Source organism: Ovis canadensis, chromosome 21, assembly GCF_042477335.2.
Source record: "Ovis canadensis isolate MfBH-ARS-UI-01 breed Bighorn chromosome 21, ARS-UI_OviCan_v2, whole genome shotgun sequence".
Classification (NCBI taxonomy): Eukaryota; Metazoa; Chordata; class Mammalia; order Artiodactyla; family Bovidae; genus Ovis; species Ovis canadensis.
The window spans coordinates 38308659-38452837 of NC_091265.1; the positions used below are offsets into that span (position 1 = coordinate 38308659).

Here is a 144179-nt window from a genome sequence, read left to right on the forward strand (position 1 = left end):
ATCATACACTCAAGCTTCAGTAAAACCAAGTCCTAGAACTTAAGTTCAGTTTAGTTGCTCAGTCGTGTCCAACTCTTTGCGACCCCATGAATCGCAGCATGTCAGGCCTCCCTGTCCATCACCAACTCCCAGAGTCCACCCAAACCCATGTCCATTGAGCCGGTGTTGCCATTCAACCATCCCATCCTCTGTCATCCCCTTCTCCTCCTGTCCTCAATATTCCCCAGCATCAGGGTCTTTTCAAATGAGTCAGCTCTTCACATCAGGTGGCCAAAGTATTGGAGTTTCAGCTTCAACATCGGTCCTTCAAATGAACACCCAGGACTGATTTCCTTTAGAATGGACTGGTTGGATCTCCTTGCAGTCCAAGGGGCTCTCAAGAGTCTTCTCCAACACCACAGTTCAAAACCGTCAATTCTTCAGTGCTCAGCTTTCTTTATAGTCCAACTCTCACATCCATACATGACCACTGGAAAAACCATAGCCTTGACTAGATGGACCTTTGTTGAAAAAGTAATGTCTGTGGTTTTTAATATGCTGTCTAGGTTGGTCAAAACTTTCCTTCCAAGGAGTAAGTGTCTTTTAATTTCATGGCTGCAATCACCAAACTGTTTCCACTGTTTCCTCATCTATTTGCCATGAAGCGACGGGACTGGATGCCATGAAGTGATGGGACCGGATGCCGTGATCTTAGTTTTCTGAATGTTGAGCTTTAAGCCAACTTTTTCACTCTCCTCTTTCACTTTCATCAAGAGGTTCTTTAGTTCTTCTTCACTTTCTACCATAACAGTGGTGTCATCTGCATATCTGAGGTTATTGATATTTCTCCCAGCAGTCTTGATTCCAGCTTGTGCTTCCTCCAACCCAGCATTTCTCATGATGTATTCTGCATATAAGTTAAATAAGCAGGGTGACAATATACAGTCTTGACGTACTCCTTTTCCTATTTGGAACCAGTCTGTTGGTCCATGCTCAATTCTAACTATTGCTTCCTGACCTGCATACAGGTTTCTCAAGAGGCAGGTCAGGTGGTCTGGTATTTGCATCTCTTTCAAAATTTTCCACAGTTTATTGTGGTCCACACAGTCAAAGGCTTTTGGCATAGTCAATAAAGCAGAAATAGATGTTTTTCTGGAACTCTCTTGCTTTTTCCATGATCCACCGGATGTTGGCAATTTGATCTCTGGTTCCTCTGCCTTTTCTAAAACCAGGGTGAACATCAGAAAGTTCACAGTTCACGTATTGCTGAAGCCTGGCTTGGAGAATTTTGAGCATTACTTTACTAGTGTGTGAGATGAGTGCAGTTGTGCTAGAATTTAGCATTAAGCAAATGCAGTGGCTAACGTTTCTGGTATGTTTTGTAAATGGATTTTGAGATTTTATTCTCAAAGCTGAACTATGGATCTTTTCCCCACCCTTCTGATGGTTTCATGAGCTGCTGAATATACTGCAAATTACTTTTAAGCTTAAACTAGTGACAGCATACTTGTTATTTTCAACTCAAGTCCTTGACTAATATACCCTTTTCCTGCTTCAAATCCCATCATGACACCTACAGATATAGTAGCCATCTTATAATAGGAAATAATGATAATGAGGATAAAAAAGAAACAGGTAAGGATGGTAGAATGGAAAAAAAGAAAGATCTGTGTTCTTGCTGGTATAATTGAAACAATGAGAAAGTCTTGCAACTGCCTGTCTCTAAGATGTCCTTACCTGAAATAATAAATATTGGAGCCTAAGTCATTGTGCCCCAGTTAAATAACTATCTTAACTGATTCAGGTTCACATTAAGAATGCTATTATGTAAGTTCCTTTTTTGCTCACTTACTCAACAGTATGTGAATTCATATTTCTCTTCCAATAATATAGATTGACAGCATCTATGATGATGGTGAAGCCTAATTTTCCTTGGATATCCTAGTCCTCATTTCCCACCCGAACTTAATTTACCTGTATTTTGAGCTGTTTTAGAATTTTTATATTACTGTCTCATATAAGTTTTTTGGTAAAATTTTAATAAAATTTAACAGTAAAAGTATTAAGTTATCTTTGACTATATGGATAACCAAAAGATATAAAATAGCTTTAAGATTGTTTCAAAAAACTTGCAATTGAAAAGTTGGTGAATAATTTCTGCTCATTTCTGCTGCAGGACAGATTTCTGAAGACTAAGGAATAACTTTAGTCTGTTTTGCTCCTTCAATACTTGATTTCCTGACTGCAGAATTGGTTCTAGAAGGGGCAACTTAGAACGTCTTCTATCTCTTCCAAACAAGGAATGAGATGGCTTTCAGTTGTGAAAAATTTCACTGGATTACTCTGACCAAATGATTAAAAGGGGGTGGGAAGTGAAGAAAAGGAAAGGAAAGAAACAAAGGGAGAATGAGAGAAAGAAAAAAGGAACAAAATTACTGAAGGACATAGGAAAGGAAAGAGCAATGCAAACTGGAGTTCCAGTATGAAAAGCAAGTGGCTATGAGCACACATATCTGACTTGTTAATAAGCTAAACCCCCATTCATCATCTTATTTAAAAACTTTCAGTTCACTCTTATAATTTTCTCTTCCTTCAATGTTAGTGATTCTACAAAATGCAAGGTGACCTCCATCTTCCCAGAAAGAGCATTTTACCAAATCAGGAAACTGTCAGCAAGCACGTTGCTTCCAGCCTGCATCTCCCTTCATCCTGGAATCTTCCCGGCTGCAATGAGTGACGCAGACAATTCAGACACCTTGTTACTACATATTAAGCCCTTTCTCTCAGGGTTTGCAATCTATTGGAGACTCAGCAAAGGGACGTGCTGCTGATGTACTGGAGTTGTCTTGTTATCAGAATCTGAAGCCACCCTATAGCACAGCCCCTTGTTAATATCTTTAGTTCCCCTCAACCTGCTGTCTCTAAAATCATCCCTCTTGCCTTCATGCTGTTTGTGAGAATAAAAAGCAATCATTTCTGATCCAGTATGTCAACCTATATAATTGTCTATTTCTTCCTAGTTCAGTCTTGGAAGATTGTACTTTTCTAAGAATTTGTCTGTTTCTTCTAGGTTGTCCATTTTACTGGCATATAATTGTTTGTGGTAGTCTCTTATGATCCTTTGTGTGTCTGTGGTGTTGGTTGTAACTTTCCCTTTTTTAAATTAATTCTTATTGGAGTATATTTGTTTTATAATGTTGTGTTAGTGTCTATTGTACAGTAAAATGAATTAGCCATACATCCCCTCACTTTTAGACTTCCTTCCCTTCCAGGTCATCAAAGTGCATTAAGTAGAGATCCCTGTGCTACACAGTATATTCTCATTAGTTATCTATTTTATAGGACCTGACTTCTCTGGTAGCTCAGCTGGTAAGGAATCCGCCTGCAATGCAGGAGGCCCTAGTTCTTCCTGGATTGGGAAGATCCCCCGGAAAAGGGAAAAGTCACCCTCTCCAGGATTCTGGCCTGGAGAATTCCATGGATTGTATAGTCCACGGGGTTGCAAAGAGTCACTCATCACTGAGTGACTTTCACTTTTCTTTATGGGACCTAGAGGATTAACTTTTTCAATTTCTGATTTTATTAATCTGATTTTATAATCCATCTAGGCTTTAAAAATTAATCTATTTGTTATATGAACATTGGAATAAAATTCATATAATAACCAATGTCAGAAACTTAAAAATGGAAGACAGGCTAAGTCATTTCAGTTTTGTCAGACTCTTTGTGACCCTATGCACTGTAGCCAGCCAGGATCCTTTGTCCATGGGATTCTCCAGGCAGGAATGCTGGAGTGGGTTGCCATGCTCTCCTCCAGGGGATCTTCCTGGGGGATCTTCCAAACCCAGGAACAAAACCCATGTCTCTTATGTTTCCTGCATTGGCAGGGAGGTTCCTTACCACCAGTGCCACCTGGGAAGCCCAAAGGCGGAAGTATGCTTTCCTTATTTCCTTCATCCTACCCTTTAGAAGCTACTGTTGACAGTTTGGTGTGTACCCTTACAAAGATACTTGCAGGTCAATACCTATAATTTTTTACACATGTAAAGAGAATATTTAAAAAATTATTTATGAACTTATCCATATTTTTAAGTAGACAATATTCACCTTAGTCAGAACAAGATGTTGGTCTAATTGAAGCAGTTAAGAATTTTTCAAAAACAAAAGCAAAGTGAAGAGAAAGTATAGGGTATATGCAGCTTCTAAAATCCATGATAGAATATTGCAGTAGTTTAATAATATTGAAATACAGGCATTATGTATAGTAAAAGTATTTACTTAATTCATTTTGCTTCTCAAATGATTAAACAGTAATTTATCATGCTGCTGCTAAGTCGCATCAGTCGTGTCTGACTCCTAGCGACCCCGTGGACTGTAGCCTACGAGGCTCCTCCATCCATGGGATTTTCCAGGCAAGAGTACTAGAATGGGGTATCATTGCCTTCTCCTGTAATTTATCATGTGACCCAATAATTCCACTTGAGGTATTTACCCAAAAAAAATGAAAAATGGTTACACAAAAAAACTTGCACATGAATGTTTAAATCAGTATTATTCATAATAGCCAAAAGGTGGAAACCATCAAAATGTTTATCAACTGACAATGGACAAATGAAACTTGATATAGCCATACAATGGAATATAACTAATCTACAAAAAGAAAAAAACACTGGGATATGCTACAAAATGTATGAATTTTAAATCGTTATGCTAACTGAACCACTTATGAAAGACTACATATTATGTGATATAATTCATATTAAATGCTTAAAATAGGGAAATCCAGAGAGATGGAAAATAGAATAGTATTTGCTTAAGACTAGGGAGGGGATGATAGCTAAATGGTACAGGTTTACTTTTTGAAGTGATGAAAACATGCTAAAATTCATTGTACTATGGTAACATATATCTGTGAATATACTAAAAGCCACTGAATTATACACGCTAGTGACTAAATTGTATGCTGTATATTTATGTATCAATACAGCTTTTCTTTTGACTTCCACTTGACAAATTAAGAGCCAAGCTTACAGGTGTCACCCATAAGAGTTCTAGCGCATAGAGAAGACAACTTTCGTTTGCCATTAAAAAAAAAAAAAGCAGGAAGACTGGATTTAGAACTAGGAAGAAGCAAAATATGACAAGTAGGAAATGCCGCTGCTCATAGCTTTGGAGGATGGCAAGAAGAAAGATAGTCAGAAGGAGATAGGCATAGTAATAAGATGTAGATCGCATTTACATCTTCCTAGGCTTCAGTGGGAGAGGAATACACATCCTAATAACGTGAGTAGATGTAAGCAGATGCTGTCAGTACCCCACCAAAGCCGTCACTCACCTAGAATTTGCCTGTAGCTTCAGTGGACAATTTCCATAAAGATTGTTGTATTCTAACCCAAGCACTTATAATTCTTCACCTGGATTTATTTTTCTCCTGGTACAGGAATGTCCTTGTCCTAGTAGGGCAAGTAGAATTGCATAAGAATTACTCCTAGAAGCCACCCTCAATCAATTAGTGACGGGAATTGGTGGGTAAAGATCCCACCTTGTCCATCCCTCAGTGTAATAATCCTATGCTTTGCTTTACGCAGTCTCTGAAGACCCTCAGTGAGATTGAACTCTAATTTCCCATAAAGGTAACCCCCTGATAAACATTTGCTTTACTCTCTGTCTCACTTTCTCACCCTCTGGAATTTCATCCTAAATACAATTCTTTACCCAAATCTTTATTCCAGACTCTGCAATAAGCAGGGGGGCATTGAACTCGGGGAGCGATTGCCCCCATTTCCAGGGGGAGTCCCTAGGGGGAAACTAGGAAGTTATACAGAGGACTTCACATTAATTTGGATCAATCTACCAAGGAGTAGATAGGTCTGATCAGAAAGAACATCTAGTTCTCTTCCTCAAGGCTTCCTCAATTTTTGTTACCAGGGGGTCCTAAGTGGAGAACCTGTGGCACTGCCAGTTAGTGCCCTACCTAGCAGAGGCTGAGGGCAGCAGGCCACTGAGCCACAGGCAAGGTGGGGGCATGAAATAAATGAAATAAATCTGGAGAGAAATAAACTGGGAGAATGGAGTTGGCAAGTGGAGGATGTTGCTCCTCTCAAGGAGTGTTATCCAAGCCTCTACAGCAGATTTACTTGCCATATGATGTCAGCAGAAAAGACTACAGGTTCAATGGTCATAGAATGCTAGGAGGGCTCCGAGTGACCAGACCTACAAGGGTTATCTTGCCAAACAAAAGCAGAAAGCAGCTCACAGACTAAAATCAGCATGAAAGCAGATACCCTTCTCCCATGCCACATTTCCTTCCACGAATAAACTGTAACACCATCTTTTCAGTGGAAACAAGGTGGGAGACAGGCTCTCTGAGAAACTGAGCATGTTTATCCAGGAATTACTGAGACCCAACTAAAAGCACAGTTTATGTCTTTGAAGCCAACGAAGTTGGACACCTGGTAACGGTTAGAAATATTTCTCCCTGGCTACCAGCAGGTGGCGATTAAGATAAGAGTAATTCAAAAAAAAAAAAAAAAAAAGATAATATTTTGCGGCTTCTCTGATTCTAGTGTGAGTTAAATTGTGAATTCAACTATACACAAATGAGATGACTGTTGTGTAAAATCTCCATATCAATTTCAGTGAATGATTGTGCTGTATCCCATTAGGCTAACTTATTTAATCATCTCTTCCTTAATCAGTTCAGTTCAGTTCAGTTCACTCCAGGTGCTCAGTCGTGTCCGACTCTTTGCGATCCCAGGACTCCCTGTCTATCACCAGCTCCTGAAGTTCACCCAAACTCATGTCCATCGAGTCGGTGATGCCATCCAGCCATCTCATTCTCTGTTGTCCCCTTCTCCTCCTGCCCCCAATACCTCCCAGCATCAGGGTCTTTTCCAATGAGTCAACTCTTCACATGAGGTGGCCAAAGTATTGGAGTTTCAGCTTTAGCATCAGTCCTTCCAAAGAACACCCAGGACTGATCTCCTTTAGAATGGACTGGTTGGATCTCCCTGCAGTCCAAGGGACTCTCAAGAGTCTTCTCCAACACCACAGTTCAAAAGCATCAGTTCTTAGGCCCTCAGCTTTCTTTATAGTCCAACTCTCACGTCCATACACGACTACTGGAAAAACCATAGCTTTGACTAGATGGACCTTTGTTGGCAAAGTAATGTCTTTGCTTTTTAGCATGCTGTCTAGTTTGGTCATCACTTTCCTTCCAAGGAGCAAGCATCTTTCAATTTCATGGCTGCAGTCACCATCTGCAGTGACTTTGGAGTGACTTTTCATTATAAAATATCTCAGTTTCTAGTATTACATATTAGTATTACATATTAGTATTACATATTGCTTTCCAATCTTCTTTGTCTAATATATGCATAGATCTGTTTTGTTTAGTGTTTCCTTGGTGTATTTTTGGTCCATTCTGTTACTTTCAACCTGTGTTCTTATATGCAATGTTTCAAAAGGAAACTCTGGAATTTTATCAGGGGTACTTATTCTTGGAAGGACCTAAAGATAACTTTTTCCTAAGCCCTGAGTCTGTTGAATGCTTGTTTGAACTTTTGTTTTCAGCTATTATTTTTGCTTTTGAAATCTGCTATTTCCTTAAGATCAAATAATCACCATAAGCACAGGTTTAACTCCGGCACGTTGTTTTGCTTTCCTCTCCCAGACACTGGTTCTGCAAGGCCACAAGTCCCTATTTGCCTTGAAATTTCCTGATGTTTTCAATCAATTTTTTAAACACTTTACCTAGTTTCTCTAGTTGTTCTCAGGGTTCAGTAATCTGAACAAGAACCAGGATTATGGGAAGTGTAATTTCTTGCTGCTGATTAAAAACAGGATGAGTCTAATATGTTCGCATTAAGAATGCTTTCTGTACACTTTTCATCAATTTTTCCTCTTAAATTGATTTTTTCCTTCCTTTCCCTTTTCTTAAAAAAAGTTTATATTACTATCCTCTTCTTTTGATGCTATTTTTCTTTGTTCTTTTAAAATAGCCTAGTTAAAAACTACACATTGTCCCTAAAAACCCATGAGAGGTATTTACTGCACCCATAATATTTGAGCTACACATTATTTTCAGTACCATGTACCTGAAATTATTTTGTAAATTCCATTATATGATCTGTGAGTTATTTCAAAATTTGTTACATTATTTTCCTAGTTATTTTGTTTTATAGTTTGATTTTTATCATGAAAGAAGAAAATTATGATTGATTTTAGCCCACTGAAATTGCTGGGGGGTTTGGTTTGTTCTTGGTGGACTGATATTTGATGTGGTTTGCAAATGTTCAGAGTGTGCATGAAAAGAAATTTCTATTCCTCAGATATTAAGTACAATATTTCATGAAGGAAGTCTACTTTTTGATCATATTGTTCAAATGATCAATAGTTTTTCAGTTTATTTTTTAATATTTTTGTCTCCGTTGTAGTTTGTACTTTGCCAATTTGGTGAAGCTGCATTTACCAGAAGTCTTTTCTTTTATATGGTATGACATTAGATTACAAAAGAGGCAGATAGAAGGGAAGCCGCAGCTTTCTTTCTGAATGTCTTTGAAGCCAGTTATGGGGAAGGAAAAGGTTTTCCCGCTGGCTCAGGGGTAAAGAATCTGCCTGCAATGCAGGAGAAGCGGGTGCAATCCATGAATCAGGAAGATCCCCTGGAGGAGGGCAGGGTAACCCATTCCAATATTCTTACTTGGAGAATCCCATGGACAGAGGAGCCTGGTGAGCTTCCACCCTTGCTGCTAAGTCACTTCAGTCGTGTCCGACTCTGTGCGACGCCATAGACAGCAGCCCACCAGGCTCCTCCGTCCCTGGGATTCTCCAGGCAAGAACACTGGAGTGTGTTGCCATTTCCTTCTCCAATGCATGAAAGTGAAAAGTGAAAGGGAAGTCGCTCAGTCGTGTCCGACTCTTTGCGACCCCATGGACTGCAGCTCACCAGGCTCCTCCATCCATGGGATTTTCCAGGCAAGAGTACTGGAGTGGGTACCATTGCCTTCTCCAATATTTAAAGTCTAAACAACCTTAAAAACTACCCCTAAAATCATGCTTAGGTAAAACCTGCCTGGAATAGATTATATACAATGCATATAAACACACATATACCACTCTCTAGTTTGAAATTTTTTGAAAAACATATGGACAACACAATAATTTATAAAGAAGAGTTGTTTATATTAACACTGTAATAAAGCACAAACTCAGAAAAAAGTGATCAGGGTATTACTTCTCATGAATAAGGCAACTAATGTTGCCAACTACAGTATTTCAAAGTCCTTTACAAAAGGAGATAGCTTAATAAATTTTAGTTCAGAGTTTGTGTTACTTTTTCTTCTTTTTCTTTTCATCTGCTTCCATTTTAAGCTTAACTTCTTCAGCTGTAAGAGCTCCCAGTTTCTTATTCTTTGCTTTCTTAACCTTTTCCTTGAGGGCAGCCACATCAATCTTAGTTTCAGTAGCAGCTTCCTTAGGTTTCTTTAGGTTAACTGGTTTTTCTTTAGGGGGAATAAAAGCTTTGTTTCTTTCCTCTTGTCTCTTACTAAGAGCTTCTGCTTGTTTAGCCTTTATTGCTTCCATTTTCTGTCTCTTCTTTTGACTTGCCTTAAAAAAGTATCCACCACTAGCCAATTCTTTATCAATCTGACTTTCTGGCTGTGGTGGTAGGAATGGTGTATACTCTTTCTTAACAGTTTTCTTCTTTGGTTCCTTGCGTTTATTCACATTTTTGTGCTTGAACTGTGGCAAAAACCTTTCCCAACTTTGTGATCTTAACTCAGAGTCTTTCGCCAGCTCTTGTTTAATCACTAAGGTTTTAATATTGTAAAATATTTAATATTCCACCCTTGGGTCTCACAGAACTGGACACACGTGCAGCAACAGAGCACAGCACATGGGGAAGGGCGCACAGAAACGGACCCAGTGGGTTCTACTTGTCCAAGATCTTTTCTACTCCACATTCACACCTTTCTAGTCAGCAAGTGGCTCCAAGTCCCTGAGTGAAGCTTGACTGAGAGCTCAGGGCAGTAGTTACACAGCAGGCAAAGTTTTACACAGACTTTGCTGAGTGTCCCACGTTCGCGCATGCTCCAATGTGTCCGCAACATGGCAGTGTTTCAGTAGTGCTGAACAGTACTGTTCTTCTGCCCATCCAAAACTTCCCTCCCATAAAATTACTTCCTAGTTCCTTCCACAATACAAAAGTCCTATCTTTATAGCGAATCTTCTGTTATACAGTATTATTTTCTAAATTCCATCATATGATCTGTGAGTTATTTGAAAATTTGTTACATCATTTTCCTAGTTATTTTTTATTATTTTTTTCTAGCTTGATTTTTATTGTGAACAAAGAATTCACAAAGAATGATTTTAGCCCACTGAAATTGCTGGGGTCCTGCTTATACCCCGAGAATCAACTTGTATTGTTTAAACTTAGAATGTGATGTATTTAATTTCTCACCAATGTGCAGTTTTATTTTCTTGAATATATTGGTAAAAGCACATTGTTACAACCTCACCAGAGCCATGACAGGCTCAGAGAGGTACACTAGGCCAAAAATAATCCCTGAGTCATGCTTCCCGGGCTTCCGGAGATGGTAACTCTGGCCAATCAGAGAGATGGTAACTCTGGCCAATCAGAGAGATGATAACTCTGGCCAATCAGAGGGATAATGACTGGCCAATCAGTAAATACCAGGAAACCCCTGCAGCCAATCAACCCTTGCCAACTCCCTGTCTTTGTTCTAAACTTATAAATACTACTGTAAATCTGGGCTCAGGGCTCTTGTCAAGACTCCACTGTGCTGGATGAGACAGGAGCCCTGGCTCGAGCTGGCAATAAAACCCCTTTATGCTTTTGCATTGCTGTGGACATCTTATTCTCTCAGTTTTGGGGACTCGGGCTCTGGGCATAACATTTGGGGGTTCGTCCTGGATCCCTTTAACTGGGAAGAATAACATTCTCCCAGTAGAAGGGGTTTCCTCACTAGGAGAAGAGATATCTGAACACCGGTGTTAGTTTTGGATTGAGTTCAGCATAAGGCCGAGGCCCGGTATCGTGCTGGGGAGGCGGCTGGCTCTGGTTACTGGATTAGGTCCAGCGTAAGGCCAAGGCCCGGTATTGTACCGGGGAGGCAGCTGGCTCTGTGAACATCCTGCAGGTAAGACTGAGTGCATTGTTGGTGGCCACCTTGCGTTTGTTATCTGTTTGTCTATTTGTGGTGTCTGCATTGCTCTTTGTGTGCTCTGTTGGCTCCCAGTGTACTTTTCTGTGATCATGGGACAAACAACTTCTACTCCTTTATCTCTTATGATTAACTACTTCTCTGATTTCAAGTCTAGAGCACAGAATCTATCATTGCTGGTGAAGAAAAGCAAGTTAGTAACTTTTTGTTCTGCCAAGTGGCCTGCTTTTGATGTCGGCTGGCCACAAGAAGGCACCTTCAGCCTGCCTACTATTCAAGTGGTCAGAGAGAAGGTGCTTGCCCCCTACCCTTTGGGGCACCCAGACCAAACTCCATACATTTTGGTCTGGCAGGACCTGGTGGAAAACCCCCGGCCTGGCTAAAAACTTTTGTTTTTCAGCCCCTCACTTCCCTTCCCTCTTCCCCGTCCTCAGCTTCATAACTTCCACAGGTACTAGTCATGGAAACATCCAAAGAGAAAGAAGACAAAATGCGCAGCAACCGGGTGAAACCGGTATTCCAGGAAGCCTCACTATACCCCAATTTACTTGACCAGGAGACCGAACTCTCCCCGCCAGATCTCTCTATGCGGATCCACTTCTGCCCCTGCAGGTTCCTCAGGTCTCTTCTGGAGGGATACAAAGGGACACCGAGCCTTTGGCCCCAGCCCGGGAAGGAGGCCCCGCCCAAGGAACTCAGGGAAGAACCAGGGGCATCACCAATATGGCAAAAAAAACCAATCCGGGTGCCGCCTCCTCCACAGTCCAGGCATTTCCAGTTCGGGCGGGGCCTGCCCAAGCAGACCGAGAATGGACATAGCAGTACTGGCCCTTTTCCATCAGTGATCTTTACAACTGGAAAACTCAGACCCCTTCATTCTCTGAAAAACCTCAGGGCCTCATTGACCTTTTAGAATCTATCCTTTTCACCCATAACCCCACCTGGGATGACTGTCAACAGTTGTTACAAGGGCTCTTTACTACAGAGGAACGTGAACAAATCTTGTCAGAAGCATAAAAAAAAAAAAAAAAAAGTGCCAGGGGTAGATGGGAGACCCACTATGCAGCCTAACCTGATTGATGAGGGATTTCCCCTGCTGGGACTTCAAGTGCACTAAAGGTAGGGAGCGTCTCCAAGTGTACCACCAGACTCTCATGGCCGGCCTCCGAGCAGCCACCAGGAGGCCAACAAATTTGGCTAAAGTAAATCTGGTTAGACAAGAGCCAAATGAGAGCCCAGCAGCTTTCCTTGAGAGATTAATGGAAGCTTTTAGACAGTTCACCCCCATGGACCCACAAGCCGATGAGTCACATGCAGCTGTCATGCTAGCATTCATGAATCAGGCAGCCCCAGATAGCAGGAAAAAACTACAAAAAATAGAGAGGTTGGGAGAGCAATCCCTGCAAGACCTAGTGAGGGCAACAGAGAGGGTTTTTAATCATAGAGAGACTCCAGAGGACAGGGAGGAACGTGTTAGGCGAGAGGAAAGAAAATTCAGGGCCCGGCACTCCTCCCTGAGTCCTGGATAACTATACATGTGGAAGGGAAACCGGTTGGCTTCATGGTGGACACAAGAGCTCAATACTCGGTCCTTAATCGAAAAGACAGACCGATGTCTAAGAAGACCAGCTGGGTACAAGGGGCCACCGAGATTAAACGATATAGATGGACTGCTAAACGTCAAGTGAACTTGGGGGCCCAGCAGGTGACCCACTCTTTTCTTGTGATACCAAAATGCCCAGCACCCTTGTTGGAAAGAGATTTCCTATTTAAAGTCAATGCCCAAATTCACTTTGACCATGGAGAGATATCAGTTCTAGATGGGACCGGACATCCCATACAAGTTTTGTCTCTGACATTGAGGGACAAATAGAGACTGTATCAGCCAAAGCCGCTCATGGCCATTGACCCCAATGTACAACCTTGGGTCCAAAAATACCCTCTACCCTGGGCAAAAACTGCAGGGGTAAGACTAGCCAAGCAGAGGCCTCCTATCATTGTCAAACTTAAATCGGACGCCACCCCTATCCAAGTAAAACAATACCCTTTGAGCCTAGAAGCCCGGCGAGGAATCGCACCACATATATAACAGCTTCTGGAGGCAAAAATTCTTAAAAGGTGCCAATCTCCATGAAATACTACTTTGTTACCTGTTAAAAGGCCAGGGGGAACGGACTTTAGGCCTGTGCAAGATCTTCGTAAAGTCAACAAATGGGTAAATGATATACATCCAACCGTCCCTAACCCGTACACCGTTTTGAGTGGCCTCCCACCAGACTATGTCTGGTATACTGTCCTGGATTTAAAAGATGCCTTTTTCAGTTTACCCTTGGCCCCCTTGAGCCAAGAGATCTTCACATTCAAATAGATAGAAGAAGGCAGCCAGACCTCAGGACAGCTAACTTGGACTCGACTTCCGCAAGGCTTCAAAAATTCACTAACGCTATTCATTGAGGCTCTGGGTAAAGACCTCCATGAGTACCAGGTTGATCACCCCAACATTGTCCTATTGCAGTATGTTGATGATCTTATGCTAGCCGCAACCACTGAGAAAGCATGCCTAGAAACAACAGGCAACCTCCTTCAAACTTTGGGGACCTTGGGGTACAGGGCTAGTGCAAAGAAGGCCCAAATTGCTAAGCAAAAAGTCATATACCTAGGGTATAAAATAAAACAAGGATGGAGATAGCTGACGCAGGCCATAAAAAAGGCCATATTGCAGATCCCTGAGCTGGCATCTCCTCAACAAGTGAGAAAATTTCTTGGGACTATTGGGTATTGTCGGCTATGGATCTTGGGATTTGCTGAAAATGCCCGGCCACTATATGAAAAAAGTAGAAAAAAATAAAAACTGGACTTAGACTGAGCCAATGAAACGGGCTTTTCAATAACTCAGACAGGCTCTGCTAGAAGCCCCAGCCCTTGCTCTCCCTGACCCGTCCAAGCCCTTCCAATTGTTTGTAGATGAAAAACGGGGAATGGGAAAAGGAGTCTTGATGCAGCAATGGGGGCCTTGGAGGCAACCAGTGGCCTACCTATCCAAACGACTGGACTCAGTGGCTGCGGGGTAGCCACCTTGCCTCCAAATCATTGCTGCTACTGCCCTCCTGGTCCATGATGCTGACAAGCTGACTTATGGACAGCGACTCCTGGTCTACACTCTCCGTGCCATCGAAGGGATTCTGAAGCAGCCACCAAATACATGGATCTCTAACGCCTGTTTGACCCATTATCAGGCTTTGCTGCTGGACACCCCATGGATACACTTTCAGATGCCCTGCTTCCTGAACCCGGCCACTCTCTTACCCAACCCGGAGGAAGACAGCCCTCTCCACGATTGTGGTGAGATACTGGCTGAGACAACAGCAATACGAAAAGACCTAACAGATGTGCCTTTAAATAACAGTGAGCTGATATGGTTTACAGATGGAAGCAGTTTTATAAAAGATGGACAGAAAAAGGCTGGAGCTACAATAGTTGATGACTCTGGAAAGATAGTATGGGCTGAAGCCCTTCCCCCAGGTACCTCTGCCCAAAAAGCAGAACTAATAGCCTTAATACAGGCTCTGGAGAGGGCAAAAGGAAAAGAGTCACTATTATTTATACCGACAGTCAGTATGCATTTGGCACCGTACACATCCAGGGCCCAGTATATAAAGAGCGGGGATTTTTGATAGCCGAGGAAAAAGAAGTTAAAAACCTGCCTGAAATCCTCAGACTCTTAACAGCCATCCAACAGCCTCGAACAATGTCAATAGTACATGTCCCTGGACATCGAAAGGGAAGAGACCTTAAGGCTCAAGGCAACCGAGCCGCTGATATGGCAGCTCATGAGGCAGCTAACAGGGACTGCACAGCCCCTATACTAACTGTGGGGCTGTCACCCCCAGGTATGAGAACCTTGCCCCCAACCCCCAAGTATTCCTCTTCTGATCTCAATTGGATTAAAAAAAATGCCAGCCCTCAGGAGGGCGAAGACGGATGGTATCGGGACCAAGGTGGCAACTTGATACTTCCCACCAACTTGGGTCAACACCTCTGTACGCACCTACATCTGACCACCCATCTAGGAGAAAAAAAGACTCTAACTCTCTTACAGACAGCACGTTTGCGGTTTCCCTGACAACAGGCGACTGTACGAGACATAGTCCAGGCTTGCAAAGCGTGGCAGATGATGAAGCTGGGAAAAGGACAGCATACGGGATTGAGGTACCGGGGAGAGAGGCCAGGGCAACACTGGGAGATAGATTTTACAGAGGTAAGACCAGGCAAGTATGGGTACCGTTATCTGTTAGTTTTGGTGGATACTTTTTCTGGGTGGGTGAAAGCATTCCCTACTAAGAGAGAAACAGCAATGATAGTAGCTAAAAAGATCCTAAAAGAAATAGTACCTAGGTTTGGGCTGCCAGTGACTATTGGCTCTGATAACAGGCCTGCCTTTGTGAGTCAGATTATACAGGGACTGGCCCTAGCTCTGGGGACCAAATGAAAGCTACATTGTAAATACAATCCCCAGAGCTCAGGACAGGTTGAGAGGATAAATCGAACTCTAAAAAAACTTTGGCAAAATTGGCAGTAGAGACTGGCAGGGACTGGGTGACTCCTTCCCTTCACCCTCTTCCATGCGCGTAATACCCCCTACAAGCTGGACTTAACCCCTTTCAAAGTTATGTATGAGAGGCCCCCTCCCATATGCCCTATCTTTAAAAGTAAAAAGCCCCACTATGTGCCCAGGTGGCCAATATTACAAGACTAAATAAGACAAATTAGATTGTGTCTGAGACAAAAAATGGTGGGTTTGTTCACACGTCGGGCTAACTCCATGTTTACATGCATCAGTTTTTTAAGCAAAACAGAGAGTTCTGTATAATAGTGACTGTAATGCCCCAAATCCTGTACCACCCTGAAAAGATAATGTACGACTACTGGGCCCAAAAACAAACACCCGGCTCATTACGTTTATAAAAGAGCATATTAATACAGTTCAACTATTTGTGCTTAGACAGCAATATCAAACTGTACCCCAAAACAAAGAGAAAGATTCCTCTATATGATCTAAAGACAGGGGGGAATGTTACAACCTCACCAGAGCCATGACAGGCTCAGAGAGGTACACTAGGCCAAAAATAATCCCTGAGTCATGCTTCCGGGGCTTCTGGAGATGGTAACTCTGGCCAATAAGAGAGATGGTAACTCTGGCCAATCAGAGGGATAATGACTGGCCAATCAGTAAATACCAGGAAACCCCTGCAGCCAATCAACCCTTGCCAACTCCCTGTCTTTGTTCTAAACTTATAAATACTACTGTAAATCTGGGCTCAAGACTCCACTGCGCTGGATGAGACTGGAGCCCTGGCTCGAGCTGGCAATAAAACCCCTTTATGCTTTTGCATTGCTGTGGACGTCTTATTCTCTCAGTTTTGGGGACTCGGACTCTGGGCATAACACACATAATCTTATCTCTTTTAAATAAGATTTTCCATAGTTATTTTATTTAATTATTTTCTTAATTACACAGGCCTAGGCTTCTGAGGGTGTAAGATTTCAGCCACTTCTCACGCTGCTGGATTAGAACAATTTGACAAATTGGGAAGCCCTGAGTCTATATGCCTTTGCATATTTTTCCTATGATAGATGTTTGGGAGTTATTACATAAAATGCTCTTGGCTAGTGAATGTTACTTTTGTGAAATTCTTACCAGTTTTATATCCCACCCCCCAAAGTAACCCTGAAGATTTTTGAAAGCTCCTCTCCCATGTGACTTGGCAGCAGCATAGACTATATTCCTAGGGATATGGGATAGAAACAAGGGAAATGCATTATCTCACTCAAGTAGCCCAGACAATTCCAATGAAGCTTGTGGATTTCTTTGGGGGAAAGACGGACTTAGAAAAATTTTGTAATATATCTCAACACACTATTTTACTTCTTGTACTTTTCTGTTCATTTTAAACACCTTTCAAAGTAGGAAAGATTAAAAAGGCAAAACAAGAAAAAATTACCACCTTCTCCATTTTTTTCTGAACGATTCTGACTCTTTCTTCAAGGAATGTGCATTGCTAAATGTGACAAACGTGTAATTTTGTGAATTGAACATGTTCCATATAATGCATTTTAATGTTTCTAGACAACCAAAAATGATTTAAAATCCTCTTAGAACACTCAAATTCAGAAAAAAAAATTATTACCAATATTTTACTATAAGAATAAATTGAGTTCGTCAAAATGGAACTTAAAATTAAGTATTATTTTATTCATCATGCCTATTTGAATCTCTTGCTGCTGCTGCTGCTGCTAAGTCGCTTCAGCTCTATCCAACTCTATACGACCCCATAGACAGCAGCCCACCAGGCTCTTCTGTCCCTGGGATTCTCCAGGGAATAATACTGGAGTGGGTTGCCTTTTCCTGTGTGTGACCCTATGGACAGCAGCCCACCAGGCTCCTCTGTCCATGGGATTCTCTGGGCAAGAATACTGGGGTGGGTTGCCATTTCCTTCTCCTCAGTCTCTTGAGATGAATGAAATTTATGTTTATGGGCTTCCCAGGTAGCACTAGTGATAATGAACCCGCCTGTGAATGCAGGTGACATGAAACACGAGTTCAATCCCTGGGTTGGGAAGACCCTCTGGAGGAGGAAATAGCAACCCACTCCAGTATTCTTGCCTGGAGAATCCCATGGACAGAGCAGCCTAGCAGTCCACAGTCCAGGTTGTTTCGAAGAGTCAGACATGACTGAGTAGACGTGACTCAGACATGACTGTCAACTGAGCAGACAACATAAGAGCAAATTTTCCTGTGTACCTCATATCACCCTCTTTTCAAAAAAAAAAAAAAAAGAGATAGAGAGAGAGAGAGAAGAAAGGAAAGCACTTGTTTTCTTGGTTAACACCATGAATCATTCATAGGAAAGGCATACCTAGTCAGTTTTGGGGGAATGGAAGCAGGCATATCATACACACTGAAACCCACTATCCTTTTTAATATTCTGAATTTTCACATAATCCTGGAATAAGTGATGTGATTGAATCATCACACACAAATTAGGGAGGTTAAATATTGTCTAGAAAAAAAATACCATAACAGTTATAGTGATTCATGGGAGCAGGCTGCTCTAAGCCTGGCAAATGGTATATCTCACTGTGCTATTTTCCTTAATGATACTCTTTGATAATATAATAATTTTGGTGGTTTATTCACCCAGTTGTGTCAGACTCTTTTGAGACCCTATTGACTAGCTCACCAGGCTTCTCTATCCATGGGCTTTCTTAGGCAAGAATACTGGAGTGGGTTGTCATTTCCTTCTCCAAGGGGATCATCCCAACCGAGGGACTGAACCTGGGTCTCCTGTATTGCAGATTCTTTACTGACTGAGCTACCAGGGAAACATAATAACTATCACTAACTAAAAACAACTATTAGAGAGGTTCTTTCACAACAACAGATTCAACTTCTGAATCAGTAGTACAAATTCCTTACCCACAACTGGAGTAAATCCACAGAGATCCCAGGGCTACACAGGGCACCTGACACTACAAAGTCACTTTGGAATCAAAAGTTTTATTTTGACACATAAGAGCTTTTAATTTGAAATTTCTTTGACTTTTCACTCACCCTCATTAGATGGCTTAGGAAAGACACACAGCTGCACCACGCACCTCCCAACACCTCTCTCCCCACAGAGGTACACAAGGTTTCATAAGGAAAGAGCTCTTCATAAAGAAAGAACTCTAGCTCCTTCTTCCTCTTAGCCTCCTGTTTATCTTCTTTCCTTTTTCTTTTCCTTGATAATTTGCTTGATGGCTTAGTTAAAAGAAAACTGTTAAAGTCAAGGGATCATAATATAGCAAAAATAAGAGAGCATTCCATTTCTTAAGTCCTCACCCCCTTTTTGATGGATTCTTGTAAAAGTAATGTTTTGAAGTGGATTCTGCTTCTTTTGTGCAAAGGAAAACTGATGAAGGCAAGGATTTGAGATGACATTTGAAGAGTTGTTTTTTAAAAAAATTTTTTTTTAATTTTGTACTGTTATTTTGAATAAAATCTCAAATGGTTTCTGGAACATTTATTAAAAAAAAAATAAAACAGCTATGGGTTTGAGTGAATGATAAAAACATCTGCCACGCTGATAAATATCAACCTGCATTTGGTAGTTAGATGCTCAATTCAGCCCTCTCACAATAACTAATGGGTCCTCTGTGGCAAACTGAGAGGAAACCCGAGTTCCTCACCTCAGCTCAAGATGAGGACTGACTACCATTTTGCACCTTAAGTGGAACCCCTAGAGCTCCATGGCAACTCGAGAGGAAAGCTGAGTTTCCCTCCGCAACTGGAGAAGAACCCCGAGTTCCCCGCCTCCACTCTAGATGAGGCCCAATTCCCCTGCAGCGACATGAGCTGAATCCCGAGTTTCCTGTCACAACTCGAGAGGAATCCTGAGTTCCCCATCACAACTCAAGAGGAACCCCTAATTTCCTGCCACATCTTGAGAAGAACCCCGACTTCCCTGCTGCAACTCGAGAGGAATCCTGAGTTTTCCCTTGCAGCTCGAGGAGGACCAACTCCCTGCTGCAACACAAGAGGAACCTTGATGCCTCCCTCACAACTCAAGAGGAGAACGGACTCCCCTATTGCAACTCGAGACAGATAAAACAAATCTATCTGAACCGATTTGGCATCAGATTTTGTTTATTTTTTGGCTTTGGATTTTGTTTATTTTTTAGGAAAGTGACCAATACTTGTATTTCCTTTTAAAATGTGAGAAATTTCTCGGTAGAAAACTGAAAGGTGAGTACAAAACATTTTAAAAGGAAAATATCAACCTCATAGGAACTATTTACTTACCTTAAAAACTACTTACTCCCTTGCTAGTTTCTCTGTACATCCTAGAAACTCAACACTTGAGTTGGTTTCAGATTGCAGTGTTACAGATAACCTTATGAATTAAATTTGTCTTTATTTATCTTACAACCTAGCTCTGCAAACACTCTTCAGCTATAATAATTAAAGCTTATATACAAGAAGCCAATTTCCATGCTCTTCCTTATTTTTATTAGCACCCAGGAAGGAAGCAATATGAGCTGTACAAAATGTTCAACACTGCAATAACAGAGTTTGATTTGACAGAGATACTGCATCTGTGGCTAATTTCATAGTATCACTAACTGGTTCTCTCAAGCAGGAAAATACATGTCTTCCACAAGTGAAATCATTCTTCAATAATGAGAACATTTAAAATTATGCAAAAATACTCATAAAATCTACCTACTGGATGACCAATTACTGCCCATATTGGGGTAACCATCTCATGGTTTTATAAAATTCATAATCTTCAGTTCTGAATGCTTAATACTGATCATTAGTTAATATTACCTTCCATATACTTAATATTGGATATTTTATAAAAACTATTAGAATCAAATAATGAAATGCTACTTTGAACAAAATCTTAAATGGTTTCTTGTTTTGTGTGCAATTACAGAACACTATTCTTTTGAAACTGAAGTGTAATTTGAAACTAGAGATTCAAATGTTGTATAATTAAACATCTCTCTATAGTGTTTAAAATACATAGTAAGTATTTTTAAGAGAAAGAAGAACAAGAACTGGAGTACCTGTGCCATAGGCCAAAGCATTAGAGAAGTAATTCAAGGAACATACTTTTTTTTTCACTTAGCTGTCAAATCCATCACTGCATTCTTACTTGGTTGATCCACATTTGGTGTTAACTCTGTGATTGATGTTAAACTAACAATTTCTCTGAAAGAAGCTCACATCTGAGATGTTACATCATCAAATCAACAGTACAACCACATTTTGTGGGTCAAAGGCACTGAACATTGTACAGCAGTGCATCAATAGAAAAAGTTGTAAACCCATTAAAAGACTTGAGACTGCTTTAAACAATGAGATAAAATTTCATAAATGACTTGTACCTAACTTACAGGAATAGTTAATGCTCAGATTTGCTTCATGATGTACAATAGGCATTGTGGAAGAAAAACGGTTTTTAAAAATATTTCAGCAATTTTTTAGACTGAAGTCAGTAAGTTAATCAATATACACTGTCTTGCATTCTTAAACTACTAAGAAGACATAATCACTTCACTGTATCTTTCATTTACTTAAAGATCTGAAACAATCTAACACCTTCTTCATGCTGTTTCCCAGATAAGACAATTCAGTCTTAAAACCACTTCTACCAAAGTGTTATATTTAAAAAACTGAGTTATTAGTCCTTGGCTGAAATCCAAATGTTCAGTCTCTTGAAAAATCAATTTTGTGTTCACCTGGAAAGACTATCTGGAATTTTGATGGAAGTTTACTTTATTCAGGATGATTTCAGAACAAAGCTCTGCCATGATATCTATCCAGTATTTTTAATATGTAAGTTTTCCTATCTTATCTGATTTTTGTTTTTCATCTGCATAGTCTAAAATGGCAGGAGATATGGCTCAGTAGACCCCTTCACTTCTATTCTTTTTGTGCCAATGCTTTCTCTGATAGGGTAGAGATATAACACAACCCAAAAGAAGACCATGAAAATGTGCACCTTCACTGGAAGGTGATAGGAGAGCCTACGTCCAGTGTTTAATTCCAAACTGCAACATCCCATGATTTTCCAATATTCTGATTTCACACATACATTTAACAATCATTTCTAGAATCCCAGAAACAATATCTAGGGAGGGTCCAGCCAGTGAAGCAGACAGGTGTTCTTCCAACCTCCATGAAGCTGTACAAAGGCCTCCATAAAAGTGTACAAAAACTCTGAGTTAAAAAAAAAAAAAAAAAGAAGAAGAAGAAGAAGAAAAGGGTAAAAGACACATGGCTTCTGGCTTCTGGCTCCAAATCCAGATAAACTGTGAAGCCAGATAGGCAACCAACCACTTGCTCATTGTGTTAATTAGGTTGTTGATTCAGCCAGATTTGCTTTGTTTTCCTGGATAGCTAAATGCTTGGTAAAATCAGTAGAAGAAGCAGAATTCAACTTCAAGTTCTCTTTTAGTTTGTTAAGTTCAAAGTCATGGAGAATCTTGATGGTCATTAACTTTTCTCGCTTGACTCTTTCCAGAACGTCTTTTGGAACATCAGGGATCATCCAGGCCAAGAAAAATTTAATTAAAAACACAACATGCTAGAGGAAACATAAAAGAAAATCAGAGACACTGTTTAGCTATCAAATGTTCAGCAAAATGTCCTTACAAATCATTTCATTCATTCAATAAACTGTGCTTGACACAGTAGATAGAAGGGAAAGCAATAAGATTTAGTCTTTGGTCTTAGAACTTTCCTATAAATCCAACATTAAGCAAATAAATAAATATATACTGCTACTGCTGCTGCTGCTGCTAAGTCGCTTCAGTCGTGTCCGACTCTGTGTGACCCCACAGACGGCAGCCCACCAGGCTCCACCATCCCTGGGATTCTCCAGGCAAGAACACTGGAGTGGGTTGCCATTTCCTTCTCCGATGCATGAAAGTGAAAAGTGAAAGTGAAGTCGCTCAGTTGTGCCCGACTCTTAGCGACCCCATGGACCGCAGCCCACCAGGCTCCTCCGTGCATGGGACTTTCCAGGCAAGAGTACTGGAATGGGTTGCCATTGCCTTCTCTGAAATATATACTAAAATATGTAATTACAGAGATTCCAGTTGAACTTGGTTATTGAATATACTCTTCATCTATGCTTCCTCCTGAAAACCTAATCAAATATTTGTAAAAGAAATTAATAAATTTTATTGTTCACAAAGAAACAAAAAAAAAAAAAAGGAGGAAACAGTGAAAACAGACTGGAGAGTGAAGAAAGCTGGCACTTAAATTTGCAATTGATGATACCGTGATGGTAGAAACCAAGACAAAAGCCAATTTTGTCTTGAATCATCAAAAAAGTTCAGGAAAGATGGTGCTAAGGACTGTGAATTCATAGTGTGGGTGGAGTTAAAAATAAGAGGATTATTTAAAAATCTGTATAAGGGGCAGATGAATTTTCAGAACCTCTCTCTCATCCACATTTGGGTATTACTTCTCCTCAACCCCCGCCTGGCAACAACTGAGTGCTTTATTTTCTGCAGAAATTAAAACAGAAAGCTGTGCACTCAGAGGCAGCAGAGATGGCAGAAGATGAAGATGTGGCATCATACTGAAAATAGGACAACTCAGTGAAGTTCATCATTCTAAATCACGAGATCTCTAATTCCTCCGTCCCTTCTTGGCTCTCAACACAGCCACGAAATAACTCAACAAGCAGGAGGTTGAATGATTTTTTTTTCCTCTAGAAAATATACCTAATTAGAGAAATTAGAATTATAGATATCAAAATTTTGTAGGTCTCAAATGAAAAGGCCCCTTTTTCAGCCTATAGTGAAACCAACCCCAAATGATCTTCCTCTTGTATGCACACAAAGCTCATGATCAGGTATCATTGTTTCACTCTTAAATACGAGCAGATTGCCAAGAACAACCAAATACATAAGGAAGACTCTAACATGGAAGAGTAGGATGGAAATGGACGAATAGGATCTGTTGTCCATTTAGGATATCTAAGAGGATATAGAGAGAATCATGGGAATGAGAGAACAGTAGCATAACAAGACAAGGACACAAACTGGACTATTTATAAGAGAGAAAATAAATGATAATTAGAATTTCAAAACAGTTGTTAACATCTGAATAAGAAAAGTCTCAGAAACATAGGACAGAGAAAAGAAGGAAATTATCAAAGAAATAATACAAGCAAATTGTCTCAACTTAAAGGATAATAACATTTGCAGATCCAAGGAGTTTAGTGAGTGTCCAAAACAATGAATATGACAATATCACATGATTTTCTGGTGAAGTTTCATGAAAGAAGCTCTAGTGAGAGAATCCTCAAAGTTTACTGATATATAAACAGATCATAAACAAAGACTGGAAAATTAGAATGGTATTGTATCTTTATAGCAACACTGGAAGCTGATGGAAAATAGAGCAATGTCTTAAAATTTCAGGAATATTTAAATAAAGTTGATTCAAAATTTTTAGGGAAAATGACTTCTACTCTTGAATACTATACCAATTAACCATCTACGAGAATAAGAAAATTTAATATTCAAGTTCTCAAAAATTGCCCATTTTCCTCAGAAAATTAATAAAAGACGTGCTTCATCTAAATAAACTAGTAATCTGAGAATGGGGAAAACATAGATTGAAGAAAATACTGTATTTAATACAAGAGAAGTTAAACTCCCAGAATGATGGTGAGTCAGAACCTGTAATGAAAATCATAAATAAACAAAAATAAAAATTCAAAAGAATTCATTTTGTAATTTACCAGGCTGAAAGGTGATCTAAAACACTGATGGAAAATGTGGGAATGAAGGTGACAGATTCGCAGAGAACTGAGAGGGGTAGAGATTTAAATTATATACATAACCTCAATAAAAATAAAATTAAACAAAAACTGACTGGAATTTGCGTTTTCTTGCCTTAGACTTATCTAGCTTATTATTGGCCTTTACTAATGCTCAAAATCCTTCAAGCTAGGCTTCAGCAGTATGTGAACTGAGAACACCTGGAGCCAAAGAGCCTGGAGTGTGAAAGCAAGCAGGACTTAGGAAGCATCACTATGAACAAAGCTAGTGAAGGTGATGGAATTCTAGCTGAGCTATTTCAAACCCTAAAAGATGATGCTGTTAAAGTGCTGCACTCAATATGCCAGCAAATTTGGAAAACTCAGCAGTGGCCACGAGACTGGAAAAGGTCAGTTTTCACTCCAATTCCAAAGAAGGGCAATGCCAAAGACGGATCAAACTACCACACAACTGCACTCATTTTACACGTTAGTAAGGTAATACACAAAATCCTTTAGGCTAGGCTTCAACAAGATGTTAACCAAGAACTTCCAGATGTTCAAGCTGGATTTAGAAAAGGCAGGGGAACCAAGATCAAATTGCCAACATCCATATGCAAGAGAATTCCAGAAACACATCTACTTCTGTTTCATTGACTATGTTAAAGCCTTTGACTGTGTGGATCACAACGAACTGTGAACAATTCTTAAAGAGATGGGAATAGCAGACCACCTTACCTGCCTCTTGAGAAACCTGTATGCGGGTCAAATAGCAACCGTTAGGACCAGACATGGGACAATGGACTGGTTCAAAATTGGAAAAGGAATATATCAAGGCTGTATATATATTGTCACCCTTCTTATTTAATTTCTATGCAGGGTATATCATGGAAAATGCTAGGCTGGATGACTCACAAGCTGGAATCAAGAGCCAGGAGGTATATCAAAAACCTTAGATATGCAGATGACACCACCCTAATGACAGAAAGCAAGGAGGAACTAAAGAACCTCTTGATTAAGGTGCAAGAGGAGAGTGAAAAAGCTGGCTTAAAACTCAACATTCAAAATACACTAAGATAATGGCATCCAGTCCTATTACTTCATGGCAAATAGATGGGGGGGTGGGGGTGGGGAACAGTGGAAACAGTGACAGACTGGGCTTCAAAAACTGAGGACGTTGATTCCAGCAAGGAAATTAAAAGACACTTGCTCCTTGGAAGAAAAGTTGTGACAAACCTAGACAGCATATTAAAAAGAAGAGATATCACTTTGCCAACAAAAGTCCCATTAGTCAAAGCTATGATAATTCCAGTAGTCATGTACTGATATGAGAGTTGAACCATTAAGAAGGCTGAGCATCATAGAATGATGCCTTTGAATTGTGGTGTTGGGAGAAGACTCTTGAGAGTCCATTGGAGTGCAAGGAGATCAAACCAGTCAATCCTAAAGGAAATCACTCCTGAATATTAACTGGAAGGACTGCTACTGAAACTGAAGCTCCAATACTTTCACTACCTAATGTGAAGAGCTGACTCATTTGAAAAGAACCTAATGCTGGGAAAAACTGAAGGCAGGAGGAGAAGGGGCAACAGAGGAAGAAATGGTTGCCTGGCATCACCAACATGATAGACATGTGTTTGAGCAAACTCTGGAAGATAGTGAAAGACAGAGAAGCCTGTTGTGCTATCATCCATGGGGATGGCAAAGAGTCCCAAAGAGTCAGACGCAACTTAGCAACGGAACACCGCCAACAACAATCAAGTGAATAAGTGCCTTATATTTCTTAGTTGTTTAGTCGCTAAGTCGTGTCCGACTCTTTTGTGACTGCATGGGCTGCAGCCTGCCAGACTCTTCACGCCACGGTTGCCACTACTTCTACTCGATGGGTTGTTACTTACTTCTTCCGAGGATCTTCCTCAGGAGAGGATCGACGCAGGATCGAACCTGCCTCTTCTGCATCTGCAGGCAGGTTTTTTACCACTGAGCCACCATGGAAGCCCTACGTTTATCTATCTCTCCCTTATAGGTCTTCATGTCTCATGATTTGTGGCCCTCGATTTAAACCTTGGTCAAACACCCTCTCTGTATTGGTTCTCTTGTCTTATATCCATAATTATACTAGCTATTCTACAAGGAAGGAAGTGTAATATAGTGGGAAGAGTGGAGGTTTGGCAGTGAGACATCTGGCATTGAAACTCAGCTTTAATATTAGCTGATTATCTTTAAACCAACTACTTAATTTTGCTGACTGTCAGATTTATTTGTCAAGGCTGAATAATAAGGCTGAACGTAGAAAGTTATTATTATAGCTTCTGAAACTGGTACATAATAGATGTTCAGTAAAATTGGTGGGTCCTCTGACCTCAGGGGAAGAGGTCTTAATTTTTCTTTTTTGTGACCTTGGTATCTTCAACAATAGCCAGGAATAACAGGCAATTGCTGTACTTAAACTATTCCTAACTTATTTTTTATGACATCAAATACTTCCTTCAAAACACTCTAGTAAGATAATGCTAATTTTCTGCTCAACAGATACTCTTAGAAATATGTGCCTGAAGGGTGAGAAGAGACTTACTGGCCCGAAAGTTAAGAAGGGCTTACCTCCATGATTATGATGAAGGTCATCTTGGCAGCAAGGACGTGCCAGTACTGAATATTATTAGCATACTTGTCCTCACTGTCAGGAGGATTTCTGTAATCTCTGTATCTGAAAAAAATGGAAGTCAATGCAAAAAATAAGCTACAACTTCAAACAAAGAGACCTAGCATAAATTCATATTGTTTCGTTGAAGAGACCCTTTTAGTTGACTACAAAAGTCAAGTCAAAGGAAAATAACTGCTATTACCAAACATTTATCTTTCCTCTACAGATAACAATCATAGCCATATGCTACTAATGTATAGTATAGATGGAGCAGGAGACACAAGTGAAACTTCTCTCTTGCCATGAAGACACGTTTCTCAGGGGTTAGCTAAATTTGCTCTTTTCATCCCATTCCCTTTCTTCCTATTCCTTAACAACTGAGTTCTACCATCACTCCACTGACACCAACTGAAGAATAGAACTTGACACTGTGGACCATTCTCATTTTCTTGAAACTCTGTTTTCTTTTGGTTTATATGACGTTGCACTGTTTTTGTGTTACTTATTATCTTTCTGGGGTTTCCCTGGTGTTCAATTTGTGAGTTCATTTTTTTTTCCTATAACGTGTCTAGATATTAATGTTCTTCAGAGATTCAGTCCAGCTAGGAAGTGATGGCATCAAGAAATTTGACACTTGTTATGATTCTTCTCTATATAAATACAGAATAGGACTTCCCTAGTGGACCAGTGGTGGGAGTCTGCCTCATCAATGGGAACACAGATTCAAATCTTGGTGTGGGAGGATACCATGTGCCCCATGGAGGCTAAGCCTGTGTGCCAGAACTAGTGAGCTAGCGCGCCTAGAGTCCATGCTCTGCAACAAGAGAAGCCACTGCAATGAGAAGCCCACCATAACTAGAGACCAAGCCCCACTTGCTGTAACTGGAGAAAGCCCGCGGGCAGCCAAAAATAAATTAAAAATATGGAATATAAAAATGTTTTTGTCTACCTGTGTTGCAGGTAGACAATAACCGATATTGCTGTTTTTATTGGAATCCCAAATGAAGCAGTTGGGTTAAGGTTTAAGTTTAAAAGCTTTGATGTACCATATATACGTGTGTGTGTATGTGTGTATACATACATATATATATACATATATACACACACATACATACGTATAAATGATCTTTAAATCCTAAAGTAAAAAGATCCGCACAGTTCATGAGACACAGAGTGTGAAAAGAGCAGGTTTACAAATCCAATTTCACACTCCCTGCATCGAAGAAACCTTTCAAATGGGATGGCTAATGAACCAGCTATATTGTTCTTTCTCTCTTCCTCTCTCTCTGAGGACACATAGTTAAATTCAAGTAGGTTGAATGCACATATACTATGACCATGCTGTGTGATCTATAGACATTAAAGCCTGAATCAAGGGGAAATTTGTTACAGAAAATTTTTCCAATAAATTTAGAAAATAAGAAACAATTCAAAAGTGACATTATCTTTACCAATAGTATTCTCTTACTTTTGAGTATTCTACTTTTTTCAAATCAGAACCATACAATGTGTGAATTTTAGAACAGATGTACTTTATCCAAGATTTTTACTGCCCCAAATAAATTTTTGTTAAGACATGAAGACAACAGAGAACTTAAGAAATACATTTAAAAAGCAAAATGAAAACAAGAGAAAACCTGCAAGTGTTGTAGTCTCGTTTTTCCGAAGGTACAGTGTGGTTTGGAAAATCGGCTATGAGGAATACTGACAGGCTGTTATTGATATACCCTTTCATAGGCCAAGTTTCATTTACTGAGTAGGCATAGTAGTAAACTAAACGGGGAACCATGTCCGATGTAAATGCAACAATAACAGCCTAAAGGACAAAGCAAGAGGAAAATTATGAGCTAATAATGCAGTTTTATGAAAGTCTGATTTGTATATCGTTCAGATCTTTGTGCCTTAAGGATGCAAAATTACTAGTATGCTATTACTAATCATGTTAACACATGAGTCTTTGACCTAAAACGTAAAATAGTTCATTTATGCTGCACGATCAGTGTTACAAGATTTCACAGCTAGAAAGAGTTACATTGAAAATTTAACCTCACTATTTGTTTCCAAAATCACCATACCTGTATGTCTCTTTCCATCTTGCCTTGCTATTTCTTACATTTCTTACTATTTCATAACACAGTTCTACTCTCTTTAACCAAATTTTACTTGCCTGGATCAATTTCATAAGATAGGACCAACTGTGTGTGTGTGTGTCAGGGGGTGTATAGGGAATGAGGATGGAGAAACAACAGACCATGTACTGGTAAATTTCCCATAGTTCAGTGCAATTAATTTCAGTATTTGACTCTGCAGGAATGCTATTCTCCCATCTTTTCCTAAGCTCTGGAATAGTGTAAATGTCATGTTTCCTTTGGGTAAAATGAGTCAATTTAAAATCATTTTGCTCTGCCATCTACATTTTTAATGTAAAATATTTAAAAAATTTTTTAATATTGCTCCTATAGCTACTGATACATTTCATGTTTTATATCACTTACTGAGCACATTTTGGCAGTTTCCTTTTCTAAAAAAGTGACAAGTTCAAACAGATTTTAAAATGCATTAGAATAAATATATATATAGCATTTTTATAATTTTCTCACCTGTACATTGTAATTCTCTTTTGAGATTGTCAGAATTTTGTTTATCTTTTCAATGAACCAACTCTTGGTTTATTTAGCAATTATATTACCTTTTATTTGTTTTCTAATGTGATTATTTCTGCATATACCTTTATTCTTTCTTTCTTACCGCTTTCTATTGATTAGTTTTACATCTTTTCTTAATTTTATATAACAGGCTCAGTTCATACTTTCCTTCTTTTCAATAATAAAAGCACTTATTGGTATATACTTTTTATAAACATGGTTTTAGCTGATTCATATGAGTTTTCATTTTAATTAAGTTCTCCTTGTAATTTCAATTTTATTTCTTCTTTGTGCAATAAGCTTTCTTGGAAGCATGAATATTAAGTGGCTAAATTTTTTTTGGCTATCTTATTATCAAATTCATTTTTTATACCATTATTGTATGTGAATATGCATTATAAAATTTCAGCTTTTGGGAATTCTGTTTCATTACCATTTTTAATAAGTGTTCCATAAAAATAACAGGTAGATGTTATATATTCTATTTGTACTGCATAACTTTATGTATAATCAAGCTTTAATTGTATTACTTACATTCTTTATACCACTACTTATTTTCTGTCTACTCTGTCACGTGGCATGGGTATCATGGTATTTTAATAAGCACGTTTTTACAATTTTCCTTGTATTTCTAAGAGCTTGCATGTCACAGATTTGTCTGTGTTGTTTAGCACATAACAGTTTAGGGATGTTTTGTCTTTAGAAAGGTCACCATGATGAAATCAATGTAAATACTGAGTTAAACATTATTCACAATCTCCCTATCCCCAAGAAAAAAAAGAATCATCAGGTACAGTTTCCACTGAAATAGGTCTACTTACGTTAGTTGCAACAGAAAGGACAGCCATTCCGTAAAGAATGTCTTGCCAAACACCTATGCTATGAGCCTTAGCAGCTACAGGTCTCCTGTACTGAGTTGTAAGCTTCCAGGCATCCACTCGAATCTCTATTATGTTATTCAAGAGCGCAAGAAGAGGGGCCAAAGGAAAAGAGGCCACAAATAATGTAACAAATCCAAACTGGATAACTGCGGAGATAAAAGAGAAATTCACAAACTCATCATTGTGGAGGGAAAAAGGGGGAACAGTCGGCCTAACTCCTGTCACTTCCTTCATTTTGAAGGGATCTACACCAGCAAAACACTCCAGGCCTCCTTCCATCTGCCTTCTTCCCCTTTCCTAGAAGAAGCATAGTGACTTATTGCTTGCTAGAACAGGACGGAGAAATTAGTCATGCACAGCTCAGTTCTATCCCTGCTCTTTCTTTTAAGATCTGCTTGTCTGAAGAAAGCCTCTATTATTATTAGATAAGATAGTCTTCTTATTCATAAAACACAGTCTTTTATTATTATGGCCTATGTTTAGGTCTGCTATGGCAACCCACTCCAGTACTCTTGCCTGGAGAATCCCATGGACGGAGGTGCCTGGTTGGCTGCCGTCTGTGGGGTTGGACAGTCAGACATGATTGATGCAACTTGGCAGCAGCAGCCGCAGTCTAGTATTTATATTGATATTGGCACATTTGTGGGGTAATCAAGCCTTCTATTTTGCTAACCTATGTACTTTTTAAGATCAGAAATAATTACTGACTCATTTGTATGATCTGAGTATATGAAAGTATTCAACTATAAGCCTTATGAATGAATGCATTATTTAAGATTTGAAAATGCTAACAGAGGAGAAGGTAGTATAAACAAGATATCTGAGAATAAATCAGAAAATGAACCACATAAACATCAGAAATATATATATAAGTTGCACGTGGGCAAAGGAAATACAGATATCCTAGAATGAGGTATTTTTTAAGGTCCCAATCCTCTGTACCAACTTGACATCTTTCTAAGTATGTTTTACTCTCTTTCCTCACTAAGGCTTAACACCTATATAAGCTGGCTTATTTCTCTATGTTTCTTCCTTTGTTTCCATCAGTGCTTGGGGTAAAAGAATCCACGTAGCTGGCAGACTGTACTTCCCACAGGAGAGAACCAAAAAACAATGAGACAAAGATGGCTTTCCATCGGAGGAAAAAAGAAAAAGGAATCTTCCACTAGTCCTCTATTTTTAGATAGATCTTGAGTGTTTTTGGATTTCAGCATTTCTCATAATACTTTCTGATTAGCATCAGTCTTTTCATCTACTAATCCAAGAGAACAAACTGCCTCCTTCCTAACTTTTCTACTGAACCAAGAAACAGAAAATGAAGGTGAAGTATTATACAGAAACAGCTTGAATTTCTAGGTTCAAATCTCAGATCTTTACTTATAATCTCTGTGGTCCACGGCAAATAACTTCTCCAAGATTCAGTATTCTTTCAAATAAAATGCAGTGAATAATGACTGTTGTGTAGAATGTTTTAAGATTAGAGATACAGTATGCAAAACAATCAGAATAAATTAATTGTTAGTTGTGTCTCAACAATTAATCTTGTTATGAAACACTGATTTCATCTTTTATTTTCAGTTATAACCTCTGACACATTTATGCAAAAATTCACTTGAAACATAAACAATTATTTAAAAATTAGAGCCTTATGACTACACAAATCAAGGACTGCCTAGTTTTATAACTATAGACATCTTCCTATTTGCCCAAATATACCTATTTTAATTCAGGTATCATATGTACATATTTCAGTGGAGAATCGGTAACAAATTCAGGTCATCTCATTTATTCTACCATGACTTTTATGGGCCACGAAAATAAGGTGGGAAAACTGTCCTCTTTAATTTCACCAAAACAGCAGAGAAGGTCATTTGAGAGGAAACACGCTGAGTAGATTCCACAATCAGTCCTGGGGTTCTCTCTCTTAAAATTTCACCCCAACCTCTCTTCAATCCTTAGAATATTTTATGCATTTCTTATGTCCAGTTTGGGTTTCCCTTGCATATCTACTTTTAGCTTCATTCTTTTCAGCCTGAAAAAGCATATACACTAAATGTATGTCAGACTCTAGTAATGTTTTTCATTGTATTCTCTCTATGAACAATCACCAAGGCAAAAAAAAAAAAAAAAAGCAGAAAGCTATTTAAACTCTTTTGAGACAAGTATTAAAAAGTGATCCTTACTTTATTTTGTTCAACAATATTAACATTAAATTGATAGGAAAAGTATCTCTGAGATTGCTGTTTTGAAACTAAATTTCATCCTGCATTATATTTGGGAAAAATAGAAACACTGAGCCAATTTTTTTCCATATTTAGCCACCAATCTTTTCATTCACTATCCAATGATTTATTGAACACCTACTATGTGCAAGGTAGGAAGAAATATCAAGAGATGAAAAACACTTATTTTACTCAGCTTCTTTCATGTTTCAAGGCAGAGGTTGAAAATTACCTGTTTCCAAATACTCATAGAATAACTCAAGAGAACCAAAAGTTTCAAGGTCATGATCCTGCTCCCATCGACTGTATAGCTTTTCAGAGTTGGTTCGGGCTTTTCGGCGTCTCCACCAGTTCAGAACCATGCTGTTGGAAGTGATAAAAGTAAACATGAAATAGGAATTAAGAGAAAGGGGTCAGAGAGTCAGAGTATTATATCTAAAAAATGGAGGTGAGGGAGGGCAAGTAAGTTTAGATCACAGAACAAGTAGAGAGAGACATGACTGCAACTAAAGCCCAAGTCAAAATCTAGTGTTCTGTTCACATCTACTTGCTAAGGGCAAAAGGTCTTTATTTGGATGATTAAGAAAGTAAGACAACCCTGCCTCTGCAGGGTAATGTATTTACTCAGAGAGAGTTCTTTAAAGAGCACATGGAGGACAGGTCACCACAGGACTGTTTTTATATATTTAATTCACTAACCTTAACAATGTTGTGATACTAAGGCCACTTGGCAGAATGAGAAATGGGTTACAATAGAAAATGTATGACAAGGGAATACAGAAGTTTATCTAACACATGACAATAAATATAATAATCCTAAACAAGATATTACCTAACTCAATTCTATATATAAATATATACAGAATATATATATTATATAAATTTAATATATCATGATATATTGGATTACTTAAGAAAAGACTTTTTCAAAATTAAAAACTCAATCCACATAAGAGATCATATTAACACATTTAAGGAGAAAATTATAAAATCATGGTGACTAATGCAGAAAAATGCATTTGATGTATTTTGACTACCTATTAAAACCTATTTATGATAGAAAAGAAGGACAAGAAGAAAATTGCCTCAGTCTGACCAAAAGCATCTACCAAAATCCTGGGCTAAACCTAATTCTTAATAGGGAAAAATTAGCAGAATTCCCTTAGAATTAAGATAAAAATAAGAGTGTATATGATCACATTCAAGACTTTATTGGAGATCCTAGCCAAACAATAAAATGAAAAAGTCAAAAGAACTGGAAAAGAAAGGGAAATCTATGATTACAAACAGTAATGTGAATGGACTGCTTGCCTAGAAAACTCAAATGAAGATAGACAAAAGTTATTACAAATAATAAGAGTTTATCAATATATTGCACTCCTAGAAGGCAATGGCACCCCACTCTAGTACTCTTGCCTGGAAAATCCCATGGACGGAGGAGCCTGGTGGGCTGCAGTCCATGGGGTCGCCAAGAGTCGGACACGACTGAGAGACTTCCCTTTCACTTTTCACTTTCATGCATTGGAGAAGGAAATGGCAACCCACTCCAGTGTTCTTGCTTGGAGAATCCCAGGGGTGGGGGAGCCTGGTGGGCTGCCATCTATGGGGTCACAGAGTCGGACACGACTGAAGTGACTTAGCAATAGCAATTAGCAATACGTCCACAAAACATAGTAGAAAATATAATTTTTAAAAGGTACCATTTACAATTAAAAGTATCTAGAAATGGATTTGACCAGAGATTTATAAGACCTGTATGCCGAAGTTTAAATATTTAAAGTCATTAATGTTAAAAATAAATGTTTGTGAATAAAAAGACCCAGCATAATAAAATGTCAGGTGTTTTTACTGAAACAACTGAAATGTAATTCCAATCAAAAAACAAAAATACTTTCCATGTGAATTCTGCCAAGATGTTTCTAAAATTTACACAGAAAGATGAAAGACAAAGGATAGTGAAGATGTTTCCATAGATAAAAAATAAGTAACTGGCTCCACCATATATGAAGAGTTAATTATAAAGCTGTCTTAACTAAGGGAGTGTAGTACTGGTGTGCCTGGTGCTAAGTCACTCAGTGGTGTCTGACTCTTTGCAACCCCATGGACTGTAGCCCACCAGGCTCCTCTGTCTATGGGATTCTCCAGGCAAGACTACTGGAGTGGGTTGCCATGCCCTCCTCCAGTGGATTTTCCCGACCGAGGGACTGAACCTGTGTCTCCTGCGGCTCCTGCACTGCAGGTGGCTTCTTTACCACTGAGCCACGAAGGAAGCCCTGTGGTATTGGTGTAGGGATAGACAAATTATGGAACAGAATGGAGGCTGATTATAACCTTGCATTTGCTGTTTGGCATAAACAGTGTTGCAGATCATAGAGTGGGGAAAAGGGACTTTTAATAAATGGCAACATGAAACTATGTGTATAAGAAATGAAATTGGGCCTTTATAGCAAACATGAAAATCCCTTCCATAGTATATTAAGAATTTAAAAGAGAAAGGTAATAGTAATGTTACAATATTAAAAATATTTAAATATAAGTACATGAGAATTAGTTTTTGATATGGAGGTACGAAAGGATGTATTGAACAAGACTTTAAAAATGCTAAATCTCAAAAATATACAAGCAACTCCTGCAGCTCAATTCCAGAAAAATAAATGACCCAATCAAAAAATGGGCCAAAGAACTAAATAGACATTTCTCCAGAGAAGACATACAGATGGCTAACAAACACATGAAAAGATGCTCAACATCACTCATTCTCAGAGAAATGCAAATCAAAACCACAATGAGGTACCATTTCACGCCAGTCAGAATGGCTGCGATCCAAAAGTCTACAAGCAATAAATGCTGGAGAGGGTGTGGAGAAAAGGGAACCCTCTTACACTGTTGGTGGGAATGCAAACTAGTACAGCCACCATGGAGAACAGTGTGGAGATTCCTTAAAAAACTGGAAACAGAACTGCCTTATGACCCAGCAATCCCACTGCTGGCATACACACCGAGGAAATCAGAATTGAAAGAGACACGTGTACCCCAATGTTCATTGCAGCACTGTTTACGATAGCCAGGACATGGAAGCAACCTAGATGTCCATCAGCAGATGAATGGATAAGAAAGCTGTGGTACATATACACAATGGAGTATTACTCAGCCATTAAAAAGAATACATCTGAATCAGTTCTAATGAGGTGGATGAAACTGGAGCCTATTATACAGAGTGAAGTAAGCCAGAAAGAAAAACACCAATCCAGTATACTAACGCATATATATGGAATTTAGAAAGATGGTAACGATAACCCTGTATGCGAGACAGCAAAAGAGACACAGATGTATAGAACAGTCTTTTGGACTTTGTGGGAGAAGGTGAGGGTGGGATGATTTGGGAGAATGACATTGAAACATGTATAATATCATATATGAAATGAATAGCCAGTCCAGGTTCGATGCATGATACTGGATGCTTGGGGCTGGTGCACTGGGACGACCCAGAGGGATGGTATGGGGAGGGAGGAGGGAGAGGGGTTCAGGATGGGGAACACATGTATACCTGTGGCAGATTCATGCTGATGTATGGCAAAACCAATACAATATTGTAAAGTAATTAACCTCCAATTAAAATAAATAAATTTACATTGAAAAAATAAATAGAGTACTTAGAATCACCAAAAAAAAAAAAAGCTAAAGCATTAAAGAAAGAGTTGATAAAAAACTCTACTATATTAAAAGTATGGACTTTTGTCCATCTACAGAAGTGGTTCCAGACTGGAAGTGATTTAGCCCATATGGGACATTATTTGAAGTATCTGGTTGTCATAACTGGGGAAAAGGTGGGCTACTGGAATCTAGTAGGTAGAGTTCAAGGATGCTGCTAAACATCTTACAATGCAAAGGGAGCTTCCAACAGCAAACGAATATCTGGTCTAAAATGTATATAGTACTGAAGATGAGAAACTGATTAAAGATACTATTAGAAAAACTTGTGCTGGGATAAGGTAATTTCAGCACATATAACCAAAAAGCAAGCAAACAAAAACACAGTAACCAAAGTTATAGAGTATTCTTATAAATCAATTAGAAAAAATATAAACAGATAAGGAGAAAAATGATTAAACAACATGAACAGCATCTCATTTGTATGGTCAAAAGACTTATTCATGTTATTAATTGAGGAAATACAAAATAAGAGCAAAATGAGATATTATTTATACTCTCCAAACTGGAAAAAATCAACAAATAAGCAATATAAAAGCATCGTGTCAAGTTTGTTTATTAAAAGGAACACTTATATGCTGCTTATATCAGAACTGAAATACAAAGAAAAAAAGGAATGATAAAAAGGGAAGAGAACCCCTGAGATTTCTGAGACAATACCAACAAGATGGGCATGCATGTAACTGGAGTCACAAAGGAAAGGAGACCACCCTATTCAAGAAAGAATTTTTTCAGGAATCACAGAAGCACGTCTATGTGCTCCATTCTAATTACAAACCTCTTAATTACCTATTAGCAACCATTATCTTGAATTCTGTAATCATGTCCCTGCTTTTTCCAAAAAAGAAAAATGGTTATATCATCTATGATCCTTTTGAGTTAATTTTTGAATGAAGAGTCAGAGTACATGGAGTTCTGTTATTTTGCATATGGATGCCCTTGTTCTAGCACTAGCTACTGAAAAAAAGTTTTCTTTAATGAATTGTTTCCGAACCTCTGTCGAAAGTAAAATAACTATATTTGTGTGGATTTATTTCTTCAGTCTCTGTTCCATTTGGTTTATATGTCTATCCCTTCACCAGTCCTGAGTTGATTAATATGGTTTTATAAAGTGAAAGTGAAGTCGCTCAGTCGTGTCCAACTCTTTGCGACCCCATGGACTGTAGCCTACCAGGCTCCTCCTTCCAAGGGATTGTCCAGGTAAGAGTACTCGAGTGGGTTGCCATTCCCTTCTCCAGGAATATGGTTTTATAGTTAAGTCTTAAAACCATGGACAGTGAAGCCTGGAGTGCTACAGTCCACGGGGTCGCAAAGAGTTGGACACGACTGAGAGATATTGAATAGTGTTAATTTCTCCAACTTTATTCTTCTTTATCAAATTTGCTCTGACCATTCTAGTTCATTTGCCTTTAATATAAATTTGAGCATATGCTTCTCTATATCTACTAAAATCCTGCTGATATTTTGATTGGAGTAACAGATCTATTTATTAACTAGGGGGATAACTGGCATCTTTACTAAGCTGAATCTTCCAATCCATCAACACAATAATCCTCTCCACTCACACAGATGTAATTTTTTTCAACAGGATTTGTGGTTTTACAGCATACAAATTTTGCACATTTTTAAGATTTGTATCAAAGGGCTTAATTTTTTTCTGAACTATCGATCACTGTACTGACACTGTTTCTTCCATTCCATACTTCATTTCTTCTTTCAGTAGTCCTTCCAATGAGGATCTATGAATGTAAACTCTTTTTTTTTCTCATGTCTAAAAATGTCTTTATTTCACCTGTACTTTATGTAATAATTAAAATGCTTCTAGAAATCTAAGGTGAACTTATTTTTCACTAAGAATCTTGAGAATACTTTTGCATATAATGTAAGAACTCTGTTGAATATAGGTGGCATTCCTTTTTCTTCTGAAAGATTTTAAGATGCTTTTATCTCTGATGTTCTATGTATTGACCATAACATATCCAATTATGAATTTAAATTATCTTGCTTCATACTTTGGATTCGTTTTCATTTCTGGAACTTATGCTTTTATACATTTCAGAAAATTTTCAGCAATTACCTATTCAAAGAATTTTTTCCTCCACTATTCATTCATTTCCCCCCTGAAACTACTAGCATATTAATGTGGAAGCCACTTTATATAGCCCCCCTGCCACTTTAATTTTTTTAACCTCATTGTCTCTCTGTTCCACTGTACAATGTGGGAATTTCTCGGTACTGTTTTCCAATTCACTAATTTACTCTTCAATTGTGTCCAGTCTGTAATGGATCCCATCTATTGTACTCTTTAAGTATGATTTTTCACTTATATATATTAATAATTGATTCTTTTTTATATTCACTTGTTCTTATTTATATCTATATTTAAGTATTTCCTGATCCCTTTTATTGACAATATCACCTCCTTCTATATTTTTAGACTTTGTCAGAATCTTCCACCTGGAGTAAGTTCACTTACTAAGAACTGATTTTGTTAGTGACCTTTGTAGCATTAAATCTCATTTAACTCTTCAAATTTTGGTTTGTAGGCTTAAATTTACTTGTTTCTCTTTTCTTCTACTGCCCTGTCTGTCTCCTTTCCTCTCTGCGAATATTAATTTTCCTCTTGTTTGGTTTAGGGGTTTAACTCCATTCTGCCCTCCTGATTCTCACTCTAGAGCTAGGATTTAAAATAACAACTTGGCATTTGTTTGGCATTATTTCTCTGTGGCAATATTAGGGATGTGGTATATCAAATACTGTTTGAAAGGATAACATCTATGTCCTTCCTTTGTTGGCACATGAAATAGCACCCCAGGAGTACTGTGAAACTGTTGGGGTGGGTGAGAGCAGAGTGGGAGGGTGCTCTCAATCATCTTTCATGAGTAAGAATAGACCCAGTCCCTGGATGTAAGTGCTGTTGAACTGACTAGTCCCCTGTCTTAAATGTTCCACTTTTAGTCTGGTTCATCCTATAGGTGTTAATACCCCAAAAGTGTCATTTCCTAACTCGGACCCCGGCAATATTACAGGCTTATAATTCTGTCTCTTTTTATCCATGGGAATTTTCATCTTATAACTGTCATTTTGGTTTGCTTTCTTTCTTCTTTTTTTTTAAACAATGCATTCGTTATTGCTATGCTTTGGGGACAGAGAGTGATCCCTTCGTGTGCCAGCATTTAATTCATAACTGATTTTCATGCCTAGATGTATAACTGAGCAGGACCCTGTGGAGCCTTCCTGGGACAGACTCCTCCCCATATCGTCTGCTTTAGCTTCTCTTTGAAGGAATTAGATAATATTATCTGAGGCACATTTCCTGAGTTGTTTTACAGATATGAAAACCTCCACCAAATGGAAGATGTTAACTACTTGATGACTATAAGCATATACCCCCAGGATTCCTGGAGCCTTAGGATTTATAATGTTTACCCCTGTGACATCACCCTGTTACCTCACCATCAACCAATCCGAGAACTATGCACAAGTTGATCACATATCCTATGACCACCGCCGAGGTCACCCAGACTTTGAAAATGCTTTCCTGAAACCCATCAAGGAGTCCAAGCTTTTTCAGCACTAGCTGTCCCAGACTATTTTATGGCACATTACAATAAACCTCAGATATGCAGATGACACCATTCTTATGGCAGAAAATGAAGAAGCACTAAAGAGCCTCTTGATGAAAGTGAAAGAGGTGAAAAAGTTGGCTTAAAGCTCAACATTCAGAAAACGAAGTTCATGGCATCTGGTCCCATCACTTCATGGGAAATAGATGGGGAAACAGTGGAAATAGTGGCTGACTTTATTTTTCTGGGCTCCAAAATCACTGCAGATGGTGACTGCAGCCATGAAATTAAAAGACACTTACTCCTTGGAAGAAACGTTTTGACCAACCTAGACAGCATATTAAAAAGCAGAGACATTACTTTGTCAACAAAGGTCCATCTTGTCAAGGCTATGGTTTTTCCTGTGGTCATGTATGGATGTGAAAATTGGACAATAAAGAAAGCTGAGCACTGAAGAATTGATGCTTTTGAACTGTGGTGTTGGAGAAGACTCTTGAGAGTCCCTTGGACTGTAAGGAGATCCAACTAGTCCATCCTAAAGGAGATCAGTCCTGGGTGTTCATTGGAAGGACTGATGTTGAAGCTGAAACTCCAATACTTTGGCCACCTCATGTGAAGAGCTGACTCATTGGAAAAGACTCTGATGCCGGGAGGGATTGGGGGCAGGAGGAGAAGGGAAAGACAGAGGATGAGACGGTTGGATGGCATCACCGACTCAATGGACATGGGTTTGAGGGGACTCCGGGAGTTGGTAATGGACAGGGAGGCCTGGTGTGCTGCGGTTCGTGGGGTCGCAAAGAGTTGGACACGACTGAGTGACTGAACTGAACTGAACAATAAACACTACACTTTCCTTTACCACAATCCGGTGTCTGAAGATTGACTTTACTGCGGGTAGGCAAGTGGATCCGAGTTTGGTTCAGTAACAGATGTGTCCATGACACATAGATATCTTCAAAGAGTTTGACTTCTAGTAATTTTGAGAAATTAAATGCAACTATAGAATAATTTACAGGGCATATACCATTTAGATTTCCCAGTGAAATATTCACAGTAGACAGGGGTAATTATCTTTCCCTAAACTTCACTCAAGCAAACAGAGATGCATATTTAAAAGTCTGTATTACCTTTATATATATTTGACTGTTGATTAAAAGTGGAATAGCATTGAACATGTATATTACCCCATGTAAAATAGATGACCAATGCAAATTCAATGCATGAAGCAGGGCACTCAAAGCCAATGCTCCGGGACAATCCAGAGGGATGGGGTGGGGAGGGAGGTGGGAGGGGATTTCAGGATGGGGGAAACATGTGCACCCGTGGCTGATTCATGTTGATGTATGGCAAAAACCACCACAATATTATAATTATCCTCCAATTAAAACACAAAGTTTTTTTAAAGTGAATATTTTGTTGTTGTTACTGTTGACTTAGACGTTAGCTAACAAAGGCACCATGATAATCAAAGAATTCCACCTTCTTTCAGAGGAAATCTCTCATGGTTACTTAAATCAAGCAAAAACCTGTAAGTCATACATACGGATAAATGGCCTCTTTAATGTTTCCGAAGATCTGTTTCCCAGTCATTATGATGGTCAACTGGGTTGTCAGTTCTACTAGACAGCCTGCAGGATCACACTAGCAGGAAGAAAAAGGAGAAAAATTAAGTGAATGATGAAAGATGGACTTCTGCAACAAAAGAAATCTCAAACCAGAAGGTGAGAATCTGAAGAATTGCATTGGAACAGATATTAAATGATACAAAGGGATATTTAGTTCCAAGTTTCAAGCATGATCACAGTGGTGGTGGTGGTAATTTAGTCGCTAAGTCATGTCCAGCTCTTGAGACCCCATGCACTGTGCCTGCCACGCTCCTCTGTCCATGGGGATTCTCCAGGCAAGAATACTCAAGTGGGTTGCCATTTCCTTCTCCAGGAGATCTTCCTCACCCAGGAATCAAACCCAGGTCTCCTGCATTGCAGGCAGATTCTTTACCAACAGAGCTACTAAGGGAAGCTAGTAGATTCAGCTATGAAATATGTTATTAAAAAAACACAAAACACTTTTCTGGGCCTTATTCTTAGAAAATTCTGAATCTTTCTATCTGTGTTAGGGCTGGAAGTTGTTATTTTCTTCATGTGATCCGGTTGCAAGCCAGATTTGGAAATGACTGAGCTGGTCTAATTCTACACCCATGTGGGGAGCCCTTTCTGCTGTACCTCTAGGAAGTTATCATTCATCCTTTGCTGGAAGCCTTCAGGAATATAGAACTTACTTATTCCAGTTCATAGCTCATATTTTATATCAAACAATAGGTACAATATAACTTTCTTTCCCCAAATAAACTGGAGAGTCTATCAGATAGCAGGATTCTAAGACCAATATGCTCCATGGACAGAGTCAATATCTTAGACTTTTCTTGAAACTTGATAAAATTTGAGTAACTATGGGGCACACCAAAAGGTACTGGATTAACAATGAGTTACTGAAGCCATAAACATCACCCCTCTAGAGAACTCTTACCTCTTCACTTCTCCACACACCAAACAAATACGTGTATTTTCCGGGATATCCCACAAACTTCCCTTTAAAGAAAGCTACGTAGAAGCAGGATGAATAGTAATTTACAAACTGAAACAGGAACATTTTCAAGGTAAGACTGCTCTCATACTCCTGGTGAGTCCGAGGAATTTCTGAGAAAAAACAAACAACAGCGACAAGGTTTAATATCACACCTTCCTGTTTCTTCATAAAGTGTTTTACTCCCTGGGACAGGTGGATAGCTAGTCATATTACTCAGAGTCTACTGAAATGCTCCCCACTCAGTTCGTAACTGACCAATACTAACTAGCTATGGATGTGTACTAAGCTTTCTAGGGCCAGCATTGCATTAATCTCATCACCAGAGAAGCCTGGGAAGCCATCATTAGTATGTGTAGAGGGGTGAGAATACTTGCCTAGGGCCACACAGTCAGAATACGGAATTCAAACCCTTATCAAACTGAAGCGCCTCCTGCTCATCTCCATGATTCCCAGGGTATCTGTGTGTGTGTGTGTGTGTGTGTGTGTGTGTGTGTGTGTGAGTTGCTCAGTCATGTCCAACTCTGCAACCCCATGGACTGTAGCCCACCAGGCTCCTTTGTCCAAGGGATTCTCCAGGCAAGAGTACTGGAGCAGGTTGCCATTTCGTCTCCATATCACTACATGATATCCTGTAAATATTTCAGATCTCTCTTGTCTGTTTCCAACCCACTTTAAACAAAGTAAATCATATAAAGGGCAGAGGGTGATTTCCACATTGATTTGTGCTTCCCTCTCATGAATTAAATGGGCTTATCAATTTTTAAAATAATGTCATGTAAACAGTGGCAGCAATAGTACACATTTCCCCTCTCCTTCATTGGAAGTGGATGATCGTGATCTATCGCTTAATGAACTCCAAAGATAAGAAAAAGTTAAGAGTCTCTTCACACCACAGGAGAATGGCATGAGCCATGAAAGAGTAAGGGACCATGTTTTTCTGTGATGATATCTTCCAAGGGCATGAGCTGATCCAGCCAAAGCCATGACATGTTCAGCAACATGGAAATGGTAACACATATTCTGAAGACACAGATAACTCCTCAATTTTACTAAAATTTAGTTGCATTCCTACAAAATCTCTAATGTGAGTACAGGTGATTTTGCTCAGTGATGAAAGCTAAGGTATTTTTAGGTGCTTGGGTTTTTACATTTCATGCAAAGATGGGCTTGATCAAGGACAGAAATGGTCTGGATCTAACAGAAGCAGAAGATATGAAGAAGAGGTGGCAAGAATACACAGAAGAACTGTACAAAAAAGATCTTCACGACCCAGATAATCATGATGGTGTGATCACTAATCTAGAACCAGACATCCTGGAATGTGAAGTCAAGTGGGCCTTAGAAAGCATCACTATGAACAAAGCTGGTGGAGGTGATGGAATTCCAGTTGAGCTGTTTCAAATCCTGAAAGATGATGCTGTGAAAGTGCTGCACTCAATATGCCAGCAAATTTGGAAAACTCAGCAGTGGCCACAGGACTGGAAAAGGTCAGTTTTCATTCCAATTGCAAAGAAAGGCAATGCCAAAGAATGTTCAAACTACCGCACAATTGCACTCATCTCACATGCTAGTAAAGTAATGTTCAAAATTCTCCAAGCCAGGCTTCAGCAATACGTGAACCTTGAACTCCCTGATGTTCAAGCTGGTTTTAGAAAAGGCAGAGGAACCAGAGATCAAATTGCCAACATCCGGTGGATCATGGAAAAAGCAAGAGCGTTCCAGAAAAACATCTATTTCTGCTTTATTGACTATGCCAAAGCCTTTGACTGTGTGGATCACAATCAACTGTGGAAAATTCTGAAAGAGATGGGAATACCAGACCACCTGACCTGCCCCTTGAGAAATCTGTATGCAGGTCAGGAAGCAACAGTTAGAACTAGACATGGAACAGCAGACTGGTTCCAAATAGGAAAAGGGGTACATCAAGGCTGTATATTGTCACCCTGCTTATTTAACTTCTATGCAGAGTACATCATGAGAAACGCTGGACTGGAAGAAACACAAGCTGGAATCAAGATTGCTGGGAGAAATATCAATAACCTCAGATATGCAGATGACACCACCCTTATGGCAGAAAGTGAAGAGGAACTAAAAAGCCTCTTGATGAAAGTGAAAGAGGAGAGTGAAAAAGTTGGCCTAAAGCTCAACATTCAGAAAACGAAGATCATGGCATCCCGTCCCATCACTTCATGGGAAACAGATGGGGAAACAGTGGAAACAGCGTCAGACTTTGTATTTTGGGGCTCCAAAATCACTGCAGATGGTGATTGCAGCCATGAAATTAAAAGACGCTTACTCCATGGAAGAAAAGTTACGGTCAACCTAGATAGTATATTCAAAAGCAGAGACATTACTTTGCTGACTAGGGTCCATCTAGTCAAGGCTATGGTTTTTCCTGTGGTCATGTATGTATGTGAGAGTTGGACTGTAAAGAAGGCTGAGCACCGAAGAATTGATGCTTTTGAATTGTGGTGTTGGAGAAGACTCTTGAGAGTCCCCTGGACTGCAAGGAGATTCAACCAGTCCATTCTGAAGGAGGTCAGCCCTGGGATTTCTTTGGAAGGAATGATGCTAAAATGAAGCTCCAGTACTTTAGCCACCTCATGCGAAGAGTTGACTCATTGGAAAAGACTCCGATGCTGGAAGGGATTGGGGGCAGGAGGAGAAGGGGACTACAGAGGATGAGATGGCTGGATGGCATCACTGACTCTATGGACGTGTCTGAGTGAACTCCAGGAGTTGGTAATGGACAGGGAGGCCTGGCGTGCTCTGATTCATGGGGTCACAAAGAGTCGGACACGACTGAGTGACTGTACTGAACTGAACTGGGTTTTAGGTGCACACACATACACACACACATATGTATACACACATACACACACACGTACTGTTGCGAACTCCAAATTTGAAAGAATATTTAATGGAAGTGACTTCCCAGTGTTTACCCTGCTGCTGCTGCTGCTAAGTTGCTTCAGTAGTATCCAACTCTGTGAGACCGCATAGACGGCAGCCCACAAGGCTCCTCTGTCCCTGGGATTCTCCAGGCAAGAATACTGGGGTGGGTTGCCATTTCCTTCTCCAATGCAGGCATGCATGCTAAAGTCGCTTCAGTCATGTCCGACTCTGTGGGACCCCATGGACAACAGCCCACCAAACTCATCTGTCCATGGGGTTCTCCAGGCAAGAACACTGGAGTGGGTCGCTATTTCCTTCTCCAGTGTTTACCCTAGTGCTGAGTAAATACTGTGCTGCCTTTTCGGTTACCATTGGTCTAATGACAGTGCACAGATTTGGAGATAGGCAGAAGCTCTTGGAGAGTGCAGTCACAGAAGAAGCTGAGGCAGGAGCTAAGTCTCTGATCTCATCTCCAGCTTGCTGGGGGCAAGGGCAGGAAAAAACTGTGCTACTCTCCCCAACTGAACCTCCCATTCCATCTGGGACCTCTTCACCATCCCTCATGGCTTTAGGAGAAATTTTCACAAGAACAAAATCCAGGTCTTAAGACATGCCAACTGAAAAGAAAAGCACTAACTTTTAGATTTATTCAGGAGGACCTGATTGATCTGCTTTTCTGACAACAGGCTTTCAAAATTCAACATCTTGCAAAAACCATATACAAGAAATAAAAATTATCTGTGTCTTGAGAAATGTGTGAGGATTTTATTTAGGCTTCAATTAATCCCATCAAGGAAGGATTAAGGTAAGAATATGCAAAGAAGATCTACAGAGGCCTAATTCCTTTTAGTTCTTCTTCCTGCTTCCATTATAATAGGCCTGAATGTAGCTATTAGGGAATTCTGAAGTACCAGGCTATGCGTCTACCTGTAGAGCAAAACTGTCTTGAAATGTGCTTTGAAAAGTGAACTCCCTGGGGACTGATCCAGAATGAAGGTGTAACATTGGTAGGAATTCTTTTTCAGAGTCATACTAATGATTTGGCCAGCTTACCCATTTTTGTAATCCAGGCAGATATCTTTTCATAAAAGAAATTCAAGATCAAGATGACAATAAAGTTCAAGCACGATCCAGAGAGAGATGTGGTTATCTGGGGAGTGAGGAAACTTTTGACATGCTTTAAGGATGCTTCACTTTCCATGAAGCTAGCAAACGTAGCAAAGACTGACAGGCGGTATACAATCACAGCTACCATACACGCGACAACCAGAGCCATCTGGGGAAGGGAAACAAAAACTGGTCACTCTGGTCTCTGTATCTGTGCGATGCATACACAGCTGAAACATACTCTTCTCTTCAGCTCATGTGTTAAGTTTAGCAGATCTGACGTGGAGAGCAAGCCAAGCCAGTTCCTCTTACTACTCTTGTTGTTTGGTTGCTCAGTTATGTTCAGCTCTTGCCATCTCATAGATTGTAGCCCACCAGGCTCCTCTGTCCATGGGATTTCCCAGGCAAGAATACTGGGTTGACATTTCCTTCTCCAGGGGATCTTCCTGACCCAGGGATCAAACCCACATCTCCTGTTTGGCAGGCGGATTCTTTACCGCTGAGCCACCAAGGAAGCCCCCTCTCACTGTAGATGGTATAAATGACAGGAGATGAAAACTAGGAAAGTAAAAAGGTTAGAGATAAGGCATATGGTAGCAGCTGAGTAAGTAGAAAATAGAAAAGTGCTCATTGCTCATCCTCTAAGTCCACCCTCTTGAACAAGTTGGAAAATTACCCAGCAAGCCAGCATCTGACTGTGGCCTTACCTGTTCCTGGGTAGCCCTCTAAGATTTTTCCTTTTTTTGCATTTTTAAAAGATTATAAAGAAGAAGACAATTATGTGTAAGAGACTATTTGTGGCCCACAAAATCTATAATATATCCTTTACAGCAAATGTTTGGTAACCTCTGCTTTAGTTAAATATGTATTGTGAAGATTCATACTTTCTCAAGAAAAATATGTTTAAAAATTCAATTTTATTTCCCCTTACAATATTGCCATTAGCAGTCTGATATGCCTGGTAATTTAGATATTTGTACAGTATAAATTTTATACCTTCCCATACTGCAAAATCACAAAGATCTTTATAACAATGATTGGAGAATTTTATTGAGAAAGTTGAGGAACTGAATAAAATTAAATGAGTACTAGAAATAAATGACAGTGATCTTACCACACTCTAAAATATTTTTCATTTAGTGTCCCCAATTGATTATAACCCCTTTTAATTCTATGATCTCTCTGAAAATGATTGTTATATCATCTAGGAAAATACACATTTAAATAGAAAAACCAATGCCTTTAAATAAAAAAGGTTAAAGATTAAAAAAATTATGGGACAACATGGAGTAGTGAGGTTAATCAATAGTCTACAATTGCAAATTATTTATACTTCAACAGGCTAACATCTCAGAGGGTAACTTTGCCTGTTTCCTAAAATTAAAGGTCAACTGTAAGAGGGCATAGATTTGGAAAGGGAAGGCAGGAAATAGATTATGAAGATGGAGGAAGCTATTAGGTAAAAGGCATGGAGAAAATCTGACTCCCTAACAATGGGATATACTAATTAAAGTAGAAGATGTAACATTTTCTTCCATTATTTTGGCAAGAGAATGAACCTTAATGGTACTTTATAGATACTCTAGATGGGTATAAAGACAATTTAATATTTTTTTAAAAAAACTAACCAAATAGCCTGTAATCAAATTGTTTATTATACTGTTCTGATTTCAAGTTATCACCAGATTAACAAAGAGCTGGGGGAGAAGGAGGAATAGACTTTAATATAAAGCACCTCTCTCTCCCCACAACTCTTTTTCCAAGTTTTAATTATGACACATCCATGTAAATTACAGTTTATTTTATGTAAGTGCTCCATTCAAGATAAAAACAAAATACCGTGGAGGGGGAGGGAAGAGAGGGATGCAGGCCATTGCAGATGAAACTGCTGAAGTAACCCCAATATGATCTGAAATCAAATAGATCACAACAGTTTTAAAGAATGCTCACCCATAATGTCACTGTGACTCCTGATAAAATGTACCATGGAAGACGGCTATATAGAGGCAAGTAAGGTTCCATCTCCTGTAATTTTGAAGAAATCACAGCAAAATTAAAAATCTACCCTCAAAGTCAGGATTCCAAGCAGTAGTCAAAATCACAAAGCCCAGTTCAAGTAGCTCTGAATCAGTGGCTTCACCGTAGCTCATGGAAAGCTACATTCTAGTAGTGGTTCCTTACATTTAGGTAGAAACCTTTAGGGCTCCTAGATGGAATATTCTACAAATGATAAGACTTGTAAGATATACATTATTTCCTGAGTGTTGAATTCTAGTGGTATTCAGGGCAACATAGACAGGAAGAACAAACCCAAAACCTGAAGGCTGCTGCTCAGGTGGATATGCTTTAATGACGTTAAAATTTTCTAACTGAGTTAAACTGAATTGGGCACGCTGCCCAAGAGCGCTCCTGAACGTCAGGATGTGTGTGCATACATCTGATGATGTACATGTGTGTCTCCAATGTTTGCGTGTTTGTATGTGTGTGCATATTTGTGTGTACACTTGTGTGGGTTTTCATGCATGCATGTGCATGTCCCTAACAGACTCAAATGTAAGAGGTTAGGTTGTGCTTAACGACTGAAGGAGTACTGCAATGAGGTTAAAAACCTCATTTCAAAACCATTAAAGCTAAGCGAAGTAGCTGATTCACAGTGAACTAATACATATGTTTTTTTAACTGGTTTCAAATGTAAACTTTCAATACATCTTGGTTTTAGGTCAATACTTTTTGGCAAAGCCAGCTGAACTGCTTTTATATTCTTTTTCTATCCCATGAAGTATGAACAGATATACATCAAATCATTATTAGGATAATATTTCTTTTAATATATTTCAATTAATTTCAAATTATTAATATATTTTCTGAGGTGATTTTTCTCTTCATTCATTTACTGAATTTTTTGTATTATTTCAATGCAATTTAATAAATCTTTAGTGAATGCATGAACTGTGAGGATTTTGAGTGTTATACATAAGAATAGTGTCCTGAACAGAGTAGAGAATTGTACTGAAGAGATTTTAGAGGCTTTCTAGTCTCCCTTTAACATCATCAGGTAACATGGTGATTATAGAGTATGGCAAGGTAAGAACTCTAAGAATATGCAGCCAAAAGTTACCAAGTACCTTTCATTTTCACATGAAACAAAAATGAGATAACAAGAAATCAAAAAACTCAATTAACAACATATAGCCAGTTTGCCAGTTATCCCTAAATCTAGACTTTCCTTTCTAGACACCAGTGCAATTATCTTCCCATTACAGTCAATTCGTATGGTCTAGATGCATAAACTTTGGTCTAATAAAGCAATCAATCATAAGCTCATTACCTTAATACAATACCATTTTAATTTTCACACATTAACTTAGTATCATTTCCATATATGTGCGGGTGTTTCATATATATATATATATATTTACACATAAAGTCCACAACACACTATTTTCCATTTCATTTTATTCCACTTAGCATTAAAACTAGGTATTTTATGTATGATGGCTTGGATCTGCTTCAAAATAATTGCAAGTGTCAATAGCGGTAAAGAACATGCCTGCCAGTGCAGGAGACACAGGAGATGCAGGTTCGATCCCTGAGTCGGGAAGATCCCCTGGAGGAGGGCATGGCAACCCACTCCAGCATTTTTGCCTGGAAAATCTCACGGACAGAGGAGCCTGGTGGGCTACAGTCCACAGGATCACACAGAGTTAGACATGGCTGATGTGACTTAGCACACACGCACGCATGCTCAATCTAGTGGCGGGGGCAGGGGAAGGGGGTATTGGGTGTGTAACAGAAAAAAGATTGCCATGGATTAATAATCATTGAAGCTGGGTGATGACTCCATCCTGGGACTCATTACTCTTTTCTACCTACTTTTTCATGTGTTCAAAATGCATATTAGAATCAAGTAAATAAGTTTATGTGATTTATATGTTGGAGAATACCCATATTTAACGGCAGATTACAATGTGCATCATTATTTGAGAGGCCATCCACAGGCAGCGTGTCCACTGAAATACACTGCCTATTTCAGCGTCCTAGTATACCTGAGTCACTGCATTCAGTTTCCTTTTTGTACACATAGCTTCAAATTCAGGTCTTAGCTGGAGCTGCTGCTGCTCCTCTTCAAAGTCTACCAGGTCCCACTCATATTCCAGTCTGGCTTGTCGTCGCTTCCAAAACTCCAAAAACAATGTGACTATGGGCAAAGAAATACATAAAAACAAATATAATAAGGAGATGGCACAATAAATGAATAAGAAGTCAGTAACTGGGTTTTCTTTCCTTTAGGAAAATCATTTTGGCTGTATGATGGTTATTCTGTTACTATTATGTTTGATGATAAAATTATAATACTATGAATTTTAGTATAATACTACAAAATAGTATTGAAATAACTATATAAAATACAAACTAGTTTCTTAGATAAACATAGAAAAAAAATTTTAGGCACACTATTCTCTCTTTCTTCATTCAGATAACTTGAAATAATATTTGAATGTGACATTTTACTATCACCTTGATTTTGTTTACATGTGTTTTACTGAAATCATTCAAGCAACAGTACCACTCTCTCAGACTTAGGAAAATTTAAGGAAAATATAAGAGCCGTTTCACAGCACAGTATCTTTCTTTGTGCCTCTGTGCTTCTCTCCTCTGTCTACATCTGTTGGTCTGTCTCTCTCTGTACATGAAAGTGAAGTCGCTCAGTCGTGTCCGACTCTTCGCGACCCCATGGACTGTAGCTCACCAGGCTCCTCTGGCTATGGAATTTTCCAGGTAAGTGTACTGGAGTGGATTGCCATTTCCTTCTCCAGGGGATCTTCCTGACCCAGGGATCGAACCCGGGTCTCCTCCACTGCCAGCAGACACTTTACCGTCTGAGCCACCAGGGAAGCACCTGGTGCATAATGTATATATTATACATATATACTATAGAGTATATATGCATATACTATATGTACATATACTATATATAATATGTATTATTATATATAGTATAATATACAATATATATAGGTTTTAAAATAAACTATCACTTAAAGAATAATATATTTACAGAAAAGCACACAAACATGATCAGCACCCCCAGAAACTCTTAGAACCCTAAGGCATAGATGTAACTGGTTTATATATATGTGTATATATATATGAATATACAAAACACATACACACAGCAGTTTCTTTAACCATTTGTATATCAGTGGACATTTAGGCTGTTTCCACTCCACACCTTGGTTAAAGTATTAATAGAGAGTGTCGCAGTGAATGTGGGAATGCTAATATCTCTTTGAGATCCTGATTTCAATTATTTTGGGTAAATACCCAGAAATGGGATTGCTGCATCACATGGCAGTTCTACTTTTAATTTTTGAGGAACTTCCACACTGTTTTCCAGTTGTACCATTTAGCACTCCCATCCATAGTATACAGGAGTTCATTGTAATTCTCAACATCCTCATTAACATGCCTTTTTTTTTTTTTAAATTTTGGTAACAGTCATCCTGACAGGTATGAGATACCATCTCATTGTGGTTTGATTTGCATTTCCCTGGACTGCAAGGAGATAAAACCAGTCCATTCTGAAGGAGATCAGCCCTGAGATTTCTTTGGAAGGAATGATGCTAAAGCTGAAGCTCCAGTACTTTGCCCACCTCATGCAAAGAGTTGACTCATTAGAAAAGACTCTAATGCTGGGAGGGATCGCGGGCAGGAGGAGAAGGGGATGACAGAGGATGGGATGACTGGATGGCATCACTGACTCGATGGATGTGAGTCTGAGTGAACTCTGGGAGTTGGTGATGGACAGGGAGGCCTGGCGTGCTGTGATTCATGGGGTCGCAGAGTCGGACATGACTGAGTGACTGAACTGAACTGCACTAAGAACTAGACATTAAGTATTTTTTTTTTCATGTTATCTGTTGGTCATTTGTATAACTTCTTTGGAGAAATGCCTATGCAAGTTCTTTGACATTTTTAAATCAGGTTATTCTTTTCTTTTCTTTCTTACTGTTGAGCTACAAGAGTTCCTACTATTGAGCTACTATGAGCTACAGGAGTTCCTCATACATATTAGAGATTACTCTATGGACGTGAGTCTGAGTGAACTCCAGGAGATGGTGATGGACAGGGATACCTGGCGTGCTGAGATTCATGGGGTTGCAAAGAGTCGGACATGACTGAGCGACTGAACTGAACTAAGCCCCCTATCAGAAACAGGTTTGCAAATATTTTCTGCCTTTCCATGGGTTGCCTTTGCATTCTGTTGATTGTTATCTCTGCTGTTCAGAAGTGTTTTAGTTTGATGTACTCTGGCTTATTTTGATTGTTTCTGTTGCCTGGACTTTGGTGTCATCTGCATGAAATCATTTCCAAATCCAACGTGATAAAGATTTTCCTTATGTTTTCTTCTAGGAGTTTTACACTTTCAGGTCTTAGGTTTAAGTCTAATCCATTTTGAATTGACTTTTGTGATGGTATAAGATGTGAATGAGGGGCTTTCCAGGTGGTGGTAGTGGTAAAGAACCTGCCTGCCAACACAGAAGATGTAAGAAACATGGGTTCAGTGCCTAGGTCAGGAAGATCTCCTGGAGGAGGGCATGGCAACCTGCCCCAGTATTCTTGCCTGAAGAATCCCATGGACAGAGGAGCCTGGCGGGCTACAGTCCATGGGGTCACAAAGAGTCTGACATGACTGAAGCGACTTGGCACACACACACCCAAAATGCAAATGAAAAATGTTGTCTGTCACATCAGTAAACAAAGGATATTTCTGCCATCAAGCCACTACAACCACCCAGGGGATGAGCCTTGAGCAAACTCAGGACAGGAAAGAACAGAATGCTGACTACTACAGAGTTAAGAAGCAAACCGAAGCAATGAGTGTGCATGCACAACTCAGTTGTGTCTGACTCTTTGCCACCCTGTGGACTGTAGCCCACCAGGGTCCTCTGTCCATGGAATTTTCCAGGTAAGAATACTGGAGTATGTTGCCATTTCCTTCTCCAGTGGATCTTCCCAACCCAGGAATCGAACCCACATCTCATTTTTTTCTGCATTGGTAGGTGGGTTCTTTACCAGCTGAGTCACCGGACAAGAGAGCTAAGGTGTGTGTCAAAGGAATGATTTCAGTGAATCCAAACTCTTGCATCTTCCCATATATAGCAAAGTGCTGCTGCTGCTAAGTCACTTCAGTCATGTCCTTGTCTGTGCGACCCCATAAATGGCAGCCCACCAGGCTCCCCTGTCCCTGGGATTCTCCAGGCAAGAACACTGGAGTGGGTTGCCATTTCCTTCTCCAATGCATGAAACTGAAAAGTGAAAGTGAAGCCGCTCAGTTGTGACCGACTCTTAACTACCCCATGGACTGCAGGCTACCAGGCTCCTCTGTCCATGGGATTTTCCAGGCAAGAGTACTGGAGTGGGTTGCCATTACCTTCTCCAAGAAAAGTGCTAAATTCACTAATTCGATATATATAGCTTTCTTTAATTAACAGTAATCTTTTGATGTACCAACTACCTGGTCTTTCTTGCAAAACTCCTTTTTACCCTGGTTCCTCCCTTATCTCTTTGGAGCAGTCCCTCAGAGCTATCTGAGAGTCTGCCTCCCAGGCTTGAAGTCCTCAGAAAGTCTGTTAAATGAAAAATAATTCTCAACTTTTAGGTTGTGAATTTTTTTCAGCTGACAAAGATAAGGATCTAATGTCATTCTTTTGCATGTCAATATCCAGTTTTCCCAGCACCACTGGAAGACTATACTTTCTTCATTTTGCTTTCCTGGAAATCCTGCTGAAAATTAGTTAATCATATACAAAGGGATTTATTTCTGGACCCCATTCTGTTTCATTGATCTACATGTCCATCTTTATGTCAGTACCATACCGTTTTGATTGCTGTAGCAAACAAACAGTTTCTAACTGGTTTTCTGCCCAGGGCTAAATCCAGAAGCAGCAGACACAAACACCCATCTTCCAATATTTCCTTGAAAGAGATTAACTTGCAAACTTTAAAAGCTGCTGCCTTAGGGTCCACCTTCTAAACAGCCTGCATCCAGGTGCTGATTGAGATCTTTCCATTTGGGACCCTGATGGGTCTTGGCACAGCCCCAAATACTGGGAGCCACTGAGAACAAAGAAGGCAGCTTGGCCAATCACAAGCCACACTTTTAACGCTAGGAGAGGTAGTTATTTTACCTAATGCACCGAAATCAACACAAAGAGGCAAGCTAAATGAAAAAACAGAGGAATAGGTTCCAAGAAAAAGAACAAGACAAACAAACTTCAAAAAAAGACTTTAATGAAATGAAGACAAGTGATTTACTTGACAAAGAGTTTGAAATAAGGGTCACAAACCTGCTTACCCAGGTACAGAGGACAATGCATGAATAAAGTGAGACTGTGAACAGAGACAGAAAATTTAAGAAAGTAGTAAACAAAAATCAAGAGTATTATCAAGAGCATTAAACAGAGCTGAAGAACACAAGAATTTTATGGCAAAATTCAACAGAAGTGTTTGGCAGCTTACTAGATCAAACTGAGAAAGAATCAGCCAATTCCAAGAAAGGGAAGTAGAATTCATCCAGTCAGAGGAGCAAAAATGAATTAAATAAAAATGGAAAATGATTTTTAAAAAGTGAAGTTAGCTTAAAGGATTTATGGGACAATGTCAGGCAGACAAACATTTGCATTAGAGGAGGTCCCAGAAAGAGAAAAGAGAGAGAACATATTCAAATAATGGGTAAAAACTTCTCTTAACATAGGGGGAAAAAAATATCAGATTTAGTAAACCCAGTGAGTTCCAAAAAAAAGATGAAAACAAAGAGAAAGACACTGAGACACATTATAATGAAAACTTCACAAGTTAAAGAAAAAGAGAGAATTTTATAAGCAGGAAGAGAAAACCAAGTTATGTACAAGGCAACACTTTTAGCAGACCAGAAGGGAGCAGCACAGAGTTTAAATACTGGGAAAAAAACAAAACAAAACAGAACCTGAGGACCCAGAATACTCTACCTAGAAAGTTTTCCAGACAAGTAAAAGTGGAAAGTTTATCACAATTAGAGTGGCTTTTGAAGAAATGTTAAAGGGACCTCTTTAAACTAAAATGAAAACATATGAAAGCATGAATGTCACTGGTAAAGGTAGATATATAGTTAAATTTAAAATACTCTAATGTTACAATGGTGGTGGGTAAATCACTTGTAAATTTATTATGAAGGTTAAAAGGCAAAAGTAGTAAAAATAACTCTAACTACAATAAAATTGTATAACTATAATAATTGATTATATATATACAATAATTGTTAAAGGATACACTAAAAAGATATAAACTGCAACATCAAAACATAAAACAGGACAGAAAGTAAAATTATAGAGCTTCATATGTATTTCAAATTAATTTGTCTTAGCTTGCAATAGAATGATATAATTACAAGATGTTTTACCCCTTTGTAATCACAGAGCAAAAACCCATAAAAGACATGCAAAAGATACACGAATCTGAGCATAACATTACAGACAATTATCATACCCACAAAGAAGAAGGCAACAGAGGAAGAAAGGAACAAAGGAATTACAAAACAATTAACAAAATTGTTGCAAAGAACTCAAGTCCACCATTCTTCAGTTGTTTGGCATTTGAAGCAAACTGGAAAGGTGAAAAAGTTCTATAAGTGGGTGCCTCATGAGCTGACCACAAATCAGAAAAGTTGTCATTTTGAAGTGTCATCTTCTCTTGTTCTATGCAACAACAATGAACCATTTCTCAATCAGATTGCGACATGTGACAAAAAGCGAATTTTGTACAACTCAGTGACTGGTCTGAGAAGAAGCGCCAAAGCACTTCCCGAAACCAAGCTTACACCAAAAAAAAAGTCATGGTCACTGTTTGGTGGTCTGCTGCCCATCTGATCCAATATAGCTTTCTGAATCCCAGAGAGACCATTATATCTGAGAATTATGCTCAGCAAATCGATGAGATGCACCAAATACTACACTTGCAGCCAGTATTGGTCAACAGAAAAAGGCCAGTTCTTCTCCATGACAATGCTTGACTGAATGTGACACAACCAACCCTTCAAAAGTTGAACAAATAGGGCTATGAAGTTTTCTCTCATCCGCTATATTCACCTGACCTCTCGCCAACCGACTATCACTTCTTCAAGCATCTCAACAACTTTTTGCAGGCAAAATGCTTCCATAACCATCAGGAGGTAGAAAATGCTTTCCAAGAATTCATCAAAATCTGAATCATGAGTTTTTACACTACAGGAATAAACAATCATTTCTTATTGGCAAAAATGTGTTGATTGTAATGGTTCCTATTTGATTAATAAAGATGTGTTTGAACCTAGTTATAATGATTTAAAATTCACTGTCCAAAATTGCAATTACTTTTTCACTAAATTACTTTTACTGTTAAGCTAAAAGGACTTAACAGGCACTTACAGTGCATTCCATCCAACAGTAGCAGAATAAATATTCTTCTAAGTGCACATGGAATGCTCTCCAGAAAAGGTCATATATTGCCATCACAAAACAAGCCAATAAATTTTAAAAGTTTGAAATCATATCAAGTATCTTTTCTGACCGCAATGGTATAAAACTAGAATTATATGAAAAACAAAAGCTGGAAAATTCACAAATATATGGAGAACAAAGGGCATGCTACTGAACAAACAATGCACCTTAGGAAAATGAAAAGAGAAATCAACAAGTATCTTCAGACAAATAAAACTAGACATACAATACACAAAAACTTATGAGATATACCAGAGGCAGTTCTAGGAGGGAAGTTCAGAGGGATAAATGTCTTCATTAAGAAACAAGAAAAAGCTAAAATAAACAAGCCAACTTTAGACCTTAAGGAACTAGAAAAAGAACTAAGCAAAGGTAGTTGAAGTAAGGAAATAACAAAGATCAGAGTGTAAATAAACAAAATAGGGACAAAAGACAACAGAAAAGATCAACGAAAAGAGAAATAAAAAACCTTTAGCCATAATTACCAAGAGAAAAAGATAAGGTTCAAATAAATAAAATTAGAAGTTAAATAGGAGACATGCACCTGATGTAGTCGGTGATGCATCACCGACTTGATGGACATGAGTTTGAGCACGCTCCGGGAATTGGTGACAGACAGGGAGCCCTGGCGTGCTGCAGTTCATGGGGTCTCGAAGAGTCAGACAAGACTGAGCGACTGAACTGAACTGATGCACCTGACATGACAGAAATACTAAGGATCGTAACAGGCTACTATGAACAATTATACGGCAACAAAGTGGATATCCTAGAAGAAATGGATAAAGTCCTAGAAACATACAACCTATTGAAACCGAATCAAGAACAAACAGAAAATATTAAGGATATCAAAAACTTCCCCACAAATGAAGGTCCAGGCCTCAAAGCTTTAATGGTGAATTCTATAATATAGGTCAAGAAGAAATAATCCTTCTCAAATTCTTCCAGAACCTAGAAAGGGAAAGAAACCTTCCAAACTCATTTTATGAGGCATCATTACCCTTACACCAAAGTCAAACAAAGATAATACAAGCAAAGGAAATTACACTTGATGAATGTAGATTCACAGAACCTTAACAAAACAGTAACAAATCAAATTCAGCAATATATTAAAAGAATCATACACCATGATCAAATGAGATTTATTCCAGGGATATAAGGATAGTTCAATACCCATAAATCGATCAACATGGTATATCAACAAAATAAATGATTTTTTTTAAAACCCATCTCAACAAATGCAGAAACAGCATTTAACAGAATTCAACATCCACTATGATAAAAACTCTCAAAAATAGGGGTATAAATACAATGTATTTCAATATAAGGCTATACATGACAGGTCCACAGTTACCATCATAGTCAATGGTGAAAAGCTGAAAACTTTTTCTTTATCATCAAGGATAAGACAAAAATTCCCATTCGTGCCACTTCTATTCAACTGAGCACTGGAAGTCTAGCCAGACCAATTACTCAAGGAAAAAAAAAAAAAAAAAGACACGTAAATTAGAAAGAAAAAAGGAAAGAAGTAAAACTGTCTCTATTTTCATATAACATTAAGTTACAAAAAAATCCTAGAGTCTCCATCAAAAAATTGTTAGAATAAATAAATTTAGCCAAGTTCCAGGATAAAAATAAATATATTAAAAACAGTTGTGTTTCTATACACTACTGTCAAAAAGAGGAATTAAGAAAACATTCCCATTTATAATAACATCAAAAAGAACAAAATACCCAGGGAAAAATGTAACTAAGGAAGTGAAAGATATGTACACTATATAATATAAGACATTGATGAAAGAAATTGAAGATAGAAACAAATGGAAAGATAGTCCATGCTCATAGATTGGAGGAATTAATATAAAAATGTCCCTACTGCCCAAGTGATCTCCAGATTTAATGCAATTCCTACCAAAATTCCAATGCTGTTTTTCAAAGAAATAGAGAAAACAATGTTAAAATTTGCATAGGGCCACAAGAGACTTCAAATGGACAAACCAATCTTGAGAAAGAAGAACAAAGCACTAGGCATCATATTCCTGATCTCAATATTACAAAGCTATAGTAATCAAAATAGTATGGTACAATTGGCATGTCATAAAAAGAAACACACAGACCTAGAGAACACAATCAAGAGCTCAAAAATAATCCCATGTATTATGGTCAATTAATATTTGACATAGGGTCCAAGAATATTTAGTGAGGAAAGAATAGTTTCTTCTATAAATGGTTTTGGGGCAATTGGATGTTTGTTTGCAGGACAAAACTGAAGAAAAGGGAACCACTGTGTAGGAACATAAATTGGCATAGAGCCATTATGGAAAACAGTACGAAGGTGACTTATTAGAAATGTAACTATAATGTGATGAAGCAATTCCACTGTTAGGCATATATCCAGAGAAAACAAAATCACTCTCATGAAGACACCTTCACCCCCATTCACTGCCGCTGCTGGGTGTTCCATGGATGGTTGCTCATCTGTTTGTTATGATGTGTAAGGTTAGTGCTGGTGTACAAGCTCTCTCAATGGAAAGAATTGAAAATTATTAATCTGCTGTAATTTGTATAAATACCTGTCATCCATTTGATTCCAATAAATGACAGAGGCAGGATCTGTCTGGCACATGATTAAGAGATGTCCATACGCTAACTGAACCAGAGGAGGTTGGAAAATTGTGGGTGAGACCTCACTGTCCCATTTTCTCTTTGAATCTGGGCTTTTCTCTTCAGACAAGCAGTCAAGCAGAGGTGACAGAAACCCATAACCCCCTCTGAGACACACACGCCCTCACAAATTTAGGTGTCCTTTTGACTGAATCAAGTTACCCTGCTCCTTTGGCCAATTTTTTTCACATACTTGTGCTTTGTTAAAGACTGTTCGTTAAATTGGGGAGAAAAAAGACTACCTTTTCCCAGAGTCCCCCACATTTTGAGACATGTCTTGGAAGTCTTTAGGCCTCTTCTTGACAAGTTACTTTTACAGGAAATACTTTCCTCCCTGACAATGGGAGAAACTTCATGACACTTCTACTTCCCATGGGATACAAAAGAGAAGAGATACTGGGACATTTCCAAAATCAAGAGGAATTCCACTTTATATGGGAGCTTTTAACCAAGTAGAATTTGACACAGGGAACTTAAATTCAAATGTTGATACATGAGCCCTCAGAAATTTTTGAGTCTTATTCAAGTTTGTGTCTATGACTCAATATCCTCCAGCCACCAAATACTTAACATTTATTCTCCTGAATTAAGCAATTATTGAGCTTATTTTTACAAAGTGCTAAGAGAGAATGTGATCTGAATAAATATGAAGTTTCAAAAATTAAAGTGCTTTTCAGAGAAATGAGTAGATGATTAATAGGGACCTTTCTGGACCAAGGACTAACAAGCACGGATGTAGACTCTGTTAAGGTAGTGATGCTTGCAGAGACATAAAGATGTAAAATTACTTTTGGTTTATAAGGTATGCCAACTATGTATGTTATATGAATAGCCATATAACACATAACACAGAAAAAGCTCTTTTTATGTAACTATTGCTGCTGCTGCTGCTGCTGCTGCTAAGTCGCATCAGTTGTGTCCGACTCTGTGCGACCCCACAGACAACAGCCCACCAGGCTCCGCCATCCCTGGGATTCTCCAGGCCAGAACACTGGAGTGGGTTGCCATTTCCTTCTTCAATGCATGAAAGTGAAAAGTGAAAGTGAAGTAGCTCAGTCGTGTCCAACTCTTCACGACCCCATGGACTGCAGCCCACCAGGCTCCTCCATCCATGGGATTCTCCAGGCAAGAGCACTACAGTGGGTTGCCAATTTACTTACCCCAAATTCCCATGAAAATGGCAAAGAACACTGTTGACTCATTGTCAAATAAATGGGAGATCTGCAAAACAACAATATCAGAAAGACTACTTAGTATCAAATGCAATACAAAAGTAAGTAAACTGCAAGTCTTCAAGCATACCACAATACATACATACCTTAGAAGCCAAACAGGTTGAATTTAGCCTCCAATAGTCACACAGTTCATCACAGAGTGGGCACATGATAATCTGACCCCCAATCTCAGGGTCACAGATCTGAATGCTGCAGAAGGAAGAGAAAAGTTGCTTGGGTGTTTTTTGGTTTGGGTGGGGGTTTTTTTGAGTTTTGTTTTGGCCACATCTTGTGGCATTTGTTGCTTAGTTGCTAAGTGTCCAACTCATTTGCAACCTCATGGACTGTAGTCTGCCAGGTTCCTCTGTCCATCGGATTTCCCAGGGAAGAATACTGGAGTGGGTTGCCATTTCCATGCCTCATGGCATAAAGAACCTTAGTTCCTCAACCAGGGACAGAGACAATGTCTTGTATAGTGGTAATACACAGTCCTAACCACTGGACTGCCAGGGAATTCCCAAGAGCAATGCTATTTTAAAAGATGTGTTTGGTATCCACACATTTGTTCTCAAGGGGAAAGGGATATGCAGGTGTGCTAAGTCGCCTGAGTTGCATCCAACTCTATGCGACCCCATGGACTTTAGCCCGCCAGGCTCCTCTGTCCATGGGGATTCTCCAGGCAAGAATACTGGAGTGGGTTGCCATGCCCTCCTCCAGGGCATCTTCCCAACCCAGGAATCAAACCCGCTTCTCCTACGGCTCCTGCATTGCAGGCGGATTCTTTACCGCTGTGCTACTGGAGAAGCCCTGGAAAGGGGTGGGGTGGGAGGAACTGGGAGGTTGGAATGACTCATACACACTATTGATACTATGTATAAAATAGACAACAGATAGGAACATACTACATAGCACAAGGAACTCTACTTAACACACTGTGGTATCCTAAATAGAAGGGAAACCCAAAAGGGAGGGGGTATTTGTAAATATACTTATGGCTGATTCATTTTGCGATGCAGCAGAAGCTAGCACAACATTGAAAAGTAACTACACTGCAATAAACATTAATTAATAATAAATAAATAGATAAATAAAACATTCCAAGCAAAAAAAAAAAAGTGTGTGTTTGAGTGAAAATCCAAAGCTATTCTTATTGAAACATCTTTACACAATTTTTCACATATGGGACTGGGGCAATATAGCAGCAATTTTTGTAGATCACATCATGCTTAAGGAACAGAATCTTTAGATCCCATTCTTAAACAGACTTTCCATAAAGTATCAAGTGAGAGGTAACTGTTGCATTTGGGTCTTTTTCAGAAATATTAATTATCTGCTGTAATAAAAAACATTCTGACACAAATTCCAGAAAAATACAATTTTGGTTAGCATAAGATTCTGTTCGGGCAGCTCAGTTGCACTTACCTGCTTGAGGTCTTAGGAATCGTTAATAAACCATAAATAAAACAAGCTAAGCCAACCACAGCTGCAAAAAACAGCATTTCTGTGTAAAATCCGAGAAAGACAAAATAGATGCCAATTTTTTCTCCATAATAATCCCTGTGAAAGAAGGTAAAAATAAAATCAGAGGCTGCAAGAATAATGCACTTCAGAGAGTCTTGGTTTTCCATTCAGACACCCTTGTATTCTAGCTTTGGCCTCATTGCCTTCTAGCCCTGTAAATTTGGTAAGTTATTCAGTGTTCTAAACTTTAGTTTCCACATCATAAAATGCAGGATGATGCTTATCTATAGACTTGGTGTAAGGATTGAAAGAGACAACACATATAAATAAGAAGCCAACTGAATGAAAGTTAAGATTTATTTTTAAATAATCAGGTAATTTGAAAAACTTTGAAGTTTTAAAGAGAGTTCAAATGTTCTGAAATAAAGTACAGAACATGCTTCTAGCAATTAACAAATCAAAATCACATTCACAATATGTGCCAAGATTTCTGCTTTATCTCTAAGATTGAAGAAAGTACTTGGATCACAATGGACAAGGGTAGTTTGACGTATGATCTTTTATCTTCCTCTAAATCTGGACCTCTGATGGATCATACAGAACAGTAAGATAGGGTACAAACCAAGGAATAAAAAATAAGTGTGCAATAACATTCCAAAGAATATATGGGCTCAGCTCTTGCTTTACAAGTTAAAAAATTACAGCATTAGTTAGCACAAATGTTCAAATTTTATAATCAAGTTGTTATCTTTTTTCTGCTATTGTTTTTTAAACTAACTCTTCCCTTAAGGAAACCCTCAAAGACCCAGAGAACAAGGTTTTTTCTGCCTCAGAAAACTAGATTTCTTTAAAAAAAATTTAAAAAAAACACAAAACAGGTTAATCTTCTCCCTTATTCATAAAGAGTTCAGCTCACCAAACATGTAAAATCTTTCCACAGCTTCCTAGTCAGAGAGATGTGATTCTTCTTGGACACTAATAGCACGGTATACGTAAATCTATTATACCACTTATGATTAACTTGTAATTTCCACACTCAAAAACACACAAATCTAAACATAAAGGGTTTAACTTTTACATAACACAAACTTAACATAAACTTAATTTCCCAATGAGAAGGTTTTAAAGTATTTTTCTCACTCAATATTAATTTTATTGAACCTCCCATCCTTCAGTTTTCAAAATTTCTAATCTTTTCTAACAAAAGAGGGATCTTTCTGCTTGTACCATCTTCTCTTCTTGTCAGTGATAATAAACATTTTTACATGGTTGTTTTTCCTTGTTCTGCTTTTCAAATTACTATAAACCTGAAATTAAACTATTATTCCATTGTATTCCCTTGTTAATTTACTTACAACTTCCTTAGGTTCACTCACAGAAGATGAGTAAACTTGCTTTTTCTCCCTTCTTTTTTGCTGAAGAATATAGCAATTATTATGATACTGCATAATATCAAAATAAAAAGAATTAAAAATCTGAATATCAGTTTATGAGTTCCCTAGTAATTTCCTGGTTAGGTGCATAGCAGTAAGATTGATGTTTTACCTTAAAATTACTGATTATATAGTTTGAATATATATAATATATAATTTACAACAGCAACAAAAATATTAAGTACTGAGGATTAAACTTAAGAAGGTTTTATAACTCTACAACACTCTTGAAAAAACCCAAAGTAGGCTTAAACAAAGACACATCTTTCCCTTGACATAACTTTTCCTTGATTAGAATGTCTCAAGATGAGACTACCAGCCTACCTAAGTTACTTTATAAACTTAATGCAATTTTCAACCATCTTTTTTAGTAACAAGACAGACAAGTTGAGATTCAAGTTTATATGAAAGGATAAACTTGTAGAATGTACAAAGAAACAGTGACTATGATGACTTATTAGCCCAACTAGATATTAAAATACACTAGAGCTAAGCCACTACAATTAAAACAGCCTTCAAATCACTTCACTATACACTTGAAACCAACATATAGCAAATCAACCATAATATAAAACAAAAATTAAATTAAAAAAAAAAACAGCCTGCTACTGGTGCATGGATAGTTAGCAAGATCAACTAAATAGATAGAACTTCCAGAAATCAGCTACAGTATGTACAGAAATCTAGCACATGATAAAGGATTTCCCAGGTGGCACAGTGATAAAGAACCTGCCTGCCAGTGCAGGAGATGCCGGAGACACAGGGTCGATCCCTGGGTTGGGAAGATCCCCTGGAGAAGTAAATGACAACCTGCTCTAGTATTTTTGCTTGGAGAATGCCATGGACAGAGGAGCCTGGCAGGCTACAGCCCATGGGGTTGCAAGGAGTCAGACACCACTGAATGACTGAGCATGTGTGATACACGTAGCAATGACAAACGTTTTAATAATATTAATATTTTGGGGACAAGTAGATCTATCCTTTGAATAGAAAGTACATATTTAACTCTATAAGAAACTGTCAAAATTGTTGTTTCAAAGTTGCTATACCATTTTGTATCACCATCACCAACCTTTGAGATTTCAAGTTGTCCCACATCCCTAACAGCCCTTATTAATGCCAATCTTTTCAATGTTAGCTATTCTAGTGGGTGTGCAGTGGTCAATGGCATTTTAATTGTTATACCCTTAGTGAATAAAGATAGTGTACAACTCTGGAGAGTTCCTTGGAGTGCAAGGAGATCAACCAGCCAATCTAAAGGAAATCAACCCTGAGTATTCACTGGAAGGACGGTTGCTGAAGCACCAATACTTTGGCCACCTGATGCAAAGAGCCGACTCACTGGAAAAGACCCTGATACTGGGGAAAACTGAAGGCAAAAGGAGAAGGAGGCAGCAGAGGATGAGATGGTGAGATAGCTTGACCAACTCAATGGACATGAACTGGAGCAAACTGCAGGAGATTGTCGAAGACAGAGAAGCCTGGACTGCTGTGGTCATGGGGTTGCAGAGAGTCACAACTTAGCGACTGAACAGCAACAACATCTTTGGACATACTTACTGGCAATCCATAAACATATTTCTTTGCTGACAAATCTTTTATAATCTTTTTTTCTCCATTTTATTCTTATCATTGAGTCGTAAAAGTTCCTTAAATATTTTGGATAAAAGTCCTTTACTGATATATGTGTTGTGCAAGCATTTTCTCCAGCCTATGGTTTGCTCTTTATTTCTGTAATAGTGTTTTTTAAAGAGCATACATTCTAATTTTTGAAATTAAATGTATGTTTTTTAAACTGTGCTTTTTGCATTTTATCTCAAAAGTCCATGCCTAACTCCAGACCACAGTTTTCTCCTATATGTTCTAGAAGTTTTGTAGTTGTAGTCCTTATAATTAGTTATCTTATCTATTTCAAGTTAGTTTAAATTTTTATACAGGAAAGAATCAAGATTCATGCTTTTCATGTAGATAGCCACTTGTTTTACTATCATATTTTGAAAGGACTATGCTTCCGCCAATGAACAACAGGCACTTTTATTGGAAATCTATCTATCTATACATATATGGATCTATTTCAGAACTCTCCTTTTATTAAATATTTTTTGGAAATAATTTCAAATATAGAGGTAAAGTTGCAAGAATAATTCAAATAATACCTATGTACCCTTTAATTCTTTCATTATAAATAAAATATTATTCCACTGCATTTTACCTCACTTCATATATTACCCCATATATATGTGTGTATGAACTTCCCTATAGCTCAGATGGTAAAGAATCTTCCTGCAAGGCAGGAGACCAGGGTTTGATCCTTGGGTCCGGAAGATCCCCTGGGAAAGAAAATGGCAATTCACTCTAGTATTCTTGCCTGGAGAATGCCATGGACAGAGGAGCCTGGCAGGCTACAGTCCATGGGGTCACAAAGAGTTGGACACAACTAAGTAACTAACACACACATGTGTGTGCGTGCGTGCGTGTGTGTGTGTGTGTGTGTGTGTGTATACACACTGTCCATGGGGATTCTCCAGGCAACAATACGGGAGTGGGTTGCCATGCCCTACTCCAGGGAATCTTCCCGACCCAGGGATCAAACCCAGGTTTTCCACATTGCAGGTGGATTCTTTACCGTCTGAGTCACCAGGGAAGCCTAAGAATACTAGAGTGGGTGGCTGTATATATATATTTGAATTACTTACAAATAAGTAGTTTGAATATGTACTTCATGGTCCTTTAACTTAAATACTTTATTGTCTATTAGTAAGAATAAGGATACTGTCCTACATAATCACTGAGAAGCAACCTTAAGGATAATAACTGCTTTCTGCAATTCCTTTCTCTGTGATAACATGGTGTTTTCTTTCCTGTCTTTTTGATTTACTTGGTTAAACACTTCACACTTACTCATTAATTCTTTACATAAATTTTGTTAAATTTTTAACTTTATTTTAAAGATTATCTCATTACTGAAATGGAAAAGCAGTACAATTTGCTATAAATGAAAAGCTATAATATGATGAAAAACTTTTAAAAGTTATTTTTAAGTTAGGTGCTGCTATCTGATGAAATATCTGAGCTTCCACTTTGTTCTAAAAGAAAATCAGAAAGTGCTAACAAGGTACTGATCTTAGATGTAATGCGTTTGTCTATATCAAAGGTTATAAGTATATACCTTTGGGGAATATTTATAGCAGAAATATCTGTAGACAGCTAAGTACTCTCAATATATTTTCAACAATGTAAAATATGTAAGCCTCATTCTGACAACCTTGCTTATTTGGAAGTATACTATGAAAACATTCTCTGAAAACAATGTCTGCAAGTGTTCTTAACAACACTGACTGTAATAGCGAAAATTTGAAACAGCCTAATCTTTCTCCAAAGAAAAATAGATAAAAGAGTTATGCAAAATTTATAATATGGTACTCCGTGTTCTGTTAAAAAGCAGAAGATAGATCTGGGTGCATTCACAGGGAAGTATATGAACAATACATTATTTAGTGATAAAATCTTAGCCAAAAAGTAAGTAAAGATTCCCATGTTCCAGGAAAAAAAAGTTTGTGTATGTATGTTGTTTTACATGCACATAAAAATAAAGCTGAATGGTTATCACCAAATCAAGCACAGTTACTTTGGTGGAGTTTAAGGGAGGTGGAATTTCACTTAAAACTTTGCACACATCTTTATTGCTTAGAATTTTTTCAGACACATGTCCTACTTTTATAACTTAAAAAATTAAATGACTACTAATCAGGACAACTAAAATATCCATCCAATGAAGAGTTCATATAATGATTTATAGAAACCATTTTTTATATACTAGCTGTCTTTTACTTATTCTTAAAATTTTCCCCTCTTATTTGCCTTTAATGAAACTATTGGAATAACATTTCAGTTGACTTGCATATACACATCCAAATCGGTCTTATGAAAAAGAGGCTGTGATGCTGTGCAAGCAGAGCAGTTAAAACATAAATCGTTGAGTGAAAATACCATGACCAGGGGTTCTGTCATCCGATTGGTTCTTTACTGAAACCATAGCAGGAGTCTCCTAACCCCCTGTATGTATGTAGTATTGTTATGGTGCAAAGCAAGAACCTGCAACAGAGTCTTCTTGCAAAGCGAATGAAACTAAGAATTGAAATAACAGAACAACTGCCTTCACGGCTGAGATCGATATATACAAACTATATACAGCTTTTCTGTTATCTTCTAAATTCCTGGACCCAGAGAAAAACAAATGAACAAAAAATAAACATATTAAACACTAAGTGCTAACCCCATTCTAAAAAACATACATATATCATTTAATTATCAAATTACCCCAAAGGGAAAGCACTATTGTTTTTCCTGTTTTACATGTGAGTCTCCTAGAGGTTAAATAACTTGAACTTGTTTATATGTTTCTAAGAGAAAGAACTTGGATTTGAACCTAATCTACCTAAAAACTAAGGCCTAACCTCTGAACCATCGAGCTATCTCTGCATAGTGGTTAAGACTATTCTCACAACAGTGTTTTTCTCACAAATGAATGACTAAATTATAGTTTAGATACAAAACTGGGCAGATGGGAAATACAGTGGGTGAAAATAGTAAAAAGAATGGAATGTGATGCCATTGTGAATAAAAAGGACATAATCAAGTTTTAATCAGTTTGAATTTGTGTAAGAAACTTACCTAATCAAATTAAAAGGCTGCTCCTTGAAAAAATAAGAAAACCGAGCCCAGTTCTGGTAGAGTATGTTCCTTTGATTGACAGGATTAGGAGGTTCTGATGCCTTCCAATATTGACCCTACAGTAGGCAAGAAGAAATTACTGAACAGCAAAACAAAAGACAAAGGATAATGAAGGAGCACTGCTTTTATAAGAAGGTGAGTGAATGAGGCAAATGTTCTTTTTCATTTTTCAATTTGGATTTTCATATTCCATCTATGTAAATTACTGTATCATTTAGTATATTACAGGCTCCCCTGATAGTTCAGCTGGGAAAGAATCTGCCTCCAATGCGGGAGACCCGGGTTCAATCCCTGGGTTGGGAAGATCCCCTGGAGAAGGGAATGGCTACCCACTCCAGTATTCTGGCCTGGAGAATTCCATGGAGGGTATAGTCCATGGGATCGCAAAGAACTGGACACGACTGAGCGACTTTCACTTTCACTTTAGTGTATTATAGAGTGTAGTATATTTGCTACACTCTGTAACAAATGAAAATAACAGTGCTTTATTTATTAAATTCTCACACCGGGTTATCTAAAACCACAAGTGGAAGCCTAGGGCTGGCTTAACTCAAGCTGCTCCTTTGATGTGGAATGCTCCTTTCATTCCTACTCAAGTTCCAACAGTCATAGCTTAGGGATTCCTACAACTATAACTGGCTGGGACATTGAAAACACGCTGACTTTTTAATTTTATTGATGAAAAAAACAACCTCAAGCAAAGTTAGTGAATGATCCAAAGTCACTGGCTATCATTGATACTCATTTCCCCAAAAAACTTAATTAAAATATATAAAACAGACTTTTAGCACTTCAGTTCAGTTCAGTTTAGTCGCTAAGTTATACCAGACTCTTTGGGAATCCATGGACTGCAGCAAGCCAGGCTTCCCTGTCCATCACCATCTCCCAGAGCTTGCTCAAACTCATATCCATTGAGTTGCTGATGCCATCCAACCATCTCATCCTCTGCCCTCCCCTTCTCCTCATGCCTTCAATCTTTCCCAGCATCAGGGTCTTTTCCAATGAGTCAGTTCTTCACATACTGAAGCATATTGGAGAACATAAGCATACTGGAGCTTCAGCTTCGTCATCAGTCCTTCCAATGAGTATTCAGGACTGATTTAGTTTAGGATTGACTGGTTGGATCTCCTTGCAGTCCAAGGGACTCTCAAGAGTCTTCTCCAGCACCACAGTCCAAAAGCATCAATTCTTCAGCTATCAGCTTTCTTTATGGTTCAACTCCCACATCCGTACATGACTACTGGAAAAACCATAGCTTTGACTAGACAGACCTTTGTTGGCAAAATAATGTCTGTACTTTTTAATATGCTGTCTAGGTTGATCATAGCTTTTCTTTCAAGGAGCAAGTATCTTTAAATTTCATGGCTGCAATCACCATCTGCAGCGATTTTGGAGCCCAAGGAAATAGTCCGTCACCGTTTCTACTGTTTTGCCATCTATTTGCCATGAAGTGATGGGACCAGATGCCATTATCTTAGTTTTTTTGAATGTTTAGTTTTAGCTAGCTTTTTCATTCCCCTCTTTCCCTTTTATCATGAGGCTCTTTAGTTTCTCTCCTCTTTCTGCCATAACAGTGGTGTCATCTGCATATCTGAGATTATTCATATTTCTCCCAGCAATCTTGATTCCAGCTTGTGCTTCATTCAGCCTGGCATTGGACATGATGTACTCTGCATATAGGTTAAATAATGGTGACAATATACAGGCTTGATGTATACCTTTCCCAATTTGGAACCAGTCTGTTGCTGCATGCCTCGTTCTGTCGCTTCTTGACCTGCATACAGATTTCTCAGGAGGCAGGCAAGGTGGTCTGGTATTCCCATCTCTTTAGGAATTTTCCACAGTTTGTTGTGAGCCACACAGTCAAAGGCACTTCAGAGCCTCAACATTATTTCACATATAAGTTCCTCCCCCATTTTTAGGTACCAAGTAGCCTTACTATTGTTTAGTTGCTAAGTTGTGTATGGACTGTAGCCCACCCGGCTCTTCTTCCCTTCGGATTTCTCAGGCAAGAATACTGGAATGGGTTGCCATTTCCTTCTCCAGGGGAACTTCCCCACCAAGGGACTGAATCATGTCTCCTGTATTGGCAGGTGGGTTATTTACCACTGAACCACCAGGTAAGATCCAAGTAGCCTTATTTATATAAAGTTAATTAGGTTTTAGCAGAGCTCTGCCTAGGGCTTCTCAGATGGTGCAGCAGTAAAGAATCTGCCGTCCAGTGCAGAAAATTCAGGAGATACAAGCTTGATCCCTGGGTTGGGAAGATTTCCTGGAGTAGGAAAAGGCAACCCACTCTAGTATTCTTGCCTGAAAAATTCCAAGGACAGAGGAGACTGGTGGGCTACAGTCCATGGGGTTGCAGAGCGTAGGACCTGACTGAGTGCTGAGTACCGATGCAGAGCACTATCTATATATATTTGTTCAATGTTGTTTCCTTAACTGTTTGCCTAGAAAAGCAAACTGCTGAAGACAACATGGAGCAAACACCTAATTTAAAATTAAACTCACATGACAAGGTACAAAATTTTATATCATCCAGATTCCAACTTTCGTCTCCTGTAGCTAGTCCTACTGAATCTTGAGAAATTACAAAGAAAAAAGAAAAAAGTAGCCTATTTGGATATCTTAAAAAAAAAAAGTTTCTTTAAAGCACATAAGGGAAAAGTCTAGTACCTAAATCTGTATTGAGGAGAGAATAAAGAAAAAGAGGTAAAAATTAACAGTAAATGATAGCTCTCTCTAGCAACAGCCTAGTAAGACTGATTTTCTAGAGAGCATGGAGGACTCTACAAGAAGGCTAGATGTATGGATTAAAATTGCTGGTTACTGAAGACAGTTTGATAGTTAGAAAAGAATCAATGCCCTGAAAACAAACAATCCTCAAAATCTTTGAGAAAAAAAAAAAAAACAAAACGAAAGCAACTTCCTGGTGGCACAGTGGATAAGGATCTGCCTGCCAAAGAAGAGGACAGCCCTTTGATCCATGGTCCCTGAAGCATGTTGTGGAGCAACTAGGCCCACGTGCCACAACTCCTGAGCCCATGTGCCACAACTACTAAAGCCCACAAGCTATAGTGCCCACAAGCCACAACTACTGAGCCTGTGTGTAGCAACTGCTGAAGCCTGCATGCCCAAGAGCCCACACTCTGCCGCGACTACCCCATGTGTTGCAGCTACTACAGCCTGGGCACCTCGAGCCTATGCTCTGAAACAAGAGAAGCTACCGCAATGAGAAGCCTGCGCCCCACAACAAAGGGTAGCAAAGGGTAGCCCCCACTTGCCACAACCAGAGAAAGCCTGTTTGCAGCAAGAATGACCCAGCGCAACCACAAATAAATATAGATAATATTTTTTAAAAAGATGAAAGTCAACGAAACTCTGATTTTTCTGCTTGCTAGGAACTGAAAATATTTTTTAAAATCTTCACACACACACAAAAAAGAATGAACCCATTGGTGAAGAAGACTGCATTGCAAAGTGTTTATTGAACTACTATAGATCTCTCTACTTGATCAAATGTCTTGGCATTGTTTAAAATACATTATCCCCTAGAAGTTCTTGGGCCCAGGGGAAAAAAATATGTGTGTGTGGTGGGGGGTATGTGGGGAGTTTCTCTAAAACAAGTTAAATTCACCTCAATTGATACTTGTATTGAGAATTGCCACTCATTGCGGAAAATTCCTCTATACCCTTGTAGCTAACATAGAAAAGATAATCAACTAGCTAATGTTGAACAGACTTAGAGTCAACAGCTAACACTTGAATAAATATTGACAGAGAATAGCTGAAAAAGAGAGAGGTTGCCTTTGGGCTTTTGGAAACCATGAGAGCAATATAATTTTCAAAAACATGGGCAATGATTAAGATGCCACTTGTTTAAACAGAAATACCTAATTCTTCTATATTCTAAAGGTATGTGTTTATCAAAAAGAGATCATCATCAAAAAGCCTTTATAAGTGTGGAAGAGTTAAACAGGAACAAAAGAAAGCAAAGCTCCAGGAAATGATCCTTAAGTAGTTCACATGAATTTAGCCAAATGATGCCTGCTGATAACAGGTGATGAAATTCAAATGCTAAATATCCAAAAGGAAAGATTTCTCTCAGATACCCCCAGAAACTAGGCTGTCTTGGTTGACAAGTCAAGGTGTAGGTTTGGGTGAATGGTTGCATGATCTAAATGTCACTTCTTTGTTGAACTCAACATGATCTGCCAGGCCCAAGGAATCCTTCTGCACAATCTCAGTTATTTGAATCTTTCTTATGGACTGAAGTCTTTAGCTTGTTTTGCATTTGTATTTATGCTTTACTTCCCAGAAATTCCTAGCCTGCGAGCCTGGATTCATGGTGTGTTCCAATAATACCTAACAGAATGCTCTGCAAAGATGCGTGTTCTGTTGCTCAGTCATGTCTGTCTCTTTGCAACTCCATGGACTGTAGCCCACCAGACGCCTCTGTCCATGGAATTTTTTACGCTGTAACTAAAACCAACTGTACATTTGATGAATGAGTTCAAGAATGCATGCAATTTAAATCCTTTACAACTTCAAAAGTTTACAAGCATGAAAAGAAAAGATCTGATGAATCTGAATATAAATGTTCAAAAGCTATGTTCTAAAATGTTCTTTTATTAATAATATAACGTCCATTTTCAATATGGGTTCTAAAAAAAACTCATGTGCAAATGTAAAGATGTTTTAATAAATTTCCATTGAAACCTCAATGTGGAGAGGTTTTAACTATGTGTTTAGCATAGTTCTCAGCTTGGACCTAGGGAATCCAAGGGATTTCCCCCAACATAAGTGAGATTAAGCAACCTGTCATGAAAGAGGAAGCAAATGGAAGATTCTGTCTCCCAACAAGTAAGCCTCTGAATGTGGGAAAGCAAAAACAGGCTCAGTATTTCTAAACCAAGCATATACTTACATCATGGAGTGGAAAGGCAGATGAGTAAGTGTTAGAATTTAGCAGTCTTTCAATGCCAAACCTTTTCTTCCCATCCTCCATGCCAAAAGGACACCGTGAGAGAATATAATAAACCTATGAGGTAAGCATAGATACACCTTTCAGAAATGTATGCTTTCCACATTTTTCAAAATCACAATTAAACTTTTTCTCAGGAGAAGGGCATAGCAACCTACTCTAGTATTCTTGCCTGGAGAATCCCCATAGACAAAAGAGCCTGGCAGGCTACAGTCCATCGGGTTGCAAGAGTCAGACATGACTGAGCGACTAAAAACACACAGACACACACACACACACACAGAGTTTTTCTCAATGCAGATACAGACTCTGGTAATGGAAGGAATCTTTCCCTTGCTGTTTGGGGGAAGATGCAGAAGGTGGGGTTGTGTAGAGTTATAGGTACTGCACCTCCTGGGTATGAGAGCTCCTTATTCCCTCAGGGAGAGGGACAATGGCTTATAACTTATTTTTTCTTCTCATGTCCCAAGCTCCTCTGGGAGTTCTTTGTACCAGAATTGATAGTACAATTGGGGCTTTAAGTTGGAATCTAATATCACTGCCCCTAACAGTTGAGTTAGGGTAATAGGGAGTAGAAGTGACACTTGGCCAAGCACTTGAAGGCTTCCTAATTCATTACTCTGATGTTTCATACAGGGCCTTTTCCTAATATTAACACAAGATGATGAATCTATTAACTCAAGAAGATCATTCCTCTCTATATAACTACTATGGGATCATTTATATATTTTTATCAGTCTTATCCTTTATAAAACTCTGTATTTTCCTTGGGCTGTGTTCTTGTATATTTTTCAATTCAATCTCATCTGTTTTTTGTCTTTCAGAAACTTCAAAATTTCTGCTTTTCTGATTTTGGCCTTTTTCACTCTGTGTAGGTCTATTTCTCTTCCCCTCACATTTTAAACATTTTATTACCTAAGGAATTGCTGATTGCAAGGTCTGTCATCCTTGAATCTTTATCTAATCTGGTTATTCATTTTAAGGGCTGTTTAATACTTATGTCTTGATAAATAAATGATAATTTATGTGAGGTAGTTTTAATTTTATAAATAATGTGATAAATATTAGCTATTTTACATACTTTGGATTATTTCCCAAGGAAAGATTCACCAAAAAGAACTCTATATTGGGGAGCTAACAAAGTGGAATTCTTCCAGATATTAGGACCTATGATAAAGCTATGTTAATAAATACAGCATGGTATTGGCAAATAAAAACAAATTTAGACTTAGGAAAGACTTTAAAGGATTATAGGAAGAGGATGAGGCAGACTACTGCAATAGAGAGATATGGCAACATGGAGAAGTAAGCCAGGTTCAGGAAGTGTCTTTCTTTGTGTTAAGGAAGGGCTAGTCTACATGCCAACATTGGCTCAGGTTATGGGCACATCAAAGTTTAGGGTCTTTGGGGGAAGAAAGAAGTCCAACTAAAGTTTGGTAATTCACCTGGTAAGTACTTTGTTTCACAGGATTGATGAGGATAAATAGTTCAGATAACAATTTATGAAACATAAGAGGACTATGGAAGGCCTGTGTTTAAACTTTATGATCCTAAAGTAATAACAAAAGGGAAAACTATAAGGGTAAGCATCGATCTGAAAGTATAGATCTCAGTCACAACAAAGAATTCAATTTTGCCATCCGCTATAACACTGATGAACCTGAAAGATAGTACGCTAAGTGTAATAAGTCAGAGAAAGACAAATATGCAGAATATGATACCTATAATCTAAAAAAAATATATAAAATGAATGAACGTAACAAAACAGAAACAGATTCAGAGAGAACACACCAGTGGTCATCAATAAAGAGAAGGGTGGTGGGAGGGGTGAGGTATGGAGAATAAGAGGAGGTACAAACTGTTATATGCAAAATGAATAGGATACATGGATATATTAGAGAGCACAGGGAATATAACCATTTTATTTTATCATTTAAATGGAGCATGACCAGCAAAACTATTGAATCACTATGTTGTACAAAAAAAAGTGTCTAGGATATAGTAAGTGCTATTTAAATATTAGTGCTACTTAAATATCAGACTAGATCTGATAGACTGCCTGATGAACTATGGAATGAGGTTCATGACATTGTACAGGAGACAGGGATCAAGACCATCCCCATGGAAAAGAAATGCAAAAAAGCAAAATGGCTGTCCGGGGAGGCCTTATAAATAGCTGTGAAAACAAGAGAAGTGAACAGCAAAGGAGAAAAGGAAAGATATAAGCATCTGAATGCAGAGTTCCAAAGAATAGCAAGGAGAGATAAGAAAGCCTTCCTCAGCGATCAATGCATAGAAATAGAGGAAAACAACAGAATGGGAAATTTCTCAAGAAAATTAGAGATACCAGGGGAACATATCATGCAAAGATGGGCTCGATAAAGGACAAAAATGGTAAGGACCTAACAGAAGCAGAAGATATTAAGAAGAGGTGGCAAGAATACACAGAAGAACTGTACAAAAAAGACCTTCACAACCCAGATAATCATGATGGTGTGATCATTCACCTAGAGCCAGACATCCTGGAATGTGAAGTCAAGTGGGCCTTAGAAAGCATCACTACGAACAAAGTTAGTGGAGGTGATGGAATTCCAGTTGAGCTATTTCAAATCCAGAAAGATGATGCTATGAAAGTGCTGCACTCAATATGCCAGCAAATGTGGAAAACTCAGCAGTGGCCACAGGACTGGAAAAGGTCAGTTTTCATTCTAATCCCAAAGAAAAGCAATGCCAAAGAATGCTCAAACTACCACAAATTGCATTTATCTCACACGTTAGTAAAGTAATGCTCAAAATTCTTCAAGCCAGGCTTTAGCAATACGTGAACCGTGAACTCCCTGATGTTCAAGCTGGTTTTAGAAAAGGCAGAAGAACCAGAGATCAAATTGCCAAGATCCACCGGATCATCGATAAAGCAAGAGAGTTCCAGAAAAACATCTATCTCTGCTTTATTGACTATGCCAAAGCCTTTGACTGTGTGGATCACAATAAACTGTGGAAAATTCTGAAAGAGATGCAAATACTAGACCACCTGACCTGTCTCTTGAGAAACCTGTATGCAGGTCAGGAAGCAACAGTTAGAACTGGACATGGAACAACACACTGGTTCCAAACAGGAAAAGGAGTACATCAAGGCTGTATATTGTCACCATGCTTATTTAACTTCTATGCAGAGTACATCATGAGAAATGCTGGGCTGGAAGAAGCACAAGCTAGAATCAAGACTGAGGGGAGAAATATCAATAACCTCAGATATGCAGATGATACCACCCTGATGGCAGAAAGTGAAGAGGAACTAAAAAGCCTCTTAATGAAGGTGAAAGAGAAGAGTGGAAAAGTTGGCTTAAAGCTCAAAATTCAGAAGACTAAGATCATGGCATCTGGTCCCATCACTTCCTGGGAAATAGATGGGGAAACAGTGGAAACAGTGTCAGACTTTGTTTTGGGGGGCTCCAAAATCATTGCAGATGGTGACTGCAGCCAGGAAATTAAGAGATGCTTACTTCTTGGAAGAAAAGTTATGACCAACCTAGATTGCATATTCAAAAGCAGAGACATTACTTTGCCAACAAGGTCCATCTAGTCAAAGCTATGGTTTTTTCTGTGGTCATGTATGGATGTGAGAGTTGGACTATGAAGAAAGCTGAGTGCTGAAGAATTGATGCTTTTGAACTGCGGTGTTGGAGAAAACTCTTGAGAGTCCCTTGGACTGCAAGGAGATCCAATCACTCCATTCTAAAGGAGATCAGTCCTGGGTGTTCATTGGAAAGACTGATGCTAAAGCTAAAACTCCAATACTTTGGCCACCTCATGCAAAAAGCTGACTCATTGGAAAAGACTGATGCTATGAGGGATTGGGGGCAGGAGCAAAAGGGGACGACAGAGGATGAGATGGCTGCATGGCATCACTGACTTGATGGACATGAGTTTGAGTGAACTCTGGGAGTTGGTGTTGGACAGGGAGGCCTGGCATACTGCGACATGGGGTCGCAAAGAGTCAGACACAACTGAGCGACTGAACTGAACTGATTTAAATACTTGCTATTATTAACAGTAATAGTATTTTAAGGAAACTCAAGACTATTTCGCACATTTGAAGTGTCACTGTTTTAAGTATATACTTGCACTTATGACTGAGAAATATACAAATTTGGATACACGCATTTGGTATATGTCAAAATAGTAAGAAAGAAAGACAGAAAGGAAGGGAAAAAGAGAGAGTAAAGAAGGATGGAGGGATGGAGGTAGGAACGAAAGAACAGACATTTCCCTGGTGCCAAATCTTAGAGCATTTCCTTCAGAGACTTATAATTATAAATTCTTTTTCTCTTCTCTCAGAGATGTATGCAAATCCTTTTAAAAGCTAAATAAACTTTTTGCCAGTTCTCTAACTCAGGAGTGTTTTTCTTAAGTTTTCTAGGAACCGTCTCTTTCAAATGAAAACATCAAGAAAGGCGGCATCGCTGTTTCCTTGTCTCTATATGGGAGTGTATTCTGGGCATCTGGTCCCAAGTTGTAGCTATCTGCTTCACATAGAGATATGAGAAGCTTTATTATTATGAACACTTCAATTAGTAGATGAACTTAGAATAAATTATGTGGCAAATAGTACCGCCAAGCCTAACAGAGGGGTCATCTGTGAAATACACATTGTGAGGCTCAGATATCATGATGAAGATGCTTTGAAAAGTATGAAATCCTGTACCAATGAAAGATGCTCTTGTAACAATGTGCAGTTTATATATATACATGAACTATAGTGTTCCAGTTGAAGATAGGAAGGAAGGGTCTTTTCTACATCAATTTTCCAAATAACTTCCTGAATAGAGCAAGAACAATATTGCTCCATTATGAAGGAGGGGAAGTTGTTGAGTTTTAATGCTGAATTAACCCAACGTATAGCACTCGTGACAAAAAACAAGTAAAGCTAAATGAGTACTGACCTATCTATACCTGAACAAGTTACTAACTTATTCCTATAAATTCAATCGCCTATTGCTAGCAATATTTTAAAGCATTTACAGTTTACAGAGGGCTTCATGTACACTTTTTCATTTGATCTTTCCAATAACGCTAGTCTTTACCATTCTCTGTTTTAAGACAGATTACCTTGTTTATAAAGTAGACTTGGGAATTGAAATCTGGCCTTCTGATTTCAGGCCATGTGCTCAACATCCCCTTAAATGTTGCCTCTTAGATCTGCTGTTCCTGCTACTGGTGCTTTTTAATCCAAGTAAGACAAGGGAGAGAACTTTTAGTTTGTTGATTTGCATTTTGTTTAATGCAATGTAATGCAATGCAATGTAATGGTATTACATTTTGTTTAATGTTCCTGTCAGTGAATTGTTCAAAAACCAGATCTAGGGACTAGAAGAATGACTATTTCAAAATCCTTCTTAGACACTTAGGAGTGGTGAATCTAAAGGGAATGAAGTCTCTCATTCCTCAAGGAAAGAGTAAGTAATCTCAAGACCACTCTTGTCATTGTTAGAACCCTGGTGATTTCATTAGTAGGTAACAGATACATAGTAACAAAGTAAGAGATACATAGTAACAAAGAACCTGAATTTTTTTCCTCTAAAGTCAGATCAATAATAATAGGATCTCACACTTAGTAAATCCCTCATGCATTCCAGAAACTATTCAAAGTCCTTCACACCTTAACTCATTTAATTCTCAGGGTAACCTATGAGGTAGGCATTACTCTTATTTTAACAAGAAGAAACAGGGGCAAAGAAATGGTGAGAGATTTTTAATGAGAAATTTAGATTCTAGGACTACAACTGGAGAGGAAATATTATTATAAAAAAGACTGAAAATGGCTTTAAATGAAAGGAAAAAGCTCTGAGGTTTCTCAAATGCTGTCTATTGTGGACAAAATAAAATAATGCCTTCCATTTCAATAAACAAAGAATGCTGCCTGCCAACAAGCCATTAACTACTGCAGCCATGCCACAATGGGGAATTCAGGAGAGAGAAAAGCAGGATACAGGTCCTACATAGTTAAGAGGTATATCAAAGGAATAATTTCAACACCCCAGACTCCTCAATCTTCCCATACCCAGAAAAGCACTAAAATTATTAACTTGAGATATCTGCATTTTGTGATTAGCAGTAATCTTTTAATGCTCCATTACATGTTTGTTTGTTTGTTTTATCCTGGGTCCTCCATGACCTCTTTGCAACAGTTCCTCAGAGGCTATAGTCTATGACAATGTCCCTGAATAAAACATAATTCTCAACATTTAGCTTGTGCTTTTTTTTTCCCAGTCAACACCATATATACAGAAATTAAAACACTTCATTTCCATTTGGAATGACCAATATTTCTCCTAATATGCACTGAATATATAAAACCAAAGGCTAAAATTATAGAATGATTTTACAGAAATCTTACAACATCAAAGTCCTCTAGGTCTTAATTAAGTAATTTCCCCAGTATTGCATGAGGCCTCTTTGCTATATTCACACTGTCAACTATTCACTTTTAAACAATTTGAGAAGTAGGGAGGTTGACAGGGTTATGTGGTCCAAGATGGACATTCAAATCTGCCCAATATCATGGAACACATCAAAATTTACACAGAAACACCTTGTAGTCATAGTATTACACATGTACACATATAAAAGCACACTTGAAGGGATGTACCCAAAGGTCTTCTCTACCTACAATTCTGTTTCTTGATGAGGATGGAAAGAAGCTTGACTCATCTTTAATGAGGAAGAGCTCTTGCCGATGTCTGCTGAACTGAACAGTGAAATAATCCGGAGTAGGATGCTTCACGCCCCTTGGGAGCTTCAGAGGCTCAAGCATACAACTAAAAGGGGTTCTGTCAGCTGAGGGAATATCACTCTCCTTAACAGGCATTTTGATTCCCAACACTTCGGCGTAAGTAACTAACACTTCCCAAGGGGCATGGATCTTGACAAAGTAAGTCCTGCCATCTTCGGAGTTCTGTATAAAATGGAGGCAAAATAGTGGAAAGATTACTAAATTGATTAAAGAAAGAAAATTTTTACAAAACCTCAAATTAAAGATGTCATACCATTCTCAATTTTTTGAAAAATTTCAGCAAAATTTCTAGAAAAGTAATGCTTAAAACAGTGGTACATACCTTCTTCTCGTTTAGTTGCTCAGGTGTATCTGGCCTTTTGTAACCTCATGGACTGTAGCCCACCAGGCTCGTCAGTTCATGGGATTTCCCAGGCAAGAATACTGGAGTGGATTGCCATTTCTTTCTCATATATATTTATATGAGATACATATGTGTGTGTGTGTGTGTGTGTGTGTGTGTGTGTGTGTATGTATGTATAATATGTGGGTTTTCCTGGTGGCTCAGTGGTAAAGAATCTGCCTGCAATGCAGGAGGGGCACAGGTTCAATCCATGGGTTGGGAAGATCACCTGGAGAAGGAAATGCCAACCCATTCCAGCATTCTTGCCTGGGAAATGCCATGGATGGAGGAGCCTGGTGGGCTACAGTTCACTGGGTTTCAAAAGAGTCTTGGCAGCTAAAAATAGCAACACACACACACATACACACACACACATGTATATACAAACACATTATTCATGTGTGTGAGAAAGGAAGAGACATAGAAAACAAAGCGAGAATTTTTAAAAATATATATTTCAGGGTCAATGTACACTATCCTGATATCCATAGAAATACATGTGGTTCTGGACAATCTCTTAAGTTTTTAACAACTAGCTATTAGCTCAGAACTGTGCTTAGGACATACGAGAAATACACACAAAATATAAGATGTACTTGCTCTTCTTACCCAGTTTCAATGTATTGCCTATACCTAGAAGAAGAACTTTAGGTAAGAACAGTTCATTACAAAGGAGAATAGTTAAGTTACAGATAGAATACATGGTATCATTCATATTTATTAGAGTTTAGTAAGAAAAAATTCAGCAATAAATACAAAGTAGAGAATATTAATTTAGAACTAGAGTATTAGAATTTCATGGACAGGGTTGGATCTGAAATAGGTCTTTAAAAGCAATTTGGAAAGAAATTCAAAACAAGTAAACGGTAGGTTAGGGGAAAAAAATGTCATGTTAATGAACAGAAAAAAATGTCTAGGCCTTAACTAAAAGTCTGTGTTGTAAGATAGCCAGGTTAACTAGTCAAGGTGTTAGATTATAGGCCACCTTCAAAATGAGACAGATATGAAACAAAAACCATGTCTTTACTTTCTCTGGATCCTGAAGAGAACTATGCATGCCTATTTTTAAAGCATTCCACTCATCACTCATCATCTCAATTTCAGAGCACTGACCTAGTTATTTACCTGGAATATCACAGGCCCTGTCAACCCCAGTGTAAATGTCTGTAGGCAGAAAAACTTATTTTGCTCTCAAACACAACAGTCTAGTCAGTCAAAGGTCAGAGTACAAGGAAACAAAAAACCAAGACTCTGGTATAGACTAATAACTTCATTTACCATTTTATCTTCAATTTCCAACTCAAGACCAGTTTTTCTGAGATTTTGTTCAAATTGTCTTCTTCTCTCCTATGGAAAAACATATCAGTAGAATTCTGTAAAATACTTTTATTTGCCCAGTGATAAACAGACTTGTTACACAATGACTGGGCCTTCAGATGTTCCCTGATTGTATATAAAAGCATTCTATGTATTACCCCCATCTGAGTGCCATGAATGGCTTTTCACCTGTATTATAATTCACACTATAACTATAAAAATCAATATATCTAGGAATAATCTCCAGGAAATATGCAGGACTGCTCTCTGGAAAAAAAAATACAGAAAACTTTACTAAATTAACATACAACAGTTTGATAAACAGAGATATATTACACTTCTACTTGGGAAGACTCAGTCCTACAAAGATATCAGACACTTTAAACAAATGACATATTTAATGCAATTTTCAGGCAAAATATCATGATGACTTTTTAATCATGAAGAATAGTTTCACTCAGAAAAGGTAAAATTAAATTTAATTCAATTAAGTGCAAATAATCATTACTTGTGAGCTTTAAAACAATAACATTGAAAATGCTTTTGGCTTTAACTGTAAGTGTGAAAAATTGTAACTGTGATTTGAGTATAATTCAAGTATGAGTTAACCCTTATGCAAGTGTGAAAAATTGCAATTGTGACTTAAATGTAAAAAATTATGACATAACTATGAAAAATAGTAAATGAAATTTTAAAAGGTTTTACTAGGATATCACAGGACATATCTTCAAATGGATATGTCCACCTTGACAGATCGTCAAACTTTACAAGGAATATAATTTTAATGTGCTCTTTTTCTCCAACATCCAACATTTACAACATGTGAGAATATGTTTATGAACAATTCTCCCCTATTTGATATTTTTCACAATTATTCTTCTCCTATGTGACCAAAAGAAAAAGCAGGCTGCAATGCTCCAGGAAAGCACAAACAAAACAAAAAAGGGGCGAGAAGGACATTCAAAGTACATTATCAGTATTAAAAAAGTGGATAAGTTTAGTTCAGTCACCCAGTCATGTCCAACTCTTTGCAACCCCATGAACTGCAGCATGCCAGGCTTCCATAACTAACTCCTGGAGCTTACTCAAACTCATGTCAATGGAATCAGTGATGCCATCCAACCATCTGATCCTGCTTTCCATTTTTCCCAGCAGCAGGGTCTTTTCCAATGTGTCAGTTCTTTCCATCAGGTGGCCAAAGTATTGGACTTTCAGCTTTAGCATCAGTCCTTCCAATGAATATTCAAGACTGATTTCCTTTAAGATTGACTGGTTTGATCTCCTTGCAGTCCAAGGGACTCTCAAGAGTCTTCTCCAACACCACAGTTCAACAGCATTAATTCTTCGGTGTTCAGCTTTCTTTACAGTCCAACTCTCACATCCATATGTGACTACTGGAAAAACCATAGCTTTGACTAGATGGACCTTTGTCAGCAAAGTAATGCTTCTCCTTTTTAATATACTGTCTATGTTGGTCATAGCTTTTCTTCCAAAAAAAGTGAAAACCTCCTCTCATTACAGTAACAAATGCTTTTGTGAGACATGTGGACACCAGTTCTCTGACTTCAGTAAAATTGAAAGCTGAGCTAAGTATTGTTAGGTGATTGACCATTAAATATTACCTTTATGACAAATCACTTTGCAATCTGCTGCTGTAATTCAGGAGTTCATCCAAAAAGATTAAAGCTGCTAAAACAGTACCATTTCTATTCCAATCTGCTTGTTTATCTGAACAAGATTAATTTATACTAACATAAAAAAAAGAATATACTTCAAGCTGACTAGACGGACCTCATCTCATTCTAGGAATAATTCTCATTCATCTACAAATAAAGAAAATTCGGCTGAGCTTCCCTGGTGGCTCAGTGCTGAGGAGTTGCCCGCCAGGGCAGATCACATGGGTTCAGCACCTGGTCCCGGAGGATCCCGCATGCCACGGAGAAACTAAGCTTGCGTGCCGCAACTACTGAGCCTGTGCTCTAGAGTCTGGGAGTAGCAACTACGGAAGCCCACGTGCTGCAGCTACTGAAGTCCACGCGCCCTGGAGTTCATGCTCCTCCACCGCAACGAGAAGCCGGAAAACCACACGAGTGAGTAGCTGCTGATAGCCACAGCTAGAGGAAAGTTTGTGCAGCAGCAATGAAGACCAAGCACAGTCACATATGAATGAATCAACAAAATTATTAAAAGAAAAAGAAGATATTGTTTAAAGCCCCTGCATTCATTAACTGATGCATTTAGGATGAGTTTACTCTTGATGTTTGATAATTACTTGTCAAATATTGTAGTATTTCAAGTTTTACCAATTACGTACTTGTACAACTGTATTTAAAAAAAAAAAAAACCCTCAAAAAACAAAAGAAAAAGCTTTAGGTTTAGACTGTTTTGATGAAGAAATAAAAACCCTTCAATGTACATACACATTTATTGTAGCAAACTTGACTGAACAAATGATAGAAGCCTCCTAAATATAAAACACATTTAAATTAGCAAAAAATTACACAGAAAAAGTGGAAGGAAAATTTTAGGTGGAGAAAAGTAAATTATGTAAAATTTGAAGTGTTAAAAAAGAGTTTCTTCATATAATTCATTTTTTTTTAATAAATGATGATGGGTACCAAATTGCCATGACAGTTACCTTCTAGGGATATAAACTAAAAAGTGACTTAACTGGACCATTTACAATACACTATAAATTCTGTCCTTTATAACCACTGAATATATGATAAATAACTGTAGACAAGGAAGACTTGTAGATGAATCAGGCTTTGGGGAGAAGTCCAGGATTTCATTTTAGACCTGCTGAGTCTGAGATTCTGTAAGACTTTCGAGTAGAGATACAGAACAGCCATATAGGAAAGATGTACGAAGTGGAAAAGTAAACAGAATTAGCATAAACATGGTCTTAAATTTTAAAACTGTGAGACTGGATGTATCATCAAAGAAATCAAGATAGATTGAGACAAGAAGAGGATCAAGGACAGAGCCTAAGGCACTATGCTCACAAGGGATGAGGGAGAAGAAAAGATTGAAAAGGGGTAGCTAGTGAAATAAGAAAGCTGAAAGAATGTGGAGACTCGGAAGCCACGTCAAGAATGTGCAGCATAGAGAAAGGAATGCTAAGTGGTGGCAGATGCTGCTAACAGATCGAGCAAAATGAGGGTTGAGACTTGAACGCTAGATTCATTTATATAAAGATGAGCAGAGTGGGTGAGGTTAAGGCCTGATAGGAATGGGTTTAAGAGAAAACTGAGCCAAAAGAAAACTGGAAAACTGACAGTAGCTGGCAGGGAAACTGAGATCAAGAGGTTTTTGTTCTTGCTTTTTTAATTTTTATTTTTTAAATAAGGAAAAATCAACAGTACATTCATTTGTTGAAAGAAATGATTCAGTAAAGAACAACACAAAATGCAGTTTAAGGGAGAAAGAATCATAAAAGCAACATCCCTAAGTAGGCATACTATAACAGGCTTAAAACTGCTCTAAGATAGAGAGGCCTGGCTGCAAGTTGGTTCTGGTGTTTGGAAACTGGTTTTGGGGAGTGTTCCCACCACTCTCGGAACTACTAAGAGTGGCTGACTTTACTTCACCTGTTTTGTACAAACTATGTCATTTATACTGAACACCTGCTTCCCTTCAGGACTATGAAATATCGCTATGAGCTCAGCAGAAGGTGACAAGTAAAATCCTACAGCACTGCATCACTAATGAGCTTCCCTAGCAGTCAACACTTCCAGTGCAAAGTCACACATTGTTACTGGAAAAATCAAGTGTGTCCCATGACTCCCCTCCACCTGGAGAGAACTCTTAAAAGCTTGTATCTTGTTTTCTCTGGATTTTGTCCCATGCATTCTTTTCCTTTTGCTGATTTTGCATTACTTATTTCATTGCAATATATCATAGCCATTGAGTATGGCTGCATGCTGTGTCCTGTGAGGTCTTTTAATGAAACAGCAAACCTGGGGTAGTCTTTCTGATCCCTAAAAATGGATTCAGGACACAAGCAGAGTTCTTGGCTTTAGGCAGAAGGACAGACAGCTCATCTGCGGTAACAGAAAGAAAGGTAGATTACACAGATGAAGATACTGGTAGATGGACAGATATGGTAATGAAAATTAATTATTTCTCTTCTACTTGCTTCAGTTTTCTCAGTGACTTAGAAAAGTGGTCAGCCAAGCTTGAAAATAAGGAGGATACATCCAAGATAAGAGAGAGAAAAGGTTATAAAACAATCATCCAGCAGATTGGGAAACTGAATAATTTAAAGAAGTAAAGTGTGACTGCCAGATAGCATTAAGGACCTAGTTGAGGTCCATTGGCACAAATACGAGATAAAGTCAGTAAGTGGGTGAGATGTCTTTCTTTCTGCATGGTTCTGGCATGTAATAGGTAGACAGCTGGGTTTAATGAAGTTGTTTTCAAAGTTAAGTATGACTGAGAGAGGATCAAGGGGTTTGATGGCATATGCCATACAGGATAATTTGATATGAGGTTTAAACTGAACATGCATAAAAAAGGGCATAAAGATAAGGAGCAGCAGTAAGAAGATTAACATAATTATATTTAATCTGGTCCTGGTGAGTTGAAGGAAGACAGGTATTGGTCAGACAGCTGGATACTTCGAATGAGATTGTAAAGAATTGTAGCTATTAGTAATGGCAAGTTCTAGGGGAATGAAGAGCTGAGTTAGAGACTAAGATAACTGGAAAAGGGAGTTCAAGGAACAGAGAGGCCGGATGCCAAAATAATCATCTACATATGCACTGAGATTATAAATAATTAAAAAAGGAGCTTGGGTGTAGAGTAATAGTGAACCAGGAGCTAAAATTGTTGAGAAACTTTTTGTTAACAAAATCTTCCTTGTTGGAAGATCAGGGACAGAATAAGGGTAGCAACAGTGCTAGGTAGTGATAACTCTGATGAGATTTAAAGCTCAGGAGTTTTAGGGCTAAGCAAGGGAGGATGGACTGGAATCAACAACTAGATACAAGGAAAGCAGGCATTCATCCATCTCCGGAAAAACATCTGCAGGGGAGAAACCGCCACCACTTAAGCGGGCTGCTGGGGAAGGCATCAAATCCCCAAGAGAAGCTAGGCTTGAAGAGACATTCAGACAAGAGCTGAAAGTGGTGACAGTGAATGAATTTTAGTGCCCTAGTGGAAGAGTTGCCAGGGAAAGAGCAGAGGAAAAGGACAGGGAGGGATATGTACAGGGACTTACATAATATCTCTAGTTTTTTACTTTATGGGACATTTATTTCCTATGTTAAGCATGTTAGTAAATGTGTGTTTATATGCTTACCCATTGCTGTTGTTCAGTCACTAAGTCATATCCAACTCTTTGAGGGCCCGTGGACTGCTGCTGCTGCTGCTAAGTCGCCTCAGTCGTGTCCAACTCTGTGCGACACCATAGACAGCAGCCCACCAGGCTCCCCCGTCCCTGGGATTCTCAAGGCAAGAACACTGGAGTGGGTTGCCATTTCCTTCTCCAATGCACGAAAGTGAAAAGTGAAAGTCAAGTCCCTCAGTCGTGTCCGACTGTTGGCGACCCCATGGACTGCAGCCTACCAGGCTCCTCCATCCATGGGATTTTCCAGGCAAGAGTACTGGAGTGGGGTGCCATTGCCTTCCCTGCCCATTGACTGCAGGACACCTCAAATATTTAATGGCTCAATCAGCCAAGAATCTGCCTGCAAAGCAGGCAACCCAGGTTCAATCCCTGGGTCAGGAAGATCCCCTGGAGAAGGAAATGGCAACCCACTCCAGCATTCTTGTCAGGAAAATCTCATGGACAGAAGAGCCTGGTGGGCTACACAGTCCATAGGGTTGCAAAAGAGCTGGACACAATTTACAGACTAAACCAACCAACCAATATTTATTAAGCATCCACTATTCTCCAACTACTCCTCTAGGCATTTGAGCATACAGTAACAAAGACAAAGTCTTTGGTTTTGTGAATTTACTTTAATGGTGTTGGAGACAGTAAACAAGCGGAAAAAAACCCCACAAATAACGTAAGTTTAGAAAGTGATAATGTAAGTTCAGAAAGAACATAATGTCAAGGCTACTTCAGATAGAATGGATTAATGAAAGCTGAAATGATATTGAATACAAAAGATAAATATTATATTCATACATACACCTCAAATTCTGGTGGTCACATTTAAGAACAAAGGTGAGCTACAAAAAGAAGCTACTGTCCAAAATGTTAAAAAAAAAAGTTGAAATTACATATGCATTTTGGGGTTGCATGTTTTGTAGTCTTTCCACTCAGTTTCTGCTTCCAGAAATACTCTGGGGCCGTTAACTCTTACAAAATAATTTCAGTGGAAACATCCCTGTCAAATTACGGAATGTGCTTCTTTTTATTATTCCCATCTCTCTCTCTTGTAAATACTTACCGCCTTCAGTTCTGCTTCTTTCTTTATGTCATCAACATAGGAAAGCACAAAATCAATTTTCCTAATCCCGTCTCTGAAGAAGATAGAATCTTTGCTTTGTTCATCTTTTTTAAACTGCAGGAGACATGAATGGCACAGCTTTAAATTACAGTTTTATTTTCAGATGGCAAAAAAATGAAAGAAATTAAATTAAAATTTGGTCACCATCTAATTTCATTTTCCAAAAATGACAGATGAAGACAGAGCTTTCATCAATGGAAGATCATGCTTATTTTAGAAAGCCACATTCATAAAGAAGTTACATATTAAACAATGAAGACTCAAGATGAAACTAAGCATATTGAGTACATGCTCATATAATAAAAATGCTTCAATTATACCAAAATACAAAATGAATACACGTATACATTGATCCCAAAAGCATATTCAGAGAGACTTGTTACTTCATTAAGCAAAATAACAATTAGTCCAACAAATAATTCATGGTCACATACTACTCTAGGGGTATAATTAATTACAGACTAATTCATGAATTAGTACAACAACACTGCAAGAACAAAAACATAATTAATGCTCATACTATGTTTTCATAAAATTGATACTTTTTAATTAACATTTTGAAGGGTTAAAATAAAATCAAGATGCAGCTAAAAATTAGAAAGCAAGTTAGCTTGCTAGCTGGCTTCAATTCAAATAAACTCACATACAAATCTCCTTTTCAACATCAATTACTTAAGTGAGCCAAAATCAATCCATTGTTTAAATCTGTGTTATCAATTCTCTCATTAAAATAGTCAAATTTGCAAATTTACCCTTCACATGTATAGTTCATTAATTCCTCCCCTTTCAAAACTACAAAAACATCAGAGCTTCAAAAAGAAGAGATTTTAAGTTTGACTGATTTGGTCCACTTGGAAGTTTACATGTAATATGTAATGGTTAATATTTGCAACAGTCCACATATAATCCCTAGAATGATGTAAATAGATGATAGAGTGCATATCAGTGATCTCTCTAACCCTGTGATGCAAATTCATAATGTAGACAACTTTCCAACTGCTTGAGCTAACTAGTGAATGGGGAACTGGGTTTTTAATTTTCATAACTGGTATTTATTTCAGTGTATGAGTTTCTTTTATGGTATTCTATACTGAACTGATGCTGTTTTTCATTCAAGTCAGGCCAGGCAAATCACCCATAAAAAGGACTGGATGTAGATCAGTCAAGTAATAATAAGAAAAAAATCTCGTTTGATCTGTGGTTTATGAACAGAATAACTGTATTTTAGTTATATGAATGCATAACTGGTATGCCTCAGAAAGAACTAGCTCCCAGTGCACAGGAGGAAATGAGTGAAAAAAGAATGAAGAAACAAAAAATATTCAAGGAGTGTAGAGATTACATATCAAGATATAGTCATTTAAATGTTATGTCTGAGTTTTTTGCACCCCAAAGGATACACAGTCATCTCTCTCCTCATAAAAGAAAGTAAAAAAACAAAGTGAAAAATTCAAACTGTTACCATGTTATAGATCTTGATTATAAATCACTAAAAAAAGTGAACAAAATGAAAAATTATTTGAGCTCTTGTAAGTTGTCACAGGATTAGCATATTTTATGAAATTACCAAACTGGGGAAGGGAAAATAATACTAATTAGATGAAATACAATCAAAGCAAAAAATTAGAGGGAAAAATAATCTCTTTGCTCTAAGTCTGGGTCAGTCATATTTTGTCTGGTAGAGTTTTCTTGTTTTTTTTTAATGACATATATTGGTAAGAATTCATATTGTTTGAACAGCTAAATTTAGGTCCACAAAGAGAAGTTCTGGTGACAGAAGATGTGCATATAGAAATCAACAAAAACCACAGTCAGAGCTTTTTTCCATTAGGGAATAAACAAAGTAGCTAGACTATTTAATCCAATTATTTCCTGAATGTTCAGTTGAAATTTGCTGTGCTTAGTTGCTCAGTCGTGTCCAACTCTGCAACCCCAGGAACTGTAGTCTGCCAGGCTCCTCTGTCCATGAGCATATGTAATTCCCTTCTCTTAAAAAACAAAGGCTACCTAGAAAAACCCACATTTCTATCATTATGTCATTTCCTAATTATAAACTGTAAAAAATTTTTAAAATACAGAGAAACCACTCGTAGCCCTGTAAACGCTATGAGGAGAATCCCATGGACGGAGGAGCCTGGTGGGCTGCAGTCCATGCAGTAGTGAAGAGTTGGACACGACTGAGTGACTTCACTTTCAGTTTTCACTTTCATGCATTGGAGAAGGAAATAGAAACCCACTCCAGTGTTCTTGCCTGGAGAATCCCAGGGACGGGGGAGCCTGGTGAGCTGCCGTCTATGGGGTCGCACAGAGTCGGACACGACTGGAGCGACTTAGTAGCAGCAGCGGCAGACATCCTTAGCACTGTTCACACAAACTGGCTGAAGTCAACTGGGGCAGAAAAACATGATAATTTTGTTACACGTAACTGAAAACTGTGAGAACATCTCATTCTTTTGTTTTGCAGAAAACATGACACTAAGATCGTTTTCTTGCAGTGTGTGTGTATCTTTTTATTTATATTTGATTGTATTTGTATTTGTTCTTGGAAATGCCTGTTTATAGTGAGGCGAACATCTGTGTGGCTATTGAATGAGGTAGTTATTCTGAGGTTCATAAACTTGGATTCTTCATGGGAATTCATAAACTTCTGAAACTGTATGTAAATTCAAAATGTGTAAGTGTACGTGCATGTATTTGTGTGTTTGCAATTGCATTTTTTTTTTAAGGAAGAGGTTCCAAAGCTTAAATCAGACCCCAAAAAGATTATGAATCACCATTCTAAAATCTCAGTTGCCTGGGGAATAGGAACCAATGACAAAGTCCCTCAAATTAATAGCATTCATTACAACAAAAATGACTCAGGCTAGCAATGTAGTCATCCAAAGCACAGGCAGTTATCATTCCACACTGGTTACCAGAAGACGCCGCCTCAGGAACAAATTGTATCGCTTGGCAGACTGTGAAGCAATCAATAGAATGTTAGCAAATCCTGCCCAGAATTAAAGATTTCCCTCAAAACAGACATGCAGACAAACCAACCCCAGTATGATCGCTCGTGTGAATATGCATGCGTATGTGTAATACTTAAGATCTGGAAGGTGGGAGAAGACAGTAAGAAGAAAAGAAGAACAAAAATAGGAAGAAGACAATACCGAATAAATGAAAGAAAAATAGGGGACTTTCAAGTAAATTTCCCTAAATCTTTTTACAGTAACTTTAAACAAACTCATCTGTGGACCTGGATTAAGAAAGAAAGAACAGAAAAAATAATGAAGGAAAACATGAGAATGGAAATGTCAAGTAAAATAGATGTAGTAGAAATTCTGTTATGTATGCCTATATACATCAGCCAAAGAAAGCAAAATTATTACAGTTATTCTGGGACCATGTATGGTATGAAAAGCTCACCCAATAGTGTAAAATATTTCATTACTGAAAAAAATAGTGAAATTACCATCACCGTATAAGTGTGTGTGTAATTACTTTTTTTTAGAAAGAGGTTCCAAGCTTTAATCAGATCTAAAAGATTAACAATCTTTTGTTACAAATAAAATATTTCACTATCAGAATGCTGGGGGAAAAAAGTCACTTAATTACTTAAATGCTGAGCTGTCTTAAATCTTCAGTTACCATTATTTTTAGAATACCAAAGCAATTCACTAAAAAACATCTGGGATAATCAATGATATTTGGAAGGAAAACAACCTGTGGCACAAAAAGGCAAATACTATATTTCACAGTAAAATGAAATTATAAATTATCTAATTAAATTATCAATAAAGAATGTCAGTTCTTGCCGTGCAAAGTTTTGTTTAAACTGTTGTCTTTCTGGAATATGCTAGAGAGACCCAGCAACTGGGGACTAATCTGGGAAAGTCTCAGCTCTGTAAACTGAAGAGCCTACTATGTATAGATGACTGCCGTTACTTAAAAAAAAAGACAGATACATGATGGATGTAGGTCCCTGTATAAAGCATATTATTTTGCATTGGGCTGAAATATTTCAACTTAGCATTTTAATTTTCTTGGGATCTCTCATGAGATCCACAAGTTACTGCTTTTCTCAGATGTTTCACCAGAAGTCATCACAAAATTGTTAAGGGAAATGAAACACTCATACTGTAAGATGCCATATAGGACCATATTATGACTTTCATGGGTCCCTTTTCTATTAAAATTTTCAATAAAAAATAATATATATGATTATACTTTTTTTACTCTGATTTTAAAATATATTAAAATTAAAACATTTCCATGGGCTCCAAAAAGTATTTTGTGCCTCGCAGGCCTAAAGAATAAGTTGGCCCTGGAGTCATGGTTTAACTAGTACTACCACATTAAGAATGTTGAGAATGCAAGGTATAAAAATTTACCTAAATGACTGGTAAAAAGCCTTCTGCGATAAATACATCTACTGTCAGGTTACTCTGCAGCCTTTCTAATACACGATATCCTCACAATATAAAAATCAGTGAGCTCAGTATCAACAGTTGGTCCTGAAAAAGTACTGACTTAACATTTTAAATATATTAAATGAAGATCACTAAAGGACTTGATTACAAAATGATACAATTAACATTCCATAGACTAAAAATTTAGAATTAATAACTTTACTATATATTTCCATCATGTGCTGAATATGTTCACTTTTCATTATAAAATGGTAACACTAAACCTACTAAAAATGTATTTTTAAAATCATTCCTATTTCTTTGCTACTTTGTAACCATTTGGTGTATTTACTTCTAGTTTTGTCTAAGCACTGAATTTTTTAATATAGTAAGTGGCTACATTTAATGCACACATTTTTCTTGCCTTTTTAATAATATTGCCATGATATTAAAATTAGTTTTCACATTATTATAAACACCATAAGCATAACTTGTCTGTGTCTTTCTAATTCATTAAATTTAGTCTAACTTATTTGTAAAAAGATATGTTAGAGCCTCTTCTCTATAAACAGAGTTGAAAACTTTTATTACTGGTGCTACACAGAAGTTGGCAATAACATCTTTCTTTCATTACACATAACTTGAACATCTTAAGTCCTAACTTTTGAATTATTATGCCAGGTGTTTTAAATCTGTATATTTTTAAAATCCAAGATAAGAGATAAGAGAGAGAGAAATAGAGCAACGTCCAGTTGGAAATGAAAAAAAGATATATTTACGTGAGGATCAAAAATTTGAAGCATCTATGGGCAGATTTAACATATATGTATAATGAAAGTGAAAGTGAAGTTGCTCAGTCATGTCTGACTCTTTGGGACCCCATGGACTGTAGCCTACCAGGCTCCTCCATCCATGTGATTTTCCAGGCAATAGTACTGGAGTGGGTTGCCATTTCCTTCTCCAGGGGATCTTCCCGACCCAGGAATCGAACCCGGGTCTCCTGCATTGCAGAGACACTTTACCCTCTGAGCCATCAGGGAAGTCCAATATGTATAATACTTGCACACTAAAAATGAAAATATTGCTGATATATACTAAAACATATCAAAACAGAGATATATATTATGTTCATGTACTGAAAATGATCAATATCGTTAAGATGTAAATTCTCCTGAAATTAATCTACAGATTCTAAGCAATACCAATCAAAACACCAATAATAATTTTTTTAGACTTGTCAAGCTGATTGTAAAATTTATATGAAAAATCTAGATTCTAGAATAGCCAAACAATTTTGATAAAGAAGAATAAATTGGAAATAATCTGATTTTCATACTTTTACTATAAAGTGAAAGCAAAGTAGAAGTAGAACCTTTGCCAACAAAGGTTCTTCTAGCCAACGCTATGGTTTTTCCAGTAGTCATGTATGTATGTGAGAGCTGGACTATCAAGAAAGCTGAGCACCAAATAATTGATGCTTTTGAACTATGGTGTTGGAGAAGACTCTTGACAGTCCCTTGGACTGCAAGGAGATCCAACCAGTCCATCCTAAAGGAGATAAGTCCTGGTGTTCATTGGAAGGACTAATGTGGAAGCTGAAGCTCCAATACTTTGGCCACCTGATGCGAAGAGCTGACTCACTGGAAAAGACCCTCATGCTGGGAAAGATTGAGGGCAGGAGGAGAAGGGGAGGACAGAGGATGAGATGGTTGGATGACATCACCAACTCAATGGACATGAGTTTGGGTAAACTCTGGGAGTTGGTAATGGACAGGGGTCCTGGCATGCTGCAGTTCATGGTGTTGCAAAGAGTCAGACACAACTGAGCAACTGAACTGAACTGAGAGTAATCAAGACAGTGCAATATTATCGTAAGAATAGACATATGATGGGGCAAAGCAGAGTTTAGAAATAAACTCACACCTACATGGTCAGGTTCCACAAAGATTCTATGAGGAAATGATAACATGTGCTACATATGCATAGTAAAAAGCAAATAAATTTAATTCTCACCACAAATCATCTACAAAAGTTAACTCAAAATGAATCCCAAACCAAAGGTAAGAGTTAAAAGTATAAAACTGTAGAAAATCTGAGAAAATCTCCTCTACTCTGGTACAGACAAATATTTCTTAGAGCACAAAAAGCATGGTTCATTAGAAAAAAAGAATGAGAATGTGAACTTTGAAACTTTGAAAATTTGTTTTTTTAAAAAGCAGTGTTAAGTTAAAAAAAAAAAGGAAAGTCACAGATTGGGAGATGTTTGGAATACACAAAACTGACAAAGGTCTTGTCTTCAAACTTTTTAAAAGTCAGTAAAAGATAATCCAGTTTCTAAAATACAGAAAAGATTTGAACATATAATTAACAGAAGATGTATGAATGGTCAATAAGCCCATGAAAAAATGTGTAACATTATCATTCATCACGGAAACGAGAACTGAAACCATGAGGTATCATTCACTCAACCACTAAAATTAAAAAGCTGATAGTATCAAGTGCTGGGGAGCACGCAGAGCAACCAGAACTCTCATGCATTACTGGTGGGAATGAAAAATACACAGCCCCTTTTAAAAACATTTTTGCAATTTCATATAAAGTTACACATACTCTTTCCATATGACCCAGACAATTTCTCCTAGAAAATTAATGCAAAGAAATGAAAATATATGTCTATACAAACACCTCTTACATGAATATTCCTAACAGTTTTATTTATAAAGCTGAAAACAATTCAAATATCCATCAAACTGGTGAATGGATAAACAAATTCTGCTATATCCATACAATGGAATACTACTTAGCAATAAAACAAAAGAAATCAAAAAATTATGGAGATATTCAACAAGATTCAATTTATCAGTATCACATGGGATTCTGGGTGAGTTCCAGCAACATTGTGCTGAACAAAAAGTCCAGGAGCCAGACATAAAATATAGTATATACAGTATGATTCTGCTGACATATCACTTTAGAAAAAAAAAAAATTTTTTAATCAGAGCTTGCCGAGGGCAGAGGTAAAACAGAAAAAAGGAAGCTTTTTTCCTGAGGTAATGGAAATTTATACCTTGACTGCTGTGATTTGTTAAAATTTGTCAAACTGTACACCTAAAATGCATTTTATTGTATGTAATATATAAACAATAGTGATGATAATTTTTAACTTGAACAGCTAGAAGAATAGATTGTGCGTAGTTGAGATATGAAAGATTTCACTTGAGCAGCTTCTTGTCTGGGGAAAAAAATTACATTTTAGACTCATAAATATTGGAATGTCTTTAGACAGTGTTCTTGCCTGGGAAATCCCATGGACTGAGGAGTCCGGTAGGCTACAGTCCATGGGGTCACAAAGAGTCGGACAGCGACTTCACTTCACTTTAGACATTCAAATGCCTATGGTGGGGAAAGACTGGTATATTTAAGGCTGAATGTCAGGAGAGATGTCTATACTAGAAAGTTCAAATTGAGTGTGGCAACATATCAATGGTAATTAAAACCATGAAACTGAATAAGATCCCCAGGAGATGGAATCAAATGTCTTGAGTCCTAGAGCAATCCTATCTAAGTAGATACATGGACCAATTATAAATACTAAACTATATTCATGCTAATTGCTTCTGGTTCATTTATTCAAATAGACATTCTGGATGGTTTGCATCTATGCCATACATGTCATAAAATATTTGAACAATTGTCCCTGAGGTGAGTAAAATCGACACCCCCTTAAAACCATTAACAGCATGTTAGTTGTTATTAAGGCATGCCTCTAGTGTGCTTTCTAATACCCATTCCTCCTCCTTTAAACTCTAATAGCTTTTCAAATTATTCCCCTTAAACACAAATGGCATTCACTCTAAGACAGGTTCTTTTAGGTATAATCTTCATTTTTCTGTATCTCATTTAATGGTTTTAGCATCCTTCTAATCTAGCTATTCAGCAAGCCATTTAGGTACTGATGACTTCCTGGTGGCTGAGAGGGCTTCCCTGGTGGCTTAGACAGTAAAGAATCTGCTTGCAATGCAGGAAATCTGGGTTCAATCTCTGGGTCGGGAAGATCCCCTGGAGAAGGGACTGCCCATTCCAGTATTCTTGCCTGAAGAATTCTATGAATAGAGGCTACAGTTCATGGGGTTGCTGAGTTGGACACAACTGAGCAAGTAACACTTTTAAGAACACTTAGGTACTCAATCAAATCCACTGTTGATTGCGTTGTGCTGTGCTTAGAGGCTCATCATGTCTGACTCTTTGTGACCCCATGGACCGTAACCCACCAGGCTCCTCTGTCCATGGGGACTTTCCAGGCAAGAATACTGGAGCGGGTTGCCATGCCCTCTTCCAGCAGGTCTTCTACTTTAACCTTAAAATAAAAGGTTAAATTGTGTGAATTCTTCCGAAGTTGTAGAATCATTAGTTGGTAAATTATAGCATAATAATGGTTGGATTACATTTTTTTTCCCCAAAGGGGAAATACATCCAATGATATGCAGCTAATATCTTCGGCTTGTCTCAGCAGATCCCTTTTCTATCCTTTGGTACCCTGCTTGTTTTTCCCTTGGGAGGGTGACTGGATATAGATATCAAAGAGTTCCTCTCATCTCTGGCTTCCTACAGATGACTGGAAGGGAGGGAGGAGAGTATAAATTCCTTTCTGAGGCTGGATTCAGGAGAGCTCTAACCCTCCCTCCACTGAAGTTCACTGACTGTCTCCTGGGTTCTAACAATTGTCCCCTCTCAATTTCCCTCATGGGCAAGGGGGTGATAATAAATATGTGAACAGTTTTCCCAAAATAATCAAGGAAAAAAAAAGAAAACCTAACAGCTTGACAGGAAAACAGACAAGGAATATAAACAGAATGATCTAGCAAAATAAATGAAAATGACCATGAATGCAGAAAAAAGATAAATGTCTCACACATATTGAGAGGTATGAAAGTTTAAATTATCCTAGGATACAGTAGTAAATGAAAAAGCTCCACTATCTATACCTCTCTAACAGACAGACAAACATCTAAACACTGTTAGTAAGGCTCTGGACAAAGAGAATACTTGTATATTTCTTAGAAATGCAAAACAGAGGGAAATTTGGTAGTATATGGTAAAATTACATATGCCTTTATTTTTGATGGTTAAGTAGTATTTAGAAAGATACACTTGGCCAAAATATAAGCCTGATTCCCAAGGGTTAAAGACTGAAAAAAAGAAAAGATTTCCAAGATTAAAAACAACCGAAAGGTCCATCAGTAAAAGACTGGATGATACTATGTCACATACTAGCAAATGAAAGTAAAATCGATATGCAATACAGAGGGAACTCCAGGATGTTTTTCAGTGAAAACCAAGGAACGGATCAATGCATAGAGTATGCTGTCTTTAGTGTAAGAAGAAGGAGAAATGCAAATACACATACGTATTTAGACATGGACACACAGACAAGTAAAGGGTGCGCTGGGTGCTCTGGAAGGACAGATTAAATAACAATGCTGACTAGAGAAGCCTTAAAAGGAAAAAATAAGAAATTCTCTTTGAAATGCTTTGATTCATAGTTTCAAATGGAGATGGATTTACACTCAAGTAATGAAGTCAAAGTTTCAGTGCCTCTTACATCAGTGCCTTCAAGCATTTAGGAAGAATTCTAGCAATGTGTTCGTTCTCACAGTCAAACATTTTTGTAAAGATTTTAAAGTAAATTATTGTCCTATTATTCTTCTTAAAAAGTGACACCAAAAGAGCATAAGCTTTCAGTTCAGTTCAGTTCAGTCGCTCAGTCGTGTCCGACTCTTTCCGACCCCATGAATCACAGCACACCAGGCCTCCCTAGAATCACCATCTCCCAGAGTTCACTTAGACTCACGTCCATTGAGTCAGTGATGCCATCCAGCCATCTCATCCTCGGTCGTCCCCTTCTCCTCCTGCCCCCAATCCCTCCCAGCTTCAGAGTCTCTTTCAATGAGTCAACTCTTCTCATGAGGTGGCCAAAGTACTGGAGCTTCAGCTTTAGCATCATTCCTTCCAAAGTAATCCCAGGGTTGATCTCCTTCCGAATGGACTGGTTGGATCTCCTTGCAGTCCAAGGGACTCTCAAGAGTCTTCTCCAACACCACAGTTCAAAAGCACCAATTCTTCGGCGCTCAGCCTTCTTCACAGTCCAACTTTCACATCCATACATGACCACAGGAAAAACCACAGCCTTGACTAGATGGACCTTAGTTTGCAAAGTGATGTCTCTGCTTTTGAATATACTATCTAGGTGGGTCATAACTTTTCTTTTCTTTTTTTTTTTTTTTTTAAATTCCTTCCTTGTTCCTTGTCCCATTTCCAGTCCTCTCTGGCCTAATCCTGGACCAGTCTGGGACCCAGGGGTAGCCTGGTCATTGCTCAGCTGTGGTCATAACTTTTCTTCCAAGGAGTAAGCGTCTTTCAATTTCATGGCTGAAGTCACCATCTGCAGTGATTTGGGAGCCCCCCAAAATAAAGTCTGAACTGTTTCCACTGTTTCCCCATCTATTTCCCATGAAGTGATGGGACCAGATGCCATGATCTTCGTTTTCTGAATGTTGGGCTTTAAGCCAACTTTTTCACTCTCCTCTTTCACTTTCATCAAGAGGCTTTTTAGCTCCTCTTCACTTTCTGCCATAAGGGTGGTGTCATCTGCATATCTGAGGTTATTGAAATTTCTCCTGGCAATCTTGATTCCAGCTTGTGTTTCTTCCAGTGCAGCATTTCTCATGATGTACTCTGCATAGAAGTTAAATAAGCAGAGTGACAATATACAGCCTTGACATACTCCTTTTCCTATTTGGAACCAATCTGTTGTTCCATGTCCAGTTCTAACTGTTGCTTTCTGACCTGCATACAGATTTCTCAAGAGGCAGGTCAGGTGGTCTGGTATTCCCATCTATTTCAGAATTTTCCAGTTTATTGTGATCCACACAGTCAAAGGCTTTTGGCATAGTCAATAAAGCAGACAAAGATGTTTTTCTGGAACTCTCTTGCTTTTTCCATGATCCAGCAGATATTGGCAGTTTGATCTCTGGTTCCTCTGCCTTTTCTAAAACCAGCTTGAACATCAGCGAGTTCACAGTTCACGTATTGCTGAAGCCTGGCTTGGAGAATTTTGAGCATTACTTTACTAGCATGTGAGATGAGTGCAATTGTGCAGTAGTTTGAGCATTCTTTTGCATTTCCTTTCTTTGGAATTGGAATGAAAACTGACCTTTTCCAGTCCTGTGGCCACTGCTGAGTTTTCCAAACTTGCTGGCATATTGAGTTCAGCACTCTCACAGCATCATCTTTCAGGTTTTGAAACAGCTCAACGGAATTCCATCACCTCCACTAGCTTTGTTCGTAGTGATGCTTTCTAAGGCCCACCTGACTTCACATTCCAAGATGTCTGGCTCTAGATTAGCGATCACATCATCATGATTATCTGGGTCATGAAGATATTTTTTGTATAGTTCTTCTGTGTATTCTTGCTACCTTTTCTTAATATCTTCTGTTTCTGTTAGGTCCATACCATCTCTGTCCTTTATCGAGCTCATCTTTCCATGAAATGTTCCTTTGGTATCTCTAATTTTCTTGAAGAGATCTCTAGTCTTTCCCATTCTGTTGTTTTCCTCTATTTCTTTGCATTGATCGCTGAAGAAGCCTTTCTTATCTCTTCTTGCTATTCTTTGGAACTCTGCATTCAGACGCTTATATCTTTCCTCTCCTCCTTTGCTTTTCGCCTCTCTTCTTTTCACAGCTATTTATAAGGCCTCCCCAGACAGCCATTTTGCTTTTTTGCATTTCTTTTCATGGGGATGGACTTGATCCCTGTCTCCTGTACAATGTCACGAACCTCATTCCATAGTTCATCAGGCACTCTATCTATCTGATCTAGGCCCTTAAATCTATTTCTCACTTCCACTGTATAATCACTAAGCGCAGGCGGCTACGAGAGCCGGCGCACTAAGCGCGTCCGAGAAGAGCTACCCCACCTCAGTGGTCAGGGGCAGCGGCCTAGAGTGCCAGGCTGTGATGGTGCAGGAACGGCCGAGAGGAGCTATCTTGTGTCCTAGGTCAGTGGCAGCCGGGAGGAGTTACCTCGCGTCCGAGTTCAGGGGCGGCGGCCAGGTAGAGAGAGACACCTCGCATCCGAGGTCAGGGGCGGCGGCCGAGAGGAGCTATCCTGCATGTGAGGTCAGGCCAGGAGAGACACCCTGCATCTGAGGTCAGGGGCGGCCAAGAGAAGCCACCTCGCACCTGAGGCCAGGGGCGGTGACCCTGAGGAGCCTCCCAGAGCCCAAGGCCATGGGTGGCAGCTGGGAGGAGCCACCCACGCCTGAGGGCAAGACCGGTGGCTGGGAGGAGCGTCCTGAGGAGTGGTGGCTGCGCAGCCGCAGGAGGGCCTAGAGGAGCTATGCCACGTTGAAGGTCAGGAATGGTGGCGGTAAGGAGATACCCCTTGTCCAAGGTAAGGAGCAGCAGCTGTGCTTTGCTGGAGCAGCCATGAAGAGATACCCCACGCCCAAGGTAAGAGAAACCCAAGTAAGATGGTAGGTGTTGCAAGAGGGCATCAGAGGGCAGACACACTGAAACCATACTCACAGAAAACTAGTCAATCTAATCACACTAGGACCACAGCCTTGTCTAACTCAATGAAACCAAGCCATGCCTGCGGGGCAACCCAAGATGGGCGGGTCATGGTGGAGAGGTCTGATAGGGCGTGGTCCACTGGAGAAGAGAATGGCAAGCCACTTCAGTATTCTTGCCATGAGAACCCCATGAACAGTATGAAAAGGCAAAATGATAGGATACTGAAAGAGGAACTCCCCAGGTCAGTAGGTGCCCAATATGCTACTGGAGATCAGTGGAGAAATAACTCCAGAAAGAATGAAGGGATAGAGCCAAAGCAAAAACAATACCCAGCTGTGGATGTGACTGGTAATAGAAGCAAGATCCAATGCTGTAAAGAGCAATATTGCATAGGAACCTGGAATGTCAGGTCCATGAATCGAGGCAAATTGGAAGTGGTCAAACAAGAGATGGCAAGGGTGAACGTCGACATTCTAGGAATCAGCGAACTAAGGTGGACTGGAATGGGTGAATTTAACTCAGATGACCATTTTATCTACTACTGCGGGCAGGAATCCCTCAGAAGAAATGGAGTAGCCATCATGGTCAACAAAAGAGTCCGAGATGCAGTACTTGGTTGCATAAGCTTTAGGCTCCACTTCACATTATTTGATCTATGGTTTTCAACTTGGCAATCAGGTAAGTGTTTAACATGGTCAAAAAATAAACATAAATTAAAATAAATTAAAAATTAAAAAAAATAAAATCGCCAGTATTTTATTTTGATCAACCACACAACCTTCATTCTGGAACATAAAGATCAGTATGCTGGTGAAAAGGAAAACATTTATATCAAAATTGTCAGTAAGAAAATAACTCTGTTTCCCCATCTTCCCAAATGGTATCTTTTAGTTACTAAGCAACTAATATAAAATTTTGAATGCCTTTATTTACCTCTTAATTGGCATTCAAATATGCTAAATAAATTGTACTTCTTCATGATTAGTCTTAGGTGTGTACCTACAGGTAAGACGAGAGGTGTATGGAGAAAGAATACTAAATTAGACCTCGAAACCTGAGTTCTAATCTAGTCCAGGATATGCCCCCTTAATTTTGGTCAAATTATTAAACATCTCACACTCTTCATTTTCTCATCTCTAAAACTGAGAAAGTAAAATGCAGGCAAAGTGCTATGCTTTATGTACCATTCTAACTAATGTGCCTTATGACACCTTTTTCCCCACAAGCAATGGATTGTTTGCAAATAAAGTAACAAACATCATATATAAGAACTTGAAAAATAATTGTGAACTAAGTAACAGTCATAACTCCTGATTATACAAAGATAACCCATCATGTCTATGCAAGAAAGTGTGCTACTGATGGCTGCTTACCCGTGGTTCTTGACAGATGAGTAAACTGGACTCGCTGCTTCTCAGGTCCTAATAGCACCATGGAGAAGACACAGCACTGTTAATAATAAGGCAATGGAAAGCATACAACTGTCAACAACAAAAACTCTAGATTCTCTATGCAAAATCTAAACCTACAATTCAGGGGAGCTATGAAACACATCAAATCGGATGCAAAATTCTGTATGTACATGGGGTTTCCCAGGCGGCGCTAATGGTAAAGAACCCACCTGACAACGCAGGATACATAAGAGATGTGGGTCTGATCCCTGGGTTGGGAAGCTCCCCTGGAGGAGGGCATGGCTACCCACTCCAGTATTCTTGCCTAGAGAATCCCAGGGACAGGGGAGCCTGGTGGGCTGCCGCCTGTGGGATCGCACAGAATCGGACACGACTGAAGTGACTTAGCAGCAGCAGCAGCAGCAGAGCAACTAAGCACAGCATGGATACGACTTTTCTTCTTTTAATTCTGATTTTATTTAGGTTCTCTTGTTTTCTTAGTTGAAACTGAAAGCTTGTAAATTGTATTTATCTTTTCAAATATCAGGTCTTAATTCCATTGATCTTTTCTATTATCTTTTTAGTCTCTATGTCACTTATTTCTGTTCTGATCTTTACCTACTTTTATGAAGAGTTTTTATCATAAATGGATGTTGAATTTTGTCAAATGGTTTTTGGTATCATATTCTTTTTATCTTTGATGTGATCATATGATTTTTGTCTTTCATTTTGTCACTGTGATGTATTATGCTGACTGATTAGCATGTATTGAACCATCCTTACATCTCTGGAATAAATTTTCACTTGACCATGGCATATGATCCTTTTAATGCATTTTTTAATTCTTCTTGCTAATATTTTGTTAAGGATATTTGTATATGTGTTCAAGAGGTACATTAGCCTGTAATTTTCTTTTTTTGTGGTGTCCTTGTCTGGTTTTTGTATCAGCATAGTTCTGGCCTCATAAAATGAATTTGGAAGTGTTTCCTTTTCCTCAATATTTTGGAAGAGCTTGAGAATGATAGATACTAAATTTTCTTTGAATGTTTGGTAGAGTTCTCCAGTGAAGCCATCTGGTCCTGGAATTTTGTTTGTTGAGAAGTTTTTGATTAATTACTAAGTTATATATCACCATAAGAAAGGCTATATATGACACACCCACAGCAAACATCATGCTCAAAAGAAAAGCTTTCACCTTTTTCTATAAGATCAGGAACAATAATAAGATGCTCATTCTTGACACTTTTAGTTAACATAATATTGCAAGTCCTAGCCTGATCAATTAAGCAAGAAGAGTAAATAAAAGGCCTACTACATTTAAAAGGAAAAGTAAAACTGTCACTATTTATATTAACTCATGCTGATGGCCTGAGTTAATATAACCAAAAACCTGAAGACTGTCCCCCAAAAACTGTAGAATTCATTATTAAATTTAGTAAACCTGTAGGGTATAAAAATACACAAAAATCAGTTGCACTTCCATACACACTAGTAAAGAGTTGTCATAAAGAGAAATTAAGAAAACAATCCCATTTACAATTGCATCAAAAAGAATAAAATACTTAAGAATAAATTTAACCAAGTAAGTGAAAGATCCAGAACACATTGCTGAAAGACACTGAAGATACACATAAGTAGAAAGCTGTCTGTGCTCATGGATTGAAAGCTTACTATTGTTAAAGTGTCTATATCAGACAAAGCAATCCAAGATTAATTCAATCAACCATAATTCCAATGGTATTTTTCACAGAACTGAATAAACAATCCTAAAATTTGCCTAAACTCACAAAAGACCCTGAATAACCCAACCAATCTTAAAAAAGAAGAACAAATTTAGAGGCATCATACCTTCTGATTTCCAACTATATTATAAATATATAGTAATCGAAACATAATAGTATTGATATAAACACTGAAACATAGATGAACAGAACAGAGAGCCCCAAAATAAACCTATTATATATGATCAATTAATTTATAACAAAGGAGCCAATAAAATACAATGGGGTAAGGATAGTGTCTTCTTCCCTAAGGAGTGTTAGGGACACTGGTTAGTCACATGCAAAATAATGCAACTAGACCACTATCTCACACCATACAGAAAAAAATTAAAAATGCATGAAAGAATTGAGTGTAAGATCTTAAATCATAAAACCCAGGAAAAAAATATAGGTGGTAAGCTCCTTGACATCAGTCTCAGAGATAATTTTTTGCATCTGACTCTAAAACCAAATGCAGTAAAAACAAAAATAAACCGGTAGGATTACACCAAACTAAAAAGTTTCTGCATAGCAAAGGAAATCATTAACAAAGTGAGAAGGCAACCTACCAAATGGGAGAATATTTGCAAATCATACACCTGATAAGAGGTCAACACCAAAATATATATACATATATATATAAAACCCATACAACTCAATAGCAAAAAAGCCAAACAATCCAATTGAAAAAATGGGCAGAAGATCTGAATAAACATTTTCCCAAAGAAATACAGATGGCCAACAGGCACATGAAAAGATGTTCAGCATCACTAGTCATCAGAGAAATGCAAATCAAAATCACTGTGAGATATCTCCTTACTCTTGTAAGAATGGCTACTATCAAAAACATAAGGAATAACAGTGTTGGCAAGAATATGGAGAAAAGAGAACCCCTATGCACTGCTGATGGGAATATAAATTGGTACAGATACTATCGGAAACAGTATGGAGATTCTTCAAAAAATCAAAAACAGAACTACCACAGGGTCTGGAAATCCCACTTTTGGTTATTTATCCAACGAATAAGAAAATACTAATTTGAAAAGATACATGAACCCCCAAAGGTCACTGCAACATTATTTACAATAGCCAACATATGCAAACTACCTGAAGTACCTATGAATGGAAAAGTTAATAAATAATATGGACACACACACAATGGAGTATTTCTTAGCCATAAGAAAAATAAAATTTTGCCAATTGCTACATCAACGGAACTTGAGGGTATTATGCTAAGTGAAATAAATCAGACAGAGAAAGACAAATCCTGTATGATTTCACTACCACGAGGAGGCTAGAAAATAAAACACACAAACAAAATGGAACACAACTTACAGACATGCAGAACAGATGGGTGGTTGCCAGAAAAGAGGCGGTTGGAGACAGGCAAAAGCTTGAAAGGTGTCAGGAGGTATAAACAGTCAGTTACAAGTAAGTCATGGGGATGTAATACATGATACAGTGACTGCAGTCAATGGTACTGTATTGCACATTTGCTAAAAGAGAATAAATCTTAATGCTATCATCACAAGAAAAAATATCTGTGACTCTGTATGATGATGCATGGTAATCAGACTTCTTGTGATGACATTTGGCAGCATGAACAAATATGAATCATTACGCTGCACACCAGAAATTAATATCAGATTATATGTCAATTACACCTCAGTAAAAAGGCACTAATCAGACACTGCTAACTCTGACAAGAAAAGCCATTAAATATTATTCCTTGCGTTATCAAGCAGTGGGTTAAGCTAAATACTATTATCTTGCATATCAAGTCTCAGCATATCTGAGTTTACATCACAGAAAGCCTCAAAACAAATCCAAACTTATGTTTTCTCTCCTATAACACCCAGAAAGAGTCAGTATTAAGGTTACGTGAAATATGGTATTTGCTCTACTTAAAAAGTAATAGGTTGGAGGACAAAACATGAAGAAAGTAGCATGAATAAATAACCAAAGTGCAAAGACCCAAGTATTCATATGAAGCACATATCTAACCTTGCCTCAATTTTTGTTCTGACTTACAAGGAGCTAACACATATATTTAACTTACCTCATTTGCTTTGGAATAACGGTCTTCTCTACTGAATTGTCTGTCTAAATTAAACAACAAAAAAAAGTCATGTTAAAATGGCCAACTGATCACAATATGTTAAAACTCTGGATAGGGAGAATTCAAAATTTAAAAGATCATATTATCTGTGAACAGAAACAATTTTAATTCTTCCTTTCCAATTAGATGTCTTTTATTCCTTTTCCTGCCTAACTGGTCTGGCTAGAACTTCTAGTACTATGCTGAATAGAAGTGACAGAAGTGAATATCCTCGGCTGAGCAATAAAGTTAACTCATAAACAAAAGCTCCTCGAAGTTCCTAATAAGTATTAAAAGTATAAATGGGTCCTGAGATTTAAAAAAAAAAAAGTTGACAACTGCTATCTTAGCTATAAAATCAGTAGAAATGCATGCACTATGGGAATGGTACAAGAACGTTCATAACAGTATTATTGGTAATAACCAGAAAACCAAGGTTTCCCAGGTGGCTCAGTGGTTAAAACAAACAAACAAACAAAAAAACCCGCCTGCCAATGTAGGAGACAGAGGAGATGTGTGTTCGATTTTGGGGGCTGGAAAGATACCCTGGAGAAGGAAAAGGCAACCCACTCCAGTATTCTTGCCTGGATAAAATCCCATGGACAGAGGAGCCTAGTGGGCTACACTCCATGGGGTTGCAAAGAGTTGGGCATGACTGAGCATATAACACTCAGAAAACTAGCATCACCCCAAATATCCAGAAACAATAAAGTGGATCAATACAATGTAGTATAATCACGCCATGTATGGTATCTAGCAATAAAATTGAATTAGTTTTAATTAGATGTAAAAACATAAATCTCCCAGAAATAGTTCAGCAAAAAGGCAGAAATAATTAGCATTATTTCAATTACATAAAGTTTAACTATGCAGAACCAAAGTATGTTACTTACGGATGAATACTTAAGGGTAGGTAAATGTTGGGATACAATTAATACAATCACTGGCCAAAAAAACACTCCAGTTGCCTGAGCTCAGATTGCTGTCCTGTATTGCAAACCACACACCAAACATTTACGCCCTCTCTGCACTGACCTGTGACGACCTGGGCTTGGGAAACTGACATATGCTGCTACTCTGGCTACTGCTAATGCTGTCAATAGTAAACTGCTCTTTGTCTCCCATCCAGGTGTCTCATAATCTTCTACCAGTGACCATGAAATTGTAACAGGCTACTCTGTCAACTTTCAAATGCAGTCAAGTCTCAGACTTTTCACAGTTCTTGTCCCTGATTGTCAGTACAACGATGATAATAAAGGTGGTGATAATCGCTAACGTGCGTTCATTCTCTATTGTTAAATTTACAGCAGAGGAGACAGAAAAGAAATGCAAAAAAGGCAACACGGCTGTCTGAGGAGGCCTTCCAAATAGCTGAGAAAAGAAGAGAAGAAAAGGCAAAGGAGAAAAGGAAAGATATACCCACTTGAATGCAGAGTTCCAAAGAATAGCAAGGAGAGATAAGAAAGCCTTTCTCACTGATCAATGCAAAGAAATAGAGGAAAACAATAGAATGGGAAAGACTCGAGATGGCTTCAAGAAAATTAGAGATACCAGGGGAACATTTCATGCAAAAGGGGTAAAATAAAGGACAGAAATGGCAGGGACCTAACAGAAACAGAAGATATTAAGAGGAAGTGACAAGAATACCCAGAAGAACTATATAAAAAAGATCCTCATGATCCAGATAACCATGATGGTGTGATCACTCACCTACAGCCACACATCCTGGAATGTGAAGTAAAGTGGGCCTTAGAAAGCATCACTACGAACAAAGCTAGTGGAGGTGATGGAATTCCAGTTGAGCTATTTCAAATCCTGGAAGATGATGCTGTGAAAGTGCTGCACTCAATATGCCAGCAAATTTGGAAAACTCAGCAGTGGCCACAGGACTGGAAAAGGTCAGTTTTCATTCCAATCCCAAAGAAAGGCAATGCCAAAGAATGTTCAAAGTACTGCACAATTGCACTCATCTCACATGCTAGCTCACATGCTCAAAATTCTTCAAGCCAGATTTCAATAGTTTGTGAACCGTGAACTTCAAGATGTTCAAGCTGGATTTAGAAAAAGCAGAGAAATCAGAGATCAAATTGCCAATATCAGCTGGATCATGGAAAAAGCACGAGAGTTCCAGAAAAACACCTACTTCTGCTTTATTGACTACATGAAAGCCTTTGACTGTGTGGATCACAACAAACTGAAAAATTCTTAAAGAGATGGAAAAACCAGACCACCTTCCTGCCTCCTAAGAAATCTGTATGCAGGTCAAGATGCAATCGTTAGAACTGGATATGGGACAACAGATTGACTCCAAATCGGGAAAGCAGTACATCAAGGTATACTGTCACCCTGTTTATTTAACTTGTATGCAGAGTACATCATGCGATATGCCAGGCTTGATGAAGCACAAGCTGGAATCAAGATTGCTGGGAGATATATCAATAACCTCAGATATGCAGATGACACCACCCTTATGGCAGAAAGCGAAGAAGAACTAAAGAGCCTCTTGATGAAACTGAAAGAGGAGAGTGAAAAAGTTGGCTTAAAGCTCAATATTCAGAAAACTAAGATCATGGCATTGAGTCCCATCACTTTCTGGCAAATAGATGGGGAAACAATGGAAACAGTGAGAAACTTTATTTTGGAGGGCTCCAAAATCACTGCAGATGGTGACCACACCAATGAAATTAAAAGACTCTGGCTCCTTGGAAGAAAAGCTATGATCCAACCTAGACAACATATTAAAAAGTAGAGACATTACTTTGCCAACAAAGGTCCGTCCAGTCAAAGCTATGGTTTTCCAGTGGTTATGTATGGATGTGAGAGCTGGACTATAAAGAAAGCTGAGTGCTGAAGAGTTGATGCTTCTGCACTGCAGTGTTTGAGAAGATTCTTGAGAGTCCCTTGGACTGCTAGTTGAAAGAGTGAACCCTAAAGGAAGTCAGTCCTGAATATTCGCTGCAAGGACTGACGTTGGGAAAGACTGAAGACAGGAAAAGAAGCGGAAGACAGGATGAGATGGTTGGATGGCATCACCGACTCGATGGATATGCATTTGAGCAAGCTCCGGGAGTTGGTAATGGACAGGGAGGCCTGGCGTGCTGCAGTCCATGGGATCTCAAAGAATTAGACATGACTTAGTGACTGAAATGAGAGGAGACAGACCCAAAACTGTGATAAATGCTATACAAGAGACTAAAAGAGCAAACAGAGAAAGTGAGAAAAACAAGGAGGGTTGCGGTTTAGACATAAGGAACTCAGAAAATCTCTCTGAGGGGGTAATAATTATACTGAGATGTGAAAGTTGAGAGGATACAAGAAACATGAGAACACCCAAAGGCTGCAAGACAGGAACAGTTTTTTTAGGTGTTGAAAGAAACAAAGGCCAAGCTAAAGATGAGTAGGTAAATGGCAGACAGGTATAAGAAGGTATTAGAAAGGCATAGAGTTGGGGGACCATTTGTGGAGGACCTTGTATGACTCGATTTCTTCTTTGGTGAAATAGTAAACCATGAACAAGTATTTAAATAGTATTTACATTTTATGAAAAGCACTAGTTACTGACTGGAGGATGTGTTAAAAGATAGTGAGAATTGAGAAAAGAAATAAATCATGAGAGGTTGCTGCAATAAATCACAAGAGATGATGGGGGTCTAGCCTGCAGTTGGAAACACTGCAAATGAAGGCACCTAAGTGGACTGTAGATGTCTCAGTAAAAACGGAAAACAAGCTGCTATCAAATTGCAGCTGTGCAGGTGGACAGACAAAGAAGATGAAAGATTACTAGACTTGAGCAATTTGTGAATCCATTTACTGAAACGGGGAAGATTATTAACGGTAGGCAATTAATACAGCAGATGCTGCTGGCTCCCCACAAATATCCTTTCTCTTCCTTGTTCTTTACTAACAAAATACTAATTATATGGTGCAGCAATGAGCTCTCACAAAATAAAAAGAACAAAAAAACACATTTCCTAGCCTTCTTTGCAATCTAAGAATACAGCATAAACTCAAAGCTGTGTGCTGTGCCATGCTAAGTCACTTCAGTCACATTCAACTCTTTGCGACCCTGTGGACCACAGCCCACCAGGCTCCTCTGTCCATGGGATTCTCCAGGCAAGAACACTGGAATGGATTGCTTTGCCCTTCTCCAGGGGATCTTCCTGACCCAGGGATTGAACCCGCATCTCTTACTTCTTCATTGGCAGACGAGTTCTTTACCACTAGTGCCACCTGGGAAGTCCAAATTGAAAGCTACCAAATATCGTATAAAAGGCTTTAATGTCCATACTATATTCTAAGATGTGCGTAAGCATTAAATGAAAATGCATGTAAATTGCTTCATGCAGCCAGTCGCTGGCACAGAAATCATGAATGTTATTCTTGATGATATTGTTATTATTATTAGGATATATTCTATACTTTTATTAATTTTTAAAACTATTTCAAAGTCTTTGGATAAGTTGTAGAGTGTCAGAATAAAGATAAAAGAATATATTTTGTATTCAGGTCTTCTTGTTGCAGGATCTATTAAACAGTTAATGGCTAGTGTAAGCAAAGTACAAAACTAACACGCTGTAGGTATAGCCATGTAATTTAACTTTTCTGAGTATAGGTTTTCTGTCTAAAAGATTTAAAATATAAGTAAAAATTATTTGACATATATAAAATGTCACACAGTATCATTATCAAAGGGTTTTACTCATGAATACTATCTAGATGTACAGCTAAAAATTCCACAGTGTCTTGACTACCTCTCATTGGACTTTCCAAAACAAAGAAAGGAAACCAATCTAGCAAACTCTTAGAATAAGTAGATAAAGAATAGAAGTCTAAGAAAATACATGCCTTGTCTCTCAATGTATTGTACTTGCACACTGGCATAGGGAGGCTTTTATTTTCTTGAGGACAAAAACAGTCACTCTTATGCATAGAATTAAACACAGTTCCAAGCACAGAGAAAAAAATGTACACCTTAAGCTTGAGTTATAGAATATTTTATAATTCCACATTTTAGAAAAGAAAGTAGAAAAACTGGAAACACTAACTTTTACTTCCTCTAATTATTTTTGCTATACTTAACATAAAACAAATAGTTTAAAAAATATTTCAAACTGTTATCAGAACTGGATGCAAAGTGTTTATTTCAGAATGTGGAAGTGAAGTGAAGTAAACGTCACTCAGCCGTGTCCGACTCTGCAATCCCATAGACTATATACAGTCTGTGGAATTCTCTAGGCCAGGATACTGGAGTGGGTAGCCTTTCACTTCTCCAGGGATCGAAGCCAGGTCTCCCACACTGCAGGCAGATTCTTTACCAGCTGACGATATAGTTCCTTCAGATTATCTCCAATCTATAATAGTTCTCTCATGCTTTTGCTTTTCAATTTGCTGATTCCTCACCCTGGATCTAACAACTGTTTCTTCTTTTAGCTAATTTTTGCTTATTTTTCCACTTTACAACAGTTTCGACATCTTCCTTTCAAGTCTCACCAGAAACCTCCTCTTCTGGCCCCTGGTTGGCCTCCTCCCTGCTCCCATAGCACCCTGGCCTTAGCTCTTCGGGAAATGTAGCCCCATTCTGGGCTTCCCTGGTAGCTCAGCTGGTAAAGAATCTGCCTCCGAAGCAGGAGACCCAGTTCGATTCCTGGGGGTTGGGAAGATCCCCAGGAGAAGGGATAGGCTACCCACTCCAATATTCTTGGGCTTCCCTGGTGGCTCAGACGGTAAAGAATCCACCTGCAGTGCAGGAGACCTGGGTTTGATCCCTGGGTCAGGAAGATCCCCTGGAGGAGGGCATGGCAATCCACTCCAGTATTCTTGCCTGGAGAATCCCAATAGACCAAGAAGCCTGGTGGGCTAGAATCCACGGGGTCGCAAAGAGTCGGACACAAATGAGAGACTAAGCACAGCACAGCACAGCCCTGTTCTCAGTCAGTTCAGTTCAGTCGCTCAGTCATGTCCGACTCTGCAACCAAGTGAACCGCAGCTCGCCAGGCCTCTGTGTCTATCACCAACTCCCAGAGTTCACTCAAACTCATGTCCATAGAGTTGGTGATGCCATCCAGCCATCTTATCCTCTGTCGTCCCCTTCTCTTCCGCCCCCAATCCCTCCCAGCATCAGAGTAAGAGATGTAAGTAAGCCCTGTTCTACCACCCTCTGCTGCTGCTGCTGCTGCTGCTAAGTTGCTTCAGTCGTGTCCGACTCTGGGCGACCCCACAGACGGCAGCCCACCCGGCTTCCCCGTCCCTGGGATTCTTCAGGCAAGAATACTGGCGTGGGTTGCCATTTCCTTCTCCGATGCATGGAAGTGAAAAGTGAAAGTGAAGTTGCTCAGTTGTGTCTGACTCTTAGCGACCCCACGGACTGCAGCCCACCACCCTCTATAAGATTGCAAACTCCCTGAGAACCAGGTGGAGTGCACTTTGTAAACAGCATCCCTTTCAGAAAAGCAGAAACATTAAAGAAGACAGATGTATTTCCTCACACACCATGCTCCCTCTCTCACACAGCGCTCACCTACTTGCGCTCTCTCTCTCTCACACACACAATCAGATGTTCGCAACATGTCAGAGATCCAGATATACTTTCACACCCAGAGAATATAAAGTTGAAGAAACTGCATAATCTACAAGCCTCTGTCAACACAGAGGCGTATCTGAAGAGGCAGGATTTGAAGCCAACAAATGGATCAGCTTCTTGCTATTCCTGCAACTTCCTCTCAAGTCAATAGAATTGACTTGACTTGACTTTTGTGGCCTAGAAACCAAAACTACGAAAGGTTCAGTACAGATCACTATCTCTCGCTCTCTCTCTCTCTTGCTCTCTCTAGTCACTAAGTCATGTCCCACTCTTGCGACGCCATGTACAGTAGCCTACCAAGTTCCTCTGTCCATGGGATTTTCCAGGCAAGAATACTGGAGTGGGTTGCCATCTCCTTCTCTAGGGGATCTTCCCGACCCAGGAATCGAGCCCAGGTCTCCTGCATTGTAGGTACATTCTTTACTGACTGAGCTATGAGGGAAGCCCTATTGATCACTATGGAGAATCATAAAATATGAGTCAAAATTTATGCCAGCCCAAAGACAGCTTTGAGTTTTCACTGAAAGCACATTACTAATACACACTCAGTGAACCCAGAACCCAAAAATAGCCCTTGGATTTACCAAATGGTCTTCTCAGTTTACATTTCTTCCAGGAGTATAAAATAACATAAACATAAATACGGCCACATACAAAAAAAAAAAAAACAAAAACGAATATTTCAAATCAGAACTTGCTAACAATGTTGATCAGTCAATAAGTCAATTTCAGCAACATTGACATTTTACTAGCAGCAATTCTTTACATAACAATTTAATGTTTTATTACACACTGCCCTTATAATTTCACTTTAAAAATTATTATATTGTGGGAAAACAGTTAATTGGAGATCACTGATTGTTTCTATGTTCAATTGTTAGGAAAATAAACAGAAAATATAACAAATCCCAGAAAAATCTATTATGTCTGAAAGGCACAGTGTAAATATTCTCTCTCCAAGGAGAAAGTTTATCACATGTAAATCAATTGTTTAACTTTCTCTTCAAAGATGATTTAGAAAATATGTAATACACAGATTCAGGCTTACCTATATTGGGGAATTTACTCTAAGAAATCCATTTTATATTAAAACACAAGAATAAAAGTAGCTCTTAAAAATTCATGCTGTGGGGGACTTCTCTGGTGGTAGTTGTATTTCCCTCTGTATTTAATTATTTTTGTTTAAAAAGGGAGGAGTTGCTTCAAGTGATACCATCAATAAAATGGAAAGAGAACCCACAAATGGAAGAAAATATTTGCAAGCCATACACACTGAATATATAGACTTCTTCCACCACAATAATTAAAAGGCAACTAATTTTTTTTAAACAGGCAAAGGATTTGAATAGACATTTTTTCCAGTGAAGATACATGAATAGTTAATAAGCACTGAAACAGATACTCAACACTTTTGGTCACTGAGAAAATGTAAATCAAAATCACATTGAGACAGCACTTCACACCCACTAGGGTTGCTATAAATAAAAAAGACAGACAATCACACATGTTAGTGAAGACATGGAGTAATTGGGGTCACTATATACTACTTGTGAAAATGTGAAAATGAGGCAGAAAACAGTTTAGCAATTTCTCAAAATGCTCAATATACAGCCACCATATTATTCAGTAATTCCAATACTAGGTGTATACCCAAGAAAAATACAAACGTATTTTCATACAAAATCTTGCAATAAATGGTCATAGCAGCATCATAGCCAAGGAAGTGGAAACAATTCAAATGTCCACCAATCAATAAACAGATAAAGTATGAATACATCTGCAATGGAATATTATTTGACAATAAAAAGGAATAATGCAATGATACAAGTTATAACACGCATGAAATTAAAAAACACATGCTAAGAGGAAGAAGCCAGTTACAAAAGATCACATACATGAGTCTGTTTACCAGAAGTTCAGAATTGGTAAACCCAGAGATGGTAAATAGATTAGAGGCTGCCTAGGGCTGGGGGTACCTAAGGTGGGGAGGGGGTGAAGGGGGAGTGACAGCTAAGAGGTTTCTATTTGAGGTAAACAAAATGTTCCAAAATTAGATTATGGTGATGATTGTAAAATTGCAAATATACTAAAATTGGAACTCTACCTTTAAAGTGGGTGATTCTTATTGTATTTAAATTATATCTCAAACTGTTAAGGGGAGAAGGAGGATGCATAATAAGGCATTTTCTTTCTTTGGTGTCTTTGAAGACTAAATAGTATGACTTCTTAGATCATTTATCACTTTACAAAAAAACACCCCACTGCTTCCATGTTCAGATCTAACACTTAACAAGACATGAAAGTAAAGTGTCATTGAGAGAAGTGAATATCATCGAAGGCCCTGGAGACAGACCTAGGAAAATATGTGCTTTTTCAGGAAATGTGTACTAAAACAGAACCACAGAATATGGGTCCGGGACGGCCACAGGGGGAGTTTCCAGAGGTTGGCCCTGTCTCTGTCCCATCCTGTCCCAGAGGGCTTGGTATTTTCCTGGACCCACACCTGTTTAGCTTCTGGCTGGTTCCTGGGGCCTCTGACATGGCTCCAGAGGATAGCCCAAGTATCACGGGTAGGGGGAGATGGGAAACCCCAGAGCAAACGATGGACAAATATTTTTCCAAAGAAACTAAAAATTCAATGAAACCTTGTGAAACAGCAGCCTCCCCACGTGCATAGGAATCTCAAACTGATCGACCTTAGGGTTCGGTCTGCTCCTCCCATAATTAACAAGGATCTCAAAGCTGGAGCAGTAATTGGCAAATAGAAACAGGCAACAAGACTCAAGGGCCCACACCGGGAATTGCTGTCATGCGCCCTAAGCTTGGGCTCTCCCCTTGGTAGGAGGCTCCTTCTTGCCTCTGCCCAAGTTCAGAGGCCGGGGAACCTCGGTTCACCCGTCCATGCTCTCCCACCCGGGCAGGGACCGTGCGCCCGGGCGGGCGCTGTCTCGCACCGGGCGCAGCGCATCCACGAACGTCCCTGGGATCCAGGCGGCGAGGCCGCCAACGTCCCCCCGGGGTCCCCGCGCCACGCAAGCCGGCTCCCACCTTGATGCACCATCTCCAGGACGTCTGGGTCGCCCATCTTCGCCAGCTCGTTAATGACGCTGCCCGAGGGGGAGACGCTCGACCACTCAGACGACTTGCGAAATTTGGCCTGGAGGCTAAATCTGACGGTGGGCCGCTGTGGTGGGATCAAGAGGTCCTGTTTGTAAGCGTCGATCTTCTTGGGTTCCTCAGGTCTCGGGGGCGTCAGCCCCTGAGGCTTCTTATCCGGCCGGTACTTCCACTTGCTCGTGTTCTTGACGTTCAGCTTCAGCGCCCTCTCCCGGTAGCGCCTCTTGGACCGCTCCCAGTACATCTCCCGGATCGTGCCGGGATGAAAGCTTCCCGGCTTCCACTCGTGCTCTCGGTGCTGGCCCTCCCGCGGCTCTCCCCGCCTCTCTCTCCTCCCCGCCAGCTCTCCGCCCCTCGACCCGCTGGGCTGCGGGCTCCCAGGCTCCCACTCGCTCCCGCCCCCTGCCTCACTCGGCCCGGGCTCCTCCGCCTCCCGTCCCCCTTCCGGGCCCGCGGCCGCCTCCTGGCCCTCTTGGTCCGGCAGTTCGCTTCTCAACTGGCCTTGCTGGTCCCATCCCACCGGGTTGGCGCCCGTCCCGGGCTCCTGGTTCTCCTGGGCGGCCGCCTCCCCTCTCTCCGAACCAATCTCTGTTGCCAGCCGAAGGGCGAACTGCGCCCTCAGCCTGTCGGTCTGGTCCTCCTCCATCTATCTGCCCGGCCCTCCGCCTAGAATGGGCGGCAGTCGGAGAGAACCCCCTTCCCGGTTGGAGTTATTTTTTGTCGGGTGAGAAAAAACCTGCCTTCCTTAAGGGGATCCCACCCCTTAAAAGGCTCGCGCGTGGCCCGTTCTGCGAGATTCTAGCAGCCCCTCCTTCCGGAATCCTGCGCAGGGTTATTTGCAGCTGGTAGCAGCAACACGGTTGGTGGTGGTTTAGTACCCAAGTCGTGTCCGACTCTTACTACCCCATAGGCCTCTCGGTCCATGGGATTTCCCAGGCAAGAATACTGGAGTAGGTTGCCGTGCCCTTCTCCAGGGGATTTTCCCAATCCAGGAATCAAGCCCAGGTTTCCTGCATTTCAGAGGGAATCCCATCTCACACAGTTGGTGGAAAGTCAAGTTTGTCCAAAATTCAAATTCAGCCTCTGCCCCTTAGAAGTTAGATGACATTGGTCAAGTTTCTTCAGGAGACATTGGCTTGTTTCTTCAAGAGAACCATTATTAGGACCCAAATCGGGGACTTGTGAGGGGCACAATGTACAGTGCGGCTGTAATGAGTTAAGAATTCAGATGCTCTCAAGACGAAGCCCTTTTGCACCGAGCCCTGCTCCATCTCAGAGTTTCTTACTGGCTTGAGCATTTCGACCTCAAGCAGAGTGAATGGTCACACTCTTCACAGGCTCCTCTGAATTGATTTATGTCTTTGAGACCTTAACAACTACCAGCTCCCCAATAATTGGGAGATAAAAATTACTGTCTAAAAGAGGAAAAATAGATAAGCGGTGATGAACTAAGGGTGAGGTAGAGGTCTGGGCTGAGGGTCTTGAGTGCTAAGGAGGGAGTGACTGAGTTTGGGGCAGGTATGGGCAAATTTAAGAATAAGGAGAACATAACCAAGGAAGACTTGATCTTTTTGAATTTTCATGTTACTCTATTTTTTCCCCCTTCTATTGACATTTTTTAGCCTAGGAGTATCTTTTACAGATGAGAAAATAGGCTTGAGAGAATTGTTTTGGTGAAGTCCATGGTTAACTGTGGAACTGGAAATCATCTCTTTTCCTATGCCTTGCTATCTGTTCTCTATTTCAGGCTGTAGGCAATTGCTTACTTGATGTGTTTTGGAATGGTGTTTGAAATGTTGTTATTTGTCAGGCAAGTGTATACTCCTCGGTTCTGTCTTGTCACAACGAAGATTTGGAGTGATGGACATTAAAGCCCACAGCGTGTCACAGCTCTCGGGGCTTGGACAGACCATGTTATAGCTCTCAGGTCTCGAATGGACCGTGTTATAGCTCTTAGACAAATCAGTGTCACAGCTCCGTATTACAGCTCTATTTTATTTAGATAATAACAGGAAAATCCATCCTTGAGGCGTGAGGGCAGGTCGACCCAAAGACCGGAAGAAAAGAGCGCCCCAGTGTGGGGTGGTGGTGGGGGTGGGGGGAGGAGCTAGCTTTGGCTCCTCTTTTTGTCTGTCTTGCCCCCCCACCCCCGCCCCCGGGGCCTGTCCTATGTAAATTGGGCCAGCCAGGAGTGTTGTTTGTTTTACCTGAGGTCCTCACTCCCCTCGGACCTTCCTTTGTTCTATATTTGCGGGCTTTTCTCTTCCTTATCTTTTAGACACTGCCATTCTGGACTCCTTTTCCCTATTCTAACTACCTAACAGTATTCATAAGTTAAGCTGTGGACTTACATGTAATTATAATAAATTGGTAGTTATCTGACAAGTGTTGGTATTTACCTCTTGATTAATCATTGTTTGAGTCTAATGAAATGTTTATCCTCTGATTTGTTTTGTGTTCTTCCCATATACCAGGTACTCTGCTAGGTGCTGTAGATATTGTGATTTAACACATGGTACAGATTTTGCTTTATGTAGATTAAATAAAAATAAAAACAAAATAATTTTTCTATAATTTTATAGAATTATATACTTAATATTTCTTGATTCTGCACCGTATTTGAAGTGACACGTGAAAAAGACATTTAACGATGATTTTGTGCAAAATTGAATATTTCGATGCTGATTTTGCTGATATTCATCCTCTCTAAGCCTTGTTAACAAAAAAGTTGGATCTTTCTTGTGTTCTTTTGATAAAGGTATGTATTTTCTCCATAACGCCTGAGATCTTGAGACATTTTCTCTGTGTTTGTATCACTGAAATACTTTATTTTGCTTATCCATTCATAATTTAAGGATCTGTCAGTTTCTTCCATTGCTACACCCTGCCTCTTTAAACTCAATCTTCAACCATCTATTTCCAGAATTATGTTATGAATAATGAATACATATTCTTTTAATGTATTTGGTTACACAGTTAAGTGTTGTATTGAGACCAGAAAGTTATCTTTTTTAGCCCTCCAAATTATTTCAGCCTTTGTTTCCAGATTATTCAGCCTTTGTTTCAGCGTTATTGCATCATTTGGTACTGCCTTTTTATTTTAATTAGCCTTTTGCGTCCTATCCTAAGGGAGGTATGCAAGTGTTTAAATGACAATAGAAACACAGCTGTAAATATAAAAATTGTGATACTTTGGGTGCTAAACTGTCAAATGATTGCTTAAAATACTTGTTTGCCAACTGGTAAGTAGGCTTTGCTGATGACTTGGTGGTAAAGAATCTGCAGGCCAATGCAGGAGACAAGGGTTTGATCTATGGGTTAGGAAGATCCCCTGGAGAAGGAAATGGGAATCTACTCCAGTATTCTGGGAAATCTCATAGACCGGGGAGCCTGGTGGGCTCCATGGGGTCTGTAAAAGTGCCTGACAAGACTTAGCAACTAAACGACAATAACCAGTAAGTCAAAGTATGGGTTCTCTGTAGAAAAGACCCTTTATGAGTGTCAGTATATAATACATGCCAGCCTGGGCTGTGTGAAAGTTAAATGTATAAAAATGAGCAACAACCTGCATGTGAATATTCTTTTTTATTCTAGCAGCCTCGTTAAATAGATGGATTTAAGGCTAAAGAGGACAAGTTCATGAGCTACACTCTGGAAACCAGGAAGGATTTTGGAAAGTCATGCAATGAATCCTTCTCCCTGTTGGTATTTAAGGCAAAGATATGGTGCCTCCAGTCTGTCTGGATCAGTCTGCTTTCTTGGTATCCACGTGCCAAGGCTTCAACTCCTATAGTAAGTGTTCTCCTTTTGGGCTACATGGCATTCATTTATTTTTTAACTCCTAAAATTTTTAAGTGACGCTAGTGGTAAAGAACCAGACTACCAGTGTAGGAGACGTAAGAGACATGAGTTTGATCCCTGGGTTGGGAAGATCCCCTGGAGGAGGGCATGGCAACCCGCTCCAGTATTCTTGTCTGGAGAATCCCATGGCCAGAGGAGCCTGGCAGTCCACAGAGTTACAAAAGAGTCGGGTATGACTGAGGCAACTTGGCACACAGCACACAAAAATTTTATTTAGTCCATATATTTTCAACATCATTACAATCCACATAAAATGGCCTGCTCTCAGGTATGAATCTTTGAATCAGGTGTCGAAAGACCTGCATATCTCTCTCTGTCCCTTATGAGCTAAAGGGCATGATGACCTTGAACAGATGATTCTGCATCCCTCCTTCCTTGCCTGTGACTATTAAGGATCTTAACCTGTTCCACCCATCTCCCAAAGTTGTGAAAGTCAAACAAATCATATCCATGAAAGGACTTTGGAAACAGTGAAAATGTAACAAGCATGAGAAAGTTTTATTGACTGGCAGAGGTAGTTATAGATTTAACAGTAGGTACTAGTTGTGGGGTGTTGTTTCCTCCACCCAACAAAAATGCCATTTTAACCATTTCTCTGAGATTTGCAGGCATTTTCTGACTCTACACAGATTCCTCACCACTAAGCACTGGTGTCAGTGGGGGGCTCAAGTCTCCTTATTTGTAATATTTAAATACTGCAATATTTGTTTCTTTGAATCCTGATTATTTAGGTCCTAGACTTTTTCAATGAGCTCTAGCCCTATCTACTAGGACTGCCTACCATCTGGCATTCTTCCCTCTCCTAGAAAAACTCACTTTACAGGTTGGCTTCTGGGGCTATTATGATCAGCAGAAACACCAGTACAATTTTGAGTACTCACATGCAACCTTACCATTTGCCAATGTAAAGACTCAGGGTGGCATGTCTACTGTGCCATATAACTAGAAAGATGCAGTTGGTTCCCAGTCTAGAGAGATGGGGAACTGTCTCAGCAAAAGATGAGAAACAAAATGTTTTCACCTCTCTCATGACTGCTTGCAACAGCCCCTGAGATCATAAATGATGCCCTTCTTCTTGCTGTCTGCAATGACTTTTTTTTTTAATCAGAGGATAATTGCTTTACAATGTTGCGTTAGTCTCTGCTGTACTAACAGCATGCATCAGCTGTAAGTATTCTCATGTATCTTCTCCCCCTTGAGCCTCCCTCCTACTCACCGCCCCCTGCCACTGTCCAGCTTCTCTCAGTCATCAGAGAGCACCAAGCTTAGCTCTGCCAGTGACTTTCTATCACATGTAAGGGGAAATCTAACCACCTTTCTTACCAGTAGGATTGCAGCACTATCCTTACATGATCTAGGCCTAGTTCCCACCTCTGCTATCATGTTCTAGCCTTGCTGTCGTGCTGTTCCACAAACCGAATAAGACTTTTCCCATCATTTCCCAAGCACTTTGTACTCACCGTTCTCTTCTCCATAAAGCTCTTTACACAGATATTTGATGGTTCACTCTCTTCCATCATTTTTCTATCCTAATGAAGAATCTTGCTGACCACCCTAAGTCAATAACCTCACATTACTATCCTCTTAGCCCAAAGTTTTTCTTTAGAGCTGTTCTCCCTTTCTGACTTTGTATATTTAATTGCTTGTGCATATTTATTTTTGTATAAGCTCCCTGGAAGCTGAGGTTTTCTGTTTTCTTTTCTCATATATCAGTGGCACTTAGAATGGCACAGAAAGGTTCTCATAAATATTTGTTGAATGAATGATTTGTCAAAGGTTTATCATCACATTTCCTATTCCTTGAGTCACTAGCTGTCTTCTTCATTGCCCCTCACTTTCCTGCATCTGGGAGAATAATTGGATTGCACACTTGCAGTGGCCTATGGCTCAATGCTATTCTAAGAAATAATTTTCTAATTAAAAAAAAACACAAACCCTCTAAAATTTACATAAAGAAACAACTAGAATCAGCAGAGATAGAGACAATCATCAGGACTTTGCCTCACTATCTGAGCACCAATCTCTTGGCTGCTCTTTGAAAATAGAGTAGACCTTTGGCAAGCAGTGGTGGCAGCCACAAGGGAAGCCAGAGAATACTGGAGTGGGTAGCCTATTCCCTCTCCAGCAGATCTTCCCAATATAGGAATCAAACCGCAGTCTCCTGAATTGCAGGCACTTTCTTTACCAACTGAGCTCTCAGGGAAGCTCAAGAAGAGAGCAAAGACCCATTTGTGCTCTAGTGCTGCTGAGTTCCTGTGTTAACAAGTGTCCTTTGGTGTAAAGCAATCACATCTTCTTGTTTAAATGCCAGATGCTTAGGATTGTAATTTGTCTTTGGCACATACATACACAGGAGATGAAAAACCAAACGAACCCGTATGGTCTACACTGGCTGCATCAAATAAAAATCTGGATCTTGAACTTTGAATGGGGATACCTATATTACTATATTTCCCTTTCCTCTTTCACAGATTAAGTTTTCCATCAGGAAACCTACACCCACTGGCTCTGCATTTTCTTTACCATCATATCCCTTTAGAACCTCGTCATGCCAAGGGAAGAAACCGTTTCCTTAAAGGTTATCCTTCATTGTCTTCTATCAGCCATTATATCCAGCATGTCTTTCCAGGTCTTCACAATGGACCTGTGCCACTCTGAGTCTCCATCCATAATTCTGACTCTCTAACTCTCCTGGAAATATGATATGCGAGAAAGAGCACTGTAGTAATATATCCAAAGCACATTAATTAATACATGAATAACAGTGGCTATTATATTACTAATCACCTGCTTGAGATAATCCTGATGACTTTGAAATAAGTGGTAGAGTTGAGAAGTTGAATTAGTTTACAGTCAGACATTCTGGATCAGGCAGACCTGTCCAAGTATGAAGTGACTGTGTAGCCTTTAGCTAGTGGGTTAACCTCTCTAATCCTTAATTTCCTCATCTCTATAATAGAAACAATCATATCCACCCAACAGTGTGGTTATGGAAAATAATAATGCTAAGTCCTTGGCACAAAATATTCATTAAAAGGATGTCAGTTTTCATCTTTCTTTTGTACTTTCAATGATTTCCTTGAAATCGAAAGATGAACTTCTTTCAGCAAATTCTCCCTTGTTGTTCTCATTTACTCTTTTTTTTTCCATTAACTATCTCTTCTTTGAGGCTCCTACTCAAATATCCAGCTCCACACTAAGTGCTCATTGGAAAGGTCTAAAGTCTTTAGTCACTTGCATGTTTTAATATTAGTCATCTAATTTGAATAAGTACAAGGCTAAATCAATCTTTCTCCAAACTAATTCAACTTCCCAACTCTACCACTGATTTCAAAGTCATCAGGATTATCTCAAGCAGGTGATTAGTAATTATAATAGCCACTGTTATTCATGTAAGTATTAGTTGTGCTTTGGATATATTACTACACTGATTCCTCATGATGATGTGAGGTAGGCATTTATCATCAGACTTCTCTGTGTGTATTGCACAGCTTGGCTCACCTTTTCTTTTAAAATCTACTTTATTAAGGTATAATATTTATTAGTAATTATATTAATAATTAAAATCATTAATTTTAAGTGTGCAATTAGATAACTTTATGACATAAATAGTTATGTAACAATCACCGCATTCACAAACTAGACATTTGCCAAAACTATTCCACACATTGGAAGTCAATTCCTTTATCCAATCCACTATCCTCTGGCAATTACTGATATTCTATCACAATTTTGCAGCTCACCTTTTTATTCCAGTTTTTACTATAGCAATTCGTTATGCATATGTGTAGTTTGAAAGAATCTTACTTTGACTCTACGGAGTATCTCATCCTTTCTGCCCTCGTGTTTCTCCACCACCATGAAGTAGGTTTCCTCCACTCCACACTATTCTGACACACATGCAAACCTTTAAGTAGGAGAATGTTAACACAACCTAAGGCAACTCTGACCAACTGGAAATGAAGGATAAATACTCCCCTTTTCCATTGTCCTTGGAGAGGCAATTCTGAGGTGCATTTAACATAATGCTTCAAGGGTTCTTCAGAGGGATCTACCTCCATTTGCCCTTGGATTGCCTTGTCTTCCTTCATGTTTGTTCATGTTTGACTCTTCCTAGCCTTCCTTAAGGTCATTTCCCAGAAAAACCTTCCTGTATAGAAGTCTTACCTTGGGCTCTCCTCTTAGAGGAAATCCAAGCAAAGACAGAATTATTATTTTTATCCCTGTTTAAAAAATATTTTGTAAACTAAGGCTTAAAAAGGTTATCAGTCCACAACTGTATAGCTGTTAACAGAGCAAGAGCTTGGACCCAGAATAGCTTGATTCCACAATTTGTGTTCTTAATCACCACATACCTTTTCAAGGTGGAAACTAAAATCAACTTTGATTCTGTGCAGTATTTTTATAATGTATATCTAAATTGCCAGCTTTCTGATATTTAGTCTTTTGAAATATCTCATTCTTCAGTTACTGAAAGTGATTCCAGCTGGAAGTCACACTGGGTAATTTCCTACTGCTTTCACTTTATAGCCTCTCTTTTTGCTTACTATGGCAGCCTGATAGTTGATTTTCTTTCTTCTCATCAGGCTGTATTGTTCATGGTTGAGTGTGTTGGCTCTAAGCCCTGATGAAACTGATCTCAAATCTTAGCTGTCTCAGTCCTTAACCAAGTGATATTTGAGGAGACTCTTAACCTCTCTGAGCCACAGTTTCTTTATTTATAAAATGGATAAAATAATTCCTAACTGACAAGATTGTTTCGGTTCAATAAATATAATAATGCATATGTTTTCACTTGTTCAAATATTAAACCATGGGATACCATCTTCACTTTATTGCATTTGTTATTATTGGTGTTGTTGAGTTGATTTTAAGTGGTAAAGTTTTGAGAAGCTGGAGCCTTTTATTGTTAAATATATATTCATTCCAGGATTTCCCTGGTGGTTCAATGGTTAAGACTCAGTGCCTCCACTGCTGGGGGCACTGGCTTGTTGTTGTTGGGGAACCAAGATCCCACATGCCACACAGCACTGTCAAAAAATGTTAAAAAGTAAAAAAAAAATATATATATATATATATATATATATACTCATGCCTTTAATTTCTAGGAAGGAATTTATTTTTATTAGTCTAATATTTTTATAATATATGAAGCAATTAAAAAATTTCTGAATTTTGAAATCGTGTGTGATACATAAAAATGTCAATACAAATATTGCTTGAAGTAATGGAAGGAATCCTGAAGACCCAGCAGACTCACATTATTGATTAAAATGCTCCATTTTGTAGCATTCAGATGATCTTCAGTGCTGTGACAATGAAATAAAAGCTTCCAAGAAATAGTAATTTCCCATTAAAAGATGATTTAATGCTTGGATTTAAATATGCTGTCCTCCAATTCATATTTCCTAAAATAAATGACAACCCCAATTGAAATTTTAAAGGAGTCCTTAAAACTTGGGTTAAATAGAAAACCAAACTTGACTGAAATACAGGAGCTTCTAGTTAGTGAAAGCATACAATTTTGTACACTGACATTTGTCAAGCCTTTTATAAAATATGTTTGTGCAAACTTTGTCTATTTTCAAAGTACCTAATTTGGTTACAGTTTCAACCATAAGTACAAAGAAAATGTAATTAAAGTGTGTCCCTCCCTCAACGGTTACATCTGGCATTTTATGTACCTAATTAAATCCTCTTTCTAGTACTCCACCCAATGGCTACGTGGTTATAACCAGAAGTATAAGAAGCGTCAAGAATATATTTGACTGTCCCCAAATCACAAGCAAGCTTGTAACTGAGCCTGCTGTGGTTTGTAATTTCATGTTTTAAGAAGAAAGTTCTTAATCACATTCTTTATTTAGTTCCCCCAAGCTAGATACTTATTTGTAGTTGCAAGCAGTCACTCCCACCCTGCTTGATTACATACCTACTGTACATTAAGGGGAGGACTCTATCCCAAAATTGCCAGAAAAGTCATCTTCAAAGACAAAGAAATGGGAGTCTGTAAAAGAAAAACAGGGTGCTTCAAAGTTAGGATCTTCAGAGAAGATCCTGGAGATGGACCCCAGAGCAGAGGGGCACTCTGAACAGATTTTATATCTGTGATTATTTCATTATTTGTTCACTGATCTCACCTCTTGTTCCACAAGGACTTGAACTGTGTCGCTTACTCATCACTGCATTCACCAGAGGCAAGCATAGGGCTTGACATATGAATATTCAGATGAATTGATACCCAAATGAATCTCTCCTTCATTGTTTTCCTCTCTGACCTTTCTTTCATGAGTATTTTTTCTTTCTAACTAGACTGTAGTCATCTGAGAGCAAAGACCGTATCTTATATTTCTCCAAATCCTTTCCAAAGGTATTCTATTCAAATCAGTGTCCGTACCTGTAGGATGTTAAGCTGTGAACCTGAGAAAGTAAAGGAAAGGTAAGGAAGCAAGAATGCGAGTAAACAGTTATGATGATTTATGCATGGCACATCTCTGAATAGACATTGAATTATGTGCAAATCCCAAATTTGATCTATAAACTCTATATTAATTTTATATGGCTTCACCCAGCTAATGGAAAGTGAGAAAAACTTAGAAACCAAGGAAAAAACTCGAGGCATTTGGGTAGGCAAGCTGAAGTCTAAAGTATAGCTCTGTTACTTAGCAGTTTTATAATCTTGCACAAACTTCCAATTCTTGTTGGATTTCAGTTCCCTCAGTTGTGTTGGGTCTATGTCTTTTTTTTGGAGGGTTGTTGTGGAGATTAGGTGAGTGGAGAATTTAAGACTCTAACCTATTTTTTAAAAAAACGGAAACCTATTACAGACCAATAAATGTATCTCCTCTCCCCAGTCATTTTGTGCAAGTATTGTAACATCTTTAACTTAATCTGCTTATCTGAAAAACAGGAGAAACAGATAAAGGGGTTAAACATGAGTCAGAGTTCATGATCATAAACACTATACTATAATTTTAAGTTAGTTCCTAATTAGTTTTTATAATGGCTTTAAACTCAACTCATTGAAAAATTAACAGTCTTTCATACAATATTATATGGCACTTATATAGGACATAGACAGAAAAAAGGATATGTGTGTGATGTGTGTGTGTGTTTCAGAGAGAAATAGAAGGTAAAGTTTTCTGTGTCTGGGCTTGGTTCACCTGTTTTTTTCTTCTCAGCATGTGAATGAGTGGCTATTATGTGTCACCCTTCATAAAGCTTTGTGTGCCTAACCTTCATTTAGTTAAGCATAAGGTGTTTATCTCTGAGTCAGAGCTCACATATCTGCTCAAATTACAGGCTTAGCTGTTTTGAATAAAAGAAGGTTACTAGTAAAAGAACATGTATCATTTTCTTCATATTTAGGGATCTTTCAGTCATTTTATTCAACTAATTTTAGTTCTGACTCTGGTCTAAGGACTTTATATATCATTTAATCTAATACCTTGTACAATATGCACTCATCTCCCTCTTCTTCTCATGAGGAAATTGGGGTGCAGAGGGTTTCAGTAACTTGCCCATGGTTACACAACAGGTAAGTGCTACAGCCAGGATTTACCTGGAGGTAGATAAGCTCGGAACAGAGAAGGCAATGGCACCTCACTCCAGTACTCTTGCCTGGAAAATCCCATGGATGGAGGAGCCTGGTAGGCTGCAGTCCATGAGGTCGCTGAGAGTCGGACACGACTGAGCGACTTCACTTTCACTTTTCACTTTCATGCATTGGAGAAGGAAATGGCAACCCACTCCAGTGTTCTTGCCTGGAGAATCCCAGGGACAGAGGAGCCTGGTGGGCTGCTGTCTATGGGTCGCCCAGAGTCGGACGCGACTGAAGTGACTTAGCAGCAGCAGCAGATAAGCTCAGGAGATTATGCTCTTCCTCTCTGCGCTTTTTAGCTTCCTAACGGTTTACTAACTTCATATATTGCAGTTAAAAAATCTTACTGCCTAGCACATGTGTTACAGCAAAAGTGATCACCAATTCGTATTATGTAAATGACCGTAGAGGATGCCCTGAGAAAAATAACTCTTTGACTGCCTGTCATTGCAGCAATAAAGTTTCATTTATTTGCATCACAAGTTACCTCTTTTAAGATGTATGAAGGTTGGACTGGGGCCAGGAAGGAGAGAAATGAATCCCCAAAGCATTGAAGAACTACTCAGAGTTCATGACTAGATTTGGTGCCTCAGTGAGAGACAGCGGGGACAGAGAGAAACTTCCCTGTTAGGTAAATTGTCATCACCATAAGGCCCTATTTGTGAACAAGGAACCTGAACATCAGAGAGGTTAAGGACTTGCCCATGGTCACAAAGCTGGTAAGTAGCACAGCATGGGTTGGAAATTGCGTCTAACTAAGCCCATGTTGAAGTGCTATTTCCTCCAATACCCTTCTAAGGAAGAGGAGAAACGGGGGAAGTGGTATATCTAGGGACTTAAAAGGTGAAATAGAAGAGTTTGAAGAAAAACCTCTTTCTAAGTTTCTAAGGGTGACCTGTTCTTCAACTGTTTTTTTCTATTCTTTTATGAATTCATATCAACTTATTATCCCTTATATTCTGCTCTACTCACTGTGTTGATTGCCTGTGTAGTACAGTGTATTGTGGTGGTTTAGTCGCTAAGTCACGTCCGACTCTCGTGACCCCATGGACTATAGCCTGCTAGTCTGTGGGATTCTCCAGGCCAGAATACTGGAGCGGGTTGTATGTGGGATGCCCTCCTCCAGGCGATCTTCCCAACCCAGGAATCAAACCTGGGTCTCCTGTGTTGCAGGCACAATATACTGTGCTTGCTGCTATATATGTGTGCAGTTGGCAGCATGGAGTAGGGGTTGGGTGGAGAGATTTTTTTTTTCCCTAAATCAAGAAGTTTATGATCTGGATAGAGAAATAATATGCACATGTTTTCCTAGATAACACCCAAAATTTCTGAGCCTGACCCCAAGCCTCTTCCCAAGTGGATCATAGCCTTCCTCATTGTCCTAGAGCTCTTGTCTTCTCCTCACTTTGACCTCATGGAGACCATCCAGCTACTCAACATGCAAGCCTGTGCTTTCTAAGTAGAGTTTTCTGGAATATGTTTGTCATTTGAGGGCACTCCTCTCCTTCCTAACTCCTAACATACTAGATAAAGGAGCAGCTAAAGACCAGTCTTATGATATGCCCTTGCTGTTTAGTTGCTGAGTTGTGTCCACAATACAACTCTTTGTGACACCATGGTCTAGAGCCCGCCAGGCTCCTCAGTCCATGGGATTTCCCAGGCAAGAATACTGGAGTGGGTTGCTATTTCCTTCTCCAGAAGATCTTCCCAACCCAGGGATCCAATCTGTGTCTCCTGCATTGGCAGGTGGATTCTTTACCACTGAGCCATCAGGGAAGTTTGCCAATTAGATACATCAATTTAGTTTTTGGTAACCTGAGCAAATGGGGTGCGTCCATATACACGCACGCATGCACACAGATCTAAATTCCTTTATGATAGTGAACTTCCAGATGTTCAAGCTGGTTTTAGAAAAGGCAGAGGAACCAGAGATCAAATTGCCAATATCCGCTGGATCATGGAAAAAGCAAGAGAGTTCCAGAAAAACATCTATTTCTGCTTTAATGACTATGCCAAAGCCTTTGACTGTGTGGATCACAATCAACTGTGGAAATTTTGGAAAGAGATGGGAATACCAGACCACCTGACCTACCTCTTGAGAAACCTCTATGCAGTTCAGGAAGCAACAATTAGAACTGGACATGGAACAACAGACTGGTTCCAAATAGGAAAAGGAGTACATCAAGGCTGAATATTGTCACCCTGCTTATTTAACTTCTATGCAGAGTACATCATGAGAAATGTTGGACTGGAAGAAGCACAAGCTGAAATCAAGATTGCCAGGAGAAATGTCAATAACCTCAGATATGCAGATGACACCACACTTATTGCAGAAAGTGAAGAGGAACTAAAAAGCCTCTTGATGAAAGTGAAAGTGGAGAGTGAAAAAGTTGGCTTAAAGCTCAACATTCAGAAAACTGAGATCACGGCATCTCGTCCCATCACTTCATGGGACATAGATGGAGAAACAGTGGAAACAGTGTCAGACTTTATTTTCTTGGGCTCCAAAATCATTGCAGATGGTAACTGCAGCCATGAAATTAAAAGACACTTACTCCTTGGAAGAAAAGTTATGACCAACCTAGATAGTATATTCAAAAGCAGAGACATTACTTTGCCAACAAAGGTCCGTCTAGTCAAGGCTATGGTTTTTCCAGTGGTCATGTATGGATATGAGAGTTGGACTGTGAAGAAAGCTGAGCACCGAAGAATTGATGCTTTTGAACTGTGGTGTTGGAGAAGACTCTTGAGAGTCCCTGCAAGGAGATCCAACCAGTCCATTCTAAAGGAGATCAGTCCTGGGTGTGCTTTGGAAGGAATGATGCTAAAGCTGAAACTCCAGTACTTTGGCCACCTCATGAGAAGAGCTGACTCATTGGAAAAGACTCTGATGCTGGAAGGGATTGGGGTAGGAGGAGAAGGGGACGACCGAGGATGAGATGGCTGGATGGCATCACCGACTTGATGGACATGAGTTTGAGTGAACTCCAGGAGTTGGTGATGGACAGGGAGGCCTGGCATGCTGCAGTTCATGGTGTTGCAAAGAGTCGGACACAACTGTGTGACTGAAAGGAACTGAAATGGAATCCAGCAGAGGGGCCATAGTCAGATGTGTCATGATGGCAGCAGCAATATCTAGGATGGCAGGTATCTTGGCTAGACCATTCCTGTCATAAAATGGTTACTGTCCCTCCTGTTCCTGGGCCCTGTAAAACTGCTTGATTCCTACCTCTTTCCTAAACCTGGCCTTCATGTGAAATGTTGAATCTCTGAGTTGTAATGCTGCTGCTGCTGCTGCTGCTAAGTCCCTTCAGTCGTGTCTGACTCTGTGTGACCCCATAGATGGCAGCCCACCAGGCTCCCCCGTCCCTGGGATTGTCCAGGCACAAACACTGGAGTGGGTTGCCATTTCCTTCTCCAATGCATGAAAGTGAAAAGTGAAAGTGAAGTCACTCAGTCTTGTCTGACTCTTAGCGACCCCATGGACTGCACCCTCTCAGGCTCCTCCATCCATGGGATTTTCCAGGCAAGAGTACTGGAGTGGGTTGCCATTGCCTTCTCCACTGAGTCCTAGTAGTCTTTCATTAAAACCCCTTTTATTGCTTAATCCAGAACAGCAAATTTTCCATTCTCTCTCTTCAGACTATGAAATCTCTCAAGCGTTTTCTGATATCTATGATCTGAATGAAATATTCTCTTCTTTTCGAAATGTGCCCATTACTGTATGAGGTATATACATTGAAAAATATAGGTAAGAATTTGAAAGAATATCATTCTCCTACAGTATATATAGCATAGTATAGTACAGCATAGTTCAGTATAGCGTAGTATATATTAGTCCTTTCATACAATAGGAAAGAGATACACTCAGGACTTAACTAATGAAAGTTTATTATAGTTTATTATAAGTATATTCCAAGTGATCTTCTTGGGTGTTCTGCTGCTGCTTTCTCTCCTTTATATTCCCCCTTTCTCTCATTCATTCATTCAACAAGTATCACTGAGCATCTTTGGTATTGATTAGTATTGTTCAAGGCGCTGGAGACACAACAATGGCCAAGACAAATAAGGTCTTTATTCTAATGAAACTTCTGGTGTCTAGGGAGAGAGAAATAAACACGTAAAAAAAAAATAAAATGATCACTTTCAAAGGGTTATAGGAACAACGGCAGAATAACATGATAGAAAAGTATTGGTTGGGGGCATATAGTAAATGTAGGGACAGCTAGGAAGGAAGTCTTCTTGGGGGAGATGAGTAATCCAGGTGGAGGAAGCTGTATATACAAAGGGCATATGGTATGTTCAAGTTCAGGAAAGAGACCAGTTTGAATGGCAGGAGAGGAGGTAGAAGGGGCAAGTAGGTGCTTTTTCGTTAGACTCTAAGGGGTCACTTTGAAGTGTGTGAATTTTACCCTTTCACTTTTTGTAGATTATCCTATTTTGTGTCTTTGGGCTTCAAACTTCCCAGTTAGGAAGAACTCAATTGAATAGATTACTCATCACCTTTGTTACTTGTATTAAGAGAATGTTTACTTACCTGATAGATAATCCTCAAAATCTTAGTCACTTAGTCCTGAGTGAAATAGAAGTACATTTCTTACTCCATGAAATTCCAAAACGGTGTTCCTGATCACTGTTAGGGAGCTCTGTTTTACTTAATCATTCAGGAACTCAGACTGATAGATGATTCACCATCATCATCCTGTATCTTTCAACTTTGCCCTGAATCTAGATATCCAGACCAGAGTGTGTTAGGGAGTTGGGGGAGAGAGGTGAATGGGTGACCTCAGGAGAGGGTTTATGGGCCAGCTGGAAGCGATGTGCAGCATTTCTGCTCACAACTAGCTACATGACCACACCAAACTGCAAAGCAAAGTGGGAAATGCCGCCTGCACGGTGCCCAGGAATAAAAGGAAATAGTTCAATCAACCTTGGTCGGTGTAGTGAACTGTCTGAGGCTATCTTGGTAAGTAGCAGAGCACAGTGTAACTGGCAGGCATTTTAAGGCTTCCTACCCACGCTGTGTGTGTGTTGTACACTAAGTCACTTTAGCCTTGTCTGCCTCTTTGTGAGCCTGTGGACTACAGCCCTCCAGGCTCCTCTGTCCATGGGATTCTCTAGGCAAAAATACTGGAGTGAGTTGCCATGCCCTCCTCCAGGAGATCTTCCTGACCCAGGGATCAAAACCCCATCTCCTGCATTGCAGATGGATTCTTTACCCACTGAGCAACCTGGGAAGCCCCTCCTACCTACGAAAGGTGGATAAAGACCAAACGTATTTTGAAAACCAAAGTTCACCTAAATATAATTTTTTCTATAAAATGAATAAATGCTAAAATTTTGATAATACAGACTACAAGAATCGCCTTGCCTAACTGGGATGAACGAAAAAGGAAGTGATTCTCAGCTGAAGGAACACTTCCATAGGATAGGTAGTGGGTTGAATAGTGTCCCCACCAATAGGTATATTTAAGTCCTAACCCCTGGTACTTGTGGATGAGACCTTATCTGGAAATAAGACTCTTTGTAGATGTAATTGTGTATCTTTGGATGAGATTGTTGTGGATTTAGAAGTTATTTTACATGGGGCTTCCCAGGTGGTGCAGGGGTAAAGAATCTGCCTGCAGTGCAGAAGACACAGGTTCCATGCCTGGGTTGGGAAGACATCCTAGATAAGGAAATGGAAATTCACTTCAGTATTCTTACCTGAAAAATTCCATAGACAGAGGAACCTGGTGGGTTATAGTCCATGGGGTTACAAAGAGTCAGACACGACTGAGCACGAGCAAGAGCTACATGGAAAGATAAAGCAGAAAGGAAGTAGATTTCCACGTTAATTTTACCCCCAGTCAGTACTTCCAGTGTACTCCCATGTCCCCTCTGTCAAAAAGGTATCTTCCCTTCCCATTTTCAGCGATCCTCAAAGAGCACCTGTCAAACATGCTCAAAACGCATTCACTCTCTCCGTTCGGCCACAAACAACATATAGCGCCTGCTACATCTCACTCAACTCTCCCTTGTCAAAACCCAATGTTTCACAGTTGCTTGAGGGAATCTCAGTGCACCTGTGATTATACATGCATATAGCTAAAATAAAAGTGCTGAGGTCCCTAGAGATCAAAGCAGGAGTTTTACAATTTGTTTATTGGCTGTGCTGGCTTTTAGATGTGGCAAGCAGGATCTTTCCACTGTGGCATGTGGGGATCTTTTTTTAGTTGCTGTATGTGGGATTTAGTTCCCTGTCCAGGGATTGAACCCAGACCCCCTCCATTGGAAGCTCAGAGCCTTACCACTGGACCACCAAGGTAGTCCCCTGCTGCTGCTGCTAAGTCACTTCAGTCCTGTCCAACTCTGTGCGACCCCATAGACTGCAGCCCACCAGGCTCCTCTGTCCCTGGGATTCTCCAGGCAAGAATACTGGAGTGGGTTGCCATTTCCTTCTCCAATGCATGCATGCATGCTAAGTCACTTCAGTCCTGTCTGACTCTGTGTGACCCTATGGACAGCAGCCCACCAGCCATTTCCTTCTCCAATTTAATTGCTAAGTCACATCTAACTCTTTGGAACCCCATGGACCATAGCCCACCAGGCCCCTCTGTCCATGGGATTTCCCAGGCAAGAATACCAGAGTGGTATTCCTTCTCCAAGGTAGTCACCAACACTGGGTATTTTAAGGAAGGGAGGGGAATGATCCTCTGCTCAATTTTCTAGCAACTGAGTCCCATAGGAGCAGTGCCAGTTCCTCAACTCGCACTAGGTCCCTTATGGTGGGGCCTCCTTCATACTCTGGTCCTAACTCTTCTCTTGCCCAGGAGCTATCATATAACCCAAGAGGCATGATGGGCAGCAAACATCATCCTGGTGCCTCTATTCTTTCCATCATTTTTATTGACTTGACACCTCATTCTTGAAAAAAAGGAAAAGAAAAAAAACTGTTCTTCTAGCCACAGAGAACTTTTGGCGAGAGAGAGGACTGTCACCTAGCCACACACACCTCTACTCTAGGCAATACACAGATCTCATAAGGAGAAAAGTAGAAGGGAAAAAAGAGGATGATTGGTGTAGAGTATATTTGCAGCTGTCAGATATCACACCTCCTCTCCTGAGGTTGATCCTATTGTGCTAATGAGCCATCAAAGAATTTGAATTGGTAGTTCAGCTTTTATGTAACTTGCTAATGTATTTCCAATGCCTAGGGGAAGTTCACGTCTCCTAGTCTTGGTAGGGTATTAGTCGATGAGATATTTTTAAGGTATAGCTGGCAGACTTTCGCTTGGTTCAACCACAGGATTTGGGTTGAGGATGGAAAAAAAAAATAGCATCTGGTGATTGCAGGAGCCCTGTAAAAGAGGCTTCCGGAAAAATGCCAGCCTCCATTTATATCTGCTCATTTTGTCCCTATAGAGGCTAAAAGAAGGCCTAGTGCAGGAGAATGGATTTCAACTGCAGCTTAGGAAGAAAGCCAAGGACAATAACAGAGGAAAAGGAGAATGAATTAGTTTGAGGAATGTGTTTAGGGTTAGAAACAGAGAACTAGAAGGTGCTGGGGAAATAACTGTGACATATCAAATATATACACATATATTCAAATATATATATTCACATATATGTTTATGTCATGGGATAGCTTAACAGAAATTTACTTTCTTACAGTTCTAGAGGTCTAAGATAAGGTGCTAGTAGGTTCTCTTTGGTTCAGTTTCTCTTGAGGCCCTCTCTCTGCCTTGCAGATGGCCATCGTTTCTCTGTGTTCTCATACGGCTGTTGCTCAGCGCACACCTGCCCCTGGTGTCTCTCTGTGTATCCAGGTTCCCTCTTCTTACAAGGATACCAGTCATATAGGATTCAGTTCCACCCTTTCAGCCTTATTTTAACATTTTAACTTTTTAAAGGCCCTATCTCCAAATATAGTCACATCTTGAAGTACTAGGGCTTAGAGCTCCAACATATAAAATCTGGAGCAAACACAGTTGAGATCATGACAGATGTATATTCAGGATAATGAGCAAGCATGATTTTACATACAGTTGAAGCACTAATTCATGTTAATAGTTCACTGTCTCTTACATATTTGTTTGATAGAAGTAAACAGTGCCTAGCCCTGGATGGTGTTTGGAATGAGTCAATACTTTTCAGCTTTTAAAACCTTATTACATTCATGTTTACAAAATATTATTTCAGTTCAGTAGTTAGAATTTCACATTTTCAGATATCCATCAAGTGATTCAATTTTCACTGAAAGATAAGACTTCTTGGACTTGTCTGGTTGTCCAGGGGTTAAGAATCCTCCTGCCAAGGCAGGGGACATGGGTTCAGTCCCTGGCTGGGGAAGATTCCATGTACTGCAGGTCAGCTACGTCTGTACACTGCAACTACAGGAGCCTGAGCGCTCTACAGCCAGTGCTCTGCCACAAGAGAAGCCATCGCAGTGACAAGCCCGTGGATTGCAGCTAAAGAAAGCCTGCAGGCAGCAACGAAGACCAGTGCAGCCACAAATATAAATAAATTTAAAAAATTTTGTTTAAAGATAAGACTTCCTACCTCCCTCCATGCTAAGGTCTGTAGATGGCAGTTGCCTGCCTTTAGGAAAGAGCTTGTATGATTGACCTCTTCACCCCTCTGCCCTTCCCCTAATCCACTTGCTAACTGGCGTTTCTGGTTTCTGGGGGCAAAGCTGAGGAGAAGAAAGCTAGTAGAAGCGAGAAAAGGCGCTGTTTTAGTCAACTTGTGCTGCTGTTACAAACACCACAGACTGGGTGTCTTGAACAACATATATCTATTTCTCACAATTCTGGAGACAGGGAGTCCCAGATCAGGGTGCTGGCCAGTTTCTTCTTAGTGAGGGCTTTCTTCATAGGTTGTGGACAACCATGTTCTCACTGTGTTCCCGTATGGCCTTTCTTCAAAGTATGTGGGAGGACAGAGAGAGATCGCTCCACCTCTTCTTATAGGCACACTAATCCCATCATGAAGTTTCCATCCTCCTGACCTAGTCTAAATCTAATTATCTCCCCAAGATCCTGCCTCAAAATATAGTCACACTGGGGGTTTGTGTTTCAGCACAGGAATTTTGGGGAACACAAATATTCAGCCCATAATAGGCACAGAGGCATCCTGGCTAGGCTGGATGGCTTTAGGATCTCAGTTGCTATCAAATGTTATTGGATCCTTAGTGACTACCATTGGTGAGCACCTCCATCCAGCAATTCCCTTCATCTGATGGCTGCCTCATTATTACAAGTGGTTGCTTAAAGCACATTTCCTTAGACCCCAAGATTGTACTGGCCATATCCAGCTACTTACAGCTAGAGCTCCTCTGCCCTTCTAGACAGCTTTGTTGACAAGCCCTAGCATAACACAATACTGCCTGTTGCTTTTGCATGGTTTACAACTGGATAATGGAAAAAACTCTCTCATCCCCTCATTTCAACAAAGCTTGAGACTTCAGGCCTATCCCGGTGTAACTCTCTCTACTTTGTGCCATATTCTATATTGGCACAAATCATTTAGTGGTCATCAAGTTTTCTTGATTACAGTAACAATTTTACTTTGAAATCATATATTATTTTTTAAATTGGTATGGTTATTATACAATATTGCTAGTTTCTGGTGTACAACAAAGCAAATCAGATATTTGTATACTTAAATCCCCTCCCTCTTGGGTCTTTCTCTCACCCCCAGTTCAGTTCAGTCACTCAGTCGTGTCTGACTCTTTGCAACCCCATGGACTGCAGCATGCCAGGCTTCCTTGTCCATCACCAACTCCCGGAGCTTGCTCAAACTCATGTCCATCCAGTTGGTGATACCATCCAACCATCTCATCTTTTGTCATCAATTTTTCCCAGCATCAAGGTCTTTTCAAATGAGTCAGCTCTTCACACCAGGTGGCCAAAGTATTGGAGCTTCAGCTTCAGCATCAGTCCTTCCAATGCCTATTCAGGACTGATTTCCTTTAGGACTGACTGGTTTGATCTCCTTGCAGTCCAAGGGAGGCTCAAGAGTCTTCTCCAACACCACAGCTCAAAAGCATCAATTCTTTGGTGTTCAGTTTTCTTTATCTTTTTCGATACTCTCACCCCCAGTCTCATTCTGTTCATCTAGGTCACCACAGAGCAATCCTATTACTGGGCATATACACTAACAAAATCATAATCCAAAAAAGACACGTGTACCCCAAGGTTCACTGAAGCACTACTTAAAATAGCCAGGATATGGAAGCAACCTAAATGTCCATTGACAGATGAATGGGTAAAGAAGATGTGGTCCATATACCCAGTGGAACATTACTCAGTCATCAAAAGGAATGAAATTGGGTCATTTGCAGAAATGTAGATGGACCTAGAGTCTTTTACAGTAACACATTAAAAAAATGTATTTGTCTGTTTGGTTGCACTGGGTCTTAGCTGCAGCATGCAGGATCTTTAGTTGCAGCATGTGAACCCTTAGTTGCACCATGTGGGATCTTGTTCCTGGACCAGGGATCAAACCCGCTCCCCCTGCATTGGGAGCGCAGCATCTTAGTCACTGTACCACTACAGAAGCCCCTCATAATGAATCTTAAGTCTTGTGAGTGGTCCTATGAGATTCAAGTAAAGGTTTCTCCAGGGTCTGGGGTGGGGTGGGGTGAAGGGAGGGCTCACAGTACAGAGACAGCTTTCTCCGAGGAAATCTCTTCAGTAATTCTTCTGCCTACTCTCTAATCCTTCTATATTTTTGATTTGGTTGCAACTTTTCAGAATCAGTTAAAATTTCTCGTCTATTTTATTTTGGAATCTGGTCAAATTACACATACGCTTACCCAAAGAGAATCCGTGAATGTGAGAGAGAGAATGGGAAGGATGAAAAATATTGAAAGAGATGGAGATAAAAATAGAGTGCTATGTTGCCTCAATCATGTCCGACTATGTGCAACCCTGCGGAGTTTAGCCCACAGGCTCCTCTGTCCATGGGATTCTCCAGGTAAGAATACTGGAGTGGGTTGCCATGCTCTCCTCCAAGGGATCTTCCTGACCGAGGGATCCAACTCAGGTCTCTTGCACTGGCAGGAAGGTTCTTTACCACTGCAACACCTGGAATAAAAGAACAAGGATAAATAGGGAGGTTGGGAAAAAGGAAAGAAGGAAAGGGAAGAGAGAGAAAATGACAGAAATATGCTAAAAATATTAAAGGTATTTATGTAGGACTTGTGTAAAAGACGATTTAAGTATTCCTCTTCATACATTTTGTATTTTCCAAATAGCTTATACTGATTTTTAAAATAAAATTTTAATTTTATAATAGCTTTAGGTTTACAGAAGAATTGCAAAGATAGGAAGAGTTCCGCTATGTCCCACAACCAGGATCCTGCATTAACATAATGAGCAGAGTATTTTTGATACATTAATAAATCAAAATTGATATGTTATCATTAACTAAACTTCATATTTGTTCAAATTTCCCTACTTTTTACCTAATGTTCTATTTCTATTCCAAGATCTCACTCACAATATCATATTACATTTACTAGGTCATGTCTCTATAGAATCTTGTTTGCTTCAGTCTCTCATCATTTCCTTGTGTTTGATGACTGGACCAGTTTTGAGGAGTATTGGTCAGATATTTTCTAGAATATCAGTCACTTGGGGCTTGTCTGATGTTTTTCTCATGGTTCAGTTCATTTCAGTTCAGTTGCTCAGTCATGTCTGACTCTTTGCGACCCCATGAATCACAGCACGCCAGGCCTCCCTGTCCATCACCAACTCCCAGAGTTCACTTAGACTCACATCCATCGAGTCCGTGATGCCACCCAGCCATCTCACCCTCTGTCGTCCCCTTCTCCTCTTGCCCCCAATCCCTCCCGGCACCAGAGTCTTTTCCAATGAGTCAACTCTTCACATGAGGTGGCCAAAGTACAGGAGTTTCAGCTTTAGCATCATTCCTTCCAAAGAAATCCCAGGGCTGATCTTCAGAATGCACTGGTTGGATCTCCTTGCAGTCCAAGGAACTCTCAAGAGTCTTCTCCAACACCACAGTTCAAAAGCATCAATTCTTTGGCACTCAGCCTTCTTCACAGTCCAACTCTCACATCCATACATCACCACTGGAAAAACCATAGCATTGACTAGATGGGCATTAGTCGGCAAAGTAATGTCTCTGCTTTTGAATATGCTATCTAGGTTGGTCATAACTTTTCTTCCAAGGAGTAAGTGTCTTTTAACTTCATGGCTGCAGTCACCATCTGCAGTGATTTTGGAGCCCAAGAAAATAAAGTCTGACACTGTTTCCATTGTTTCCCCATCTATTTCCCATGAAGTGATGGGACCAGATGCCATGATCTTCGTTTTCTGATTGTCGAGCTTTAAGCCAACATTTTCACTCTCCTCTTTCACTTTCATCAAGAGGCTTCTTAGCTCCTCTTCACTTCCTGCCATAAGGGTGGTGTTATCTGCATATCTGAGGTTATTGATATTCTCCCGACAATCTTGATTCCAGCTTGTATTTCTTCCAGTCCAGCGTTTCTCATGATGTACTCTGCATATAAGTTAAATAAGCAGGGTGACAATATACAGCCTTGACATACTCCTTTTCCTATTTGGAACCAGTCTGTTGTTCCATGTCCAGTTCTAACTGTTGCTTCCTGACTTGCATAGATTGAGGTAAAGTATTTTGAGGAGGAAGATCACAGATGTGCTATTTTAACCCCATATATCAAGAATAAATGCTATCAAAATGACTTATCATTATTGAGGTTAGTCTTAATTACCTAGCTGAGATAGTGTTTAGTAGGCTTTTTTACTGTTAAGTTGCTCTTGTTATATCTTTTTTTCCTATCCTGTTTGATAGAAAGTCACAATGCATAACCCACACTCAAGTAGTAAGGAGTTATGCTCCACCTTCTTGGAAACAAAACTGCATAGATTGTTTGGAATTCTTCTGCACAGGAGATTCGTTTCTGGCCCATTTACTTCCTGGTCCCTCATAGGACTGTCCTGGTGGCTCAGATGGTAAAAGAGTCTGCCTTCAATGTGGGTGACCTGGATTTGATCCCTGGGTCAGGAAGATCCCCCTAGAGAAGGAAATGGCAACCCACTCCAGTACTCTTGCCTGGAAAATCCTGTGCACGAATGGAGGAGCCTGGTAGGCTATAGTCCCTGGGGTTGCAAAGAGTTGGACACAACTGAGCTACTTCACTTTCACTTTTGTTCCCCATTTACTTGCTCTGTCATTGCTTGTACCTGTAATGGACACATTGACAATTAATGTATACTTGGAGTAATATTGTAAAAAATGAAGTAAATGAAAATATTTCCAATTTGACATCATATTGAAATGCATTAGTAACTACAGAAGAACCTTCATATTAACTATTTCACATAAGCTAAATATAACCAAGTATAATTAGCTTTGTAAACATATTTTTTCAAATAGTACAACTTGGAGGGATAAAAAGAACTAACCAAATAACTTTATATAATATTTTAATAACTTTTGAACTATACCCTTATTCTAAAGACAAAAAGAACTATAAGCTAATTTTGAGCTCTACTCGCTAAGTGTGTATTTCATAGTAGTAAGAGGGTAGCAATTCAGAAACTACTTTTTTTGTGTATTGCAGTGTTAAGCTAATGAGTAAAGATACTGATGACCAGAGCTGTAGATCTTGGAGAAGGGAGATACCAATATGGAATAGAGGAAGGCTACAAAGAACTCCATAGTATCGCATTGGAATTTTCCAGGGTTGAAACAGGAAAAGTACAAATGAATTTGGAACATTTTATACTACCCTAAAGTAAGAAAGTGCTCAAAAAAAAAAAAATTATAGGATTGTGTCCAAAGGACAGAGGGCAAGCCAGAAGGGGCTTTCAGTGACCAAAGCCAGCAGAATTAAAATTTCAAAATAAAAAATTATAGTAATGAATTATAACCCATTGAGTAAATGAGAGAGAAATGAAATTTTTTTTATAGTACAAGAATGCCAACTACTAAAAGTAGAAGGGATGATGGCACTAGAAAGTCATCATTTTGAGATTATGATAGCAATAATTTATTTAGGCATGAATCATCAAAGAATGATAGAGCTATAACATAAATTTTAAAGGGAAATAGGATATGTACTTATCTCAAAGTATTTTCCCAGAAATTACTTACTCAGTTCAGTTCCATTGCTCAGTCGTGTCCGACTATTTGCAACACCATGAATTGCAGCACGTCAGGCCTCCCTGTCCATCACCAACTCCCAGAGTTCACTCAAACTCATGTCCATCAAGTTGGTGATGCCATCCAGCCATCTCATCCTCTGTCATCCCCTTCTCTTCCTGCCCACAATCCCTCTCAGCATCAGAGTCTTTTCCAACAAGTCAACTTTTCACATGAGGTGGCCAAAGTATTGGAGTTTCAGCTTCAGCATCAGTCTTTCCAAAGAACACCTAGGGCTGATCTCCTTCAGGATGGACTGGTTGGATCTCCTAGAAGTCCAAGGGACTCTAAAGAGTCTTCTCCAACACCACAATTCAAAAGCATCAATTCTTCGGTGCTCAGCTTTCTTCACAGTCCAACTCTCACATCCATACATGACCACAGGAAAAACCATAGCCTTGACTAGATGGACCTTAATCGGCAAAGTAATGTCTCTGCTTTTGAATATGCTATCTAGGTTGGTCATAACTTTTCTTCCAAGGAGTAAGCGTCTTTTAATTTCATGGCTGCAGTCACCATCTGCAGTGATTTTGGAGCCCCCAAAATAAAGTCTGAGACTGTTTCCACTGTTTCCCCATATATTTCCTATGAAGTGATGGGACCAGATGCCATGATCTTCGTTTTCTGAATGTTGAGCTTTAAGCCAACTTTTCAGTCTCCTCTTTCATTTTCATCAAGGGGCTTTTTAGTTCCTCTTCACTTTCTGCCATAAGGGTGATGTCATCTGCATATCTGAGGTTATTGATATTTCTCCTGGAAATCTTGATTCCAGCTTGTGCTTCTTCCAGTCCAGCATTTCTCATGATGTACTCTGCATAGAAGTTAAATAAGCAGGGTGACAATATTCAGCCTTGATGTACTCCTTTTTCTATTTGGAACCAGTCTGTTGTTCCATGTCCAGTTCTAACTGTTACTTTCTGACCTGCATACAGGTTTCTCAAGAGGCAGATCAGTGATCTGGTATTCCCATCTCTTTCAGAATTTTCCACAGTTTATTGTGATCCACACAGTCAAAGGCTTTGGCAGAGTCAATAAAGCAGAAGTAGACATTTACTGGAACTCTCTTGCTGTTTGGATGATCCAGCGGATGTTGGCAATTTGGTCTCTGGTTCCTCTGCCTTTCCTAAAACTGACTTGAACATCTGGAAGTTCACAGTTCACATATTGCTGAAGCCTGGCTTGAAGAATTTTGAGCATTACTTTACTAGCGTGTGAGATGAGTGCAATTGTGTGGTAGTTTGAGCATTCTTTGGCATTGCCTTTCCTTGAGATTGGAATGAAAACTGACCTTTTCCAGCCCTGTGGCCACTGTGGAGTTTTCCAAACTTGCTGGCATATTGAGTGCAGCACTTTCACAGCATCATCTTTCAGGATTTGAAACAGCTCAACTGGAATTCCATCACCTCCACTGGCCTTGTTCGTAGTGATGCTTTCTAAGGCCCACTTGACTTCACATTCCAGGATGTCTGGCTCTAGGTGAGTGATCACACCATCGTGATTATCTGGGTCATGAAGATCTTTTTTGTACAGTTCTTCTGTGTATTCTTGCCACCTCTTCTTAATATCTTCTGCTTCTGTTAGGTCCATACCATTTCTGTCCTTTATCGAGTTCATCTTTGCATGAAGTGTTCCCTTGGTATCTCTAATTTTCTTGAAGAGATCTCTAGTCTTTCCCATTCTGTTGTTTTCCTCTATTTCTTTGTATTGATCACTGAGGAAGGCTTTCTTATCTCTCCTTGCTATTCTTTAGAACTCTGCATTCAGATGCTTATATCTTTCCTTTTCTCCTTTGCTTTTCACTTCTCTTCTCTTCATAGCTATTTGTAAGGCCTCCCCAGACAGCCATTTTGCTTTTTTGCATTTCTTTTCCATGGGGATGGTCTTGATCCATGTCCCCTGTACAATGTCATGAACCTCAGTCCATAGTT

General features: G+C 39.1%; 1 protein-coding gene across 2 annotated transcripts; it reads right to left on the bottom strand.

Annotated features, from left to right (window-relative positions):
* Nucleotides 1-20194: 20194 nt before the first annotated feature.
* ANO5 (anoctamin 5) lies at nt 20195-117302 on the bottom strand. 2 transcript variants are annotated; one of them, XM_069565017.1, is made up of 22 exons: nt 116550-117302; nt 106883-106926; nt 103046-103093; nt 91623-91664; nt 88648-88761; nt 82208-82276; nt 80425-80709; nt 73698-73811; nt 68711-68826; nt 62565-62699; nt 61247-61352; nt 61089-61149; nt 50797-50948; nt 48701-48775; nt 46697-46919; nt 42689-42858; nt 41706-41803; nt 33118-33248; nt 30604-30809; nt 28775-28953; nt 27095-27200; nt 20195-22303 (listed from the first exon to the last, which is right to left on the bottom strand). In XM_069565017.1, the coding sequence occupies exons 1-22, from the start codon at nt 117262-117264 to the stop codon at nt 22073-22075; spliced, it is 3420 nt and encodes a 1139-aa protein (XP_069421118.1). In that variant the 5' UTR covers nt 117265-117302; the 3' UTR covers nt 20195-22072. The 2 variants fall into 2 exon arrangements, 1 of the variants encoding a protein (XP_069421118.1); XR_011251648.1 differs by lacking the exon at nt 28775-28953.
* Nucleotides 117303-144179: the final 26877 nt, after the last annotated feature.

Coding starts and splice junctions, on each gene's coding strand:
- ANO5 (XM_069565017.1), bottom strand. CDS start 117,264: ATGGAGGAGGACCAGACCGACAGGCTGAGGGCGCAGTTCGCCCTTCGG. Junction 80,710..82,207: donor TGGAAATTGAAGATAAAATG/GTAAATGAAGTT, acceptor CATTTTATACAG/AACTCCGAAGATGGCAGGAC. Junction 28,954..30,603: donor TCCTTTCTGTTGCAACTAAC/GTAAGTAGACCT, acceptor TTTGTCCTTTAG/GCTGTTATTGTTGCATTTAC.